This window comes from Suncus etruscus, chromosome 10 (genome assembly GCF_024139225.1).
Source record: "Suncus etruscus isolate mSunEtr1 chromosome 10, mSunEtr1.pri.cur, whole genome shotgun sequence".
NCBI lineage: Eukaryota > Metazoa > Chordata > Mammalia > Eulipotyphla > Soricidae > Suncus > Suncus etruscus.
The window spans coordinates 1,425,772-1,569,950 of NC_064857.1; the positions used below are offsets into that span (position 1 = coordinate 1,425,772).

At 41.6% G+C, this 144,179-nt stretch overlaps 2 protein-coding genes, 1 non-coding gene and 1 pseudogene across 4 annotated transcripts in view; 2 read left to right on the forward strand and 2 right to left on the reverse strand.

Annotated features, from left to right (window-relative positions):
- Positions 1-331: 331 nt before the first annotated feature.
- Positions 332-90,045, reverse strand: ATP6V1H (ATPase H+ transporting V1 subunit H). Of its 2 annotated transcripts, XM_049781917.1 has the most exons (14): positions 89,924-90,045; positions 87,898-88,045; positions 80,047-80,149; positions 78,151-78,240; positions 68,323-68,436; positions 65,612-65,716; positions 61,290-61,343; positions 55,690-55,787; positions 46,649-46,841; positions 30,150-30,328; positions 27,896-28,021; positions 16,776-16,877; positions 13,848-13,961; positions 332-684 (listed from the first exon to the last, which is right to left on the reverse strand). In XM_049781917.1, exons 2-14 carry the CDS (start codon positions 88,008-88,010, stop codon positions 624-626), a joined length of 1,452 nt encoding a protein of 483 aa, XP_049637874.1. In that variant the 5' UTR covers positions 88,011-88,045; positions 89,924-90,045; the 3' UTR covers positions 332-623. The 2 variants fall into 2 exon arrangements, with proteins under 2 accessions (XP_049637874.1, XP_049637875.1); XM_049781918.1 differs by lacking the exon at positions 61,290-61,343.
- LOC126021716 (U6 spliceosomal RNA) lies at positions 50,389-50,490 on the reverse strand. Its single transcript, XR_007500203.1, has one exon. It is a non-coding gene; the product is annotated as a U6 spliceosomal RNA (small nuclear RNA).
- A 9,017-nt stretch (positions 90,046-99,062) lies between the features above and the next one.
- On the forward strand, positions 99,063-99,181 carry LOC126021301 (uncharacterized; annotated as a pseudogene).
- A 35,074-nt stretch (positions 99,182-134,255) lies between these two features.
- RGS20 (regulator of G protein signaling 20) overlaps positions 134,256-144,179 on the forward strand; it is a 60,510-nt gene continuing 50,586 nt past the window's right edge. The window contains exon 1 of the mRNA XM_049782406.1: positions 134,256-134,699. Within this exon, the coding sequence (XP_049638363.1) occupies positions 134,256-134,699 (444 nt within the window). The remainder of the gene's footprint in view (positions 134,700-144,179) is intronic.

Sequence of the window (144,179 nt, forward strand, 5' to 3'; positions counted from 1 at the left end):
CAAAACAAACAAAAATTGATAGCTCTCCAAATATTTATAGAGGGTTTCTACATGTATGAATGGAATGATGGACATATATATCATTATAAAAATTTTTTCCTTCACTATTGGTCATCAACAAGTACAGATCCTACAACAAAACTTGGTCAGTGGCCTATAAAAAGTCCTTATAAAAAGATCAAGAGAAAATGTTGGAGATTTGGGACATTGGTAGTGGGAATGTTGCACTGGTGAAGGGGGTATTCTTTACAAGACTGAAACCCAACTACAATCCTATTTGTAATCAAGGTATTTAAATAAAGATATGAAAAAAAAGAAAAAGAAAAATGTGTGGAGTGAGAGTTTTTTAATAACACTATTCATTTCCATAGAACAATAAATACAGAAATTACAAGCAGTACCTGTCACAGTAACGTTTTCCTTAGGTAGAGAAAGCGCTTACTTTTTCATATAACTTAATGCGCAAACACTGGAAATCAGCATTTGGAGAAGCTACACAACATAAGCGAATGAGAAGGAAAAAGAGAAACTATTTGCTCGTGACCCCAACCCTTGAGAATCACACTCAAGGGCTCATCACAGGGAAAGCGGGAAAGCTGGCGATGCTGAAGTCGGGGACCAGTTCAGCTTCGGGCGGCTGCAGTCTGGGGCTGCTCCGACTGGAGCTGCTTCCCAAGATACTCCCTACAAGGAAAGAAGAGAGGCCCCAGTTAGTAGTGCAACACAGACTTTACTCTGTAAATTCAGAAAATAAACTCGGGAAATGGAGTGAGTTGGTTTTCCAAACTATCCAGAGCCGATGAGTCTCGGTGTGTTTGGCAAATGCGAGCAAGTCACACGGCACACAGAGAAGCAATTCTGCACCAAGTGTGTTGCTCTTGGGAAGTGGTTTAGATGGGAACTGGTTAGTGCTACTGCTACTTGGAGCTCAACATCTGACTGAAGTATGGTTCTCAGTGAGGGAGCTGGAGACAGACAAATGACTGGATGGGAAATTTCAGCGTCCAGACGCAGAGAGGGAGGACGGGGAGAACAGCTGACATCACTGGACACGATTTCTAGAACAACCAGAGGTGCTGGATGGTATCTGACTAATGCTTCTGATCAAGAGGTTTCCTGCTGCCACAGAGCAGTCAGTCTGTGTAGTTGACAACAGTGGTGCTCGAACTCGTTAGAGAACAATAATGGTCAGCAACTGAAAAGAAACTGAATGTGGGGGCCGGAGAGATAGCACAGCAGTAGGGTTTGTCTTGTATGTAGCTGATCCCGGATGGACCTGAGTTTGATCCCCAGCATTCCATATGGTCCCCTGAGCCTGCCAGGAGTGAGTTCTGAGTGTAGAGCCATAAGTAACCCCTGAGTGCCGCTGGGTGTGGCCCAAAAACCAAAAATTAAGAAGAAAAAAAGAAAAGAAAAAAGAAATGAATGAGCACTTCAAAAGAGCAAGCCTGTACTTGACTCTAATCACATACACCAGGGAATCCCTTTAAAGCAGCATAGAAAACTCCTTTTCCTCTTTTGTAAGGAAGGGTTTATTCAAATGATGTCCTAAAGAGGACGAGGGAAAGAAGTTTCAAACCCTCTTTAACAGGCCTGTAAGGAGAAAGCAGGCTTTTGGAGGCGAGGGCTGTACCCTGAGCGCTGTTCAAAGTGGGGATGCCAGAAGGAATGGGGCCTCGGAGCAAAGGTGTCCAACCAGGACAAGCAGCACCCATGCAGGACTGTCATTTCCTCCCACAGCCACAGCCACCAGCTGTGTCTGGGCACCTCCAAGATGAAACTCAGGTGTCACCAGCACGTGCTCTGCCCTTCTCCACAAAGGCACAGAATACGGAATGGGAAAAGGGGTCTTCCGATGCTTGCTCACCCCCTTCTATCACAGGCCGCTCTAGGGCTCTCCAAGTCATAGAGCCGAACTAAGAAGCTACGGCAGCAGGGAGACTAGTATGTGTGAGGAAGCAGTAATGCTCTCAGAGGCTTTTGGTTAACCAAGAGTTACACACATCAAGAATTCCTAGAAAATGGACAGTTTAGGGTATTCCTCGATGATCCACATACAAAGGTTTTAATCCCTGACTTGGTAGTTTGTGGTGCCATATCGATACATGAAGGCTGCAGATATGCGGCAGGGGTAGAACCGAAAGACTGCGTCAAACCTATCACACTTCTTGGTACTTGTGAAAGAAGAATAGGAGGAAGGAAGGAAGGAAGGAAGGAAGGAAGGAAGGAAGGAAGGAAGGAAGGAAGGAAGGAAGGAAGGAAGGAAGGAAGGAAGGAAGGAAGGAAGGAAGGAAGGAAGGAAGGAAGGAAGGAAGGAAGGAAGGAAGGAAGGAAGGAAGGAAGGGAGGGAGGGAGGAGGATAGGAGGGAGAGACAGAGGGAGGAAGAAAGAAAGGAAGGACAGAGAGAAGAAAGGAAGGAGGGAAGGAAAAAGGAAGGAAGGGAGGGAGGAAAGGAGGAAGGGAAGGAGGGAGGGAGGAAGGAAGAAAGGAAGGACAGAGAGAAGAAAGGAAGGAGGGAGGGAAAAAAGGAAGGGAGGGAGGGAGGAAAAGAGGAAGGGAAGGAGGGAGGGAGGAAGGAAGAAAGGAAGGACAGAGAGAAGAAAGGAAGGAGGGAGGGAAAAAAGGAAGGGAGGGAGGGAGGAAAGGAGGAAGGGAAGGAGGGAGGGAGGGATGGACCCTGAATTAAAAACTAATCTATTGTCATTTAAACAATTGGGAAAACTTATTTTTAGTCACAGTAAATTCATGGTGCCACATAATCTATACAAAGGTTGAAAGGAAAGCCATCCTATTCATTTTGGGCAGTGGAGCGCATGCATACCTGGCAGTGCTCAGGGCCTACTCCTGGCTCTGCATTCAGAAATTACTCCTGCAAGGCTCATAGAATCCTATGTGGTGCTGAGAATCAAACAGTGCTCTACCTGCTGTACTAACACTCCACCCCCTACTATCACTTTTAGACAATAAAATTCAAGAGTTCAGTTAAAGAATATGTGACTGTACAAGTCTACTGTATTTAGGGCAGGGTTGGAGTAGAATATTGAGTTTTATTTTGAGATTTTTATGCATTTTTCCTGCAAATAACAAGGAGTTCAACCTGAAATTATATATGCTCTTCAAAGTGACTTAAATTTTTTCATTTCTGAATCCTAAATTAGTTTGGAGGGAGACATAACGTGCCACTTTAAAATGGAGACACTTGAAAACCATAAGTTCAGGGCAACCTTTCACTCCACTCCCCATATCTACCCAAAAATAGTTGTCTGAAAATGACTCATTTGCTATCAACAACCTTCTTGGGAATTTGGTCAGCTCAGGAGGATTATGGCAAGTGACTGTTAGTTTTTCTAAAAATCATTCAGTCTTCTCAAAGGTTCTGCTATCCCCACTTTCCCTCTTATGTGAAATTGGAGTTTAAACTGCAAAGTTACTTCTTGGTCTCATCTTTCCCAGGATCTCTGACACACAACTTAAATTTGCTTGTTTTTCTCTTGTTGATCTTTATTATTAGAGAAATCTCAACTAAGCACTCAGAAGGAAAGGGAGAGCTGATTTTTTCCCCACACGGGATTTTGTGGAAACATTTTAAACATGGAACAAAGGCAGCGTACTTCCCTTCAGTGATAATAAGCTGCAGTGCTCAGAACCAGAAATAAGTTCTAAGGCCACTGGAGAAACTATGTGAAGCCATGTAGAGTTTTGCTCATCACAAAACCACCAGCACCAGCCTTCAAGCTTCAGAGACTTCAGGTGAAGTTCGCTTCCCCTGTGTGTTGGCAGAAGGCTGACTGATCCTAGGGGAAGTAGGAAACGTGACTGATCTCGTCACAATAGTAGATTTCCTTGCTGTCAATTTGTCTGTCCAGGTTTAAAACTATCTCACAATTCAGTTCTGGGAGGTGGTTGGGTTCGAAAACTCTGCTCATTCCTTCCAGGTCCTCCAACTCAGCAACAGGAAGCTGTGCATTATAAGCCCCTATGACCTTATGTCAGTGATGTACACAGTGATTTCTCCCCTCTTATTTCTAACCTGATTTATTGGAACTTCCTTTATGACACAAGCTAACAGAGTGCTGATCTTGGATATTCTTTGAAAAACAAACAAAACAGGAGCCAGAGCGAGAACACAGCAGTAGATTTGCGTGGTACGCAGTTGACCCAGGATTGAACAGATCTCCGTTCAATCCCCAGCATTCCATAAGGTCCCCCAAACCAGGAACGATTTCTGAGCACAGAGCCAGGAGTAACCCCTGGGCATCACTGGATGTGGCCCAAAAACAAAAAGAAAAATTTTTTAAATGAAAGAACAACACTGACCCCAAAGTAAAAAGCTCAGCAAATACCCAAAGGCAATGGAAGCTGCAAGCAGGACTTCAATAGGAAGCTTCCCAAGGCAAGAGGGTGCAAAAAAAGGGTGCTGGGACAAGGGCAGAGATGCGGGTAATATGTTGGGGGTACAGTACTGGAATATTTTATATATGAAACCCTACCATTAACAATATTAAAATTCACAGTGTCTAAAATTAAATGCACAAAAAAATAAAATAATATGGGGCCAGAGAGATAGCACAGCAGTAAGGCATTTGCTTTGCATGCAGCTGACCCGGGACAGACCCAGGTTCAATCCCCAGCATCCCATATGGTCCCCTGAGCCTGCCAGGAGCTATTTCTGAGCACAGAGTCAGGTGTAAACCCTGAGTGCCGCTGGTTGTGACCCCAAAGCCAAAAATAAATAAATAATGTGAGAAAAAAATGTTTTGTTTTAGAGACTAGGAATATAGACGAATGGGTGGAGCTCAGATCTGGCATGCACAAGGCCCAGAGGTCAGTCTGTAACTGCATTCCCCCAGTCCTGGTGGCTATAGTGGGCCCAGCACCAGCAGACCACATAACAGAATGCAGCCATGAGAGGCCCTGCGCATCAACTATGGCTAGTGAAACTTCCCCAAAAAATTGACTTTAAGAGACTGTTTTGTCATTACTTGTCAAAATATGTGATATCTGTTGTTTGTTTGGGAGTCACACATAAAAAAACAACAACAACAAAGAAACACTGGGAGGGACACTAAGAAGCACCCCATGCCACCCCAAAGCCAGGGAACAAAACTGGGGAGTAAATAGTGTTAACTTTACCTCCCATATTTGAAGCTTATGATGAAACGTTTTATTGACTTTATTGAAATAATAACAATTCACATTCTGAATCTTTTAGGAAGATATTTAACTTGGGGCTCAGGACTCAGAAGGACAATTTTTCTTTAGGAAAAAAAAGTCACTATTATTTTTACAACCCGAAGGTTAACTAAGTCACTTTCCCTTCAGCAGGGAACAGAATCATCAGCCTAGACCTTAAGTCAAGGTAGAAAATCACTCTTGCCATAAACAAAGAGCAGAAGCAGCAGTCTTGATTAAACGAAGTGGAAAAAAGGAAAGGTCGCGCAATCAGCCCACTGGGGCTGCTGTTTGTTCCCGTGTGCAGGAGAGAGTGATGGCCAGCCCAGCCGATAGATTGACCTTGCTCAAAAATGACAGGATGCCAAAGAGACAGGCGGGAGAGCTGTGCTGTTTGGGGGTGCTTCTCTCATTAACTAAGACATTCAGCAAGCTGCAGGTGTAGCAGCTGCGGGAGAGAATGAAAGATGGGAGCCAACAACTGTCCTGACTAGGAGATGAGAGATAGAGCAGAAGCTGCTCAAACTCAATTCTAACAAATAGGTTGCTAACAAAGACACGCCGTTATGTCCTGAAACAGCTGTGTGAGGCCAACATCTGGCCACGTCTGTCTCAGAGAACAGCAAGGGAGGGTGACACCAGATCTGGATTTGGGAAGAATGGAACCCCCACTCAAACCTCCCAGAAAAAGAGCTTGGGTGGTTATTTAGAAGTGGTGGACTCTGTCCTTCAAGTCTACAGAAATGAAGAGGTCACCTTCTCCCACATCTATCCCATGTGGATGTCTGAAGACTGAAGTAAAACGTGCCTAGTAAGAGCCTCAATCAAGTTCATTCTCTCTTCACTCACCGTGCCCTGTCTCTGGAATGGGATTTTATCACTACAATTCCCTCTGCTACCTTTGCAATACATTCAATAATGGAGGAAGAGAACATGCAGGACATTTCTTTGTATTGCTTTGCTGTACCCCAATACTCAAATGCAAAGTCTGGAACATAAAATGGAAATCAAGGAGGAAAAATACTTACTGGTTACAGTCCAGAAGGAAAAAATAATACGAATTGGACATACAGTAATCAACTTCTCCCCAACTCACCAACTCATTTCAATGAATATTTGGTTAAATCTGTCAAGCTGCGAGTTTTCAAAACAATGCAAGAGATATTTAGTAAGAAAATTTGTCTACAGAGCAAGTAGCAGATAATACCTATTTATCTTTTCCTAGGAAACGATTCTCAGAGCTGGGAACAATGTACGAGGTTGAGCTGTTTCAAGTTTTGCTTGCAAAAGATAATTCCAGGTGGATCGGGGTGCTTGGTCCCCTGAGCCCAGTCAGTCAGCAGTGATTCCAGAGTCAGAGCCAGAGAGAGATTCTGCTGGGCATGACCGCCAAATGGGGAAAAATAGAGGAACTCCCACTCTGACCATTAGTCTTTCCTCCTTCCATTGGTTCCTTGGCCCTTTTCCTATCTTCGGCGAGGCTATTTTAGGCCAGCAGGAACTGAGGTACAGAAAGGCCCCCTAGGGTCAGTGTGCAAAGCAGTGCATTCTCCCCGACAAAGCCTCTCCAGCCTCAGTTTCTCATGCTTGATCTGAACTTTCTCCCAAGGGAATTTATTAACCTCCTTCCTGACAAAATGCAAACATCTTCTTTTGTTTAAAAAAAATCATTTTAATATAGTCACTGAGAAATGACAAAGCTATTCATGACTGGGTTTCAGGCATGCAATGTTTCAACACAGATTCGTTGACCAGTATCCACTTCCTGCCAATAATGTCCCTCCTTTACAAGAGGCATATATATATATATATATATATATATATATATATATATATATATATATATATATGTATGTATATATATATATATGTATGTATGTATGTATGTATACAGAAATGCTTTTGCACTGTGGTTTACAGTGCTGTTGCTGATAGGCTTTCATATGAAACACTGTCACCTTTCAGCAACCTCATCATGAACACTTATCTCCATCATAAACATCATCCCTTCTCTGTCCTATTCCCCTAGGCCCCTCAATGGGCATGTTTCCTACTGAATACCAGCTCTCATTTTTTTTTTATTTCTGTCAGTCTTTTTGATTGTCTTTTCTCTGATAGACTTGATTGGCTCACAGACTACTTTAAGATAAGGACATAGATCTATCTTACAAACAACATGAATACATGCAATATCTTTGGCCTAAAATTTTAGGGAGTTAATCCAAAACTTTCTAGCTGCAGTGACCCTATTCTTGTGCTCTGGTCAGAGTAATCTCATACACCTCCATAAATTCAACCTCTGCCACTTACTTTGTTTCTTTCCTTATTTTGGCTTGGAGTTGTGCTTGAAACTTACTCTTAATACTGAGCTCAGGGATTATTTCTACAGGGGAGTGGGGAAACCATATGGGGTACCAGTGATCAAAACCTGTCTTACCCTCTACTATCTGGTCAGCCTCTCTATCATCTGCTTTAGCTATATAACCATAGCTTACGTCTTGCTGCTGAATAACAAAACTATCTTTCTGATTATCTTTAGGACCTTTCCTGGAAACAAAGGTATCAAATTTAATGTGTTCGAAGAATCAACTCACTGCTTTTTCAATCTGATTCCTAGGAGAGAAATGTTCAAGTAACTGGGGGGTGGGGTGCAGGAAGCAAGAAAATTTCCCAAGACCAGACATTCTTATCTTTTTAATGTGAAGCTTTTGATTATTGTTACAATCCTAGCTTAGGGGAAAAAGAGTCAAGCACTGTTAATGTTAATGGTGTTAATGACATAGTTACTACATCGTCAGCAGAAAGTACCCAAGACTTTTGCCCCTCCCTGCTTTTCTGCCTCACTTCTTTGTTCCCCCCCTCTGCTGGCCTGGTCATCTGAGTGCTGCAATCCAACGCCCAAGGTTTGTCTTAACCTAATAAAAATCTAATTCCCTGTTTGGTCTGTCCATGTACCATAGATGCATGAGACATTGGTTACTTGTCCCCCTTACCTATCTTGCTGAAGCACAAGCACTTTAAAGAACATACCTCAAGCCAAGCCAGGTAAGAGCAGAAAGCTCTACTGGGCAACCCAAGGCACTGAGGTTTGGGGCACAGTCAGGTTTGAGCAGAAGCACGTGGCAGGAAAGAACTACAGACTCATGAGATGAGAAGAAAGGATGTTAAAAGAAAACATGGCTGCCAGGGATTCAGTCCACTTTCTGGCTTCCAAATGTCCAGTTCTCTGAGCTGCCCTGACATGCTCGTAACAGAAATTAAAGTGTAGGTAGCTCGAGCAGGCCTCCATTCCTGCAGGTGATGAAGAACAAGAAATGAACATCTGATCGCTTCTCTGCCTTTTGGCTAAGATCAAGTGAAGAAATGACATCTGGACTTTCATGTGCCAATGGGTTCTTTCACTAGAAATGATTAAATTCAATTTTATTAAGTGAGAACATCTAGTCTCTAGTAGTTAACTTATTTCTATAATTGACTTATGTTATTTCATTTACATTACTACTTTACCATTTCTATTTAAATGTGTTACTTCTAGTGATCTATAAAAATGTCACAAGATAGCAAATAATTAACTATATAACTATTATCATTAAGGGTAGATTCCCTTCAATTTCACCAAAAGTATAGTGTAACAAAACATATATATTTACCTAAATAACTTAAACTATTCTTAGAAATAGTAAGCTATCAAAATAGAATAGGCAACATTGTATTTTAAACCTGCAGACTATGCCAAAAATCTTAGAAAATTTACTGTTGGCATCTACAAATACTACATAGCTATCCACACACAATTTTCTCATGTATGAAATTAAGACAAATATAACTCCATACGGGGGTAAGTAGCTTACTAATATTCACTAACCACAATACAAAATTACCTTATCAAATAAAGCATTGTACTCATTTATATCAGGGCATGATAAACTTTTTCCAGTTGCAAAAGGGGTTGCCTTTTTTTTGCCTGAAATGTTTTTTGAGAGGCAAAGAAGTTGGATTCACACTGTGATGCTCAGAGATCACTCAGCAGGGCTTGGGGAGCCATAGGAAGAGTTAGAAAGCAAAGTTAGGATAGGCTGCTTGAAAGATAAGTGCCTAAACTCCTGTACTACGTCTCTGATCCTAACAGACAATTTTGTGCAACATTAGTTACAGAGGTATGTAAAAAAATAAAGGAATAATAAAGAATCTAATTTTTTAAATACCCCACATATTTAAGAAGCAAGCATGCATACGATTATTGACAAATGTCTGCAGAAATCAAAACATTTTAGGTAAACTTTCTGCAAAAGATCTTTTAATGTTGGAGAACACTCGCTTTTCATGTGAAAGTCATATGAATATCAGCACCAACTTCTGCTAAAGTCGTAGGTATATTGCTTCACATAGCTTTATCATGTTTACATCTAGTATAACCCAAAAAGACTTTCAAAGAGATTTAACAGATATAATGTAACTTTCAGAAGTTATGATATTAAATCTATATTCCATTCTTCTCAAATTCTCTACCTGAGGTGAAAGTTGTGTAGTGCTTAAGAGTCAGAGGAAAAAAAGAAATGAAAATAAAATAGAATTCCTACCTTACTTCAAAAGAACTGAGCTCTGGAATCAAAATAGTCTGATTTTTTAATGCCCCCTCCTCAAGCCCCCCAAGACAACTCATATAAAATTCTGTTTGTTATATTATCTCATAAGATTTTATTTCCTGTGCACTGATACTGACTCAAAGGTATCATATATTAAAAAAATTTTTTTCAAAAAGGAATTTTTGCTATCTTCATAGTTAAAATTAGCTCAGTCAAGAAACAGAGTACCAAAAGCTAAGTTTTTTCAGTGATATTGTTGGGAAATACGAATATTTGCAGTGTTAAGGGATTTCTCTAGAGACTATTTACACGCTATGAAGAGAAAAGAATTTCTCTTCCATTAAAAGACAATCACATTAAGCATAAAATCACTGCTATATCATCAAAATAAGGCAAACGGGGGCTGGAGATAGCACAGCGGTAAAGCATTTGCCTTTCACGCTACCAATTCTGGACGAACCCGTGTTCAATCTCCAGCTTCCCAAATGGTCCCCTGTGTCTGCCAGGAGTGATTTCTGAGCACAGAGCCAGGAGCAACTCCAGCACAGCCAGGTGTGACCCCCCCAAAATAACAAAATAAATAAGCAAACAATTTCATCATAGAAAACACTGCTAAATACACAGTGCCCCTTATCTGGCTTTCTTGCCAAAAGAGCAGGGCCTGCCTCCCAGCATGATGCCACAGTGCCAGGTAGAGATTCCGGCATAGCAGACTAGGTGCAACCACCAGCACTGCATGTGTGGGATGTGCCTGGGGTGTGGGATGTGCACCCCACTCTCTGACTTCCCTTCTTCTATGACTCTCGACTCCTCTCAGTCTCAGGCAGGGGTCCTCAAACTGTGACCTGGGGACTACTATTATTCATCGGTGTGTTTTTTTTTTCAACTAGAGTCCGGCCCTCCAACAGTCTGAGAGAACTGGCCCCCTGTTTAAAAAGTATGAAGATGCCCTGGCTGAGATCATCCTTGACCCCAGGAAAAGAAGGACATGAAATCAAGGCAGGAAGGAAGTCGGTGCAGAAGGGAACTAATGAGGGGGATACTGGTCAGAGGTTGGCCATACTGGTTCTGTGGAAGAGCGGCATAGCTATAAACCCAAAGCAGGCTTGATAACACTGAAAACATGAAATCTTAGCTGCTTCCACTTGAATTCTGTAATATGGCTGTCGGGGTGGCAGGGGTGGGGGGAGGTAGAGGGACGCTGACACTGGTGGTGGAATTGGTGATAAAATATTAGATGCCTAAGATCCATTTATCAATGACTTTTAAAATCGCAGCTCTTTAATTCAATTTACATTTTTAATTTCCTGCTGCAAATTCAATTGATAAGTAACTTATCATTGCCCTTATGCCTATGTCCTTATAGAATGATTAAAATACCTTAATATAAATATCAGTAACAAAGCAGTTTTATCCATACCCTGGAGTTACTTTACATATAATATATATAAAATGAGTTATTATACTAGTTACCTACAGACAGAAGATCTAGAAAGAATAACTATCACTTATTATTCTGCTTGGAACAGAAAACTTAAAAAAGAATCTAGATGCAAATAGCAAATTCTCCTTGAGCTCCTCTACCTACAACCTTCAGTGTTTCTCCCTGGAGTCCTTTAGCTGTCCATACGCACAAGCGCTGCTGCTGAATTAGAGGCTGATTACACTTAAACTCATTCTGTGGGGAAAAACAATGACATTTTATGTTGTTAAGTGAAAAATCACAAATTGAGACTATATATTCAAGTTCTTTTGAGCAAGTTGTTTGCATATTTTCCAGTTTGCGTCTCCAAGTCCCTGGGGCCTCAAGGATCTTACAGAGGGTAGGGCATGTATGCGTCTTGTACACAGCCAATCTGGGTTCCAACAGCCAACCTGGGTTCCATGTATGCGTCTTGTACACAGCCAACCTGGGTTCCAATTCTCGGCACCACAGGCGTCTCCCCAAGTACTACCGGGAGTAATTCCAGAGTGCAGGGTCAGAAAGAAGCCTTGAGCACCGCTAGGTGTGGCCCCTCTAAAATCAGATGAAATCTCCAAGCCCAGCATTGTCGCACGCAATAGGGCGCCCTTGGAAGTCACCAGGGTGACAGGGAGGGGATGGAAGTGTAACAGTCAAGTTCAGGACAGTCTGAACAGAGCCAGTCAGTCAAGGTTCCTGCACTGATGGAATCCCAGCCCCTGAAAACTGCCGCCCATCCCCAAATGATCCAAATGCCATCTCTTCAGACATTAGGATTTGGACATGAATCATCTATATAGAAACCAACATCAAGTGGCAGGGGAGAAAGTAACACACCAATCCCTGGGAGACACTTTTGGACTCAATCCTCAACTTAAAGAGAAAAATCAGGCATTTTCACAGGGCTGGTAATGCTTCATTACAAGAGCAATAAACCCAAATTCATCTTCAAGCGATCCAGAAACAATGCTGAACTGCTTCAAATACAGGTTGGTTCTACACTTCCATATTTCAACAACTTTCATTTAGAATGTAACTTAAACTTAGCTTCGAGGAGAAAAAAAAATCCCTAAACATGTTACTTTTACTGTATCCAAACTTGGAATTGGGGGCAAAATGTGGCTCAGTAGTACAACACACACCTCCCAGGCATGAGGCTCTAGCAGGAAATTTAAAAAGAAAAACCAGGGGCCAGAGCGATAGCACAGTGGTAGGGCATTTACCTTGCACACAGCTGACCCAGGACGGACCTGAGTTCAATCCCCAGAATCCCATATGGTCCTCAGCCTGTCAAGAGCAATTTCTGAGCACAGAGCCAGGAGTAACCCCTGTGCATTGGCAGGTATGAACCAAAAATAAAAACCAAAATTATGACCAGTCTAGTAAACAGAAATGTTAGAAATAATGTACCCTCAAAAATCAGAAATTCGTTCCTTAAACTGAAGAGACAGTTCCATGAGCTAAGCTCAGTTTTTCTAAATTGAAGCTAATCACAGACATCTAAAACTATGCCATATCAATAAACCAAGTTCCTAAATTCAAGAAAAATGGTCAAAGTTAAATATTCATTCTTTTATACCTGATAATTAGAGCACAAATCCTAAAATGTTCCTCCACTAAGCAAAGGGGAAAGATTAGTATCCTATTTCACACCATCTCCTCTTTTCCATCGTAAACAAACCTTTTGTAAAAAGCCAACAGTACTGAATGTGCTAAAACAAAATCATAACTAAAAATATGTAAACAATTGCTTTCTTGCATCAAACAAGAATTAAACTTCAGCAAAACTGATTGAGAGTAAGAAAGAGAAAAATTGTATTTCCAAAAACTGCAAAAAAATCCCAAATCAAAATTCACTAGTTCCAATAACCTCAGACTCTAAAAAAAATTCTTTCTATTACAATGCATTAAAAAGACATAACACAAATCAAGAAAGAGTCATTCATTTGTGTTCACAATGCCTGTGTGTAGAGTGGCACAAAGTGAGCAATGCCAGCGATGGTCTCTACTTCTGTTGCAGACCACTCATGCAATATTGATACAAACTATTTCTGAACGGCCCTTTCTCCTGCACAGACGTGATGGAATAAAAGCCCGGTAGCTACCCTGAACTCTATCCCAAATCCCTCTCGACCTCATTACACTGTTCCTGCCCGGGCCCCAGAGACAATCACCAGTCCCCGCTTCACCCACACAACCCCTTGAGCATGCAGCAGCTATGTTAGTCAGGAGAAAGGGAGGGTCAGGAAGAACCAGGGACTCGGGGAGAACAAATCCTGCCCTACACTCCAGGGGCCCCATGTTGGGCTCCACAGGATGTATCGCCACAGGTGAGTGACCTTTTTCCACGCCCCTCTTAGGTCTAGGCCGCACCCCAACCTCTACCTGCTACAAGGCTCCCCAAACTGTCCGAGCTGAATCTGTCTCCTTCACTGGTCAAGAAAGCACCATCCTCCTTCACCTCCCTTCTGCGCCAACTCCCTCCACTTGGATTGTCCACACCCACCCACAATGCCTGAATTTTCTCATTGAAAGTACAAAAGGAAATAAAACCGAAAGCCCTCCCTCCACCACTGGTTGGCACTGATGGCAACAGTGTGCATTCAGGAGCGAGAAGGGCACATACCAGTTATGCACCATCAGCTTCTGCACCGCCAAGAGAGCGTTGTAGCGCACTTGCTGGTCCTCGTGGTGCATGTGGTTCATCACCAGCTGCTTCCCGCCAAGCTGCTCGATGACCCTGTGGGGAAGCCGCTCTGTCAAGGCCTGCGAGTGCCCACAGACAGTCACACGCTGTTTACCAGCCTGACCAGCATTTTGTAAAGGACAGTCACATCGCTAAATACCTGTGAAGCCTGCCAGTCACAGTCCTCAGCATCATCTGACAAGCACACATTGGGAGAATCGGGATATCTGTTGTATCATTCAAATCCCCCCACCCCAAAGTGTGATGGCTAGTCTCACTCATTTCTTTCTTTAACCTTTCTTTTAATTTTTTTTGGGGGGGCCACATCTGGTGACGCTCAGGGGTTACTCCTAGCTATGCACTCAGAAATCGCTGCTGGTTTGGGGATTGAACCATGGTTCGTCCTAGGCTAGCACAGGCAAGGCATATGCCCTACCAACTGCACCACCACTCCGGCCCTCTTTAATTTCTTTATTATTTTTTCTGTCTTTTTTTTTTGTTTGTTTGTTTACAAAACAGATAACAGTTTCTCAAGGATGTAATTCCAATACCACACACATCACCAATGTACCCATATTTCCCCCAAGAACCTCAACCTCCCCTTCTTCTCGCCAGGCCCTGAAATGAATTGTGGGGGAGTCAGTTTTCCTATTATGATACTTCTGGCCTTTGTTGCTACCTTGCTGTGCATTTCTAAGTCTCAAATAAGAAAAAGACCATACTGTATCCCTCTCTTTCATTCTGACTTCACTCAGTATGATCTCCTCTGCATACTGTTCCCTGAGCAACTCCAGGTATAGCCCCAAAATAAAACAAGACAAATAAAACAAAACAAACAAAAAAATAACCTCCTACAAGTGGTTAGACTTTGATCCATTTAATTCATACAAGTGAGAGACTTTGATCCATATAATTCTCTAAGATTTGATTTTTTATACATCTTTTTAAAAAAGTATTGAGGGGCCAGAGTGATAGCACAGGTATAAGGCATTTGCCTTGCATGTGGCCAACACAGGATGGACTCTGGTTCAAATCCCCGACATCCCATATAAAAAATAAACTAAAAATAAAAATAATTAAAAAAATTAAAAAGTATTGAGAAAAAGTAGAGTATAATAAAACCAACATCAGTCACTTAATGTGTGCCAGAAATTGTGCTTTAAAAAGCTTCCTTAGGGCTGGAGAGATAGTACAATGGGTAGGGTACTTGTCTTGTATAGACCATACCTAGGTTTGAAACCTGGCCCCCTATATGGTCCCCTGCCAGGAGTGATCCCAGAACCAGAGCCGGGTATAAGCCCTGAGTACCACCAGGTATGCCTCTCCCAAAAATAAACAAAAACACTCTGTCCTCAAAGCCTCTCTCTCCTTCCTTTAAAAAGCAATCTTTTAAAAGAAGGAATAACTGGGTAAGGAAATGTAGTTAAAAGCGGGATTTCTAGGGGCCGAAGCAGTGGCGCAAGCAGTAGGGCATTTGCCTTGCACGTGCTAACCTAGAACGGACTGCAGTTTAATCCTCCAGAGTCCTATATGGTCCCCCCAGCTAGGAGCAATTTCTGAGTGCATAGCCAGGAGTAACCCCTGAAAACCACCAGGTGTGGCACAAAAAGCAAACAAACAAAAAAAGTGAATTATCAACAATTCAAACTAAAGCACCCTTCATTCCTGTTTTTGCAATCAACATGAAACAGGACATTGTTCCATTTTTTTTGGGGGGGGGGGGCCATACCCAGAGACACTCAAGGATTACTCCTGGCTATGTGCTCAAAAATTGCTTCTGGCTTGGGGGACCATATACGACCCCAGGGATCCAACCGAGGTCTTCCTGGCTAAGCAGCATGAAAGGCAAAAGCTCTACTATTGAGCTATTACTCCAGCCCCCCAATGTTCTCTCCTTCAACAAAAATGCTGGCATCTTGATTTCTTATCTGCTCTCCCCATCAAAACAGGCAACTATCGCCAAAGAGTTTTTAAACAATTTTTTGTTTTGTTTTGTTTTTGGGCCACACCCAGCGGTGCTCAGGGGTTACTCCTGGCTGTCTGCTCAGAAATAGCTCCTGGCAGGCACGGGGGACCATATGGGACACTGGGATTAGAACCAACCACCTTAGGTCCTGGATCGGCTGCTTGCAAGGCAAACGCTGCTGTGCTATCTCTCCGGGCCCATTTTAAACAATTTTTTAAATTCTGAGAACAGTACCACTTTCTCTAAAAGCCTTCCTGACTCCTCCCACAGAAAAGGTCTCTTCCAGATTATGTTTCATCTTATTGGTCCCTGCCCCACCCTGGGTAATACCCAGAGGTGCTCAGGTCTTACTCCTGGCTCTGTGCTCATGAATCACTCCTGGCAGTGCTTGGGGGAGCCTCTGCAGTGCCTGGGCTTGAATCAGGGTTGCCACATGTAAGGGCCAGTGCCTTACCCTCTGTACTATCTCTTCGATCTTCTTTCCAAGAAATAATATAGAGAATTCACATTACTGTCCATCACTGTAACTTCTTAACTGGTATTAAATTTCCTTTTCTACTTTGAGCCTACTATGTTCAAATAAAAATGTCTAAATTCTGTAACCTCAGATATGAATCATTCGATAAACAATGGTCACAAAATGACTACTGAATTAAATCATATAAGCAAACAAAAATCCAGATGTGGAATTCCTAACGTGATCTTTATTAGCAAGTATTTAGTAAGCTGACATTTTTGTACCCATTTAAATGACATTTGACAGAATTCCAAGTATTATGGTGATATTAATTCATTCCACATGGTTCTCTGCTAAACTAGTCTACTTTGGGAACATATCTAAGTTCAGACTCTATCTCAACTGCTCTAAAAAGCCCAAACAGGCTCAACAGCTACGCTCTTACCGTTTGCCTCGTGGGTAATGACGCACATATTCGCCAACATCATGAGCAGCAACAGCCAAGACTTGGGGATCATCTGACAACTCCAAGATTTTTGTCAAAATTCTGAAATTAATCCAAAGAGATTCATTTATCATTCTTCCATATAGCACAACAATGTGCAGATACAATTCAAATATCTTCTGTTATATGAAGTATATATAAATAAAAGTCTCCATTTATGCAAATAGAACATTACTTTCAGATCCACATATTTGCCATTCACAAATCCCAATTAGAGGCTTTCCCCCCTGCTTGCTCAAGAAAGACAAGTAAGAAATAGATGCTGGCCTGATATCAACCAGGACCCACCCAGCTGCTGGTGTCACCTCCAATCTCTTCCCACAAGCTCAGTCCAACATCCATCCTGACACCCACCTGGCTGTTGTCCCATCTCAGGTCACTTTCTTAAGGAATGGGGAACCTGAAATTCCATCACTCCAACCCATTACATGCAAAGAACAATGGGTAACTATGGAGGAAAATAACATTGGGATACAGAGAGAAACCTAGATAAAATTTCAAGTCCGCCCAAATGCTTGAGTCTTGTAGATGAGGACCTAAAATAAACACTTAATGCTTTAGCAACAGTAATCAAGAAGGTGCTACCTTGTGAAATTAAACAATCTATACATGAACAATGCAACCAATTTAAAGAAAAACACATTCAGAAGATGAGAGAATCCATACAAATGGAAGTAAAAAATCTAAAGAGCAGGTTAACAAGCCATAGTAGCAGAATTACACAACTGGAGACCTTATAGATGAACTTGAAGACAAATTACAAGCCAGCATTGATAAAGAACTCAAAAGAGAAAGCAGAAACAAAATGATGAAAGAAAATGTAAGGTACTTAATGAATAAAGACAAGATAAATAATCTCTGAATTAGAGGAATACCAGAAGGGGAGGAAAAAGGGAAAGGGGAAGAACAACTAATGAGACATAATAGCAAAGAACTTCCACATTCTCTGAAAAGAGGCTGCTGTACAAATCCAGGAGGCTAAAAGAGTGCCAAACAAAACAGACCCTAACAGAACACCAAGACATATAGTAATCTAAATGGCAGAGAGAGTGAGAGAGAGAGAGAGAGAGAGAGAGAGAGAGAGAGAGAGAGAGAGAGAGAGAGAGAGAGAGAGAGAGAGAAAGACTATTTAAAGTAATAGGGAGAAGAAAACCCTTAGGTATAAAGAAAAGAACATAAGAATCAAAACAGGGGCCAGAGTGATAACACAGCAGTAGGACATTTGCCTTGAATGCAGCCAACCCAGGATAGACTCAGGTTCAATCCCCAGCATCCAATATGGTCTTGGGAAAAAATTATTTAAAATCTCAGATAAGGGGCTGGAGTGGTGGCACAAGCAGTACGGTGTCTGTCTTGCCCAAGCTAGCCTAGGACGGACTGTAGTTCAATCCCCTGGCATCCCAAATGGTCCCCCGAGCCAGGAGCTATTTCTGAGCGCATAGCCAGGAGTAAACCCTGAAAGTCACCAGTGTGGTCAAAAAAAAAAAACAAAAAACAAAAAAAACACCTCAACATAGACACAGGATCAGAGTAAAAGTGTAGAAAACAATTATACAAGCTACTGGGGGGGAGGTCTGGGAGAGCCATACTTATATCAAACTCAATTGCATTCAACTAAAAAAAAAAAATTGAGACAAGATTAACACTACTTATTGATCAGGGGAACAATAGACCAAGAAGTACTAACTCTGATCAACATATATGTATCAAATGTAGAGTCAGCAAAGTACGTAAGGCTTTTGCTCACAAACCTCGAGAAACATGGATGGTAACATGATAACAGTGAGAGATTTTGACATGCCACTCTTGCCACTGGATAGATCCACTATACAGAATATTAGCAAGAACATAAGAACCCTAAATGAGAAACTAAAAGAGCTGAGACTAATATATCTGTACAGGACCTTTCATTCTCAAAAAGCTTAATATATATTCTTCTCAAGTACACATGGAGCATTCTCTTAAGAAAGAGCACATTTTAGGGCACAAAAATTCACAAACATAAGAATTATATAAAGCATCATACCAAATCACAATGCCACAGAGATCAAGATTGATTGAAAAAAATATGGAGACATCTAACACCTGGAGACTAAACAACATTCTTCTCAACAATAGCTGAATCAAAGAGAAAATCAAGGAAAAAATAAGAAATAAAGAGATCCCTTAAGACCAATGATAATGAAGAAACAGATTACCAAATCTATGGGACACAACAAAAGCAATAATTAGGGGGAAACTGATAGCAATACAGACATAAATAAGGAAATAAGAAAAAGAACAAAATCAACAACCTAAAGACACAACTTAAATGTCTGAGAAACCAATAACAAAGGAACCCAAACAAATACAATCAGAAGAAAAAAAAAAAAAAAACAGAGCAAGAAACCAACAATATAGAAACAAGAATAACAATACAAAGAATTGATGAAATCAGGAGTTGTTTATTTCTTTTGAAAGAATAAATAAGAGACTATTGGCAAGACTCACAAGGATAAAGGGGGTGAATGCTTAAATAAATAAGATTAGAAAGAAAAGGGGAGAAATTATAACAATTCCCCCAGAAATCCAAGACATCATACGATCTAATTATGAACAACTTACTCTGTTACGCTATAGAATCTAGTAGAAAAGAAAATATTTCTGAAAACATATGATCTCTGAAAATTGAATAATGAGAAAGTAGAAAGCCTAACCTGGCCAATAAAAAGTGAGGAAATTAAAAAAATAATTAAGACTCTCCAAGAATAAACATCCAAGACAAGACGGGTTTGCAGGTGAGTTTTATCAAACATTCAGAGAAGAGCTACTACCATTGATCCTTAGACTCTTCAAAATATCAGAGACTGAAAACTCCCTCTACTACTTTAAATGAAACTAACATTATGTTCAAGCCCATCCCATACACAAAAGTCAATTCAAAGTGGTTTAAAAAAACTTGAGATTAGACTCAAATCCAAAAAGTTCATTGAGAAAAACATAGGCAGAAGACTCCAAGGCTTAGACCTCAAAAAAGCCTTTGATGATAGGATTCCAGTGGTAAGGGGGCTACGGTATCAAATGTGAATAAATGGGATTACATCATACTAAAAGTTTCTGCATGACAAAAGAAACATGGGCTAAAATTAGAAGAAAGCTAACTGAATGGGAGAAAATTTTGCATTTAACACAAAAATAAAAGTTTGACATCTAGGATATTCAAAGTGCTAACAAAGAATAATAACAAAAATAAATGTTACTTAATATAAAACTCCATAGTTGCTAATTATAATTTGAAAATATGTATTGACAATTCTTTTTTAGGAGAATATTAATTTAGCTTTTAATTAAGCTGAAATCAAGATGGAACTGTACAGGGACAGAGCACATCCATCTCTTCCTCCTCTTCTTCCAGCTCATACAAAGGACCTGAACATATACTTTACAAATAGTGAAACCACTAGAAGAATACTGGTCAGACCACACTCAATAAGTACTTGTTGAAAGAAATAAAACTAATCAATGTTTTAGCATAAACTGGTGAATCCAGCAAGCACAAAAATTTTGTTTGGGGAAGCCACAGCAACAGTACAGTGGCTAGGGTGTTTGCCTTTCACATAGCCAAACTAGGTTTGATTTCTGAATACAGTGCCAGGAATAATGCCTGAGTACCATCAGGTGAGGCCCCCAAAGCAAAAGCAAAACAAAATAAAAATCTGCCATTCTAGACAGCTGCTTACAATTAATTCCTAGAAAGCACTTGACTGGGCAATGGTCCCTCAGTCTGACTAACAAGGTCTCCTTGCCTTGCATCATCTCAGCCTGTCATGACTAAACTCTATAAACACCAGGCAACATCGATAAAATGTCTTGTCAATCTATGGATCATTCCATTATGGAGTACTAACACAATTATCTTCTAGACTAACTGGAAATAGATACTTCCAATGAACCAAGAAAAAAATGAGCATTCATGATACACAAACAGACCTCAAACTAAGTATGTTCCTAGTACACTTTAATAGGAAATGAAATTGGGGCCCATGGGGTAGCGCAGTGGTACGGCTTTGCTTGCATGTGGCTGGCCCAGGATGGACATGGATTCGATCCCCAACAATCCATATGGTCCCCCGAGTCTGTCAGGAGTGATTTCTGAGCACAGAGCCAGCAGTAACACCAGATTACCAATGGGTGTGGCCCCCAAAACAAAACAAACAATAAAAAAAAAGGAAATGAAATTAAAAGAAGCTACACAGTTCACCTCAGGACACAACTGGCACCAACACCAACATTAATATGGGTACCTGCTGACCAGAGCCCTCCTGCTGACCACAGCCCACACACTGTCCACAGCCTATACAAAGCACAGTAGCACCAGAAGGCATTTCACACACTCAGTCAGGTAACGGCCTACTCAGCTTGGCACTTCATCTCCCGAACATTCGTTCTTCTAAATTTCAAACTACATTCTTCTTACAAGGTAAACTTGAACCTTATTATCAAATCAAGTTCAATTCAACTTAAATATTTAATAATTTTGAGTACAAATTCTGTCCCTTTACCATTTTGAAACTTTATCAAAGTAGTATTGCATGAAATTTCAAAATAGGATGAATGGAAGATTCCATCCACGCATGAGAGAATATCTATTCTTAACAACTGAAGCTCTCCTGAGTTCCCTCTTTGTAATTCAAGCCTGGAAAGAATAAGTAGGTGTTCTTTTTATGACTGAAACCCAATGACAATCATGCATGTAATCATGGTGATTAAATAAAGACAAAAAATAGAAAAAAAGAAGATAGGGTCAGGGCACTCACCTACAATGGCCCTTGAGGAGGCATTGGAGATGTAAATCATTGTCCTTTTTCCAAGAGCCAGGGGTCTGAACAGGAGGGGCAGAAATGCTGTCCCCAGACTAGCTGAGCATACATAAGGCCATCTTTGCTTCTCTGCTCTGAAAAAAGCACAAGGGCCTCCTGCTTCCTCTCCGTGGAGAGCTGCATGGGAATCAGCTCTGAGCCGCTTCGCAGGTCATTCCAAATTTAACAAGTTTGCAATGCTTCTTCGTTTTTTTTTTTTCCTTTTTGTTTTTTGGGCCACACCCGGTGACACTTCAGGGGTTACTCCTGGCTATGTGCTCAAAACTCGCTCCTGGCTTGGGGGACCATATGGGACACCGGGGATCGAACCACGGTCTGTCCTGGGTTAGTGCATGCAAGGCAAACGCCCTACTGCTTGCACCACCACTCCGGTCCCTTGTAATACTTCTTTCCTCACCGACTTTTGAAAGTTAGAGTTTTCAGAAAATAACCTTCTAGGTCTTTGAGTTCCCTAGGATTTGTCCCTGAGTGCAAAGCTAGGAGAAAGCCCTGAACACTATTGGGTATGGCCCAAAAATCAGTTTTAAAAAAGGAAAAAAATAAAGAGACCGTTGTAATGTTGAATTTTCTGGAAAAAGGTAGTGTTTTTTTTTTAATAATATCTTTATTTACGCACCATGATTACAAACATGTTCAAGTTGGGTTTCACTCATAAAAAAGACACACCTTTCACCAGTGTTTTGAAATATAAGAAGAGATACAGATTAATAATTAAGAGAAAAACAAAAACTCAAGGAACAAACAAAAGTTCCCCCATGATCTATCTCACATGATTTTACTGCTTTTAAATGTTAAATTTTTTGTTTGTTTTTGTGTCTGGCAACACACAGTGAGGCTGAGGGCTGATTCCCGGCACTGTACTTCAGAGTCACTCCTGGTGTGCATGGGGGACCCTACAGAGTTCCAGGAATGAAACCAGGGTCAGATGTTTGAAAGGCAAACTCCTTACCTGCTAGCCGCAGGCCCCTTTACTATTATATTTTATTATCATGTAATTACTGTTTTAGCCCCAAGTGCTCTAATCTTTATTTCCACACGAACCTATTTTTTCAAAGTTCTAACAGTATTTTATTTGTTCTAACAAGTCATCACAATGATTATTACTGGTAAATTATGTACAAAACTTTAAACTGAAACTGTGAATAAGAACAAATATAATGCATCATTTACTAGAATACTAATGTAACTCCATTTTGAATTTGAGTAGGTACCACCATTTCTTTTCTAGCCAACCTCAGAGACAGCATGCACATGCAGACTAACTCTGAGGCTATTATTTATTGTTCTCTTGGTCCCACTCAAGTATCTGACAGAATCTCAGCTTGTGGTCAATGTGCTAATAGAGATCCGTGAATTGTGATTGACAGACTTCACTGCAGAGTTAACAACCGTTTTCAGAGATGACTTGGAAAGAGCTCCGCACAGCTATTCTTCCTTTGATCTGATTCTTTGGAACATTTTTATTGATGATTGGGACAGACATACAAAGTGCATAACACAAAGATACTTTATTGTTGCTAAAGACAGGTCAGTGGGCTAAGTAGCTCTGAAGGAGAACTAGTAAGATCATTTGTCCACTAAATATACAGTTCCTGTGATTCCATCTAATTTTCACATACTCTGAGCCAAAGCTTTTCACTGTGAATGGAAAGCTTATTACATAATATAAAATTCAAGGACTGGAGCAATAGTACAGCAAGTATGGGGTTTGTTTTCCACATGACTAACCTAGGTTTGATCCCCAACACCCCATATTGTTGCCCAAGCACTACCTGAGAGCAAGCCAGGAGTAACATTTGAGCAAAGAACAAAATAAATAAAATTAATAAATAAATAAAAAATAAAATAAAATTCAAATGCTATAATGCCTTTGTTTCTGATCTTTAAAAAAAAATCAAGAACCACATAAAGGTCTGAAATAAAACCACTGGAAAAAAATCCTAAAGCTTAAAACCTAAGGTCAGAAACTAGAACATGCTTTTAAGCATGTGATAATAAAAATATATATGATCCCTTACTAAGAGGCCAAATTTATAAAAAGTTCCCATTAGGTGTTAGCAAGGTAGTAGAGCAGGTAAGGCATTTGCCTTGCACCAACCAATCTAGATCTGAACTTTAGCATCCCATATGGTCCCCTGTGAACCATATTGGAGTGTTTCCTGAGTGAGTGCCAGGAATAATTCCTAAGCAGTGCCAGGCATGACCCAACAAAGAAAAAAAGAAGAAAAGTTCCCCTCCATTCTAGTTGACTCCCTTAAACTAGGTTTAAAGAATATCGCAGAGGTTGGAGAGGAAGTATGGGCTAAGGCACTCGCCCATTATTTGGAGTATTCTTTTCAGTAACTCACACCACATACATCTCTCCTGCAGCACCACAGAGATCAACCAACAAAGTAGTCCCTAAAAAATACCACAAGTGGCTCAAAAACACCCTCAAAATATGTATATAATACAATGCATGTATTGTATATTCATAATTTAAGTTCCTTTGGCTACTGCTGTTAAAATTTTCAAGTAGTAAAAATGTTAACATCACAAAAAATGCTTAAAATTTCATCTAATTTTCCCCCCACTACCTACTCTCTATGATCCTGCCAAGATTCACCAGACACTGCCTCTGACTTGCCTGATTTTATTCAAAGAAGAAGCCTGCAACTAGGTTTGAAGCCCACCTGCCGTGATTCTGCTTCCCATCACAACAGCAGCAGCAAAGGGGAGACAGGGGGAGGAATATGAACTTCTTTATAGCAGCACATGGGAAAAAACCCTAAACAACAGAGATAGACTGCAAACACCACTCCCCAGTACAATGTATATAAATATATAAATAAAACCTATATATCTTCTCTGCTCTTCCCAGACATCTCACTAACATGACTAGTGTAAAGAGAATTCTTTTTTCTTTTTAAAGCATAAACCCACGAGGGAAGAAGAGATGGGAAATCGAGCAGCACTGGCCAATCTGAAGTGAGAAATCAGAGAACAGATGCTCAATTATTTTGAGAAACCAAAGGCAAGGCTGATGGTGAGGGAGACTGAATGGCAACTATTTCTATCACTGTTTCTATACTCAAACTACAGCAGCTCAGTAAGACAACAGTGGTAAGATGGCCAGAAACAAGGCACTGATAGAACATGCTTTACTTTACAGGCCTTGTCTGGATCAGACCATGTAGCCCCATTTCCAAGTGACTAGGCCCTCCAAGACCTAAGAACAGTTTCTCTACACATCCCACAGCTGTGCCAAATGAGTCTCCTAAAACTATCAAAAAGATAAAGTCAGAGTGATTGAAGTCAACTAAGTTAAAAATTTGGTCCCTTAGCCACTCCAACATTTTAAGTGCTCTGTAGCTATTGATTACTATTGTAGTGAAAAGAACACATATACTTCTACTATCACACACAAAAAAAGACTTTCTGAGACAGACAGCAACTAAAGGCACAACCAACAGTAATGCCAAAAAGGTCAAGTGGAATAATTCTAACTAAAGATATAAAGTCCTGGACTGGAGATACCATTTAGCAGGTAAGGCACTCGCCCAGGTTCAATGCCCTGTATGGATTAAGGTTCTCTGAACACCTCCATGAATAATCCCTTAGCAAAAACCCCATGTAAGCTCTAACCACAGCCAAATGTAGCCCATAAACCAAACATTAATAAATAAAAATTAATATCTTAATAATATTTTATTCAAAGAAGAACCCTGCAACTAGGTGTGCAGCCCACCTGCCGTGATTCTGCTCCATTAAATTCTCTAAAGAAAAGGATATACCACATTTATGGGTTGAAGAGCTCCCAAACTACTGTGCCTTAGATCAAGCTATAGCGTCAAACCTTAACTAAAATCTGTCTATAACTATTTAGCTAGCTAACAAGAATATATTAATTCAAATTATAGACATTTTTCTCACCTCGGAGGGAAAAATATTTGAAATGATCACTCTATTAACTAATAAGATATAAAAAGTACAACTACAAATACAGTTTAATATTGGAGCAAAATAAGCAAATAAATGATAGAACAGAATAAAGAGTTCAGAAAGATGCCTGCATAATAGAGATTCTCAGCAGGATAATTAGGGAGAAAGGTATGAGAGATCAGGGAAGAAAAAAGGAGAGAAAATAAAAAGCAAAGGCATTCAGATTGTGAGGAGTAAAATCATATTCACAGATGACAACAATTTTATATACAAAATTGTAAAGAATCTATACAAAAGATATTAAAATTAAAATAATTTTTTTGGTTTTGGGGCCACATATGATGATGCTTTGGAGTTACTTCTGGATATGCGCTAAGAAATCACTCCTGGCTTTGGGGGACTCTATGGAATGCCAGGGATCGATCCAGGTTCATCCTGGATCGGCCGCATGCAAGGTTTTGCACTACTGCTATTGCTCCGGCCCCAATATAAAAATTAATTTTACAAACAACTTGAAAGAATGCATATTACAAGAACAGCACACAAAATTAGCTGTATTTTTATAATATGCATTCAAAATTAAAGAAAACAGTATATAACTGATAAAGTGTTTCTATGTAACACAAAAAAATTCTTAAAACTCAAGTCATTTAATAAGCTAAAACAACACCGCACCAAAGACCAAAAGCAAATAACATGAAAAGATGAGATCAGCCTTTCATTGTGAGGAAATTACAAACTGAAACAAAATGATTTCACTATCAACACATCAGAACGGCCAAAAATCTGGACACTGGGAGCACCAAGAGTTGTTCAGGATGTAAAGTCACTAAACTCTCACAAAACAGCATATGCACTAAGATGAAGGTTTTGGCAGTTTCTCCGAAAATGAAATGTAGACCGCAAAACTCAGAAACCAGACTTCCTTGGTGTTTACCTAAACAAAGTGAAAGTATCTCCACAAACAGTCTTGCACAAGGATGTTTACAGCCACGTATTCATAACTGGCCAGAGAATATACTTCGCTACGTGTTTCAAGGAATAAACAAATGACGAAAAAGCTCTCCAGTGGAATGTCAGTAAGAAGAAATGTGCCATCAAGCCACAAAAACACACAGAGGTCACTAAGGAAAAGGAGACCGTCTGGAAATGTCCTATCTGATAGGATTCAAGGTAGGCGATTCTGGAACAAAACAACCACCATCTACTTGCAGAAAAGGTTGAAAGGTATTGATCTGAAAAGGAATGACGTCTAAAGATGGTCAACAAAGCAATAGTTTCTCGGAGATAGAAGGATGATGGTGGAACATAGGGCACTTTTAGGGCAATGAAACTATTATCAGAGCACTGTATAGGATTCCTATGAAGACCTGCAGACTGTGAACTTCAGTTAAAAATAATCTAGGGGGCCGAAGTGGTGGTGCAGCGGTATGGCATTTGCCTTGCACGCGGTTGACCTAGGGCAGACCTGAGTTCAATCCCCGGCATCCCATATGGTCCCCCCAGCCAGGAGCGATTTCTGAGTGCAGAGCCAGGAGTAACCCGAGCGTCACCAGGTATGGCCCAAAAACCAAAATAAATAAATAAATTAGAATAAAAATAAATCTACAAGTATTTTAATTGACTGTAATATATGTATCACACTAACACAAATTGTTTTAAAAAAATGCTAGAGGGAAGAGTAGGTATATGAGACCCCTAAACACACAGATACACACACACACACACACACACACACACACACAGTAAACCTATAATTATTCTATGAGAAAAGGGCAGACATGTAAGGAATAGCCTTACATGCAGCCAAATCATTCAATCTCTTACACCACCCAAAAGTGATCCCTGAGAATAAAATGAGTGGTACCTAAGCACTGCAAGATCTGGCCCAAATAGCACTCCCCCCCAAAGAAGCACCTTCTGAAAAATTTTATTTTTATATGTATTGTGAATTTATGGTATTTATTATCTTAAACAGCAAAATCTGTTCATTAGTATAACAACAATACAAAATATGGTCCCCCGTGCCTGCAGGAGCGATTCTGAGCACAGAGCCAGGACTAACCCCTGGGTGTGAGTAGCTGCTGGGTGTGACCTCAAAAACCAAAACCAAAAAAAAAAAAACAAAAACACGGAAAGAAAAAGGTATTCAACCACAGCAGTGAGTAACAAAATACAAACTAAATCATAGATTATCTAAAAAAAATTTAAACAGTACAAGAACATGTTGATAATGATGTACAGAACAAGAGAATGAAAACTGGGATTTTTAACACTTACTTTAAAAGCTCATAATTCTTCTCATTTAGCCTTACAGCATTTTCTCTCCAAAACTTCTCAGATTTGTGCACAGGGCTCCATTCTAGTCTTCCAGATTTAAGTTCTGAACTGTATTCATCAAAGGAGCTACAAAAATGTTTACAGAATTCTAAGTTTATAAGAATCTCGTCTTTAAGTTAGGCAAAATAAATAAAGCATCTTTGCAATGATAAAAAAACTACAACGATGATCTGCTTTTGTACGTTATCGAACTCCTAAGCAAAACCTAAATTGCCTACAAATCTTTAGTCGATTACATGAAATTCATGCAGAGTTTTAAACATTCCTGTCCATTTGAGTGACTGTCATGAGATGATGAAGAATGCTTCTTTCAAATTTGTTACCTAGTACATACAGCAATGCTTATCAGCAAGGTATCAAACAGATTATATACCAAGACACTTAAAATACTGCATGTTATATGACTAGATATGATTGGTGTAAATTTATATAGAAGTACACTAAACTTACATAAATAGCATATACTAATACTCTATAAAATGTTATAAACTCTGGTATGTTATAAGAACAAAACTACAAGAAGCAGTACAGTTATTTTACAATGTTCATGATTACCAACAGTATAGAAGTAATCCCTTAATCTAACCCATGACAGATCAATTAAAAATGAAAACATACATAACCAAATTTTTTTTTTTTTTTTGGTTTTTGGGCCACACCCGGCGGTGCTCAGGGGTTACTCCTGGCTGTCTGCTCAGAAATGGCTCCTGGCAGGCACGGGGGACCATATGAGACACCGGGATTCGAACCAACCACCTTTGGTCCTGGATCGGCTGCTTGCAAGGCAAACGCCGCTGTGCTAACTCTCCGGGCCCTACATAACCAATTTTTAATTGAAAATTATTCACTACAGACTGAGTAACCTACTTGAAGCCCTGTAATATATAAAAAAAAAATGCTAATGTAACTACCAGAGTAGAAACAGCAAGACAAGCCTTGACTTACTCAAGTAAAATGATCTAGCACTTTAATTTAATTTTGGAGTTTGGGGCCACATCCAGCAGTGCTCGGGCGCTCCTCCCAACTCTGTGCTGAAGGTTTAACCCCTGCAAGTCTCCAAGATTCAGTGGCTACCACATCAAGCCCCATAGGCAAACCTGCACTCAGCTCATTGAACTACATTTATATCTATATAGCAATATTATAAAGATTAAAAAAATTCAATATTTAAATAAATCACAGGGCTGGAGAGAACATATGGTAGGCTAGTGCTAGCCTTGCATGAAATAGACTCAGGTTTGAGCCATGTCATCACATATGATTCTTCCTCAGCCCACCAGGAATTGTCAGTCCCTGAGCACAGAACCAGGAGGAAGCCCTGAGCACGGCCCAAGGTGGCCCAAAACAAACAAAACAATAAATGTAAGTAAAAATGGATTAACAGTTCAAACACAAAGAAACACACACAGGTTAATGGAAACCACCAACATGTCATTAGGGAGGAAAGAACCAGGTCCCTAGGAGCAAGTCCAACTCCATCTGGGTCCAAGAGACAGTAAAAGGACAAGGTGGGGACAATGGCCCTGATATGGGGGACCCTCAGCACTGTGCAGGGCTTTGGCTTTTTTTTTTTAACATGAACATTATTGCATTATTTTGAGTATAGAGAGCAAACCAAAAACTTCAAAAGACTTCCAAAGAAGCCAGAAAAAAACGGCATTCTTTCCATATTTGACCAACCCAACCATATCCACCACCTGATGCTCAAAGACCCTTAACCAGGGGCAATTCTCAGCCTGTTCTGGGCAGTCCAGTCCAGGTGGGAGCACCCAGCCCAGGAGCTTTGAGAAAAGAGTGGGAGCAGTAACACATTCTGAGGCCAAATGCTGCTATGGTAAGGAGTCAGCTTCCCTGCCTTCTCTGACCGAAACAGAAAACTTTAGTTTTCAGGGGCCAGAGAGATAGCACAGTGGTAAGGCATTTTCCGACCCAGGGCGGACCAGTTTGATTCCTGGCATCCCATATGGTCCCCCAAGCTTGCCAGGAGCAATTTCTGAGAACAGAACCAGGAGTAACCCCTGAGCATAGCCACTTGTGGCCCCCAAACCAATCAATCAATCAATCAACTTTAAAAAAGAAAAGAAAACTTAGTTTTCATGAAGCGCCTCAATCTTTTGCTACTAACATATTCCTTGCTAGACAATCAAACACAGCCCAAGATATCCAGCCTCTGCAGTATGAAGGAGTGGCATACCTAAGATCCTGAACACTCTCACCGAGCTTTTCCAAGAGGAATTTGATGTCCTCGCTGATATCTTCATCATCATACTTTTGTTGCTCCAAATTCTCCAGCTGCTTCAGAACTTTGCACTGAATCATAGCCAGGGCGTATTCTTGGCGACTTTCTCTCTCCGTTGATTTTTCTAAAAGGTTCTGAGGCAGACAGAGGCAATGAGAAGTGGCTTTTTGCAGTCTGAGTTTTGTCCTGACTCACTCTCTCTCAGAGATCCTCTCTTTTAAGTACATGATTGTTGTTTCTGAGGGTCTACTCCAAAGCAGAATCTTTCTAATACCTTGTTGTCTGCCTATTCCTGAGAAACCTTTCAACTTCTGGCCCACACACGCCTTCAACACTGAACACGCTTTCAGTTAGACACAACACGAGCATCTCCAGAGGACACTGCTGGCTAGACACCTAGAACACTTCGACTGCAAAAAAAGAAATCTCTCTTTAGTTCCTTGAATTGCCTGTCTAGTTTCTAGTGTGTCACTTTGGCAGCACTCCTCTCTCCCCCAATCAACCAACCGGTACATACACAAAGACAGAAATTTTTTTGTTTAGTTTTGGTTTGGGGGCCACACAGGCCCTGCCACTCAGGGGTTACACCTGGCTCTGTGCTGACAAATCATTACTGGCAGGCTCAGGGGACCATCTGGGATACCAAGGATCAAACCCAAGTCAGTGCGTGCAATACAAACATCCTCCTCACTTGCTATTGCTCCAGCCCCTAAGACAGCAATGTTTTTTAAAGAAAAGTGTTAAATCATTTTGTTCTGCCTCATAGTTCTATGTCTTCCTACAAATTGAGAGGGAAAAAAAAAGTGGATGGGACCCAGGGGTCAAGTGGTCTCAAGAGCATGAGTGGGAAAAAAAATGGTCAGATCTAAATACCCACGCCAAAGTCAATGACAACAGAATCAGGAGACCTCAACTATAACAAGCTAAGCACAAAATGGATCTGTCACACGAGCAGTCTAGAGGGCTAAAGGTGGAGCTAGGGGATGCATGCTGGAAACGATGGTGAAGGGAGGTCAGCATTGGTAGTGGGGATGGCCTGATTCACTATCACTGTATGCCTGAAATACAATTGTGAAAGACTTGTAAGTTCCCAATGGTCTCAATAAAACATTTAAAAAATTAAAAATATGGGGCCGGAGAGATAGCATGGAGGTAAGGCGTTTGCCTTTCATGCAGGAGGTCATCGGTTCGAATCCCGGCACCCCATATGGTCCCCTGTGCCTGCCAGGAGCAATTTCTGAGCCTGGAGCCAGGAATAACCCCTGAGCACTGCCAGGTGTGACCCAAAAACCAAAAAAAAAAAAAAAAAAAAAAATTAAAAATATAAATTAAAATAAAAATATCCACAACATAAAAATAAAAGGTGTTTTTATAATAATTTTTATTGAGACCCCTGTGAATGACAAGTCTTTCACAGTTCTATTTAAGGTACAAAGTGACAGTAATTTAGGGTCATTCCCACCACCAGTGTTGACCTCCCTCCATCAAAGTTCCCAGCATGCCTTAGCCCCCTGGACTGCTGGTGTGACAAGTCCCTTAGAGGTTCTTGTGATTTGGGTCACTTCATTCTATTGTCATGCGTGGACTTTGGGTTGGGTATTTAGGGCTGATCTTTCTTTTTTCTTTTCTTTCTTTCTTTTTTTTTTCCACTCAATGTTCATGCAACTGCTTTTCAAAGCACCAGAAAAGCTTCCTGAGATTCAGGCAGATTCCTTATTCTGCTGTGACTTTTCATAGCAAGGTATTTATAGACAACCTCTAATGGATCAACCAACAGAGCAAGGACAGGGTACAGACTCAGGGATGAGAGCATTTGTAAGCAGAAATGCACCCAAGAAACTGCCAAAAAGCAGTAAAAGTGCCGAATTACACCCCTGCAAAAAAACAAAAACAAAAACAAAACCACTAATTCCAAAGCAACATAAAAATTTGAAATCCTTATTCAATTGTGAAAACAAGTCACAGCCCTAATATTTATAAGGCTAGATACACAAAATAATTTTGTTTGCATGAGAAAAATCTGAGCCTTCACAGTGGCCATCGTTCTGGCCTTGATGGTCCTTTGCTTTCTGTTTAAAGGAACCAGGACTCTTACTGCACCCTCATCTCCTCAGCACCTTCAGAAGAGAAAGTCTTCTTTTTGCTTATGTGCCCAATGCTTGACTTTTCATATTCCAGGGCCAAGGAGCAATCACAAAAGACTGGCAGACATGCCTGGCACACGCAAGACTCTATGTTAGGTTCTTGGCACCACCTGGTCCCAGAAACACTATCAGGTGTGGCTCTGTTGGTCTCTAAACTCAGGCTCGATAGAAGCATCTCCAGGCATAGCACCTTTGAGCTAAGATGGGAGACTGCTGCTAACTCCTTCAGGCACAGTACAGCTGGGGAAGGTCCTCCTGAATACAATGGGGAGACCTCCCAGCAAAGAAAATATTTCTGACCCTATTATTCCTCCTTAGCACCCTTCTAAATAACTCTCCTCAGCAACTATCATAGGTCACTTATTACAGATGTTGAGCAGCAACTGCATGCCACTATTTACTAACTTTTCATGAGTCAAAACTAAAACATGAGGGGCCGAAGTGACAACATAGTGGTATGGTGTTTGCCTTGCACGCAGATCATCTGGGATGGACCCGGGTTCAATCCCGGCATCCCATAAGGTCCTCTGAGCCTGCCAGGAGCAATTTCTGAACACAGAGCCAGGAGTAACCCCTGTGTGCTGCCAGGTGTGACCCAAAACAAAACAAACAAACAAAACTAAACCATGAACTTCCATTTAGGTATGAAAGACTGAGAATTGAAACAGGCTATACAGTCTAAACAGATCTTTTCAAAGTGCAGCTGACCAAAAGTGTGGTTGTTGGGAACCATCTAAGTAAGCTCTAATCATGGCAGCTTCTAGCCTGGAGTTTAGAACAGCATAGACATCAGGCAAGGGTGAAAACCAGAACAACGAACTCAAGAGGAAAAGAAAAATAGTTTTGTTGAAGAGAACAGCAAATAAAAACTGGAAACTCAAGAACAGCCAAGAGTGAAGGCTAGAAGCCAGATGGAAATTCTGCTTAACCATATCACAGTCTAGCTCATAAAAACACATGACCAGGGAACAAGATGCCAATAACCAATGAACTGAACAAAAACTAAAGTCTCCGCTTCTGGCAGAAGTCAGGCTAACCCAGGAAAAACAAAGGAAGCAAGTCAGACTGAACCCAGAATTTCTACAGCTCAGCACCCACAATGTCTAGAATACAATCTAGAATGGACAAGTCAACACATGAAGAAAAAGAAACTGAATACAGACTCAGAAGAAAAAAAAAAAATCAGTTAAGTCCTATTCTAACATAAGCCAGCAGAGAGAACTAATACAAGGATTTCAAAAGAACTATTAAAATCATCCTCGATTAAGCAAAACATGTTTTTAATTAATAAAAATCTTAGCCAAGAAAGTGGTAGTACAAAGAATCTAAATGAACTTCTAAAAGTGAAAAACACAGTACCTGAAATACAGAAACAAAAATAAATGCCAAATAGAGGCAATGGAAAAGAAAAAAATGCTTTTAAATAGATGATCAAAATGTGTTAAGGAGAATTTTTTTATTTTTTTAAATTTTGTTCCAAAAGATGTATAGAACTATCATATGATTCAGTGAGCCCACTACTTCTTGGTACCAACTCCCAAAGCACAAAAACATCAATTCAAAAAATGTACATATACTTTTTTCATTGCAGCACTTAAGACAAGAGACAGACTATGGAAACTCCAAATGGCCAATGACAAATGAAGGGTAAAGAAGTGATCTACAGGGGCCGGAGCGATGGAGCAGGGGTACGGTGTTTGCCTTGCACGTGGCTGACCTAGGATGGACCATGGTTCGATCCCCCAGCGTCCCATATGGTCCCCCAAGCCAGGAGCAATTTCTGAGCGCTTAGCCAGGAGTAACTCCTAAGGGTCACTGGGTGTGGCCCAAAAAAACAACCAAAAAAAAAAAGAAGTGACCCACAAAAAATAATTTACAAGACAGTCGTGATATCAACATAAGGGCCTATTTTCCCTGTGACAAACCCAAATTTAGCTTTTATGAATGCAGAGAACTCCAGGCCAAGAACACTTGGAGAAATGATATTTAATCTCCCAAAAGCAATTCTCTGCTTATTTTCCCCTCAAAATAATCCCATGATCTCTCTTGAACATGTATTCTCTTTCTCTCTCCTGTTTCTTAATTTCTTTCAAAAATAAAAAAAAAAAGCTTTGCTTCTCTCCCCCTCTCCCCTATAAGGAAATAGAGACTCTTATGGACCTTGGTGATCTTTAAGTGGGTTTCTATCCCTTTACGGATGAAAATGGCAGTTACCAGAGCCTGGCCCTGGTAACTGCTGTAGGATGGCACTTTGGGGGTATATAAAGCCCAGGGCTGAAGAGCTAAGGGGGTTGGGAGACTGGTGCTGCTGGTGCTGCCACTGCCACTGCCCCTGCCAGGTTGGATTACTCCTGCTAAATAGTCACTGCTGAATTGCTGGAGTAACTGTTGACAGGACTCTGGGCTCCTGCTATCTTTTGCTGCTCTCCTACTGGTCTGAGCTTAATAGTAAGTTTCCCCACTTCTCATACACAATACACACACATGTGCACAAGAGGTTGAAGATGCAATATAGTGGGCAGGGGCATCTGCCTTGCATGCATCCAACCCAAATTCAATACCCAGCATCCTAGATGGTGCCCGCCCCCACCCAGGACCACCAGGAGGAATATGAGTCCAGAGCAAGGAGTAAGCTTTGTTGGGCAAACACAGTTGGGTGTGGCCCAAAACTCAAAAATTAAGTCAAATAAAATTTTAAAACAGAAGTTGTGGTATAAATACAGAATGGAATACTATGAAGCTTTAATAAAAGTTTGAATGCTAAGGTTTGCTCTAATCTAAATACAGCCAGAGTACATGACAAAAAAAAAAATAAAATAAAATAAAACTAGCTTAGGAAACTGACAGGTATAGCCTGGCAGACACAGACACCCATCAGCAGAACACAGAGGCAAAGCAAGGTAATAGATATTATTAGTGACAGACTCCTGGTCTTGAATTATAAAACTGATGAACAGAGAAAGGGAGGAGAGGTGACTTAGGGACAATGGTAGAGAGTGGCAAGTAGCAGGCACTTTGGTGTTGGGGGAATTTTGTACATCAATAATACTGGTGTAAACATGTTTCCTAAACTAGACAAGATAATATTTTAAAGGAAAGAAAAAGATAATGAATAGAGGACCAGGAACCAGTTGAAATTATATCAAGCAACCATTATGCGTAACTGAACACCAAACAAGAGTTGAGATGAAAAATGTAGCTACGATTTTATTTGACAAAAATAATAATGATGACTGCAAATTTCCCAAATTCAATATCTGAAATTACAAGACATTCAATGAGCATCCAGCCAAGTCCATGCAGAAAGCACATTACCGTCGAACAAAAGCCCTGCTTGAATATAGAAAGTCTTACAGGTGAAGGGACATGTACGTTTTATGACTGAAACCCAACTACAAACATGATCGTAACCATGGTGCCTAAATAAATTTTAAAAAATAATAAAAGTCTTACTGTGATAGAATGACATCTCTCATATGTGAGACTTAAAGATAAACAGAAAACAGCACAAAGATTCAAAGGCAACATACAAGGAAAACTGACCATACAACTTAGTTGAGGAAAGGGGTGAAAAGAGAGGACGGGTGGGACTTGAGGGGAACACCACTCCCTGTTATGGGTATGGTATTGGAATGATGTCCATGAGAAACTATCTTTAATAGTGCTGTACACCAAAACTAAATACATAGAATAAAACCCTTTGAAATAGACATATTGTGATAAAAACTCACAGGTAAAAACCCATGTTTTTGTTTTAGTTTTTTATTGAGCCTGCACTGACTGCATACAAGTGTGTGGGAATGAATTAAACATCATGATTAATGTATCTAATGAAAATTCAATTTAGTGATTTCTTCCCCGAGCCTTTCTGCTGTAACCATACAGCAAAAAAATAGAGCTTATCTAATTTTCTGACTCATTAGGTAGGCTATTGACCAAGCAGGTCTGAAAGAAAACTTATAGCAGATGTAAACGTCAAGACAATAAATATAACCACTGCCATCTTTCTTAGCTATGACCTCAAAAACACTCACATCTATTTTAGAAACAAAAGATTGAGCGTCAGTTTAACCAACAGAGTAACCTTAACAGAGATCTGGATATTCAGGATCTGCTAGAGAAATGAGACTGACACGTTCAAGAATAAGAGTCATCCAATCAGGGGACGGAGAGATAGCATGGAGCTAAGGCGTTTGCCTTGCCTGCAGAAGGTCGGTGTTTGAATCTCCCATCCCATATGGTCCCCTGAGCCTGCCAGGAGCGATTTCTGAGCATAGAGCCAAGAGGAACCCCTGAGCGCTGCCAGGTGTGATCCATAAACAATCAAACAAACAAACAAAGACTATCTGAAGATGTTCTTCTGTTTCATCCTCAGCATCTTCACATAGTACATTCTTTCTTCCAGACTTATAATAGGGGCATCAAAAACTACTCTCCCTATTGGTGTATTAGATTTCTTTTAAATATCTGAAGTCTAATTTTGAAGACAGACGACCAACATTAGGTAATAAATTCCTCTCATTACGGGCGAAACTAAACTTTAAGACTTGGGATTTTTCTTTTTATTGGAGGGGTTGATGATTGAGTCACATCTGGCTGTATACCAAGCGGCAGCAATTGAACTCAGGTTGACTGCATGCAAGGCAGGTTCCTTCCCCACTGTGCTGGCTCTCCAACCCCAAAATAAGATATTTAAATCTTGCGAAGATTGTTTAAATTTAAAAGATACTTAAGTCATGATACCTCCTCTAAATCAACCAAGCACCTCTGGATCTCTGCTAACTTCAACAAGAGTTTATCAAACATGCGACTTAGAAAGGTCTAACTTGAAGAGGCAATCTGCATTACTCTACTTTTCTGCTGAGAAGAAACAAAAGATGTCCTTGTTTCTTATTCCTTTGAATAAGACTGTATGTTTACTACTGGTCATTTCTTTGGATATCTAACTAAATCCTCACCCTGTCTTAAGATGAGTTGAGATTACTGATTTTTCTCCTATAGAGAGAAAATTAGCTTTGGAGAGTTAAAGCCACTCTCCCAACAGTTAATAGCTAATGTCCACTCCAGAGTCTGTGTTCATTCTAACACACCAGGCTAAAAGAAAAATGAGAAAAGAGCTATATATATATATATCATTAACTCCCAAATTTTCATAGGAACTAACTGAACTATATAGATATTAATTTATTTTAATTCCATGATCCATTGTAGTTTACAAATACTGCTGAAAAGCACTCAAGATGTTCACAGTATATTATGGTATGCTTATATAAAAACATCATCTCAGATCCCTACCTCACACCTTACAAAGAAGTCAATTCATAATGTATTAAAGGCCTCATATCAGAACCCCACTCACAAACTATATAAGAAAAATATGGGCAGAATCCCTTGTGACATTAATCTAATGCATTTTCAAGGACACAATACCATTGACCTAGCATACAGAAGCTATATCTGCAAAAGTAGAAGCATGGGACTACATCAAATTAAGAAGCCTCTGCAACACAAAAAAAATGATGAGTAGAATAAAAAGACATCCCACAGGCTGAGAGAAAATATCTATTATTCATTTGACAGAGCTAATATCCAAGATGTAGAAAGCAATTATAAAACTTGAAAAACAATCCCATCAAAAACTGGAAACATGGAGGAACAGATGCCCCTCAAAGAAGCCATACGGGTCAAGAGATATATGGAAGGGAAAAGTGTTCTACATCACTGATCATCTAAGAAAATGAAAATCAAGAACTCACATAAGTCAGACAGGCACCATCACAAAGAACAAAACAATCATTTTTGGCAGGGATATGAGGAAAAGGAGTCCTTGTGTTGGGAACGTCAAATGGTTCAACCTCTTTGGAAAATCATATGGACACTTCACACACACACACACACACACACACACACACACACACACACACTCTAAAAATTGAACTTCCTTTATATCCCAGCAATCCTTGGAAAATCATATGGACACTTCACACACACACACACACACACACACACACACACACACACACACACACACACACTCTAAAAATTGAACTTCCTTTATATCCCAGCAATCCTTGGCATCTATCCCAAGACCCAAAAGCACTATTTCAAGAAAATATGTTTCCATATTTCATGACAGTACTGCTCACAGTAACGAAAATCTGGAAATCATTCAAGTATCCAAGAACAGAATACTGGATAAACTAACTATGGTACATATACAAAATGGAATAGTACTCAACTGTAAGAAAAGACAAACTTATGCATTTCGCTGCTGCATGGAAGGAACAAAGAATGTCATTCTGAGTGAAATAAATACAGAATGATCTCTCTTATGTGGGATATAAAGATATAATAAGGAAATAACAAATGGCCAAGTACAACAGAACCTGAGAACTGATCAACATAACTGTGTTTACCAAGAATAGAGGGAGCTCTGAGGGAACCCTGAAACAATGAGAGTGCAGTGTGAGAATGTTGTATTCTAACATCTTTTGTGAACACAAAACCCCTTCAGGAACAGTTTTGTAAAGCATGTTAGTGTTAGGTGTTAGTGTTAGTAATAGAATTAGGGTTAGGGATTAGGGGTTAGGGTTAGGGATAGAAATAGGGGTAGGGGTAATGTCTCAAATTTAAAAATTAAATTAAAAAACATATTTTCTATTACCCTGATATTTAACTTCTGGGCATCATCTTGAAAAATACACACATAAGAAAAGGCCATATGTATACCTATGTTCCTAATAACATTATTAATAATAGGGAGAATCTGGAAACAACCCAAAAGCTTAACAACAGCTGAGTGGTTAAAGAGATGATGGGATATATATACACAATAAATTACTACTCAGCAACCTGGATGACATTAGAGGGTGTTAGGCTAAGTGAAGTGAGTCAGAAAGAAAAAGACAAAATCAGGATGGTTTTGCTCGTATGTGGAGTTGAAAGAAATAAAGAAAGGGATCAAACAATCCCCACTGCAATGAGACACCACCAATGGAACTGTGATCTGAAAATGGGGTCGGGGACAAGAGAAAGGGCCTCAGGAGAAAGGTGGAGTGATCCTGGCACTCCAATGGTAAGGAAGGGGAGGACATCACTGCAAGTATAAAATCCTAATATTGGTGCTACTGTAAAAATAAACAAAAATGAAACCTATTTCACTGTATAATTTCATGACATATTCATCAATATTATACAAAATCCTTTGGCAAAAAGTGGCCAATGACCATGATGATGTGCTATATACTGCTATTATCATTTAAAAATCATTTATTACTAAACTATTATTACAAGAAGTGGTCATAAACCAGCTGTCCTCTCATTCTCTAGGCTCTGCAGTTCTATTCTGAGAGCAGACGGCAGACTAAGAAATAAAAGCAAAACAAAACAAAACAAAAAACAATTGTTAAAGCAGAAAATAAGCATGGCTTCAAGGCAAAGCCAAGATAGAATTTCTCCCTAGCCGGGGGTCAGCCTGGCCTCTGAAATAAAGTTGGTGAAGTCCTGGATGCCTTCTTCTTCCAAGAGAAGGCTCTCTCATCTCCAGGAAAATCTACTTTGGGCAAGAAAACGTCAGACAAACCTAAACTGAGAAAAAGAATAAAAATGAATGACCCGAACTCTCTCAACATCAGAACAATAGAAACAAGTAACAGTCCCAGATTGAGGAGGGCTGAGAGGAATGCAATATAAACTGGGATGCTGAATTAAATCCTGGAACAAAGAAAGGACATTAATAGAAAAGACTGTAATTTGGCTAATAGAATTAATCTAATGTAATTTCTTACAGACTATGATTGTGTATGATGATAATAGAAAAGCTGCATGAATAAATCTGTACTACTTTGGTAATTTACTGCAAATAAAATGCTTTGTAAGACTCCCCCTCCAAAAATCATTTGCTGTTCAGGGGCCGGAGCAATAGCACAGTGGTAAGGCATTTGCTTTGCATGCAGCTGACCCAGGACAGACCTCGGTTCAATCCCTGGCATCCCAAATGGTCCCCCAAGCCAGGAGCGATTTCTGAGCACATGTCCAGGAGTAATCCCTGAGCATCAGCGGGTGTGGCCCCCCCAAAAAAAACAAACTAACTAAAAATAATAATAATTTGCTGTTCAGTACTGTCAACTATGCTTATCATAGATGATAAATGATAGATGATAGATAGATAGACAGACAGATAGATAGATAGATAGATAGATAGATAGATAGATAGATAGATAGATAGATAGATAGATAGATAGATAGATAGGTAGGTAGGTAGGTAGGTAGGTAGGTAGGTAGGTAGGTAGGTAGGTAGGTAGGTAGGTAGGTAGATAAGTAGATAATGAAAGATCTTCCTGGTACCTTACAGAGATCTTAGATCTTCCTGAAAACTTGCAGTAACTTCGATCTCATCTTATATTTTTATGTGATTGAGATGGTTCCTTTGCTTAAACTTCTGAACCAAGTTCTGCTTACACCAAACTTCATTGTTGCTGCTTGCTAGGTCTTTGTAAAACTAAAGAGACTTAGAGCTGTTCTTTAGATAGAGTTTTGGAAATTTTATAGCTCATTTTATCTTCCATATCCAGATCCCTAAAGTTTTCTTCATATCTATATCATTCATATGGTCATTAGGGTAATACTTTTAATTACAAGAATTTGAAATTCATTATTTGACTAAATTTGGATGTGAGAGGTCTAGCCTTTGGCCTTGTCAACTTTCTTTTTTTTTTTTTTTTTTTTTTTTTTTGGTTTTTGGGCCACACCCGGTAACGCGCAGGGGTTACTCCTGGCTATGCGCTCAGAAGTCGCTCCTGGCTTGGGGGACCATATGGGACGCCGGGGGATCGAACCGCGGTCCGTCTCCTAGGCTAGCGCAGGTAAGGCAGACGCCTTACCTCCAGCGCCACCGCCCGGCCCCGGCCTTGTCAACTTTCTACGTGCCTTTCCAACCAAAACTTCAGATTGAAATGAGAGAGAATATAACTCTTCTTGTTTTTCTAAATTTGAAGGGTTGCTACTGGCCAAAGTTCAATACTATGCATCTGAAGGAATAGAGAGAGACAAGGAGCTAGAAAGATTCAGGGGAAAAAAAAAAACAGCACCCCAAGACTATCACAATTATGAGAGTAATACCAAAAACTGGCCATCACAATTCACCAACATGCATGGAATAATGTTTGCAATATTCTAAGAATTACCACTGTGGCACAGAGACACAGTGAGCTCGCTATGGAAAAAATGGCAGAAACAGACAAGTCTGGCACAGGGTTGTCACAGACCTTTCATTTGTAAACAACGCAATTACTGCAAAACATAATAAAGCAAAATGCAATAAGAGAGCATCTGCCTATACACACAAAAGGCAGCATAAACAGAACTGACAGTGACTCATTCAAAGGCACAGGGCTTCACTGAGCGATGTCCCTGGGTATGAAACAACGTTGTATGAATGCATAGCTCGAGGACAGAAGTATTGTATTAGCATTGACTCTGTAGCTGGAATGCCCAGGATGGCAACACGCAGGAGTGCAGCCAAAGGAGCTCAATCTCATAGAGCAATTTTCATGCTTCAGAAAGCAGAAGTCATAATCTCAGAACTGTATCTTGAGGTCCCTGCTTCTCTGCTCTGTGTATCCCCTTAATATGCTCTTTTGGGTGGAGATAAAGGCAAGAGAGACAATAACCTCGATCCGTTTACAAAACCTAATGGCTGACCATTGCAGGAGGGTCTTTCGTAACCTTTCAGCATTTATCTGCCTCTCTCCACCTTTGTACATCTAAAAATTTCCTATGTATCTTTCAAAACCCTTCTCAAAGGCCAGAGAGATTATACAGGGATTTAAGTACCTGCTTTATATTTTCCAACTCTAGTTCCATCCCCAGCACTGCATATGGTCTCCCAACACCCCCAGAAGTGATCCTGAAGCACAAAACTAGGAATAGTCCTAAGCATCAACTATAGCCCAAAAGCTCACACACACACACACACACACACACACACACACACACACACACACACACACACACACACACACACAAACCCTCACCTCTTCTTCTAAAGCTGTCCCTAAAAAAAAAACCTGTTCTAAATTTCTTTGCATTACTTGTACTCACTCATATAAGTTACCTGTCATTACTTTAAACTGGCATTAATTTACATATTCTACCTTCACAATCCACAAACCCTTGGCAAGCAATTGCATTCCCTAATGATGAGCATAATGTCTGGTGTAAGAAAAAAAAAAACAAAACTTGTTTGTGAATTTTTAACTTGAACCTTAGCAATGAAAGGCATCAGGGAGAGGATTCTATTTGTACAACTTTTCTTCTTTACTAAGTAAACAAGTATATGGATAATAAAAACACTCAAGTCAAAATATTAATTTTTTTTAATTTTTCCAGGAATGGCCCTAGAGACCCCCAAATACTTCCAGGGTGATCCTTGAGGCCCCCCAAGCACCACAGAGATGGCCCTGAGCAGCAGCACCTCCTCGGGCTCTCCCAATGAACCATCTAGACAACTGTCACAGTGCCCCCCGCAGAGGCCCACTTGAGAGGCTGTCCCCACCCCATAAATGGGAGAAAACACATTCATTTTTAGTGATTAAACTAAAATGCAGTTTTTGAATATAGTCTTATATATTCTTTGAAATTCACTTGATAACTCTCTTATGCTATTTGCCAAAAATAAACTCCTATGGAACAGCCATATGTGGGAAGCAAGAGTAAAGGTCTTGAGAATGGATTTCCAGGTTCTGGCTTTTGGGGAGGTTTCTTTGTGGTGGTGCCATAAGTGTTCTACGTCTGATCTTTGGGGCCAGAGGAGGAATACAACAAAGAAGGTACTAGCCTGGCACATGGCTGACCCAGGTTCTAGCCCCAGCATCCTTTATGGTCCCCCAAGCACTGCCAAGAGTGATGACTGAATGCAGAGACAGGAACAAGCTCTGAACCTTATTGAGTGTGGCTCAAAAATAAAAACAAAAAAATATCTGAGTTTCATCCCTAAACCCTTAAAAGTGAATTTCTTAAAGAATGTGTTGCTTTTCATAGATATAGTGGCAAACAAGGAACTGAACAAAAATCCAGCAGGTAGGGCGATTCCAGGCACATGGCCAGCCTGGGTTTGATCTTCAGCACCCCATATGGTTCTCTGAGCATCCCCATATGGTTCTCTGAGCATCATGAGAACTGAGGCTACAGTGCTGAGCAGGAGTAAGTCCCGAGCATCACTAGATGTGATCAAAGAAAACAAAATCTGGTTCCAGAGAGATAGTACAGCAGGTAGGACAGTTGCTGTGGACACAGCCAACCCAGGTTCAAACCCTGGCACTGCATATGGTCCCCAAAACAACACTAGAAATGATTCCTGAGCACAGAACCAGTAGTACACCTCAGTACCAAGAATGTGCCCCATCACCCCAGATTCTTGCCCAAAAAAGAAAAGGACACAGGAGAGGGATTCAAGAGGATGATTTCGGAGCCAAAGAAATCTTCCTCATTAAGATTCAAACCTATCACTACTCATTGATCTCCAACTCTTGCTTTCTTCACCTATAAAATAGAAACACCTACTGTATAATCATGAAGATAAAATAAGGCAATGAAGGGCTAGACAACATAAAAGGCCAGAGCACATATGGGCCTTGCATACCGAAGATTTGGGTTCAGTCCCCAGCACAAGGATCGCCTCCCCCAGCTGGGAGCAAGCCCCAGAACCAGCTGAAAGTAGTTCCTGAGCACTGCCAGATGGTGCTGGAAAGTAAACAAAAGGAATAAGATCATGCATGAAAATCACCTAGAAAATTGTAGTATTATTCTTAGCCAAGCCAGGTTTGCTTGACGAGTAAGGCTTCAAAACACAATCTGAATCCCTGTTCTACCGCTTCCTGGCTGTTTAGCTGGCACATCACTCCTGGCCAAAAAGGCAACACAAGACACCTGGGAAATCATATACACAGCAGTGGCAAGCACAGAATGGTCCCTCAATAAACAGTAGTTAGATCACTAAATATAAACATTTCCCCTACTTAGTCTACTGACTTCATCTCTCCAGTCCTTAACCACAAACACTTGTAAGAGTTTCCTACACATTTTCCTACTTATATTTCAAAAGTGACTCGGATGAAGAATAGGAGATTTATGAGGGGAATAAAATCAGACAAAATATTTTAAAGATGATCCTTACTGGAGGTTGCAGGTTGCTAACCTAAGTTTGATCCCCAGAAAACCACTTGGTGCCCTGAATACAACCAAAAGTAATTCTGAGTGCAGACAGAGCCAGGAGTAACCCCTGAGTTTTTATCAAAACTGTAAAAATAAGTCCTATTTTTTTCTGTAATTCCATCTCTACAGCTGCATTGAACAAAAATATTCATCATAATATATGATGGGAAATATACACAAAAGAAACTAGAAATAACTCCTCATATCAAACCACAGTAGTTATTAAAAAGAATTCCAAAGACCTACACATATAAAAATAAGATACATATTCTTTGATTACTATTTAGAAAAAAATTATAGAATAGTAATTAAAATATATTCCATTTTTATCTCTAGATACAAAACAGAATTACAAGCCTTTTTACATATTCATCTGCGTCCTTTAAAAAATCCAAAGTATGTGAACTGAGTGCATTTGGCAAACGCGATACCTAAACTACTCGTTTCGCAGGAGCTTTGGACTACTTTAAACTGGTGAATGCTGATTATTTCAACAATGATTCAAAGCACACACTGTGAAGTAAAAATTTTATAAATGTGTTCTTCCCACACCAGCAGTGTGTCCTCACTGCCTCGGTAGCCCCACTTGCAGGAAAAGCAGGGGCAGCATTTATACCAATGATATAATAGACCAACAACTAGTATGTTTTAGGGTTGGGGAGTATAGATTTGTTAACAAAGGCAAAGCCTAGGCCGGCTGCCTGGCGCACACCAAGCACATGAGAAATCCTCCCAGCTCTACTGCTCTTGGGCAGCCAATGTCTCTCAGAAATCCAGTGATGTTGGGAGCAATAGAACTTATCCCCTCATCACAGTTATCAAGTAAATACAATGGGGCCCTGGGTAGCCAGATAGTAATGCCCCCTCTGTGAGAACTCTGTGGCAGTCAGAAGACCTGGGATTAAACATTTAGTGTCCTCAATTTCCCCATCTGTTCAAAGTAGGAGATTGACTTAGGTAACCATTAAAATTCTAGGATCCTAAAATAAGTATTTTACTCCTCAAAAGAATTACAGATCTAAACTGTCACTATATGCATTAAATATACTGGTGAAAGACTTAAAATTCACATTGGTCTCAATAAAAATTAAAAGGAAAAAAGAATTACAGATATGTATAGCTGCCTCAGAAATGTAATGTTCATTAGTAGATCCAGAATCTGAAATTACGATTTCTTTTGTTTTGGTATGGTTTTGGGCCACACCCAGTGACACTCAGAGGTTATACCTGGCTATGCACTCAGATATCACTCCTGGCTTGGAGGATGCTGGGGGATCGAGCCGCATGCAAGGCAAATGCCTTACCACTGTGCCATCGCTCTAGCCCCTGAAATTACGATTTTATACTAAACTAAGAACTTCAGAAGAGAGACAGTAAGAGTCCCTTGGCATACATTACACCAAAAAAGTAACTTCCACTCTCCTAACATCATGCAACTTTATTTCCTTCCAAGCACTCCATAACTCATAACTTACATTATTTCATTCATTGAATTGCTTTTCTCCCACCCACCCTCCACCTCCATTCTAGAATTAGTCTTGTTTTCCTCTAAGTTCACCAAGAAGCTACAATTTCACAGCTCTGTGGAATACATGCAATTCTTTTTTTTGTTTTGTTTTTGTTTTTTGGGCCACACCCATTTGATGCTCAGGGGTTACTCCTGGCTACGCACTCAGAAATCACCCCTGGTTTGGGGGGACCATATGGGACGCCGGGGGATCGAACCACGGTCCGTCCTATGCTGGCGCTTGCAAGGCAGATACCTTACCTCTAGCGCCACCTTCCCAGCCTCAGCAATTCTTTATCTCACCTGATGGTTATCTATGACATTCCACAATGAAAATATCTCACAGAACACACCCTACCCCAAACACACACCCAAGTACACCATCAATAAGCCCAAGAAGAAGCCAGAGAAATAACATGGCAGGTATGGCACTTGCTTTGTATGCAGCTGACCAACGTTTGACCCTCAGAATTCATATGGTCCCCCAACCCCAATAGGAATAATTCCTGAGCACAAAAGCAGGAGTAACCCATGAGCACTGCAAGATGTGACCCAAAAATGAAATGCAAACAATCCCACAAAACACTTACACGAAATGCTGCGAGAATGATTCTTGTTACTTTCTCCTTGACAGATTCTTGAAGGATATCAGACAGGACAGGAATGATATTATAATGTCGCAAGTATTCACACATTTGAGGGCTGAATGCCAGGAGCCATATTGAAAAAATCATCTGGTATTGGAGCTGAAAGCCGCACTTATTACTCAAAACGCCCATTATGCTGAAAAGGAATAAATACATTGAGAAGTCATTTAATAAAGTAGTAAGAAAAGAAAAAACTCTTTTTGCTTCGTGTCCTCAATTTATCTCCTCCCAGCAATAACAAGTAAACTAGATCCTTAGCATAGAAGGCCAAGTTCCAAGAAATAACAAGTAAACTAGATCCCTAGCATAGAAGGCCAGTTTCAAGGCAGCTTCACTAAATGGTGTCTCTGGGTCACAAGACTTCATCAAAAGGGATACTCGCTGCAGGGAAATAAGAAAACAAACACAGACATATCATAGAGCAAAAGGCAGAAGAAGAAAAAGAATCTGAGGAACATCAAAGCAGTGAAAACCAGTCAAACACAGGGATGCATTAGAGACGGATCTGACAAAGTAAATAGTACCACAATTTTGAGTCTGGCTGTCCAAGAAAGCAATCAATAATTTATAGCATTAAATATATCTAGGAGACTTTTGGAGGAGACCAGTGGGTGAGGCTGAAGAAAAAAAATACTTTGATACTGAATATAAAAGATCGAATTACTGAGGATCAGGCCCAAGAAGCTTCTAGTTCAATCTCCTGTCATAAAATGGAAACTGGAGTCACTAAGTAGACATCAAAGAGGCTGGACAAGGAGAAGCGATGCAAAAATTACTCTGGGAATGTTCACATCAAAAAAATAAATAAAATAATGGGTCAGAAAGATAGCACAGCGGTAGGGTGTTTGCCTTCCACACAGTCAGATGGTGGTTCAATTCCCGGCATTCCATATGGTCCTCCAGACTGCCAGAAGCGATTTCTGAGTGCAGAGCCAGGAGGAACCCCTGAGCACCATGGGTGTGACCCAAAACCCCCAATCCCCCACAAAAGGACAGGAGGTTAGGGCACTTACCTTGCACAAACTGACCTGGGTTCAACCCCAGGATTCCATATGGTCCCTGAGCCTATCAGGAGTGATTCCTGGAACCAGGAGTAAGCCCTGAGCATCTTAAAATATGCACCATGCCACCCCCTTCCCCACTCAAAAAAGGCAGACGTGGCCCATCAGAACACTAAAAAAATGACCAGAAGGATTCTAGGAAACTCAAATTCTATAAGACATAAAACTCAAAAAGTGAGCTCTAATGTAAACTTTTTTTTTTTTTTTTTTGATTTTGGGTAACACCCGGCGGCACTTGGGGGTTACTCCTGGCTCTGTGATCAGAAGTTGCTCCTGGAAGACTCAGGGTATCATACGGAATGCAGGATTTGAACCACCATCTGTCCTGTGTTGGCCGCATGCAAGGCAAACACCTTACCACTGAGCTATCACTCAGGCCCCTAATGTAAACTATTGATTTTAGTTAATAAATGTATCAACATTGGCTATCACTTGGAATCTACCACACTAAGGTAAGATTTAGTAACAAACTATGATACTCAGAGTAGGTAAATATGTAGATATGATATGTCTGCACTTCAAAGAAGGGATCACTATGACAATAATATTTGGGAATAATCATTCTGGACAAGAACTGAGTGCTGATATACATGATACCCCTTCAGTAACCATATTGTAAACCAATGTTTAAAAGAAAAAATATGGGAAGAAGAAATAGCACTGGTGAAAGATGTTGGACATGGTAAGACTGAAATTCAATCATGAACAATTTTGTAACTGGCCAGGAAGCAAAATAGGGACATTGGTAGGGGGAAATGTAGATGGGTGTGTTGGACACTGTGACTGAAATTCAATCATGAATAATTTTTGCATCTCAGAGTGATTCAAAATTAAAAATAAAAGTGATATGATTGATACCGCTTCACAAACAATATTGTAAGCTACAGTGCCTAAAGGTAAAGAAGAGAAAAAGAGAGAGGGAGGGAGAGCGAGGGAGAAAGAGAATTGGGTAGACACCAAGACTGACCTTCTGCCCCAACACCACCATTCAGCTCCTCATTGAAAGACACCCTCTCGGTCCCCAGCTCATGCCTATACAAACAACTACAATCAACAAGCCTGTTGATCCATGCTTGGTGGCCCCTCATGCCCCCATCAAACTATGGACTGTTGCATGATACCGGAATCAGCTTCAGCATAACCCCTAGTTCAAGGACAATATAGGTTTCCATAATGCCACAAAACATGTCTCAAACTCAACTACCACCTGTTGTCTTCAAATACCCTTGTTTTCTTTCTTTTTTTCTTTTTAAACCATAAAAGGGTCACATGTATCTCTTTTGTATATTTCAGATGTATTCCCTTAACATCTATAACTCTTTTCGAATATCCTCATATAGTGACAATTTTACCCACTAGATTAGTTATTTGATTGTTTGATTTTCCCCATGTGAGATCTGTTTTATAAGCAATACTGGTAGAAGAGTAACTCTGTATAGATTTCACGTTTATACTAAGTTATGGGAAATGTTGGACTTTATTCGTTGGCCCCCAGATGCACCAACAATATCTTGTGGCATTGCTTCTCTTTTGCATAGGCACATTAGAATGGGAAAATAATACATATGCAAATAAGTTCTTATCTAATAGAGATGGGAACACAAATTTGGTAATGTAATTAGGCCTTTTACCCTGAACATTGGCATAATGATTTGGCTCAGGCCTCAGAAAAATGGGCATCGCCCACACACACCTGAACAATGGATACCATCTATGGAAACAACCATAATTGTCTTTAACATTACCAGGATCCAAGCCTCTACCAGAGAAGACTTACCACTGTTATGGCATTGACTTCCTCCAAAGAGTACTCCCAACACCCAGGCGACTCAGCAACAGTCTGCATGCAGGGCAGATCGCTCCACATTTAATGATATGCTGAACTAGAGGATGCTCCAAATCAGCTTGACATCGATGAAAGAAATGCACAGAATCCAGAGTCTTTAAATATAAGAGTCTAATACCAACTATAGCTAAAGTGTGAAAAAGTTTCACCGGGACCTTGAGAATGACTGGAGTTGGATAGACTGGTATGCCTGGAAAGCAGAGTCTGTCTTATGCCAATAAACTCCTGGGGTGAGGCCTTTTTGTAATCAGGTCAAGGATTTTTTTTCCCATTTTCTCCATTTTTCTGGACCTATGCAAACATTGGCGATTGCCACTATCACACCTTTACTATATTTTTTTACTCTTATCCTTTAAGGAAAAAAATACAACTTACTGAACTTAAAAACAAATTACTGTAGTAGAATGCCTGTCTCGAATACAGGCAGGGGATGGGAAGGGGGGGAGGGGGTAATGTTGCACTGGTGAAGGGGGGTGTTCTGGTTATGACTGTAACCCAAATATGATCATGTTACTTAAATAAAAATATATTTAATAAATAAAAGAAAAGAAGAGAGGGGAAGAGAGAAGGAGAGAGAGTGAAAGAGAGAGAGAGAAGCTGTCTGTCAGAGGTAGACAGGGGAGAAAGCAGAAATGAGTGGAAAAAACTGGAGGTAGAGATCATGGGAAATGTGCACTAATAAAGGGTATTATACTTTATATGATTGAAACTCAATCATGAACAACGTTGTAACTGTGTGACTCAATTAAAGAATTTATACATTTTTTTCTCTATTTTAAAATATGGAACACTACGAATTTCTGTGTCATCCTTGTGCAAGGGCCATGCTGATCTCTGTATTGTTCTAATTTTAGTATATGTGCTGCCGAAGCGAGCACAAAAATTTACATTTTTTTAAAAAAAAGAATACATCTTGTGATTTTTTTTTAACGAAAACCTAAAATTGCTCGAGGAGACAGAGTGGTAGTGATAGCACAGTGGATGAGTATCTAGTCAATCCCCGGCATCCCATATGGTTCTCTGATCCTACCAACGGTAACTTCTAAATGTAGAACCAGGAGTAAGTCCTGAAAACCATCAGGTATGGCCCAAAACACACACACACACACACACACACACACACACAGCTCTAAAAAAATAAAAGATAGTACATAAAAAAGCGAACTTAAAAAAGATTGTTTTGTAGTGCTAAGGATCAAGCCCAGGGCCTCAACATAAGCAACCTACAACCCAGCTCTAAATAAAATTTGCCACTTGTTTCTATGATTTAGAACTACCATATTCTTGCTTGCTTCCACTTTCATGATTTATACAGTTGGATTTGTGCTGTGGTCCTTGGTTTTCTCAGGCTTGATTTCTCCCTTCAGTCCTTTGACTCTAGCTGTTTAAAATGGGCTTTCAACTCACTATAAAACTGTGGCATCTGATGAGACCCAATCCTGCTGCCTGTTCCCGTGGCTTTCTGCTTATTCTGGTTCGTAAGGAAGCTGGGACACTGGAAGGAACAGGGCTGAGGGGTCCAGTCATCATTTCTGCCCCACCATGAGGACATGCTGAGGACTGATTCCAAGAAGGAAGGACGGAGATTCTTCGAATGGCCCCTCTTTGTTTCCCTGGCAGTCTCCCCCACCCACAGCATCTTCTCTTTCCCAGATGTGAAAATTCCAAAGAGGTCGGATTCACTTTGTAACAGCTGGAGCCAAGCAAGGGCCACCTCACACCCACAAAGACACAAACGCCAGACAGACAACTGTTCTATCTATGAGGCTCTCCTGCTAAATCCCAGAGACCCAAGTGCTGTCTGAGTAGCAGACACACTCAGGCCTAAATTTCATCTGCCCAGCACACTCCTCTTGAAGAAAATCCATATCAGTGAATCTAAATTTTGCTCTCCTAAGTCAGGGACAATAGCTGCATTTCTTAGCCTTTGCACAGTGGGAGAGATGTTTTTAGAAAGCCAGCCTATTAAATTTATGACTAGTCAACAGCTCTTCACATATTTTCTCAGTGAAAATTAAAATGTTTGAATGAACAGAGGGTTGAGGAATGCTCACTGCTAAGAGTTGCTGAAGACCAGAATCAAAGGTCCCAGAGGAGGGCACCTCAATGATAAACAGCAATGCAGCAAGATTTTTGCACTCAGATTTTTGCTCAGCTAAAGCTTACAGGGAAACTTGGTTGGTGCTTTTTGCAAGAAGGCTTCGAAGTACAAAGGATTAAAAGTCAAAATATGCCTATAAAAATGTATCTATAATAACTGAAAAAAATTAAGCTCTCACTATCCAAATAGTAATTCCATGAAATAAGGCAAGGAAGCAAAACGAAGCTCCTGTGTATTAAAATAAAGAGGTCCCTGAGGGACAAAAACACTAACTTGGAAAACAGAAGCACAATAAGAGGAGGTTTCCTAGAATACAGTGACACTTACTTTACAATCCCCATATAGCTCTATTTACCCCTTTGTGAATCTAAGGTAACTGGAATTTGGGTGATTTTATACCCTATAATTTAAAGTAGTAATTATTTCATCATTATTTCTCACTCCCAACTATGCTATAAAAAAATAAAGACTATGGGCCCAGAGAGATAGCACAGCGGTGTTTGCCTTGCAAGCATCCGATCCAGGACCAAAGGTGGTTGGTTCGAATCCCGGTGTCCCATATGGTCCCCCGTGCCTGCCAGGAGCTATTTCTGAGCAGACAGCCAGGAGTAACCCCTGAGCAACTCCAGGTGTGACCCAAAAACAACAACAACAACAACAACAAAATAAAATAAAGACTATGTTTTTAATTTTTTAAAATGGAGGCTAGAATCACCTAGGATAATGCAGGAGTAAATGGCAGGGTCAGAATGACAGTGCAGGGATTCAGGTGCTTGCAGTGCCATCCCTGACAGAACAGGGACCCCAGCCAGCTTCAAAGGGTGCAGCCCTGGGGACTCCCAGCACTGCAGAGGTGTCTCAAGCAGCACTGCACTGACCTGCCAGCCCAACTGGCCAAGAATTAGAGGAGTCCTGTGTCTCCTAAGCACTACAACAAAACAGGGGGGTGGGGAGATAAGTGGAGGGTCATTGAGTCGGGTCTGGGCTTGGTAAGCACAAGCCTTGTGAACCCAGTCCTGTAGGTCTGTCCCCAGTATAAAGAAAAAATAAGCATATATTAGGAGTGCATGACCGAAGCATCCTCTTTATTCCTCCATCCGAAAGAATCATCCTTTCAGAAGGCAGGAAAACTAGAAACGCATCTCTGTGGGTCACTTTTGGACCAGAACCAGAAGCTCTCCTGGGAAATTTGCTTCGAGGGTGGCACCAGCCCTAGGAGCATCACCCTAAGCTGACAGCAGCCTTGTCCTGAATCCGCAGGTGCCTCGCTGGCCTGAGTGTCTACAAGTCTGTGTGATGACACTCAAACGAACACCCCTTTCCTTCAAAATTCCCTGGATCTCTGCTGCCGGACTTGCTGAGGGTCCCCAGCTGACAATCTCCCATATAAACCAGGGGTATTAGTTAGCTAAAGGAGCCACTCGGCTGAGAAGCTGGCACTGTGGGGCTGGAGAGACAGCACAGTGCAAAGGCTTTTGCCTTGCACGCAGCAGACCCAGGATGGATAGTGGTTTGATTCCTGGCATCCCATATGGTCCCCTGAGCCTGCGAGGAGCAATTTCTGAGAACAGGGCCAGGCCAGGAGTAACCCCTGAGCACCACCGGTGTAACCCAAAAACAAAAACATTTTAAAAGTTAAAAAAATAAGAAAAAAGGAAGCTGGCACTGTACTGCAGGGGGACGCCTGACTGTCCAAGGCCTGAGAGAAGAAAGCAGACACATGGCACCTGGACACCCTGTGCCATCTTCCCCAGCCCTGCCCAGTCTGTGACCACCAGGAATCACAATCATGAGGGTAACAGCACACGGAGACTTGCAGCCTAAACCTCCCATTATTCCCATCCTATGACAATAAACTGAGCTTGCTGGTGTTTGAATCACGGCATAAATCAAAATGGCAGACATCTGACCCTCTCACAGTAACGGGCAACCGGTCACATAAGTAAAGCTAAAATGTCTCCAGATACCACCATCATAAAGGCATTTTCTCAAACTCAAGAACTGGCCAGTGAGAAATCTATTTCTAAAGACAAGGAGGTTTGCTATTTTCACAATGTCAGCCATTTAGCACAGGACTTGAATATAATGCTCAATATTAAAAACAAAGACCACACCAATTGCTAAAAAGATACATAATTCTTTGCTTTTACTGTATGATGTCTACAGAATAAATGTCATTACTATAAGGTTTGCTATGATAGGTACCATTAAATTTCAAGAGTTATTTGTCACTATCTTTTTATCCTTGTTTTTGTTTTTGTTTTGTTTGTTTGTTTTGGGGCCACATCTGGCAGTGCTCAGGGGATTACTCTTGGCTCTTCACTCAGAAACTGCTCCTGGCAGGCTCGGGGGAACATATGGGATGCTGGGAATCCACGTACCAGGCAGATGCCCTACCTCTGTGCTATTGTTTTGGCCCCTATTTTTTTACTCTTAATGCTCTTATTCTTAAAATTAGTAAACTGTGAATTATGGTAACTTCTTCCTGACCAAAGTAAGAGTTAAATAAATATAAATAAACTGAAAGTTGCATATTAATGAATTACTGTTTTATTAATAAGTCAATGGATACTGAAGTTCATTACAATTTAAAGTATCCCTTCATTGCAGAAATGATACTTAAAAATTATCTAGGATAATCAGAGGGATAATGCAGCTGCATTAACCTAGCTGGATAAGCAAAGGTGCTTTCTTTGCACAGTCAAGCTGGGCTCGATCCCCAGTGTCAGGTCTGGTCCTTTAAGCACTATGAGAGTGACTCCTGAGTATAAATCTAGGAGTGTCACCTAAGCCTCAACAAGTGTGGCCCCCCCCATAATGTATCTAAAATGCTGACCAAAAAGACTTAAACTAGTTGACCCACTTTAGGGCTGAAAAGTTAGTACAGGGATTAGGTATGTATCATCCAAGCAGTCAACTCAAATTCAATCCCTAGAGCCACATATGGTCAAACGAGCCTTGCCAGAAGTGATCTCTGAACAATAAACCAAGAGTAAGCCCTGGGCACAATTGGGTATGGCCCAAAAAAGTTTTAAATAAAATTTCATAGTGAATTAAGTCTCTTAACAGGAATACAATGATGCACCTACCAACTTAAACCTTTATCACAACATCAAGGTAATTGAATAAATTCAGGTTACTCAATCACCAATCGTCTGTTCATAAAATAGCAGCCTGTATGGACTGTTTTTAGTAGAGAAATAGTATCTTCAGTAACTATAGAAATAACTGACATAATAGAAATTAGTATGAAGAAATAAATTGTCTCTTCGCAGTAAAATAGGATTATGTGTTTATGGGGGGGCCAAGGGTGATTAAGTAGTCTATTGGTATGATTTTATTCAATGTTATACTTTCTGGGCCTGCAAACTACAATTCGAAAAAGCAGAGTCTAATTATAGGCCAGAGAGATTGCACAGGGGTGAAGGAGCTGGTCTTGAACCAGCAGACTCTAGTTTAATCCCTGCTCAGCATTGCAAAAAGTCCCCAAGCTGTGCAGAGAGTAATCACTGAGCACCAAGCCAGGAACAAGCCCTTAGGAAAGCACTACTAGGTGTGGCACCAAACCCCCTAATCCTCCAAAAAAAAAAAGAAAAAATAGTTTAACTGTATAGCATGACACAGAATAGTTTATATTCATTATTGTTTTGGTTTGTATTTACCACCAGACACGAGTTTATATTCACTGTTGATTTTTGTTTGTATTTACCACCAGACATTTTTTCCCCCAAGTATCCAGAATTAGTTCTATTCTGCATTTGTTTTTTAGGAGATCTTGACCTTTTAAATAGCACTGCCCAAGCAGAAATATGAAGTCTGGTAGTACTGGGTTTCTAGGAAGGCTCGTAAGAGCCCAGGATCAACAGACATCTTCGAAGGAGCAAAGGTTCCCTTTGGGTTATGAGCTGCATTAATTTCTCGGTAAATGTCAGGGAGAGAAGCCCTCCCGTCACGACTCTAAGCAAAGGGCACTCACCAGTTCACCCCGTCTGCTTCCACCCAGGCAAAGCGGTACTCGTTGACCCGGAGCATCAGCTGCAGGCACCCGGCCACGCACTGAACATACTGGGAACTCTAGGCAAGGACAAGGGTCGAGAGAAGAGGCATTTAGAAGTCTCACAATGGCGCATCCCCAGTCTGCTTTGGGTTTCGCTTCTGAGAGCTTTCCCTCCCCAGAACAGAGGGGCTACCCTCGCCTGGTGCAAAACGGGGCCTCCTGCAGGCTCTCCTCTTTGCTTCTCATGAGGGAAGCTCTTTTTCTCATCCAATTGAAACTGCACAGTTAGTATCATGCCAGTTGCCACATACATGGTGATGGGGAACAAGGGAATTATTTCTCTGGTACAGATCGATAAACATCCTATTGCCTTTCCATGTTTCTTCACAACTGGATATGGGTTTTACTGTGATTACAGGTTTTCATAATTAAAAATATCCATGAAAAACAAAATAAGAGAGGTGTGGGTGTTAGAAAAAGCTTAGAAACAAATCAGACTGGGCAAGTTCTGAACCCCAGTTTCTCCCTTCTTCCGATGGATGACTCTCCAAACCCTCTTGCTTTGCACTGTTTGGATAAGTAAAGGAATTCAGCCAGCACCAAATGGAGAGCAAGAGAAATTTAATAAACAAAACTTTAATCAGCTACATTGATAGATTGTAAGCTACAGAATCTCAAGCAACAAAAAAATTTTTTTTAATTTAAATAGTCTAGCATTTCTTAAATTTAAGTCAGCTCAATTTTGGAACTCATATAAAGTGCTAAGCAATCTTGGAGCTGCCCTTACCTTTCTTAACTAGAAAATAACATATCGAGATAAAAGAGCTCTTAGAGAAAATCTAATTTTTCACTTAAATTGCTGAAGTGATTTGCTTAGTAAAAAATACTACTTGAATCTGAAATGACTTAACAAAAAATTTTCAGATATTCATTTGACTCTTTCCTGGATAGGATTAGTTTAAATGGCGTAGAACCACAATTATTTGACATTGATTTTGAATATGGATAGTGGGGAAAGCTTTGCACAGAGCTAAATGGATTCCATCTCGGCACCCCAGCTGGTGCCCTGAGCTCTGCAAGGAGTGATCCCTGAGCATAGAGACAAGAGTAAGCCCTGAATACCACTGGGTGTGGCCCAAAAATAAACAAGCAAAACCTGTTAAAGAAAATATATTTAAATTGATTAACATACATATTTCTCAAAGTATTTTCAAACAGAAATAAAAATGTTTAATGATACCAGAACTTTCGTTTTATTCTACCCATTTATGCTATCCATGGGTATCATAGTATCTAATATCTAAAAGACATAACTTTGAAAGGTGGTATGATTTGTTGGAATTTAACAAGTTAGTCCACCCTCGTTAGATTTGGGGCAGATTTCTTTTCCTGCTGCAAGGGACAGCCTAAGTCTAACCAAAGGGTGTCCTCACTACAGAAAACCTGGTTTTAAAAGACGGTTACTCTTCTCAACATATTTAAAAGAATGTTATCAAGACCTAAGTTCACATATGATCTACTACGGAGTTCGTTCTCGAATGAAATACTCCAGATATAAGTGACTGTATCTACCTAACAGCATGGGCAAAATGTTCACAGCAAGATTATCCCTAATAAATAGCAACAGTATTATGAACTTGATTCTAAATGTTTTATATACCTTGATTTTAAAAATTAATTTTGAAAGATTACTCGCAATAACGTTTTTTGTGATTAGATCTGTACAAGAATCAATCCAAAGATCCAACAGAAAGAATATTCATTTGATAGATCACTATATAGCAATAAGAGAAGGAACTGCTGCTAATTAAAGCAAGAATACATATCAGTGTGAAAAGTGCACAAGAACATTCAGACACATTAAGAGGCCATGTGGTGGGGCAAAAGTGATAGTACCACCAGTAAGGCACCTGCCTGCATGCAGCCACTGTAGGAATTATGTTTGAGCATAGAGCCAGGAGTAACATCAGAGGATATAGGCCAGATAATCTCTTTTTCTAAAAAATCGAGTGCACATGGGTGCTGGAGAGATGGTACAGCACCTAGGGCACTTGGGGTTTGAGCCCCAGCATCCTACATGTTCCCTAAGCACTTCCAGGAGTGATTCCTGAGTACCACCAGGAGTAATCCCTGAGCACCAAGAGTTGTGTCTCCCCACCCCCGCAAAAAAATAAATAACCATAAAGAGCACATATGATATGGTTTCACTTATATGGAATTCAACATCAGGCAAACAAATCCATGGTAACGGTGGTCATAATAACAACCTTCTCAGGAGCTGAGGTGAAGGAGAGTACTGGGGACAGGACACGTGACATACAATCTCACTCTAGATGTCAAGCAAATCGGGACATTATAAAATAATGAGCAAAGAAAAGAAGAGAGTGAAGGAAGGAACTATTTTACTAGCCAAAAGTTTTGCCAAATTATCTGTGAAACTTACTAAAAGTTTTCAAAACTTTTCTCATCAAAAAGAAATATGCTGTTTAAATGATTTATATAAAAAAGGAAATAATAACAAGTTCTACACTAAATTTATATATACACATATATGTGTAAATATACTAAAATACATAAAATGTATGTAAACTAAATACATGTGCTAAAATACTTGTACCCACAGTCCTTTGAGTAAACAAGACACTCTAGACTAGCATTTCTCAGCAGGGCATCATATGGACCCTGTGCACTCCCAGCTACGACATTCTAAGGGGGACACAAATGCAAAATCTCATAAAAATGGGGTTCAGGACATGTGACTAGGGGCCAACTGACAGACAGGGCCCACAGGAAACAAGTAGAAAAGGGGCCACTGTGAGAAAAGGTCGAGAAACTTTACTGCTCTTCACAAGACTTCTTCATAAAAGACCTAGGGTAAATAGCTACATGAACACGGCACAATCTAACAGAACAACAACAACAACAACAAAAAAAACCACTATTAATTTATAAATGTCCTAATCTCTGCTGTTTTCAATTTCTCATCATGGTTTGCTTAGATAAATATGAAGACTCTATTAAAAGCTAAAATGATGAAAAACATAATATAACTCTTTTCTACATGACTGCTCTGCATACAGCTTCCAAGAACATAGATAGTATTTAGCTGGTTTGAGAAGGAGGGGTTTGATGGGAAAAAATGGGTAATGTTTTCAGTGCTGTACTTTGAAAATGGCAGGTAGAAGAAATATGATAAAACACCTCACCAGTATGCTTTTTCTATTTTTTTACACAAACACTGTGTGGTTTTTGAAAATTTCATTTAGAAAATATAATTCATATGAAAATGTCGGCAGACCCACCCAGGATTCAGAAGACGCTTCCTTCCATGACCCTGTTAAACAATTCAGCTCCCTTACTCAGGCTTGGTGCTCATTAAATAGTGGGAGACTCTTAGACTGACATCAAGTGGCAAAACCACACACTGCAGTTTGCAAAATAGCTGCCAGGCGCTCTGAAAGTGACAGACAGGGATTCCAGACACAGTCCCCACATACAAAATGCAACTTGGAGGAGAGGAATGGGGCCTCAGAAGACTAGGCCATTCCCAGAGCTACATGGCCAGCCGGCCAGTGTTTGGGCACAGGGCCTGAGGACGCAGTGCTATCTGGACACTGCCCCTCATATTCCCCCTCAGTAGAAACAGGGGATTCAGGCTGTTCCTGAGGATGCTTGGGAGGTCCTAGAGGGCCAGGATGAAACCAAGACCAGGCGCACATGCCACAAGGGATTATTTCTTTTTAAGGGGAAGGGCTTTAGGGTCACACTCGGGGCTCACTCCTGACTCTGTACTCGGGTATCACTCCTCACTGTGCTCAAGGAACCATATATGGGATGCCACGGATGAAACCAGGGTCCACTGCATGTCAGGCAAGTGCCCACATGCTGTGCTATCTCTCCAGCCCAAGACATTCTGACTGAACATCTGAACAGGCTACATGTCATGGGGATCACTTCAAGATTCCCATCACAGTTCAACGGCCTGTCAGCAAGGAAGTGTTCTCACCACTATATTCGCCCTGACCCAGAAAAAGCGGGCATTGCTTTCCTGCCCAGCTCAGCCACAAAATGTCACTGATGGTAAGACCCACGTTAGGAATGAGTGCAGATATTCAAGGAGACAAAAGGGTAAAGTGGATGAAATGCTGTCCCGCACATAGAACAGGCTAAGTAAATAGCAGCGACCAATTCAAATTCCATGATTAAAATAGAAGTCTACGCTACTCTGAACATACTGAAGAATTCTGAGTTCCAAGTCACAGCCATCTGACAAAGAAAGAACCTTTGGAAAGATATATTCGGGACTTAAGAACACTGTGCAAAGAAGGTGGGGAAACAAAGGCCGTCTTCTTTTTATAATTACCCCGGATATTAATTCCAGTGGGATGAATGCATATGGCGAATCAGATGAACCACTCTGACTAGGATATGGCCAATTCCATATATGGGTTTTGTGATTCCGTTACTCTGAACAGAAAGTGAATCAGAACACTACGTCACCAGTACTTGGACTTACCTCTTGATGTAAACTTTTCTGAGACAAATGGTTCAAATGCATTTGAAAAACCCACCAGGAGATTTGTCTGAAAGATGAACTAAGCCATTTTGCAAAATGCCAGTTTAGACACTCCCAATTTAAACACTTACCCGGGACCGAAAGTCGAACCCACACCACTCTTTCCTCACCATAGCAGTTTGCTCAAGTTCTACCGTCACCTCTATGAAATGGTCCACAGATCCTGCAAGTGCCAGCTATGGATACAAACTTCCTGGCGTCACAGGACTTCATGCAGGTCCTACTAAGTAGGCTGAAGACATGCTAGCCTCCAAAGATATTTTCCCAAATGATTTCCAATGTTCTGGAGACATTACAATAAAACTAAAAGCACGTCACCTTTTGTTTCCTCCTAACTCCCATTTCTTCCATTCAACTAATTCAAATGCTGATCTACCTCAACTGGCCCAAACATAATGAGTTCTTGAGTTCTTCATGTGTTTTGAGGATAGCAAAAGCCAAAGCATATTCCCAAATGGGGAAAACAGCTCTAACCAAGAAAGGAACCAGAGGAGCTGTGATTAATGCTGATGACCTTTGGGCTCTATGCAACCTGCCCAAAAGACAAAAAGGATGGGAGATACCCAAACACTCAAGAGTGTCACATGAGACCTGGAGTAGGATAGTGCAAGTAACAAGTCTTTGTGGCATGGGGCACTTGAAATGCTCAGCTTAATATTCGTGTTTATCATTGTACGGTTTATCAGCCAGCTGAAGATGAAGAACATGTTTAAGATTATATGCTCCAATTGCATATCCAGACTCAGACTCATGCTTTGATTCTAAAGTAGCCTATAAAAGGGGCAACAGGAAAGAGCGAGTTTCCGGTTTACTAAGAGAGAGAGCAATCGCTATAGATCATCATTTAATTTTTACATTGTCATTAACCTAATGGAAGTGACATGAAACCCAGATATTTATATTTACAGAACTATTAAGCGTCTTCAAAATTTTAGATGTCTGCAACTCAAAAAACAACATATTCGGGGTATTGGGAAAGCAAATTAAGAAGGAATGTACTTACATCACTTGAAGAGACTGTTCCTGTTTCAACAGCAACACCGCTACCACGCAGTTTCTATTATGAAATAAATAACTCATTACTTAGTTTTGTTTTTAATTTATCCTAATTTACCAGCTTACCCAAAGGAGCTGGGGGAATTCTACAATTTTTTTCCCTAATCCTACTTAGTAGAGCATCTTTCGCTAATAAAAAGCATCAAGAAGGTACAAGCATATCATTATGCTCGTCCAGATAATATCCTTAAGTCACTAAATAAAAAACTAAAACAAACTGAATGCTAAGCTCCAGCTAAATTTCATAAGTAAAGCTGTTACAAGGCCAAGTCTCAGTATTTAATTACTGAAATCTCTTCCCAACAAAACAAAATGTCTTAAGCTGAGCATTCTACATTACTCTCTTGTACAAGGCTTTCTAAATAAGTGTCCGCTGATGGGAAAATAGCACATATAATTAGGTTATGCACAGCCACTCAAACAAGCTATAATGGGGATGGAATCTAACAGTCTATAGAGAGAAGATGAAAGAAGATTTAAGGTAGAAAGTATAGAGGAAAAGGGATAGTGCATCTCTAAAAGGAAGCCTTCATTTTATTCAACAACCACTAAAGCCAAACAAGAGGTCCTGTAACCAGAATAATGCTGCAAAAAAAAAAAAAAAAAAAAAACAGAGGCCAGATGGTCCCACCGAGCATGAATGGGAGAGAGGATTCTAGCATAAGTTGCAGGAGCCAAATGGTACAGGAGGGCCCAGAAAAGAAAACAAACTCAGCAGAGCCAGAGGTGGAAAAACACTGAAAAGCACTGCTCTAAACTCAAACAAGAAATTGCTAATTTTCTTTAAAGTCAAAGAACATAAGAGCCAGGTTTGCTACTGTTTGAATGATTCAAAGGTGATTTCTATTAAAACTGGAGCTTATGGTCCTTTTGATAAGGGAGAAAACACTCATGAGAGAAAAGAGATTTCAGACAGACCGTTAGCCACAGGACAGTCACAGAAGGAGTAAACTGGGTGTCAAACAGTCCTGCTCCACTCTCCAGTCAAGAAATCTAAAACCTTGATTCCTGATCAAAGCATAGAAGAGAAGGACCTGCCCGTTGCATGACAAACACAGTGATCTGTAGTCCTAATTGCAAAGGCCAGACCCAGAGGGTGCGACGCCAGATAGAGTCAGATCAGAAGGCCCCAAAAAGCAGAAATAGCAGCTACAGTGACAGAAGAGAAAGACCGTGGAGATGAGGATGCTGGGGTGACATGGGAAAGATCTGGAGAGTTTGTGTGTCCTAAGAGATGAGAGTGCAAGGGAAACGGCTCCACACATGGCAAGAAGTGCTTCCATCAGTGATGACAGAAATATTTCCTTCTCAACTACTAGACATTCGTGATCACTGTTACTCATTTTAAGAGTGGCAATCCTTGCAAAAGCACAGCACCAATGTTGTTTGCGTGCCACTGAAAAAGATGGAGATGAAAATAAAACATCACTGAAGATAAAGCAGTCTTAATTTTCAGCATAAATGAATGAGTCGACTTGGCCATCGATTTTTGTTTTATAAATCTGGCAAAATTGGGACATTACTACCAAATCGTAAAGCAAACATTAAAAAAGTATAAGGTTTCTACCCCAAAAGAAGTCATCCCAGAACATAGAGGCCTATTTAAGCTAAATGTAATCTGATCCCAAATGACATTCTTCAAAAATTATAAGTCTCATCTTCAGTCATCTAGTTTTCATTCAGTAAAGATCTTGCTTTTGAAAGTCTTATAAACTCAACAAAATCTGCATTATATGTGGTTCTTGTAAAAACACTCTTAAAATTTGAGCTAAATTTTATTCAATTAGCTTTAAAAATACTTAATTTTGATCAAACAGTTCAAAATATCCCTAACTAAACAGAAAGCTCAATGAGGCTTGTCCATACAAGCTGCATCAACAGTACACCCAGTTTCAATCCCCAGCACCCCATATAGCCCCATATAGTCCCCCAAGTCCTTCCTGCAGGAGTGATTCCTTACTGAAGAGTCAAAACTAAGCCCTGGTATGGCCCAACCTTCCCCCAAAGAGTAATAACAAAAGAAAAATCAAACTAAACAAAATGCTAAAGTGTCTCTTTTGCCTCAATTTAAAATCTATGCATTTCAAACAGTATACGTAGTACAAGAAGCCTAAACGTAAGAAGCACTAGCATGAGCCACCTTGTTTTTGGTTTAGGTTTTGGGTTGGTTTTATTTAGCGGGGAGCTGGCCACATCTGATGATGCTCAGGGGCTGTTCCTAGTCTGTGCTCAGGAGTGACCCCGATGACACAGGGGGATGATCTGTGATGTCGGGATTATACCAGGATTTGAATTAGATTCATGGCTGTCACCGTCGCATGCAAGAACAGTGCATGGCCTCCCGTATTATACTTCTGCCCCCCCCCAGAGCCACTTTAAGTGTCCTGTCGTTTGTCCTTCACTATGTTTCTGGGGAACAATGAAGTAAAAACAGGAAATAGCCATGTACTGGCCATTAAACCAACCAACCACTTCCCTCCAGGGAAAAGAAGAGCTTGAAAGCAGCGGAAGCAGTGAACAAGCTGGCTTGCTTCACAGTTGATTTGAGGCCTAAATATATGTTTAATCCCACAAAGAAACAAAACAAGGGCTTTAGGGGCCAGAGAGATAACACAGTGGTAGGACATTGCCTTGCATGTGGCTGATTCAGGAAGGATAGTGGTTCGAATCCCAGCATCCCATATGGTCTCTTGAGCCTACCAGGAGTGATTTCTGAGTGCAGAGCCAGGAGTAACCCCTGAGTGTGGTCCAAAAATTCAAAGCAAACAAGCAAACAAAAAACAGGGCTTCCATGAGTTTCTGCAGGCCTGGGAAGGACTGTGAGCTACAAACAAAAGAAGTAGATCAGCTCACGATCTATGTGGTGCCGTCTACACTCAGGAACCTTCCTGGAAGTACCACACTCAGTCTGTCTATCAGGCTACTTTGTTAAAAAAAAAAAAAAAAAAAAAAAACTCAACCTGGGGGTGGAGCTATAGGGCATTTGCCTTTCACAGGACTGATCCGGGATGGACCTTGTTCGATACTCAGCATCCCATAAGGTCCCACAAGCCAGGAGCGATTTCTAACCACATAGCCAGTAGTAACCCCTGAACGTCACGGGGTGTGGCCCAAAAACAAACAAACAAAAAAACTCCACCTGGCTATGTGACCAAAATATAAAAATATATCATTAAGAAGTTCCAAGACCAAGTTCCCAAACAACTCTGAGCAGTTCAGTGCCTCACAGATGGGGCAGCTGCTTGTGAAGCCACTCAGTCATGGAGCTACCAACTCTCTCCCTCGTTTCACAGTTTCTCCTCCTTCCTTACAAACTAGGCCAAGGGACAGTTGTGCGCACTAAGTCCTTTCCATTTTCAAGCTGTGTGTGATCATGGCTGTCACCTGGAAAGCAGGAATAAAAAATCAGAAAGGGAAATAACTATATTGACAACTATCATGACAATGGTAGTGAGTGAGAAGTAGAATGCTATCTCAAATACTGGTGGGGGTGTGGGGGGCGGAGAGATAGCATGGAGGTAAGGTGTTTGCCTTTCATGCACAAGGATGGTGCTTCGAATCCCTGCATCCCATATGGTCCCCTGTGCCTGCCAGGGGTGATTTCTGAGCATAGAGCCAGGAGTAACCCCTGAGCGCTGCTCGGTGTGACCCCAAAACAAACAAACAAACAAAATACAGGCAGGGGTTTGGGGATAAAGGGGATGGGGGCATTGGTGGTGGGAAGGTTGCATTGGTGATGGAGCGTGTCCTTTTATATAACTGAAACCCAACTACAAACATGTTTGTCATCATGGTGCTTAAAGAAAGATACTAATAAAAAAAAGAGAAAAAAAATCACAAGGGGTACAAAAATAAACAGAATAGCTTTGAGTTGAAGCCAGTCAGAGAAAGGAAGGAAGGAAGGAAGGAAGGAAGGAAGGAAGGAAGGAAGGAAGGAAGGAAGGAAGGAAGGAAGGAAGGAAGGAAGGAAGGAAGGAAGGAAGGAAGGAAGGAAGGAAGGAAGGAAGGAAGGAAGGAAGGAAGGAAGGAAGGAAGGAAGGAAGGAAGGAAGAAAGAAAGAAAGAAAGAAAGAAAGAAAGAAAGAAAGAAAGAAAGAAAGAAAGAAAGAAAGAAAGAAAGAAAGAAAGAAAGAAAGAAAGAAAGAAAGAAAGAAAGAAAGAGGTAAATAAAATATGATTCTGCCTGCGATTTGGCTTTCTTTCTCATCCAGCCCAAAGGGCATTACTGTTACATCAATACAATGATAGTCCTGAAAGAACTATCTTTTACCTGTGAACTCAGCTGAGTTTTTATCCAGTTGAAGTAGTAATTCAAGTCACTGCCTTCCATCAATTCTTTTCCCCAAGCTGCTAATTTGGCAATGATCCTTGCTGCCTGAAAAATGAAAACAATAAATAAAAATCCTAAGTTAATTTTAAAAATCACATTGTATAACTTAGAAAACAAAAGTTATGATCATTTTACCACTTCAGTTTTTTAACACTCAACTTCTCCCCCCAAAAGGAGTCACTACTTAGTTTTGAAACCTATTTTGAAACATAATTGACCCTTTGTTTTATTTCAATAATTTGAGTCATACCTGGCAGTGCTCAGAACTCTTACTCCTGGCTCTGTGCTCAGGTGTCTTTCTAGATAGTACTCAGTGGACTATCTGTGGTGCTGGGGATTGAACCTATTTCGCTGCATGCAAGGCAAGTACCTTAACCTCTGTTTCTCTCTCTGGCCCTCGTGTAATATTTTTAAAATACACAGTACAAATATTCATGTATCAATCCACTACACTTCATATTTTAAATGTCATATATATATGAAAATTGACACAAGTCCAGAGACAAATCAGAGCTGAGCTGGGGCAGAATACAAGGTCTCCAGTCTGTCTGTCAGCGACTTGCATATGACAGTCCATCTGAATGCCACACACATGAAGGACTGACAGGATGCCTCAACTCATTCACTCAATGTCCATCAATATCCAGACAGGCCTAGGTCAGGAAACTAAAAGCTGTCATTCTTCATTGAAACAGATCTGATTTTCTGAAATAAGGGACTAACTTATTTAGACGGGATAGCTATAAGAAAACCAGAGACTGGAAATATCTACAACGTATGCACAAGTCAAACAAGAAGAAAAAAAACTAACAAGACCAAATTACTTTACATTTTGAATCCTGGCATATGGCAAACCAACGACAATTTACTCACAAAATCGAAACAAGGGGGCAGGAGAGATAGCACAGCAGTAGAGGATTTGCCTTACACGTGGCCAACCCAAGATGGACGTTGGTTTGATTCCCAGTATCCCAGGGACAATTTCTTTTTTTTTTTTTTTTTTTTTTTTTTTTTTGTGGTTTTGGGGTCACACCCAGCAGTGCTCAGGGGTTATTCCTGGCTCCATGCTCAGAAATTGCTCCTGGCAGGCACGGGGGACCATATGGGACGCCGGGATTCGAACCGATGACCTTCTGCATGAAAGGCAAACGCCTTACCTCCATGCTATCTCTCCGCCCCCCCCCTTTTTTTTTTTTTTTGCCAGGGACAATTTCTAAGCACAGAGCCAGGAGTGATCCCTGAGTGCTTCCAGGTATGGAACCATAAAGCAAAACATGGATTTGACTACAAAGTAGTAATACTGCCCATTACCCTGAGTGTAAATTCATTGATCCATCATAGAGCTATCAAACTGAGGATGATATTTAAGTCAAGTCAAAAACAAACCTCTGTAATTTGAAAGAAAAAATGTTTTGTGGATTTTTTTTATTTTTTTACCATAAAACTTATGTCATGAATGTTCCTTTAATTCCTTGTTTTGTAATATCAACTATAATATACAAACATAATAAATAATACAGACACATGTGGAGAGTACACTCAAAACATGCAAGCCCAAACAGAGCTCTTTGGCAGTAGATCTTGATGTGAAAAATTTAAAGTCATCTTCTGAGGGGCCAGAGTGGTAGTATAGCAGGTAAGGTACTGACTACTTTACATGCAGCCCCGGCCCAGGTTCAATCCCCAGCACCCAATATGTCCCCAAGCGCCCCCAGGAATGATCTCTGAACATTGCCAAGTGTGGCCCCAAACCAAAACTAAAGAAAGAAAACCACCCGCTGAAATGGATCGCCTTGGAAGATTCCCCACTTACACAGCCGCCAGAAAAGGCTGGGCAAGGATCTAGTCTCTCAATCTGCCTCCCAGACCTTCCCCACTCTGGAGCACAATGATCAGTGATACCAGAGAGAAAAGGAGGTAGGGGACAGGAAGAGTAGTCAACTGATGGGTGTTTAGTGAAGTGACAAATGAGGCAGTCATTTGCCTGTGCATGTCACGTGGTATATGCAACTTGTAGGTGTGAAAGTATATTCCTCAAACACACAGTGACATTAAACAAAACAAAACAAAAAAGATCGTTGTATTAAAGATTTCGGAGACTAACTTTCAGACTAAATTTAAAAACAGATACTTAGGATATTAAAAAACAAAAACTAAAGAGTAGTTGCTTCCAAAAAATGTTCTCTAATAAAATTGTGTTAAATTATGTCACAGACCATTAAGAATTTCTTATATGGGGTCGGAGTGATAAAACATGGGTAGGGCATTTTCCTTGCACATGGTGGATCCAGGATGGACCTGGGTTTAATCCCCAGTGTCCCATATGGTCCCCCCAGCTAGGACCGATTTCTGACTACAGAGCCAGGAGTAACCTCTAAGCATCACCAGGTGTGGCCCAAAAAGCAAAAGTAAAGTTGCTCCTACGTGGAGAGCCACCAAAGACTAATGACTGGCCTCATCATTACACCTTGGAGTCCAAAGGTGGCCGGCAGCCCTCGTTCCTTGACTCGTCACATTCCAAAATACCAAGAAGAAAAGACCACTTGAAGAAACAGTGTCGCAGCAGCAGGAACTCGGGACAAGAGGAAGTGTCGGGCAAGGAAAGCCTGGGCCCACTCCTCCCTGTATACAACAAGGTCGATAAGATTTACCATGTGCACAGTGAAGAGGTCCTGGCGATTCAACATTGGCAGAAAGTAGGACCAGGCCGTGTTCTTGCTGCGCTTGGCATAGTCAAAGAAAATGCCAACTCGCTGGTGCTTTTCCTGAACAAGAAGAGAAGACATGCTTAGTGGAGAATCCAATGGTTGTGCAATGCTTCCCAACCTTCCATCTTAAATCCACCCATTTGTATGGATGATACTTGTTTCCTGCTTATTGCGGGGCACTGGGTGGCTACAGTAAGGTGGTGACATAAGTCGCCTTCAGAACCCCTGCCCACACCCACCTTGCCAGCACTCAAACAGCCCACTCCACAGTTAATTTCCAAAAAATATGATGCAGCTGAACCTTCACAGGTAGACTGGTCAGGGCAGGAAGGAAGGAAGGAAGGAAGGAAGGAAGGAAGGAAGGAAGGAAGGAAGGAAGGAAGGAAGGAAGGAAGGAAGGAAGGAAGGAAGGAAGGGAGGGAGGGAGGGAGGGAGGGAGGGAGGGAGGGAGGGAGGGAGGGAGGGAGGGTGGGGGGGTGGGTGGTCGGGTGGGAGGGGGGGGGGGGGGGAGGGAGGGTGGGCGGGAGGGAGGGAGGGAGGGAGGGAGGGAGGAAGGAAGGAAGGAAGGAAGGAAGGAAGGAAGGAAGGAAGGAAGGAAGGAAGGAAGGAAGGAAGGAAGGAAGGAAGGAAGGAAGGAAGGAAGGAAGGAAGGAAGGAAGGAAGGAAGGAAGGAAGAACAAGATGCCTCTCAAATTCAGACACTTGCACTCTGCATTGACGACACACCTTCAGCAAGGCTGAAAGCCTGGTTTCCACAGCTCTGAGGGCTGGTGACTCTGAAATCACTTTCTCTGTATTACAGGATAGAAAACACAAGCAAATGTAGGGTGGAGCACACCGGTCACAAAAGAGAGTCATAAACAGAAAGTGTGCAGAAGGTGACCCAGATACACTCTAGCTACTGAACTGAAATGACATTAGAGAAGACGGCGGCCAGCAAGAGCACAATATGCAAGTTCTGAGTGTCCTGAGCACAGCAGAGCATGCCACAAAAAAATACAACAAAAACAAAAAAATTAGAGAATGTGAACTCAAGTCTTACTTTGGAGATATATATAGATATCTATATATCTACATATAGATAGATATACATATATGTAATGGGTAATATACAAATGTCTGGAAAGATAGAGCAGCACTAAGGTACTTGCTTTGCATGTAGCTAATGTCTGTTCTATCCTGGCACCACATGAAGGTGTCCTGAGCTTCAGCCGGAGAACCCTTGAACACAAAGCCAAGAGTAAGCTGAGTGCTCCAGATGAAAGGCCCTGACCTGCCCCCAAATAAAAACAAAGAGCCAAGTTTCTAAAGGCACACATGTGTATGTGTAAGTAAAACTAAGAACAGATGCCAATACACAGTCTGCTCTTTTCATTCCCAGTGCACGTGTGTCTAGACACAAACATGTATGTGTGTATGACAACAAGGATAACCACAGTAGACTGTTGAAACAACATTCCACATTTTTCTTAACCTGACTTTTTTTAAATGAAAAAGACGCTAAGAGAGATTCAGGCCATTCGTTGACAGACCAAGATGGGGGTTGCATTTGCTTTTATTTCCTTGGGGAGCCACACCTAGCTGTGTTCATCCGGTTTTGTGTTCAGGGGTTCCTCTCAGAAATGCCCCAGGAACCATGAAATGCAAAGAATGTAACCAGGAGCCTGCGGGCTAAGCAGGTGCTTCATTATCTTCGGCACTGTCCCCACCCCAGGATGGATAGAGATCTTTATTGAAACTGTAAAATCCTTACACGCCTGTGAGTAACAGAACAGGCCGCAGCTTCACAGCACCATCCTTTCTGCCCAACAAAACGCCCTGACAGACCCAAACGGCAGTAAGTGTCTCTCCCTGAAACTGAAAGAACATCACCCCAAAGTTGCCCGTCTTATACATGGGGCCACATCCAAAGAGGCAAATGGACTGGACTCCAGTCAGATGACCTATCTTCAAAAGAACTGATTTCTAATGTAACTGTATTTCCAATATTTCTAGTATAACTGTAGCTCAATCACAAACAACTTTATCTGTGGAGAAAGTAAAAAAAAAAAAAACAACTGTATCATGAACAACCATGGTGTTTAAGTGAAAAAAATAAAATAAAAACTGCTTTATATACTGACCATCTAAAACCAGAATTGTGCTTGATAAGCAGGTTACCCGTCAGTCAGGGAGAGAGAAGCAGCACATACAAGGAGCAGGAAATGTCTCGGACACTAAGAACATGCTCGAGAGATACAAGACATCTGCAGACAAGCACCTCGCCCAGATTCAATCCTGAACCTCCAGTTCCCAGCACAGACCTAGAATTTAGGATGCTGATGTTTATTGAGTGACTGAAAGAGGACAAGTGTAGATCATCTGGAAGTCCACAGCACCCAAAAAGCCCCAAGTGATTCACCAAATAGTTAATCACTTAACAGAGAACTCTGAAACTATGGAAAAAAATGAAATACCTATTGATGTCTTCACGACCTGAGGATTCCACTCTGCAAAACAATGACCAGACTAAGAGAGAATATTTGTCCACCACTCATCTGACAAAGAGTTAATATCCAAGATGCATAAAGCATTTGAAAAATACAACAAAAACAAACCACCCCATTGAATAATGCTGAAAAGGTGGATACTTCCTAAAGAAAGAAGACGTTGCACTGGCCAAAGGAAATAGGAGGAAATGCTCTAAATTCCTTATCATCAAGAAAATGTGGGGCCGGGAAGGTGGTGCTAGAGGTCAGGTGTCTGCCTTGCAAGCGCTAGTGTAAGACATACTGCAGTTCAATCCCCCGAAGCCAGGAGCGATTTCTGAGCACATAGCCAGGAGTAACCCCTGAGCATCAAATGGATGTGGCCCAAAAACCAAAAACCAAAAAAAAAAAAAAAAAAAAAGAAGAAAGAAAATGTAAATCAGGGTCAAAGAGATAGCACAGCTGTAGGGCATTTACCTTTCATTGGCTGACCCACGATGAACCTGGGTTTGATTCCAGGCATCCCATATAGTCCTCTAAGTCTGTCAGCTGCAATTTCAGAGCACAGAGCCAGGAGTAACCCCAGTACCACCAGGTGTGGCCCAAAACCAAAAAAAAATTGTAAAATTAGACATCTCACACCAGTGAGCTGGCACACATCACAAAGAACAAAAGCAGCCAGAGTTGGCGTGGATAAAGGGAGGAGAGGACCCGCATTCACTGCAAATAGGATGTCAACTGGATAAAGCTTTAAGGAAATTGTATGGACACCTCTGAAAAAACTGAATATGAGCCAACATATGACAAAGCAATTCTACTTCTAGAGCACGCCCCCATGGACACAAATTCCTACTCAGAAAACCCATTTGTGCTGCTATTCATGGTGGCACTCATTCACAATAACCAAACTCTGGAAATAACAGTGTCCCAGAACAGGTGACTAGATAAAGAAATTGTGACAACAAACTCAACTGACAAAAGGCTAATGTCCAAGATATATAAAACACTTGTGAAATGGAAAAAATAAAAATATGGACAGGCCCGTGCCACACCTTCCAGGTAAGTCTGAATGGGAAGCTGCTCGCTTCCTGGCTGAGGTCCCACTAGTCCCATCCCACAGAAACCTGCCAATTGAAGCCCATCAGCTCCTGCCCCTTTCCTGCTCTACCCTACAGGTGCCTTAAAGGGCTCTCGTCCACCCTACGTGGAGGGCCCTCACTCTCTAGACCTGGTTTTAGGGAGAGTAGCAGGTGGGGGCCAGGAGTTGGGAGGGTCTCACTGAGATTAGAGTTTTAGTTCTGACAAAGAAAACACACATAGACACACACACACACACACACACACACACACACACACACAATCCCAGTGTTGCATACACACTACATAATGGTTCAGCTGCTCAGTCACATTTGCTGACATTGGGAGAAGATGAGCAGGGAAGGAAAAGAGCAAGTCCCAGCCTAATCCTTCAAAGAACAATGAGCCTAACAACAAAAGTTTGCCCTAAGCACAGCAGAGACACTAGAAAACCAATAAGATGACTAATACAGTGGTAGAAGCCCACCAAGTTCAACGAGCAATAAGTCAATGATAAGGAAGGCACAGCCAACACCAACCAGTTCTGCTAAAACAAAAATTAATTTATCCCAAAATAGGGGCAAGGAGGGACTCTAGAGAGATATCACAATGGGTAGGACACTTGCCTTGCACATGGCTAAGCCAGGTTTGAGCCCTGACATTCCAATAGTCCCCAAACCTGCCAGGAGTGATCCTTGAGTGCAGAACCAGAAATAAGACCAGGACACTGGGCCCAGAGAGATAGCACAGCGGCGTTTGCTTCGCAAGCAGCCGATCCAGGACCAAAGGTGGTTGGTTCGAATCCCGGTGTCCCATAGGGTCCCCCGTGCCTGCCAGGAGCTATTTCTGAGCAGACAGCCAGGAGTAACCCGCTGCATGTGGCCCAAAAACAAACAAACAAACAAAAAGACCAGGACACCACTGGATTTTCCTCAAATACCAAAAGGGAAAAAAGAAAAAAAGAAAAAAGAAAAGGTGCAGCAATAAAAGAAGAGATAAGTATTTCCTCAAAGACATGCTCTCAAAATCTGAATTCCTAAATTTCAATTCCTTGGCTCCCATGAAGGCCACTGTTCTTCAGCCACCTTCTCCACCAAGCCTGAATCCCTCACAGCACTGGAGGGCCAGAGTCTTAGCACGAGGCCCATGTTAATAACCAGTGGGCTGGGACCGGAGAGTTAGCACAGGGCATTTGCCTTGCATGCAGCTGACCCCAGACGGATGGTGGTTCGAATCCTGGCATCCCATAGGGTCCCCCGAGCCTGCTGGGAGCGCAGGGCAGGAGTAACCCCTGAGCACCACTGGGTGTGACCCAAAAACCAAAAAAATAAATATAGAACCACTGAGCTGTTGCCTGCACTGGTCACAAGCTCATGAAAATGGGATGGGCCACAAGTCCAGGGACTTCTGGACTGTGCTGGGATGTCCTCCTGGAGAGACTCCCCTCCAAAAAAAAACTGCCATCCAGACTGGCTGGATGTGTTACTGGTGAAGAGGTCATCTTTCATACCTGGCTCGGTGGCACACAAAACATGGAACTTTCAGGTGGTCAATCTGTCCACTGACAAATTTCAAATCTGCACTTAAAACAAAGGGCCCAGGAATACTGCATAGCTGTAAGGAATGAAGCCAACATGCAATTTGCAGCAACATGAATGGAACTAGAAGACACTATGTTAAATGAAGTAAGTCAGGAAAAGGATAAATACAGAATGATATCACTTATATGTGGTATTTAGAATAGCTGCAGGAAGCAACACAATGGTCTAATTGCTAGTTGTCCTGTGTCACCTCCCCCCACCTTCCTGTATAATCTTACCTGATAAGACCAGCCCATTTCTGGGAGGGGTCTCTGGAAGGTAACAAAAAGATTGCCTGAGGGGTGTAAGGAGGATTGAGAAGATCGGGAGATTTAGGGAGAAGCAGCAGAAGACATGGCAGAAACAAATTGAGATGTCAGGACAGCTGATGAGAGCCTGCTTAAAAAGTTAGCCTAGGATGGCTAGGGTGTATTGCCAATAAAGCCTCCTGTCCCCTGAAAGCTGACTGCCTGTGAGTCTTTTCCTGAACCCTCAAACCCTCCAACTGGAGGGGATGTAGGCGTGTAGTCCGGGCCGGCAGAGAATGGCCTCACCCTCCCTCCATCTCACCATCATCCAGTCCCATCCAGAGGCTGGGTACATAATTAATATGTATTTCAACAGTCCTGGATATCATTAACCACAGAATATAGCGAGGAAAAGAAAACAACCGAGTGGAAGAAGAGAAACACAAACACTCGTACTCTCTTCTATACTTCAGGAACATTCAGCAATGGATACAGCTGTTTAGATTGAGCAGGTGTCCAATCAACTGCTCTGTATAGGTCTCTATAATGATGTTCTAATGATTTTATCCACAGAAACAAGTGCAGAATGCATGGGAAGCCATGGACTCCCACTACGGTGCTCACTATTAGAAGTTTGAATGTCTTAATTTTCCTATAACAACTCCTTGATCTTTCTGTACACAGTGGTACTTGGAGGTATAGATTGGTCCCCACGGTTCACATTGCAATGATATATTATCTTAGACTCAGAAGACAGTGCTCATTAATTCTAATCTATTCATTTCCTACTTGATTATGCCTGCTAATATAATGTTGAATGTCCACGATAGCAATAGAATATGCGACTGAGTGCCATGAACTCCTGCTACAGAGCTCATATGTTATTGTAATCTACTTTCAATTTTAGGTAGTTTACCATTATACCATAATGCTCGTGATTTTAGACTGCTTTTAAGAAAAGAACCTAGATGCTCAAGACCCTCTCAATGATTGTTCGTGGTGTAGACTCCTCTTACAGTGCTCTTTTCCTTATCACTTAAACTTTACCTCACCTATGATTGGCCTAGGAAATGGAAAACCTTTCCATTTGACTTGTCCGCTTTACACACTTTTAGCATTCTGACCCATTCTACCTGGGTAAGCTTTTCAACTGTAGCCCATGGATCAACCCTCAGTATCTATCTTTGTGTGCACATGCGTGTACGTGTTGGCCACCTCGACATCTAATGTCCATATGTAATATACTAATGTCTGTCTATGTTGTTTATTGTCCTTCCTCCTGTTATATATAACCCCTCCAAACCCCCTCCACTTACCACTTCACAAATCCTTTTTTTTGTTTGTTTTTTGGGGGTGTACCCAGCGGTACTCAGGGGTTAATCCTGGCTCTGTGCTCAGAAATCCACTCCTGGCAGGCTTGGGGGACCATATGGGATGCTGAGATTCGAACCACTGTTCCACTGCATGCATTCTACCGCTGTGCTCTCTCTCTGACCCCTACTAATCTTCTTCTAGCCCTTCACTCTTTCACCCCAGATCTGTTATTTTCCCCTATTTAACATTTTCTTAACCCTCAGTTCTTAACTCCTAAGGAGCCAGAACATTCTCCCCACCCCAGCCAGCTGCCAAACTGAAAAGACAGATTTGAGCCTGCCTTGCCCCAGCCCGAGAAGAAGCTGCCACAGTCGCTGCTGCTGCTGCTGCTGATTTGCTCTCAGAGACCTATTTTCCCCCATCTTCCTTTGCTGTTGACTGTTGCTCGCTATTGGACTCAGTTTTTGAGAGACCCCCAGCTTGAGGACATTTTCCGGATCCATGACTGCTGGGAGCCATTTTTCAGACTCCAGAAGACCACGTTGCAGGCTGAAACTGTGCTTCAAATTTTTATCCCCCCTCACCCCAGACCATTTTAAAAGACTTAAAGGGACAAGTATATCTCCTTTGAATATTTCTTTAGATGTATTTCCTTAATAGGTATAATTCTTACTGTATATCTTCTTATGTATCGGCAGTTTCCCACTCCTTTTTTTGGATCTATTTAATAGAAAATTCTAGTAGATAAATCCCTCTTTTGCTCTGAGCTCATGTTAGAACCAGGATATTAGAATTGTTTGATTTATTATTTTTTATCCCCATAGGCACCAGTAGTATCAACATGGAATTTGTTCCTTTTTGGGGAAATTTTACGTATGGAAACAAGTTCTTATATAAAAGAGATATGACCACATAAATATTATATTGCAGTGGGGCCTTAAATCCTGAACATTTGTCATAGGCTTAGGCTGTAGGAAGATTAGACATTGGCCATTCACCCCTGAACCTTAGATAACTTCTGTGGAAACAGCATGGTTTTCTCCACCAGAACCAGGAATTGGTCTTCTACCAGAGATGGTCCTAATGCTGCTCTGGCATCAATTTGCTCCAGAATGGGTTCATATGCCATCCTAATGACTTGGTAACAGCAACAGCTTCCTTTCAGGGCAAGATTCCCTGCAAGGCCTCCTAACGGTGAGATGAAACTAGACAAGACTCCGTGTCATCCTAACCTTAACATAGGAGCTATACAAACACCAGATCTCTAACTACAAAAACCTGTCCGTGACAATCGTGACTGTGAAGAACTTTTTTTTTTTTTTGTGGTTTTTGGGTCACACCCGGCAGTGCTCAGGGGTTATTCCTGGCTCCAGGTTCAGAAATTGCTCCTGGCAGGCACGGGGGACTATATGGGGCGCCGGGATTCGAACAGATGACCTCCTGCATGAAGGGCAAACGCCTTACCTCCATGCTATCTCTCCGGCCCCTGTGACTGTGAAGAACTTTTACTGGGACCACAGAGAAAGACTTTGGGGTTGGATAACTTCGTATGCCTGGAGCCTGGAGTTGGCTTTATGCCAGGATGCTTCAGGGTAAGGTCTACCTGATTTTAGGTCAAAGGTTTTTCCTTTCTATTTCCCCCATATTTTGTTGTGCCTGTGCAAACAAACAAACAAAATAAACAACCTGCCATACACACACCTTTTTTTTAATTGGATTTTCTTTTATCTCTTAATTTTAAATTGGGTCTCCTACCTTTTTCATAAAACCCTGGAACACAGATTACTTTATTTTCCCACTTATTTCAACATTAAATTAAGAAAAAAGGACCAAAGAAAGTGATCTCAGATGCACTGATAGGAAAATAAATATCCAAGCCAAAGTCAATGATAATAGAATCAAGTGACTTAAACGTTAACAATCTACACTTAAAGGGACCTGTTATACTGGCAGGCCAGGGACAAAGGGTGGTAGTATAGGATGTACTCTGGGACCATTGGTGGAGGGAGGGTGACACTGGTGGTGGGAAGGGCCCTGACTCATTGTGTAACTCAAATCAACTCTGAAGGATTCAGTTGATTACAATTGTTTCAATAAAAAAAAAAAAAAAAAAAAAAAAAGACAAGGGCCCAAAAACTCTATTCCAAAAAGGCATTAGCATCCCTATGTTCACTGCAGCACTATTTACAATAGCCACGAGTTATTTAGAATAGATGAGAGGTTGATGAAAGGATGGTACATACAAACAAGGAAATACTACTCAGCTGAAAGAAAAGATTAAATCACACAATTCACTAAGTAAGTAGATCTGGATAGTATCAAGCTGAGTGAAGTTAGCCAGAAAGAGGACAGGAGGCGTACTAACAGTACAGCAGGTAGGGGATTTACCTTGAACAAGTCCAAGCAAGATCCCCATATGACTCCTTAATCTCTGCCAGGAGTAACCTCAGAGCATGGCCTCAAAGGGGGGAGGGGGAGGCAATAATAAGCTACAGAATAAGCTTTCTCAAATGTGGGCTATAAAGAAACAACAAGGGAATAACAAACGGTCAAGGACAACAGAACCTAAAGGCTGGTCTACAGAACAGAACTCGCCATGGATGGGGATGGCAGTAGTTGGAAGGGAAGCTCAAGATACTGTTGAAAGGAAGCAGAACTCTTAGCAGATGTTGTGGAATGTTGCATACATGAAACCCTATCGTGAACAGTATTCTAAATCACAGGACCTCAAATAAATGTGATTATTTATAAAAGTACTTTTAAATATTGATAAAATTAAAATAGCAAAACAAAAATAGCCTGGGTGTCAGCATTCTGATCTCCATCTATGTGAGTAACTACATTTCATTTAATAGAGAAAATTTTGGGCCAGAGCGGTGGCGCAAGCAGTAGGGTGTTTGCCTTGCATGCCCTAATGGAGGACAGACGGCGTTTCGATCCCCCGGCGTCCCATTTGGTCCCCCAAGCCAGGAGCTCTACTATATCCCAGGGGGAAAAATGCGGTAAGTGAAAGCTCATTAGCGTGCTACTGTGTGGCACACAAAAGGACAATCATCAACTGAATTAAATGAAGATGATACCTACCTGCAACATATCGTCCACCATCGTCAGTATGTACTGAACCGTCTGTTCTTTGGAAATATGAGTCATCAGATTTATAAATGTTTTAGCACACTAAAAAAAATGAAATGTGTGTTAACCATTGTTTCCATTGCAGATATAACACTGAGTGGAATTTCAGTACAAAAGAGGAAAACCTCTTAGAATTCAGTTACAAAAAATATTGCTTCTGGGGCCGGGCGGTGGCGCTCGAGGTAAGGTGCCTGCCTTGCCAGTGCTAGCCTAGGACGGACCACGGTTCGATCCCCGGCGTCCCATATGGTCCCCCAAGCCAGGAGCGACTTCTGAGCGCATAGCCAGGAGTAACCCCTGAGCGTCACCGGGTGTGGCCCAAAAACCAAAAAAAAAAAAAAAAAAAATATTGCTTCTACAAAACCTGCGATAAAAGAGGGGAGGACAATGACATATGTGACATCTTAAATGTTGCTATGACAAAATTCAGAAAGTCTACTATTTTTAAATGAATAGCCACTATCATCTAGCCATGATCAACTCTTGACCATAAAGTCTGTTATGCAACTTATACAACTTTTTTTTTTTTTTGCATTTACTGCAAACTAGAGCAGTAACTAGAGTCAAAAGGCTTTTTATTCTGTGTCTGTTCTACAATTTATCAACTAGACAACAACCATTCTGGAATTCAACAAAAATCAGAGCCAAAAATGTTCCCTCTGAAAAAAAAAAAAAAGAAAGAAAGAAAAGAATCAGGGACAAAGATATAGTACAACAGGTTAGGTGCTTGCCATGTACTCAGCCAATGCAAATATAATACCCAGCAACACAGATGGTTCCCAGAGCACAACCAGGGGTAATCCCTGAGCACAAAACCAGGAGTAAGCACTGAATATTGCTGGGTGTGTGTGTGGGAAAATCAGACTAGTCATAGATGAGTTTCTTTAGTAAGTCAGGGCTCAATTCAGAGAATCTTGTTTATACTTATAAGAACACAAAGCGGTGAAGGGACTTCTAAGGGAAAGATATTTAAGCAGCTTTAGAAACATCATATACTCTGAAGCAATCACTTTCCTTCTAGGAATCTATTCTAAAATATCAGAAATGCAAAAAAAAGATACAGAAGAATAACATTTTCTCGAGAATTAACAAAGAAAACAAAACACCCAACTGTCTGTCAATGAAAAAGATTCTAGTTAAGTGATGATTCCTATTGCACTTGCAGGCCAGAGAGCTAGCACAGCAGCGGGGTGTTTGCCTGGCATGCGGCTGACTCAGGAGGGACCCGGTTCGATTCCCCACATCCCATATCGTCCCCCATCTGCCAAGGGTGATTTCTGAGTGCAGAGCCAGGAGTGAATGCTGAGTACTGCTGGGTGTGGCCCATAAACAAATAACTACACTGACAACTAAGATAACAATGTGAATGAGTGAAGGATGCAAAAAGCCTGTGTCAAATACAGGCGGGGCAGTGGGGAGGGAGGTGAGAGGTTTGGGGAATTGGTGATGGGAATGTCGCACTGGTGAAGGGGGGAGGTGTTCTTTACATATGACTGAAACCCAACTACAATCATGTTTGTAATCAAATTGTATAAATAAAGATGCATGGAGGTAGGGCTTTTGCCTTGCATGCAGAAGGAGGATGGTTCGAATTCCGGCATCCCCTATGGTCCCCTGAGCCCACCAGGAGCGATTTCTGAGCATAGAGCCAGAAGCAATGCCTGAGTGCTACTGCGTGTGACCCAAAAAGCAAAATAAATAAATAATAATAATAATAATAATAATAATAATAACAAAGATATTAAAAACCAATAAATAAGTAAAGTCTTAAAAAATAGTTCCCTCACATTTTAAATGCTTAATATTAAAGTACCAATGCGACTGTATTTATAGGTATAGGCTGCTCACCTGGGTGCCTTCAGCCTGGAGTATCTCTTCCTTCTCCTCAGCAGTTCTTTTCATTTCAAACCTTTGAATGAATTCACAGTCTTCACCAGAAATCATCTGGCCCCTGGGATGAAGAGTAAACTGTTTTTGTTCTCGGTACAGAATCAGTGCTGTGTGCAGACCACAGGGCAACCCACCCCTAGCCCCAGCCTGCCTCCCGGAGGCAAACATGGAGAGGTGGCCTCAGACACGCAGAGCTCACGGCTCATCTCTACTGTTAACTGATCATTCCATCCCTCTGCCTCTCAGACAACTTCTCTGCAAAATGGGCATAAAAGTCACCTTGCCTTTGAGGTACTCAATGGAGTGTGGAATTAAGTAACTATCCCCCCTTTAGTGAAAATGCCTGTGATGAGCATTCAGTCAAATATGGACACTTAGCATTCTCCAGAATCTCATCCTTCCTCATCCCATCCCAGGAGCTAAACAACATAGATGTTCCTTCAGTTTCACAAAGCCAAAGGGAGTTCATATCCTCCAGCAGACACACCCCAGCCAGACAGAAAAAAGCATGCTTCTTCTCCAGCCTGAAAGACACCTCACAACAACCCCTCATTTTGCTTCCTCCTTCCTCACCCTCACTGCTTCACTCTCTATGGCCTCTTCCCTGTCTCAAACCTCAGATTCTTGCTTTTGGGATCCAAGTTATTCCCGCTGGTGAAATGCGAGTCAGCAGAACCCTGGCTTTCTTCCATGCCATCCCAGCTGTTTCCATTTCTCTCAGTTGCCACAGTCTTGGCACCATCATAACACCTGTCACCTTCCCAACCAGCCTGGCTCACTGGTCCCACTACTCAGGGCCTCGAGCACACCAGGACAAGCCCATCTTTCAGGGAGGACATGGACACACGACAGCCTCGCTGATCTGAGCCCACTTCTTTCAGATCATCATCTGAATCCTTAGGAGGAAACGTCCAACCCTGGAGGACACACCTTAGCAAATCCTCACCCCGATAGTTTTAATGCTGGGTAAATGCCCTTACAAATAATGGCATTATGCAATACAAAAATCCATTCCTCACACCTATATTCATTGCAGCGTTATTTACAATAGCCAGACTCTGGAAACAACCGAGATGCCCTTCAACAGATGAATGGCTAAAGAAACCGTGGTACATATACACAATGGAATACGATACAGCCATCAGACAGATGAGTCATGAAATTTTCCTATACATGGATGGACTTGAAAACTATTATGCTGAGTGAAATAAGTCAGAGGGAGAGACACAGAATAGTCTCACTTATCTATGGGTTTTAAGAAAAATAAAAAACATTATTGTAATAATGTCCAGAGATGAGGACCAGAAGGACTGGCTCACGATATAAAGCTCTCCTCAAAGAGGGGTGAGTGCAATTAAAGAAATAATACACCAACAATTACCATGACAATGTTAATGAGTAGGAGAAACAGAATTCCTGTCTTAAATACAGGCAGGAGGTGGGGGAGGAAAGAGATCAGGGGCATTGGCAGTGGGAATGTTGCACTGGTGAAGGGAGGAGTTGTTCTTTTTGTGACTGAAACCCAACTACAGTCATGAATATTAATCATGTGTAATCATGGTGTTTAAATAAAGATATAATAATAAAAAATAATAATAAGTGGCTGCAATCAAAGGTAAGAAAAGGGCTTGATGTATATAAAGGAGCATATGCTTTCTTAACATTCTAAACTTAGGGAGTTGGGAGCTGGAACAATAGTACAGTAGACAGGGCATGTGCCTTGCATATAGTAATTCAGTGATTGCTCCTTGATGTCACATCTGGTCCCTGGAAACTGCCAGAGCAGGGCCAGGAGTAACCCCTGAGCACTACCAGGAGTCACTCCAACCTCCATCCCTCCCTCCCTCCCCCCCTTTCCCCTTCCAAACATTGCCATTCATTCAAAGGGTGCATCAGTGTCTTTCCTCATGAAGCTGTTTTAAAGGTTCCCTTTCCACTGCGCAGCCCCCATACTTGCAAGGAAGACCATTCATAAGGCCTGTCCCTGGCAAAAGTGGACTGTAGGAAGTTCCCAGCATGCTGAACCAAAGGAGCATGCTCATGTCCTGGAAGCATGTGGGGTCAAGCTGCCAGTAGCAGGCCTTCAGATAAGGACCCATGAGCATATGACGGATGTGTCTCCAGAAAGAAGAGTGAAGGACAGGGGACACAGACGCAAAGTCAAAGCTCAGCCAAGATTTGGAGCAGACCCAGCATGACAGGAAGAGGAGTCACCCAGGCCCTCTGCACTGTAAGACAAGGACGCTACCCAGCATTGCCTGACCCTCGTGTAAAGAACCTCCATGTCTCTGATTTGGATGGAGCCAAACCCTCCTGCTCAGCTTCATCCCTTCTGGGTTTGGGATCCACTGTCACTGACACTCAGTGACTCCATGGACTTTCCATTTGTCTTGATGTGTGTTGCCTGGGACCAAACCCAGAGGCTCACATAGGATGCCTGTGTTGCTGGTTTCCAACCTTTGTAACCCACCGCGCTTTCTTCTATCTGAGTAACAACTTTTAACACTGCCAGTATGCTTTCACATGTGCTTTTTATCGCTTGTTTCAGTTCTGTAATTTACTGTAAATCTGCATTCACATGTTCATATTGTTTGGGGGCAGCAAGGGACTTTGACCCAGTGGTGTTCAGGGTTTATTCTGGCTCTGTGCTTAGGGATCATTCCTGATGGGCAAAGGCAATGTGCAGAGGCCAGCTCCTGTCCTGTGTCCCCAGACTCTTTAGCACAGTCTTCAAGAACCATTTTCATGTATTTTTTCCCCAATAATCTTTTCCTGACCCAAATAATAAATCTCAGGCACTCTTTCTAGCTCCCTCTGAGGCAGGCAACATGACAGGCAATACGGCAGCTGTGAGTTTCAGAGTCTTCTTATTCCTCTCCCTCATCTTTGCCATCCTGATCTCTGACCTTGGGCTTCAGATCTGTGCACCCTTCCGTCCGCACACCACAGGCTCCAACTCGGTGCCAACAGTGCCAATCACTTCAATCTATCCCAGGCCAGTTCCATTGAAACTGGGTACTGCCTCTCCTCCTGTATAAGAGGTTGCCGATAAACACACACACATACACATACATACATACATACACACACACACACACACACACACACACACACACACACACACACACACACACACACACACACACGGCTGATTCCATTCATCCTGCTTCCATCCAAACTGTCATGCTGACCTGTCTGGGTCAGGCTCAGTTTATACAGACCCTTTATTCCTAAACCTCAACTCATCAGTTGAGACAAATTTACCTACCAATTTTACTAAGCTTCTGTATGTTAAAAAAAAAAAAAAGAAAAAGCACAGACAGAACCTTGGTAAATAATACAATGGGACAGGAGCAGTAGCACAGTGGGTAGGAGGCTTATCTTTCATGCAACCAATCTAGGTTTGGTTTCTAGCATCCCATATAGTCCCCAGAGCACAAGTGATTCCTGAGTGCTGAGGCAGAAGTAACTCCTTAACACCATGAGATGTGGCCCAGAAACAAACGCAAAAAGGCAATGCTGTAGGGACCGGAGCGGTGGCAAATGCGGTAGGGAGTTTGCCTTGCACATGCTGACCTAGGACGGACTGCAGTTCGATCCCCTGAGGTTCCATATGGTTGCCCAAGCCAGGAGCGATTTCTGAGCACATAGCCAGGAGTAATCCTTGAACGTCACTGAGTGTGGCCCAAAAACAAAAAACAAACAAAAAAAAAAACAGACAATGTAAAATATTTCTCATTACTTCCAGCATCAGAATATATATAAGGGCCTGATTAATAGCTCAGGGTTATGGCACTTGACATGCAGACAGCCAACCAGGTTTGATTCCCAGAACAGCAGAGTCCCAAGTCCTGCTGGGAGTGACCGACACAATGAAGAGCCTGAAACCCAAACACCTAGTGTGGGCCAAAGCCCCAAAGAGACCAAAGACCATCTCCATGAAAGTTGAACTTTCTGTCTTGCCGTTTTGCAGTTCATTTCCATTCACGAAGAGCAAAGAGATCAGGGCCAGACCTGGCAGAGCAGAGATGCTCTCGCCTGGCAATACAGGGTGAAAGGCGTCATTAGAAGGAGGTCAAATTTATGAGGCATGTGGTCCAGGATGCCAAGAGGTCACCCCACCTCCTACCTGTGCTGGCATGTAGCAATCTGGCTGAAATCTGCCTCCCCTACACTGTCAAGAGTAAACTTGCCTCCCCTCTGAATTCTAATTGCTGACTGTTATGCAAGTAGTCCCTAATCTACCAAGAAGGACTCTGGTCTCTTCCCCAACAAAGCACACTGAACACAGCACCGGGCCTAAGAATTCCTCCTTCCAAACCACCCTCTAATCTCAGAGATGGCCTTCTCCACTCTCTTGGCCCTGTTCTAAGAGTCTACACGACTATCTCCTGCTCACATCAAAGTCTCCACCTCGATCTTCCCCATAAGAAAAGAGAAAAAGATGGGGCCAGAGCAGTGGCACAAGCGGTAAGGCGCTCGTCTTGCACGTGCTAACCTAGAATGGACCACCGTTCGATTCCCCGGCGTCCCAAATGGTCCCCAAAGCCAGGAGCAACTTCTGAGCGCATAGCCAGGAGTAACCCCTGAGCGTCACTGGGTATGCCCCCCCCCCAAAAAAAAAAAAAACAACAGAGAGAGAGAGACAGGGAGGGAGGGAAGCCAGGGAGCAGGGAGAGGGGCCAACGGAAGGAAGGAGAGACAAGGACGAGAGGGAAAAGATGACTGAGAGGGAGAAGAGAGAGAAAAGAGACAGAGGAGAAGGAGAGGAAAGAGGAAGAGGGAGGAGGGGCGAAGAGGGCAGAGGAGGAAGATGGACAATGCTGCTCCCTAAAGAAAGTACTAACAATCATACTTGGACCCCAGAGAACTGATCAGAAGGTCAAAAGGGAAGAAGCTTGATCAGATTCTGGCACTTTCACTGCTACCTTCAAAGAATAACAAGATGAACTTGTGGGATAGGGGGAGTGGATTAAGCATAATCCACAAATTTCACTTTAAAACGGAAAATCTGTGGGTCGTCTTCAGCCTCCAACGATCTGCAAGTTTTTTTCCTGGGAGGCTCACGCCCTACCCACCAATGTTCTGACAGCAGGAACATTTGGTAAAAGTTCATACACAGAAACCTAGATAAGGGGATCATTTCTTAAAGAAAAGAAACATATGACATGGACAAGAGAACTGAGGAAAGGAGGAGAGTGACTACTTCTGTGGTCTGTGGTGTGAGGAGGAGAAAAGAGAAAGCCATCAAAAACTTCCACCTAACAAATATCAAAGTATTACTGCCAGAGCATGCCCAGAGACCCAGTTTCATGGGAACAATTACAGTATTTTGGTTAAAAACAAGGCACTCCCTGGCCTTGTTCTAAACATACCCATGACTAAAAACAAAAAAGCAGAGCTTGAAATCCTGTCTGCCAGGGAACTGATGCCACAACACAAATATAAGCAAATACAGAAAACATCAGAAAGTTCCTCTCATGGGCTCAAGTCCGTGGGTCCACCTTAGCCCAAAAGCTAATTCGAAATGGCTGAAAGAATGAAAGCAAGGCCTCAAACCATGAAACTCCTAGAAAATACTTAGAACTGACCTTGCCAATCACTTCTTAGATGACCCCGTAAGAACAGTCAACAGAGCAAAAACACAAGATTACATCAAACTGTAAAGCTCCTGCAGAGGATAAACAATCCATAAAGTGAGCAGACTGGGAACACTACCCAGAAACCAGAGTGGGTTCACATCTAGTAAGGAACTCAGATGACCCAAGACTCAAAAACAACCTTATTAGTTTTTATCTTTAATTGTTTTATTTAAGCCCCATGGTTACAAAATTGTTCATTCTTGGGTTTCAATCATACAATGTACACCATCCTTCACCAGTGCACCCCTCCTGCCACCGATGTCTCCCATTTCCCCCCATCCCCCATCCCCATTTCCATTCCCCGCTGTCTCTAGGGCTCTCTCTCTCTTTTTCTTTCTCTCTCTTTCTTTCTCTCTCTGTCTCTGTCTCTCTCTCTCTCTCTCTCTCTCTCTCTCTCTCTCTCTCACACACACACACACACCTTCCTTTCTGACACTGTGGTTTGCACTATTGTTAATGGAGGGGTACCATGCATGTCACTTTCTCCCCTTTCAGCACCCAGTTCCAAGCACCGTTGTCTTAGTAGACCCTTCTCTATTCAACTGCACTCAATGCTCTTGGTGTGGATCTTCCTAACCTGGGCTGGACCTCATGACCCTTATCTCTATTGTCTCTGGGTATTATTACCATACTATCTTGTGGTGCTTATATCCCACAAATGAGTGAGAATATTCTATATCTGTCCCTTTCTCTCTGGCACAAGAATCTCCATATCCATCCATGTCTAAGCAGATTTCATGACTTCAATTTTCCTGACAGATTCATACTATTCCATTGTGTAGACACCCCACAGTTTCTTTAGACACTCATCTGTTGTCAGGCACCCGGGTTGTTCCCAGATTCTGGCAGCACAGAGGGCATTTTAGTATTGCGGAAAACAGCCTACTTACAGTGGGGATGGGAGTCACACAGATACTTCTCCAAAGACAAGAGAATAACTGAAAGGCATTTAAAGAGTTGCTCAGTATCACTTTCACCAGAAAAATGAAAATCAGAACCATGATGACCATCACTCACACCTGTTAAGGTGGCTATTACCAAAAAAAAAAAAAAAAAAAAAAAAAAAACCCAAGACTTGGTGGTAAAGCCACATAGAAAACAATTATGATTAAAACCGGGTGAGAGGGAGCGATATACTACAAGTGTGATTGCCTCACAGGCAACCAACTGGGACTGGGGTTTGGTGATGGTTGTTTTGGTGGGAAAGCCCCCCACCCAGCAATGCTCAGGGGTTACCCCTCAGTTTCACTCAGCAATCTGGTAGGTGAGTGGGACAAATAAGGGATGCCATGGATTGAATCTGGGTCAGATGTTTTGCAACCTAAGTATCCTACCCACTATATGACCATTCTGGCCCCAACCAACAAAGATTTCAGCCTCAGCAACATATGTGGTCCCCCTATCAGTAGTGATCCCTGAGAACAGAACCAGAAGCACTGAGAACAGGTACATGTGGCCCAAAAACAAATACACACACACACACACACACACACACACACGCACACACACACACACACACACACAGAGCAAATGCACACTTAGCTTTACAGGTATACAGGGCACTGATAGATAAAAATCTTAACACACACCAGAACAGAAAAGAACTAAAATTCACTAGTAATACTATCATCACGCTGATGCTCACCCTGCACTATACTTAGACCTTAAATGCACTCACTCTTTTAGTAACGACTAACTAAACTAACAACTAAAGTAACAACTAACACACAACTGTGTGGAATACATCTCCCATCTGGCATTTTTTTCCTGAGATTCAGCAATGTTAAGTGATGGGCCTAAACCTACCAAAGGAGCCAGAATTTAAACCAGGTTTGGACACTCAAACACTAAGATTTCCTATCATTATCTGGGCCATGATACATAATATGCATCCACTCCCTTCCTCCTCACTCTAAGGTCCCTGCACACTCTCCATGCTGACCACTCATTCAAGAGATGCAACTCTACAGAGAGAGTACGCCCCATTTTCTGCCCCCCCCCCCAAAATTCCACTGTGTGCACTGGCTCCCTCTGACAGAGCATTAGTCTAAAGGGAAGTAGTGTCTTGCCTACACATCTCAGTGTTTCCCAGCGTTTCACTCATGGAGGCATGACCGCAGATGCAAAAGCACATGCTTCACCCTGACTCACGCGGCGGGCTACTCACTGCAGATAGGATTGCCAGTTCACTTTGTTGGCACGAACTTCCGCAGCCTTAGCAGCAATAATATTCGTTGGAACAGCTGCATCCACAGCACCCCGGATATCCATTTTGGTCATTTAAATTTGATGGTGTGTAATCTTCCTTAACAGATCTATTGAGATGCAAGATATTTTTAAAGTGTTGTCATTTTTTTTTGCTTTGGGTCACACAGCAATGCTAGTAATGCTTCCTGAGGAATTTGCAGGGGAGCTCCAGGTTCTGGTGGGAGGGGGCATGCAGTGCTGGGGACAGAACCCAGGGCTGCTGCATGCACAACTCTACCCTTTTTGAGATCTCTCCACTGAAGTGTTAACAATGCTTAAGAACTAGTATTGCTAGTATCACCACCATTATTACCACCACTATACTCTACCGGGAGTTCAGTGCTAACGCAAAATATAAAGTGGAAAAAAAGCTCAACAGGCTCAGCAGATGCTTCCCCCGCAGATTGCCCAGATGAATGATCACATGGTTCAGCAACACAACTGAGAAAGATCACGCTGAACACTGAACAGGAAGAAACAAATAAAAATACTAAGTATCCTAAATACTAAACATTGTTATTGATATATTTCAAATATTGCCTATTATGCTTGGCTCCATAAATGTGTTCTCTGTACATTTTCACAAAGTTAACAAGAGCTCCCAGCATACAATGTTCTAACAAATCCTCCACAGTGAGATCTCCACCCATGCCCTCCCACATCCCATCCTGTCTCCCTAAGAGGGAGATTCTGGGAGAGCTTTTTGGCCTCAGAAATCGCTCCTGCAGGCTTGGGGACCATATGGGATGCCAGGATTCGAACCACCATCCTTCTGCTTGCAAGGTAAATGCCCTACCTCCAAGCTATCTCTCCGGCCCTTGGGGGAGCCTTTTAATCAGAAACCATGCTTAAATACAATAAGCACACATAACCGGAAATTGCATACAGCTGGGCCCAACCACTCCTCTTTTGCCAGAGGGGAAAAAGACAAAACCTATGCAAGACAAAGAATGCCAACTATTTCAGTGTTCCTTTCCTGGAACCAAATTTCTAAATTTGAAAAAAAAAAAAAAAAAAAAAAAAGCAGCCAATACTTTCTAAATCTCTCCCAGTGGAAACACTCAGTTCCTCAGCAGCAGATAGAGCTTTCTTTCTTTGCTCCGTCAATCAACACGGTCCTTTTTTTTCCATCAGCCTGGGGGAGAAAATCTGGGAAGAACCACTGCAATCTGGTGCAGCTAAAGGAGTGGAAAAACTTACCCTCCCATCTAGGTGAAATCCGGCAGCACCTCACTGCCAGCCTGCCAGCAGTGAGTTAACCAAATCCTTCTCTTTCTCTCCTCAGCTGGGTTAGTTATCAAGGCCACTCAAGCCAGCTTGGTCACACACCCAACAGCAAAAGGTTGGGCCCAGCAGTCCCAGAAAAGCTGAGGCTGGGGCCTAGCGACCTAGTGACCTTGGCCTCTCTGTTGGTAAAATGCACACACACACAGGCGATTTGTGCTGTGTATAAACAGGCGAAGGAGTGGCTCGGTGGCTTTCCAGTACCAACAGGCTCAGCCCTGCTGGGATCTGGGGGTGGGGGCAGGCAGGTCTGCAGGGAGGTCAGGATATCCCTGCAAGCCAACTTTATTATTTTGCATTGGGATGAACTCCTGGGGAGAGTATAATGGTGGTAATAATCGCGATGATACTAGTAATTCTAGCTCTTAAGCATTGTTAACACTTCAGTGGAGAGATCTCAAAAAAAGTAGAGCTTTGCATGCAGAGGCCCTGGGTTCTATCCTCAACCTAGTAGTTGAAGCTGCTGGGGAAGATATAAAAATAATAAAAATATTAAAAATAAACACCACCCTGGATGCCCAGAGCCTCTGCGGCCTACCCAGGGCAACCCCAGGCCTGCCTGCACCAGGGAGGCCTGGAGATGATCACAACCCCCGAATGGCCGCCCAGAGAGCTGCAAGGGGTCGGAGATGAGCCTGAGGACGGAGAGCAGCGGATCCTACCTGGTCCCAAAGTCCTGAGCGGCTGTGGGAGACTCGAACCCACCAGGACGAGCAGATTCCGCAGCCCGGAGACGTTGAGAGCCACCCAGAGAGAAGTCAAAAAAATGACAGGCGGGCCTGGTCACGTGACGCTGGGGCACGTGACTCGAAAGGGCGGAAGTTGGGCGTGAAGCCGGCCACCGGAAGGGCGGAAGTTGGGCGTGAAGCCGGCCGCCGGAAGCGTGGAGAGGTGCCCAGGGAAGGAAAGAAAAAAAAAAGGCAAGTGGATCTGGTCACGTGATACGGAAGGGCGGAAGTTGGGTGTGAAGCCGACTGCTGGAAGCGCACGAGGGTCTAAAAGCATCGGAGGAGCTTCGCGTTTCCCAGGAAGTATCTTTGGGGTCTCTTGAACACCAGCCCTTCAAGGTCTCTCTTTTTTTTTTTTAAATAATTTTTTTATTAGTACCTTTATTTATGACGTTTGATTACAAACATGATTGTAATTGGGTTTCAGTCATAAAAAGAACATCCCACCTTCACCAGTGCAACAGTCCCATCACCAATGCCCCAAATCTCCCACCTCCCTCCCCTGCCCTACCCCACCTGTATTTGAGACAGGCTTTCTACTTCCACCTTCAAGGTCTCTTAGGTCACAGTGTTTTTCAACCTTTTTTGTGCAAAGACACACTTTTTCTTTTCTTTTTTTAGATTTAAATTATTTATCTAAAGAAAATGTATCACATTGTTGTCATAACTGATCACAATACATTTGTTTGGAGATGACAGAAAGCAAAGTTATTAAAAAATAGAAAGAGAATAGAGAATTTAAAAAATGGAAGAAGGAGAGAGAATTCATTAGCAGTTATATCTGTGAAACTTCTTTTATCATCTATAAAGTCATTAAGGCAATAGCCGAAGATTTAATATGCTCCCATTTTTTTCTCCAGAGATGGGAAATACATTTTAAACAGTGTGTGTGTGTGTGTGTGTGTGTGTGTGTGTGTGTGTGTGTGTGTGTGTGGCAATTGTCATTTGAGTAGACACAGCAAAATATGGAAGAAATTGGAAAAACACCTTTGGCCTAAAAAACAGGGAGATCTTACCCCCGAAGCACCTTGGCATAAGACCAACTCCAGGCTCCAGGCAGACTCGGTTGTCCAACCCCTCGGTGGTCAGCTCTTCAGTCTCATGGTTGTTGCTGTCAGGTTTCTGTAGTTATAGATCCTGCTTTCTGTCCAGTTCCTGTGTCGAAGACTGGGTGGTATGTTGTGTCTTCTGGTTCTGTCTCTCAGAACCAGTTAATATTAATATTAATCAGTTAATATTGCAGAGAATCCTGCCCTAAAAGCATACTATTGCTGTTTCCTGGTTGTCAGGGAGATGTAAGAACTGTTTTTGGAGTAAGTCAGGGAAAGGCACACTTTTTCATGAAAAAAATCACGAGGCTACACCATCATTCAAAATGTTAAAAAAAAAAAAATTACACTCTGTGCCTATTCTTGACTATAGTTAAAGTAATTCTCTTAAAGAGGAACCAAAAAAAAAAAACAAAAAAATATTTTATGATGACTTTATTATGAAATGACCTAATGATTGATCTATTTGTGAACCAAAGCCGTATTGTTACGGATGAAATTGGAATTTTTTCCCACGGTACACCAGACAATATCTCAAGGCACAGTGGTTGAAAACTCTGTCTTAGGAGACTTAAGCCAGAGGTGGCTGGCACAGAGGAGAGCCCACAGGTGGCACCCGGAGTCTTGCACTGGAAAGGACCCTGCAGCGCCGAAACCCAGTGCTTCACCTTGTCATGGCTGCAGTCTATGGGCCAAGCACAAGGTCCTCTAAACAGGCCATAGTTGCTGCCCAATCCCAATCCGGGCGAGCTCCGGGCTGCCTGCTGACCATTTGCCACACACAAAGGTAAGTCTGCAACCCAAGTGTTGAAGAGCAGGTTGAGCCTTCCACAATCCCCAGGGAGTCAGAGTGAATCCCATGCCCGCCAAGTCATGGTAGGACAAGAGACATGCTGGTCCTGTAGCAATTCCCCAGCAATAGATGATCCACACAGATAGGAAGGTTTTAGCAGGCAAGAAACTCACACCGCAAGCTGTTCACCCACAAGCCAGTCACTCCACCAGGTGGAATCATGAGCCTACGTGGCAGCCCTCAGCTAAGGCCTACTGAGTCGCATTTATTGAGATCGAAAACAAGGCCCCACCACCCAGGGGAGGGGGAAAAGTCAATTAAGGCAATGGGGAAACAAGAACAATGGAAACCAATTAAGAATCATATAGGTTCTATGAGTTTTAAGAAAAATAAAAGACATTGTAATAATGCCCAGAGACTATAGAGATGAGGGCTGGAAGGACCAGCTCATGATATAAAGCTCTCCACAGAGTGGTGAGTGCAGTTAGGGAAATAATTCCACTTGCAACTATCACAACAATGTCAATGAGTGAGAGAAGTAGAATGCCTGTCCCTAATACAGAAGGTGGGGGAGGAGAGAGTTAGGGCATTGGTGATGGGAATGTTGCACTGGTGAAGGGGGGGGGGGTGTTCTTTTTATGACTGAAACCCAACTACAATCATGCCTGTAATCAAGGTGCTTAAATAAAAATATAAAAAAATAAGATACATATGAAGACTAATTCAAAGGAAACCAATTGAGATACATATGAGGATTAATTCAAAGGTCTCTCTTTACACCAAGTTTACCATTACACCTCAATTTTGATATTCTCTTTTTCCTTGTCTTTAGAATACAAAGTCAATTTGTATATTGTTTGGTAGCAAAATCAGTTTTGTTCTTTTCTTTAAAAATAAGTTTTGAACTCGATTATTTTCTTGATTGATTTTATTCCCAATAGACCTCTTCTTCTAGTAAGGTTTAAACATCACTTTCCAATTGGATTCTCCTAAAATATAAAATTCTTATCCTTGTTTTCATGTACATCCTTGAAAAATCTTAGGATGATCACTTTAAATTTAAATTAATCAAACTGAGTGCATTAGCCCTTTCAAACTAGTTCTGAGTTTTGATATTCTGGTTTGTATTCATAACATTATCTTGATTTCTGTCACCCAGATTTGAAAACTTAGTTGTGATAAACGTCTACTTCCCATCAATTATCACAAAGAAACAAATGCATACACTGCCTTTTTAATGGCACTTGCAACAATAAGATACATCCCTTGATTTTGTCTGTTTCCATAATTCTAGAACATACCTTCAGTGCATTATTCCAATTTATAACAAAATTCTCCCAACTATTTTTATCTTGTCTGAAGATTGTCAAGAATATTTTTATGAGTAGTTTGTTTTGTTTTGTTTTGTTTTGACCACAGCCAGTTGTGCTCAGGTCTTACTTTCTGGCTTTGCATTCGGATCATTATTGGCAGGGTTAAAGGGGACAAACAGTCAGAATATTTACATGACTTAAACATTAAAAAAAGCATCATGCATATATGTTTCACACTCTAAAAAATATATAGGGTTAGTTTGGGTAATATTAAGCAGTTTCTAGTAGAGAAGTTTATATACGTACAACAGTATTAAGTGCTGATAGGTGTAGTGAAGTTAAATAAAACTCTTACAAAATCTTATATTAATTTAGCAATATCAGTGAACGTAATCCCCTATGTTCCTTAAACATTCCTTGAAATGTTTAGTATCTACAGAAATGTTTTAGATGTTTAGAAAATCTGGTCTGTGTTTTAGAAAACAAAGAAAAATACTGCAATTGTTTTAGAATTCTTAAATGTACATTTCTTTTAAAGGTATATCATACATTAAAATATTCTGCTCTCAGATTTTATTTGAAAGTATTTAAATGGAATGTCATAAAGTTTAAGTTTCTCTTAATTGTCATCATGCTCTAGACATAGACACATACATATTTTCTCCATACATTACATATATACACATATTTACCATATATGTGCAGATAATTAATAATAGAAGGAGTTTATCTAGTCCCATATCTTTGTTTTGCTTTTGGATTCTTGCTTTGTGTCTGATACATTTATATAACATACAATTTGTATTCTATCTTGAAAAACCTTTTTCTTTTTCTTTTTTTGTTTTTGGTTTATGGGCTACACCCAGTGACGCTCAGGGGTTACTGGTGGCTCTGCACTCAGAAATTGCTCCTGGCTTGGGGGACCATCTTGGATGCTGGGGAATCAAACCACTGTCCGTCCTAGGTCAGCACGTACAAGGCAAATGCCCTACTGCTTGCGCCACTGCTCAGGACCCTATCTTGAAAACCCTTCTAAGCTAAAATAGAAACTTCTGAGAAAAATTTCAACTCCGGGTTCTTAAATAGACAATTCATCTTCTGTGATTAATGCTCTTCTTTGTTTTTGTTTTCATTTTTCAGAAAATAGAAACTCATGCATCATAGATTAATATTCTTCCATGTACTCCCCGTGCATTATGCAAAGCATATTAATTTGTTCCTGTGGTTTTGCAGTCAGGGGAAGTCTGGTGCTGGTGCCTCCTGTTTGAAAATCAAAAGGTTTATGGTGTTCTTTGACTTTCTCTTCCTTTGCAAAAGCCAGCATTCAGGGGGATGAATTGCTTTGTTGTGGGAGTTTTTATTATTATTAATTATTATTATCATCAGCAGCTGGGTGAACCAATAATTCAAAAAGGGGGAAAACAAGTCAAAAAACTTTAAGTCATGCTAATAGCATGTCTTCACCAAGATCAACTTCTTAAGCAACCCTTGGATTAAGATGAGATGCACTTTGTAGGCAAATGGTAGTTGATGATAGATGGAAAATATCAGGAATTTTTATATAATTGCTGGTTTGGTTCATTTCCCAGTATATTAAATGGATGGCACCTATTTTCACAAGTCACTTTGGGGTAACAGAACGAAAGATATAGAAACACAAAACGTGTGCACAAAATAGATCACATGGGCATGTTTTGTTGTGATTCCTTTCACCACCCCCATCATACTCACATACATGCATGCAAGTCTGCACACTCGTGTCTGCACACTTGCAATGTATACCATTGAATGGTATATAAAGTCATCCATCTATACTTTAAATTCTAAATTAAATTTGTTTTTTAAAGTGTCATTGTACTCAAGAATCACAAGACTAAACTGATTCTTGTTCCCAGACTTAGAAAGTGATGTCAAGTACAAAAAGCTAGTATACCAGCATGAGAGTTTCAAACAGAGCAAGTTAGAAAGTGTTAAATCTCCTCCTGAAAGTTTTTTTTAACCAAATACAAGCATTGATCAAGACTCAGGAGTAAGCCTTGAGCACTGTTGGGTGCCAGCCAAAAGCAAAACAAAACAATGAAAAATATTATAGCAAAATTGTTATCCCAAAGAGTGTTCTTCATGTTAAGCGCCATGTTCATATTTAAACCTATATAGTCTATCACAATTTTATGAAGTAGATGAACTAAGTTTAGTTTCTAGAAGTTAGCAGGCTTTTCAACAACATGAAATGTTCTGCAAGAGAGTATCAAAGGCCTTTTTTTTTTCAGTATTAGAGAGAAAAGCAAAAACAATAAGAACAGATCCACTAGAAAGCCAGATACTTTGATCAATATTTCTCCTCCTTCCATCACATTAAAGAGAAATGGCAGGTGAACTTTATTTTAATAAAGAAAAGTTACCCTAACATCTAAGATATATTTGTTCAAGTATATCTGAAGTGTGAAAAGGAAGCTTTGACAAAATATGGTTTGATTGTGATTGCAGAAAAATCAAATCAAATCAAATCAAATCATTGAACATATTTAAATAACATATACTAAAATAAAACTGCTTTCTGGGGGGAAAAATACAAATTCTATACTTGATACTACTAACTAGTACTTTAGAAAATTTTGAGTCCTATTTTCCATGTCATTATTATGTCATCAGTGGTGTCTTGGACCCTAAAATTTTTTCAGTTTGTACTATATGCCCTGTTTTTTGTTAATATTTAGAAACAAAACATGATTTACTTTTCAATGTTATCTTTATTATCATTTTTTCTTAAAATTTTTGTGTAGGGTTATTACTGATGGAAAACAGACTCTATTTTTATAACTCTATTTTTTATTTTTATTTTTTATAACTCAATTTCCAACGCACATTTACCTTTTATCTAAAATCTGTGATTATTAAAAAATGTTAATCAACTTCCACAAATATTTTACATAATATTAATTCTAGCTTGTCATATAGGTCCCAGCAATAAATAATATTTAATCTACAAAACATGTCAAAGAATGTTTCCCAGATAATAAAGTTACTTTACAAAGATTTTTATCAGATGAACTCTGTCTTAATAAAATAAAATACAAAAAAAATAGATTTCAATTCCCTTTTCCCCTCTATACACTAAATGTTTAGCTTTATTGATTCATAACACAGAAAAAAACTAGGGGTATTTTTTTTTTATCTCTCAAGTGGGAGAAATTGTGATCTAACCAAACATACCTTCACTGTGATATCTTCAAATTTCATATTTTCCCTAGGGAGAGTCAACATATTCAGGATGTTCTCAATTCACATTCTTTACTCCAAAACAGTCTACTTGAATATAATTATCGATGCAACTAGATCATACAATACATAACTGGATTATATTACTCTATATACATGTGTATTTTAAAAAAGCAGACCTCATCAGTTTACAGTTATAATATATACAGGTCTGTAGATAATGCCTCATGCCCAATCCCAAGAGAAACAGGGAAGTGCTTCTGGAACAGGGTCACTGCAGGAAATAAACTACACCAAGCTGGAAGATGAAGGGGATCTGGGGATTTTTCCACCCCGTGCAAAGAAAGAGAGGTCCACTGGAGGCGAAGCCTCGGTCTTTGCTGGGAAGAATAAGACAACCCCCATGGGTGGAGAACAGATTGGGATAGAAACTCGATCCAGAGGCTCTTCCCACACAGGTGGGATTTATATATGTAAAGAAGAAGCCATCTTCGATTGTGGTGAAGACTGGTTCATCCAACACAAGTCTTCTTTGACACTGTTTCATTTAGTTTTGCTTCATTATACATTTAGTGTGGAAAAAAAAAGAAATTCAAGTTGATTTTGACCAAGGGAATGACCTTTATAAGATAAAACCAAGTTTCCTTTCTACACATAGTTGCAGTTTTCAAGAACCTGTGGAAACTGTGAAGTCAAGTCTTCCTGGTATGTGGGTTGACAGGGTTTGGAAGCTGGGTGGGCCTAAAACATACACATTACATTTTGTTTTCTGAAACAGGCTTTGAGGATTCCAGTTTGGTTTTGATTCCAGACTCTAGGAGTTTTCCAAGGCCAATAACCCTGCTGCATTTTGGCCATTTAACAAGCTGACACTCGAAATGTTTCAGTCTTAGCGATTTTCATTTTTCTCTGTCAGCGATTTCCTTGTGTCCTAGTTCTTCTTCGGAGACTTCAACTTCTTTTCTCTTCTGCACTCTGATCTTGCTTGGATGGATGTTTTTCTAGTCTTTTGTTTTTGTAGTCTTTTGTTCTTCTAGTCTTTTGTTCACTTGGCTCATTCTTGCTTTGGATGCAGGATCTTCTTGGTTACTGAACTGAATGCTCATGGTTTTCTTTATCTTAGCTGAAATGACCTTGATTTGAACTATAGTTTGTTTTTTGGCTTTTGGGGGATTTTGTGTGTGTGTGTGTGTGTGTGTGTGTGTGTGTGTGTGTGTTCTTTTTGGACCACAACTTCTATCCTTGAAAAGGAAGCCGTGATTTAAGGATTCTGGTTAATCAAAATGTTAACTGTAGGAGCCAGAGAGATAGCACAGCGGTAGGGTGTTTGCCTTGCATGCGGCCGACCCAGGAGAGACCTGGTTTGATTCCAGGCATCCCATATGATCCCCCAGCCTGCCAGGGGTGATTTCTGAGTGCAGGCCAGGAGGAAATCCCTAAGCGCCGCTGGATATGGTCAAAAAAAAAAAAATCAACCAGTCAATAAATAAATAAGGTTTAAAAAAATGTTATTTGGGGAAAAAATGACCTAACAATGAAATCTGACCAAGGAGAAACAATTAAACCTTAAAGTCAACTTTTGTAGAATTAAAATAATAAATAAAAGTTACAGCAGCATTTTATTATTTTAAATCCAAGCTGTCTTCTTTTCCCTTTTTATAAGAAAAGACTTGAGCTCAATAATATGCACGTGCTCCTTTGCCAAACAATTCTGTTTTTCTTTTTTTTTTTTTAATTTTTAAGCCCAGGGGTATTTTGAGGGAAATTCAATCCACATGTTCCTCATTCATTTACTTTTAATTCATTAGAATATTTTGTTAGAGCTATTTGATGTCCAGAGGCCTTATGAGTCTCTTTATATGACTTTTTATGCCATTTTTCTCAATAACAGTAAGTGGTATTTTACTAAGAGCTCAAAAATATTGAGTTTCATATAAATCACATAAAGCACACCAAAATTATTAGGCCTCTCCTGGGTCCCCTTTACTATTGAGAATACTTAAACCAGCTCTCTGGATACATAGTACATTGTTAATGAAATTCCAATACTCTTCACATAATGCCAAAGTTTTCCAAGAGAGAAAGACTCACAACATCAAGCTTGGGAAGGACACACAAAATGAATCCATTTAATTTACTATTCAAGTGAATGTGATATTATTAATTAGACAAAGTGTTATAATAGACTTGCAAGTTGTAGCAGCCTCGGGACACCCCTGTATCTATTTATTTAAATTCAAGCTTTCACTCTTTTCCTCATTTCCTCAGGAAAATGGCTTTGTAAAACAAAAAGATAGCGGTAGCAGGGAAGGAGGTAGGGAGAGAGAAAGGGAGAGATGGAAACACTAAATTCCTGGAAAGCTCACTCATTCTAACCAGAGTTTTACCTAACCCTAGGTTATACATATGAGATATTTAAAGGCATACAATGTAGACATGATTTAATAAGACATTTTCTAGATAGTTCTTTTGGCTTTAATTATGAATAACCCAGTTATTAGATAATAAGCAATTAACCATGATACCTTTGTGATTATAAAGCATTGTACACATAACCTTGGAAAACAAAAAGACCCTCAGCTTTGACCTTTATTTAGAGAAAATACTTAAAAGACTGATTATAATATACAAATTAAAAGTACTAAAGTCATATTTGGCTTATGCATTGAAAGAAACACTCACATTAAGAAAGAAATCTAGTCTATGGCCAGACCACCCTGAACTCACCCGATCTCGTCTGATCTCAGAAGCTAAGCAGGGTCGGGCCTGGTTAGTACTTGGATGAGAGACTGCCTGAAAATACTGGGTGCTGTAGGCTTAAAAAAGAAAAAATAAAAAAGAAAGAAAGAAATCTAAAATAATTCCTAATATAATTAATTCATTATACAACACTGACCTCTAAAAGGGAGACTTCAAGAGGTAATGGCAGCTTAGTCAAAGACTATTCAAGGTCTATTCTATTCAAGGTCTGGTTCACTGTAAATGTGATTTATGGGGCCAGAGAGATAGCTTGGAGGTAGAGTGTTTGCCTTGCATGCAGAAGGAAGGTGATTCGAATCCCAACATCCCATATGGTCCCCCAAGCCTGCCAGGAATGATTTCTGAGGAGTAACCTCTGAGCACTGCTGGGTGTGACAAAGAAAGAAAGAAAAAAAGAAAGAAAGAAAGAAAGAAAGAAAGAAAGAAAGAAAGAAAGAAAGAAAGAAAGAAAGAAAGAAAGAAAGAAAGAAAGAAAGAAAGAAAGAAAGAAAGAAAGAAAGAAAGGGAAAGGAAAGGAAAGAAAGAAAGAAAGAAAGAAAGAAAGAAAGAAAGAAAGAAAGAAAGAAAGAAAGAAAGAAAGAGAAAGGAAAGAAAGAAAGAAAGAAAGAAAGAGAAAAAGAGAGAAAGAAAGAAAGAAAGAAAGAGAAAGAAAAGAAAGAAAGAAAGAAATAAAGAAAGAAAGAAAGAAAGAAAGAAAGAAAGAAAGAAAGAAAGAGAAAGAAAGAAAGAAAGAAAGAATGAAAGAGAGAAAGAGAGAAAGAAAGAGAGAAAGAGAAAGAAAAAGAGAGAGAGAAAGAAAGAAAGAAAGAGAGAAAGAGAAAGAAAAAGAGAGAGAGAAAGAAAGAAAGAAAGAAAGAAAGAAAGAAAGAAAGAAAGAAAGAAAGAAAGAAAAGAAAGAAAGAAAGAAAAAGAGAGAAAGAGAAAGAAAGAAAGAAAGAAAGAAAGAAAGAAAGAAAGAAAGAAAGAGAGAGAGAGAGAGAAAGAAAGAAAGAAAGAAAGAAAGAAAGAAAGAAAGAAAGAAAGAAAGAAAGAAAGAAAGAAAGAAAGAAAGAAAGAAAGAAAGAAAGAAAGAAAGAAAGAAAGAAAGAAAAATGTTGATTTATATTTGACATAGACTTGGCTATATTTTTCAATATTACTAAGTCTTATTTAAGAACAGGGACAATGGAAGGAAGTCATCGGGAAATTAGAGGACTCTTTTCTTCCTGGCAGGTTCCTACAGCCACTATAGGCTGGAATTGTGGGAGGCAAAAAATATTAAAGAGTTATTTTGATCTTGGATTTCTATACTGGACTGAGATATAACTTTTAGGTGGGTCCTACTTTATGTCAAATTATAAGTGTTAATATTGACCATATCAATATTAGCTATTAAATATGCTGCTGAAGATTTTAATCATGAAAGAAAAGATAGTGTTCTTTCAACATATAATTTAATCTGGAATATTTTTATGCTTTATTAGAAACAATATTTTTACTTACAGGATTCAGGAAAATTCACAGAACTTTCTTGCAGTATAACAAATACCTGTGTATTAATAATCTTTGTTATGTTTTTATCATTGGCCCTATACATCTATCCCAAATCAATTTACCTACTCCAAACATACCAATTCTGATACTATTTCCAACTGGATGGACTGTAATTTGGTGATTTCACAAATCAAATATGATTAGATATCTGATTTGTAAAAACTGGAACCAGCCATGATATAATACTGTGGGATGTCAAAAACATAAGTTAGTAAAATGGTAAGAATTTAATTTTGTTATGCACATATAAATTTGAATTATAAATTGAATAAAGAAGAATTCATTATACATATAATAAAGAAAGACAAAGTTGTCAATAAAATACATTTTATAAATATTTATAAATATCAAGTTCTAAGCACATTTAGAATATTTAATATTCCTATTGCATTCCTTACTTTAAAAGAATCAACATGCTAAAAATTGCTTACCATGTCACCAGCGGGTGTCAGGTCTTGGAAATTCATCAAAGTGCTTTTAGTTGTTGAAGGAAAAAAAAATGACAGTAGCAGAAATTAGCCTGAAAGTTAGTTGCAAAGCAGCCATGCACATTTTATATTTATTTCTGCTTGATTATTCAGTTCTGACAAACTTATATCATGCATTTCTTTGAAGTCTGTTAGTCCCCTAAATGCAAACATAACCCTCTTTTAAGATGATCAATCCAAGGATTTGTTGAGAAGTTCTTCTAAGCCAGACGCCCTCTTCAGACTACATTTTTTCACTATTCGAAATAAGGTTTAACCAGAAAGCTAAATACCAAATATTTAAAATGACTCAAATTGAATATGCTTTGCTTAGCTCAAATCAGTTAAATGTCAAAGATATCAAAGATGGAGGTCAGCATTTAAATCAGTCAGCTATCTCATATAGATAAATAACCCAGAGGCAAAGAGGACATTTGGAAGGTTTATCTGGAATAACACACACACACACACACACACACACACCTTCTAAAGTCAAACTTAATGCAACCTTCATATGTACATATAAAGGGAAAGAGGTGAGGGACAATTTTAGTGGCAGCCAACTTACAAAGTGTCCCCAAAATAGTTACCTAGCTAAGATGCAGAGTTGGAGTCGGTTCCTGACATCACATGTTGGTCCTCGAGTATCGCAGGAGGCTGCCCTGGAGGTGCCAGCACCTATGGGCGGTAGTTCCGCAAGCTCCACCTGAGCAGCACCACAGCCTCACACCCTTGCATTGCGTCACCTGACAACTTGGCCAAGAATTACCTTCGGAGGCTCTGCCTTAACTCTGGGAGACCCCGTTCCCCCAATTAGCCATACTGCTTGGCTCTGTTCATAGAAGCATACATGGGTGAGTAACGAAGCCGGAACTAGAAAACTGGAGTTTAATGACCATCAATGTCCTGAACGCTAGGCCCAGAGCTACCACTGTGGAATTCATTCGCTATCTTTCAGCAGCTCTCTGACTCCACTCGTTGCTGCATTGAAACAGCCTAGTCCTTTCCCACCTCTAGGACTGCAGGAAAACCCACCTCTTCAACTAAAGTCTCTTTGGAGCCTTTGGGCTGGTAGGGATATTTTTTTTCTAAAAAAAGATTTTTTTACTCTATTTTAGAGATTCTCTGATAGAAGGATATTGAACAGAAGACTCCACACACACACACTTATTGTCTGGTTCCTTATTTACTCCATTTGATTCAAACCGTGACTAAAAGACTCCCCTAGTAATAGAAAATAAACAGTTGTAAATATGAGTGTTTATTTGCTGAATATCAAGAATTACTGATTCCCCCTGCATGGCATAAGATGCAAGATAGTATACCTAAAATATAAGTAGATATTTTACAGATGCAAGATATATACCTAAAATAGTCTATGGTGTGCATTTAAAAAAAGATGGACATAAAATGTTGATATGTTTCTAATTATGTGTGTACATCCTGGGTATTATCTTGTCAGTAATATAATATGAAGTGTCAGAGAGAGAGTACAGTAGATAGCGTGCTTGACTGTATGCTGCAGACCCAGGTTTGACCCCTAGGATCCCATCTACATGTGTGTGGCACATCTGCCACGAGTGTTCTCTGAACACTGCTGGGCAAAGCTCCCAAACAGAAAGTAGTTATTATTATTTTCTTTGTTTTGCTTTGCATATGCATGGAAACAAAATTAGACTAGAACACTTACTGACATTTCTATAGTATTAATTATGGCTGATGTTTTACAGCAGGTGCATGCATTGTCATGCTCTTCACCACACAGTAGAGTTGCTCAGTATTGTTCTTTTTTTTTTTTTTTCTTTTTTTTTTTTTTTTTTTTTTATTTTTTATTTTTTATCTTTATTTAAACACCGTGATTACAAACATGATTATAGTTGTATGATTACAGTCATGTAAAGAGCACCCCCCCTTCACCGGTGTAACATTCCCACCACCAATTTCCCAGATCTCCCTCCTCCCCACCCCCCTACACCTGTACTCGAGACAGGCTTTCTACTTCCCTCATTCATTCACATTTTATGATAGTTTTCAGTGTAGTCATCTCTGCAACTGCACTCATCACTCTATGTGATGAGCTGCATGTCCTGAGCTGCACCTACCAGCCCTCATCTCTCTTGTCTCTGAGATATTGTTAAAAATGTCCTTCATTTTTCTTAAAGCCCATAGATGAGTGAAACCATTCTGCGTCTTTCTCTCTCCCTCTGACTTACTTCACTCAGCATAATAGATTCCATGTACATCCATGTATTGGAAAATTTCATGACTTCATCTCTCCTGATGGCTGCATAGTATTCCATTGTGTATATGTACCACAGTTTCTTCAGCCACTCATCTGTTGAAGGGCATCTTGGTTGTTTCCAGAGTCTGGCTATTGTAAATAGCGCTGCAATGAATATAGGAGTAAGGAAGGGTTTTTTGTATTGTATTTTTGTGTTTCTTGGGTATATTCCTAGGAGTGGTATAGCTGGATCGTATGGAAGCTCAATTTCCAGTTTGTGAAGGAATCTCCATATCGCTTTCCATAAAGGTTGTACTAGACGGCATTCCCACCAGCAGTGAAAAAGAGTTCCTTTCTCTCCACATCCCCGCCAGCACTGCTTGTTTTCCTTTCTTGTGATGTGTGCCAATCTCAGTGGCGTGAGGTGGTACCTCATAGTAGTTTTGATTTGCATCTCCCTGACGATTAGTGATGTTGAACATCTTTTCATGTGCCTTTTGGCCATTTGCCTTTCTTCTTTTTCAAAGTGTCTGTTCATTTCTTCTCCCCATTTTTTGATGGGGTTAGTTGTTTTTTTCTTGTATAGTTCTGTCAGTACCTTGTAAATTTTGGATATTAGCCCTTTATCTGATGTGTATTGGGTGAATAATTTCTCCCACTCAGTGGGTGGCCTTTGTATTCTGGGCGCTATTTCCTTTGAGATGCAGAAGCTTTTCAGCTTAATATAGTCCCATCTGTTTATCTCTGCTTCCACTTGCTTGGAAAGTGCTGTCTCCTCCTTAAAGATGCCTTTAGTCTCAATGTCCTGGAGTGTTTCACCTACATGTTGTTCTATATACCTTATAGTTTCAGTTCTGATATCAAGGTCTTTAATCCATTTGGATTTTACCTTTGTATATGGTGTTAGCTGGGGGTCTGAGTTCGCTTTTTTGCAAGTGGTTAACCAGTTGTGCCAACACCACTTGTTGAATAGGCTTTCCCTGCTCCATTTAGGATTTTTTGCTCCTTTATCAAAAACAAGGTGGTTATATGTCTGAGGAACCTTCTCTGAGTACTCAAGCCTATTCCACTGATCTGAGGGTCTGTTTTTATTCCAATACCATGCTGTTTTTATAACTGTTGCTTTGTAATACAACTTAAAATTGGGGAAAGTAATGCCTCCCATATTCCTTTTCCCAAGGAGTGCTTTAGCTATTCGAGGTTGTTTGTTGTTCCAGATGAATTTCAGAAGTATTTGATCCACTTCTTTGAAAAATGTCATGGGTATCTTTAGAGGAATCGCGTTAAATCTGTACAATGCTTTTGGAAGTATTGCCATTTTAATGATGTTGATCCTGCCAATCCATGAGCATGGTATGTGTTTCCATTTCCGCGTGTCCTCTCTTATTTCTTGGAGCAGTGTTTTGTAGTTTTCTTTGTATAGATCCTTCACATCTTTAGTCAGGTTGACTCCAAGATATTTGAGTTTGTGTGGAACTAATGTGAATGGGATTGTTCTCTTAATGTCCATTTCTTCCCTATCATTATTCGTGTATAAAAAGGCCATTGATTTTTGTGTGTTAATTTTGTATCCTGCCACTTTGCTATACAAATCTATTATTTCTAGAAGCTTTTTGGTAGAGTCTTTAGGGTTTTCTAAGTAGAGTATCATGTCATCTGCAAACAGTGAGAGCTTGACTTCTTCCTTTCCTATCTGAATTCCCTTGATATCTTTTTCTTGCCTAATCGCTATAGCAAGTACTTCCAGTGCTATGTTGAATAGGAGTGGTGAGAGAGGACAGCCTTGTCTTGTACCAGAATTTAGAGGAAAGGATTTTAGTTTTTCTCCATTGAGGATAATATTTGCCACTGGCTTCTGGTAGATGGCTTTGACTATATTGAGAAAGGTTCCTTTTATTCCTATCTTGCTGAGAGTTTTAATCAAGAATGGGTGTTGAACCTTATCAAATGCTTTTTCTGCATCTATTGATATGACCATGTGATTTTTATTTTTGTTGTTGTTTATGTTGTGTATTATATTAATAGATTTACGGATGTTAAACCATCCTTGCATTCCTGGGATGAAACCTACTTGATCAAAGTGAATGATCTTCTTGATGAGGCACTGGATCCTGTTCGCCAGGATTTTGTTGAGGATCTTTGCATCTGTGTTCATCAGGGATATTGGTCTGTAATTTTCTTTTTTGGCAGCATCTCTATCAGGTTTTGGTATTAAGGTGATGTTGGCTTCATAAAAGCTATTTGGAAGTATTCCTGTTTTTTCGATTTCATAAAAGAGCCTGGCCAGAATTGGTAGTAGTTCCTCTTGAAAGGTTTGAAAGAATTCATTCGTGAATCCATCAGGGCCTGGGCTTTTGTTTTTGGGTAAATTTTTGATTACAGTTTTAATTTCCTCAATAGTGATGGGGGTGTTTAGATATGCTACCTCTTCTTTATTCAACCGTGGAAGGTTATATGAGTTCAGAAATTTATCCATTTCTTCCAGGTTCTCATATTTAGTGGCATAGAGTTTCTCAAAGTATTCTCTGAATACCCTTTGAATCTCTGCAGTATCTGTAGTGATCTCCCCCTTCTCATTTCTAATACGCGTTATCAAGTTTCTCTCTTTCTTTTGCTTTGTGAGTTTTGCCAATGGTCTATCAATCTTGTTTATTTTTTCAAAGAACCAACTTCTGCTTTCGTTGATCTTTCGGATTGTTTTTTGGGTTTCCACTTCGTTGATTTCTGCTCTCAGCTTTGTTATTTCCTTCTGTCTCCCTATTTTTGGGTCCTTTTGTTGAGCACTTTCTAGTTCTATTAGCTGTGTCATTAAGCTACTCAGGTAAGCTCCTTCTTCCTTCCTGATGTGTGCTTGCAAAGCTATAAATTTTCCTCTCAGTACTGCTTTTGCTGTGTCCCATAAGTTCTGATAGTTTGTGTCTTTATTGTCATTTGTTTCCAGGAACCTTTTGATTTCCTCCTTGATTTCATCTCGGACCCACTGGTTATTGAGTATGAGGCTGTTTAACTTCCAGGTGTTAAATTTTTTCTTCTGTGTCCCTTTGCAGTTCACATCTAACTTCAGAGCCTTGTGGTCAGCAAAGGCAGCCTGCAAAATGTCTATCTTTTTTATTTTATGGAGGTATGTTTTATGTGCCAGCACATGATCTATCCTGGAGAATGATCCATGTACATTGGAAAAGAATGTGTATCCAGGTTTCTGAGGATAGAGTGCCCTATATATATCTACTAGGCCTCTTTCATCCATTTCTTTTTGCAGGTCTAGTATATTTTTGTTGGGTTTCCATTTGGTTGACCTATCAAGTGTTGACAAGCCTGTGTTGAGGTCTCCCACAATTATTGTGTTATTATTGATATCCTTCTTCAGATTTGTCAACAATTGTATTAAATACTTTGCTGGACCCTCATTCGGTGCGTATATGTTTAGGAGAGTGATTTCTTCTTGCTGTACAAATCCCTTGATTAGTACATAATATCCATCTTTGTCCCTTACAATTTTTCTGAGTATAAAGTTTGTGTCATCTGATATTAGTATGGCCACCCCCGCTTTTTTAAGGGTGTTGTTTGCTTGAATGATTTTCCTCCAGCCTTTGATTTTGAGTCTATGTTTATTCTGACTATTCAGGTGTGTTTCTTGTAGACAGCAGAAGGTTGGCTTCAGTTTTTTGATCCATTTCGCCACTCTGTGCCTCTTAACTGGTGCATTTAGTCCATTGACATTGAGAGAAATAATTGTCATGGGATTTATTGCCATCTTTGTGTAGAAGTTTGGTGTGTTTTTTGTTCTGTCTTGTTTTTAGAGTAGATCTTTCAGTTTTTCTTTTAAGGCTGGTTTTGAGTCTGCAAAGATTTTGAGCTGTTGTTTATCTGTGAAGCCGTGTATACATCCGTCAAACCTGAAACTTAGTTTTGCTGGGTGCAATATTCTTGGCGAAGCATTTATTTCATTGAGTTTTGCCACTACGTCCCACCACTGCCTTCTGGCCTTGAGTGTTTCTGGTGACAGGTCTGCTGTAAATTTCAAGGATGCTCCGTGGAATGTAATTTCCCTTTTCGATCTTGCTGCTTGCAGTATTCTATCTCTATCGGTGGGTTTCATCATGGTGACTAGGATGTGTCTTGGGGTGTTTCTACTGGGGTCTTTTTTAGCTGGTACTCTTCGGGCATGCAGGATTTGGTCACATGTTTTCTTTAGCTCTGGTAGTTTCTCAGTGATGATGTTCTTAACCATTGATTCTTCCTGAAGATTTTCTTCTTGGGTCTCTGGAACTCCAATGATTCTGAAGTTGTTTCTGTTGAGCTTATCAAAGACTTCTATTTTCATCTTCTCATATTCTTTGAGTAAATTTTCCATTGTCTGATCATTTGATTTGAGGTTTTTTTCTAATCTCTTCTGCTGTGTAAAGTTGTTATGCATCTCATCTTCTAAAGCACTAATTCTATCCTCAGCTGCTGTTAACCTGTTGGAAAACTCATCCATTATGTTCTTCAATTCGTCTATTGAGTTTTTCAGACCTGTTATCTGATCTGATATTTCAGTTTGGAGTTTTCTGATTTCTGTCTTCATATTCTCTTGATTTTTATTAGTGCTCTGATTTATACTTTCTTTGATATCTGATAGCAACCTCCATATTTCGTCTCTAAACTCCATTTCTGAAAGACTGCTTAGGTAGTTGGTCGTTGTTGGGTCATCAGAGTTTCCATCTTCATTCTCTATGGTTGAAGTTGGTCTGCGTAGTCTCCCCATTGTCTCGCTTACGCTGTGGGTTTTTCTACGTGTTGTGGTGGTACTCATTGGCGAGGTGGAGTGCGCGGCCGCGAAGCGCAGCGGAGCGGCCGCGCTCCGGCCCCCAAACACTCACCTCAGCCGAGGCAAGCCGTCAGGGGATGCCTGGGGAGGCCCCCAAGTGTCTGCCAAGCAAAGAAACCAGCACAATCCACAACTCCAACAGAAAACTCACAGCCCCAGCGAGACACGCCTTGAAGAGATTAATGCTGAATCAGGTCAAAGTTCCCAGGTTGATGCAGGCTGGGGGAGGTCCCAAAATGTCTGCCGGGCCTAGGGGTCCAGCAGTCAGCCTGATCTGCAACTCCGGCCCCCAAACACTCACCTCAGCCGAGGCAAGCCGTCAGGGGATGCCTGGGGAGGCCCCCAAGTGTCTGCCAAGCAAAGAAACCAGCACAATCCACAACTCCAACAGAAAACTCACAGCCCCAGCGAGACACGCCTTGAAGAGATTAATGCTGAATCAGGTCAAAGTTCCCAGGTTGATGCAGGCTGGGGGAGGTCCCAAAATGTCTGCCGGGCCTAGGGGTCCAGCAGTCAGCCTGATCTGCAACTCCGGCCCCCAAACACTCACCTCAGCCGAGGCAAGCCGTCAGGGGATGCCTGGGGAGGCCCCCAAGTGTCTGCCAAGCAAAGAAACCAGCCCAATCCACAACTCCAACAGAAAACTCACAGCCCCAGCGAGACACGCCTTGAAGAGATTAATGCTGAATCAGGTCAAAGTTCCCAGGTTGATGCAGGCTGGGGGAGGTCCCAAAATGTCTGCCGGGCCTAGGGGTCCAGCAGTCAGCCTGATCTGCAACTCCGGCCCCCAAACACTCACCTCAGCCGAGGCAAGCCGTCAGGGGGTGCCTGGGGAGGCCCCCAAGTGTCTGCCAAGCAAAGAAACCAGCACAATCCACAACTCCAACAGAAAACTCACAGCCCCAGCGAGACACGCCTTGAAGAGATTAATGCTGAATCAGGTCAAAGTTCCCAGGTTGATGCAGGCTGGGGGAGGTCCCAAAATGTCTGCCGGGCCTAGGGGTCCAGCAGTCAGCCTGATCTGCAACTCCGGCCCCCAAACACTCACCTCAGCCGAGGCAAGCCGTCAGGGGATGCCTGGGGAGGCCCCCAAGTGTCTGCCAAGCAAAGAAACCAGCCCAATCCACAACTCCAACAGAAAACTCACAGCCCCAGCGAGACACGCCTTGAAGAGATTAATGCTGAATCAGGTCAAAGTTCCCAGGTTGATGCAGGCTGGGGGAGGTCCCAAAATGTCTGCCGGGCCTAGGGGTCCAGCAGTCAGCCTGATCTGCAACTCCGGCCCCCAAACACTCACCTCAGCCGAGGCAAGCCGTCAGGGGATGCCTGGGGAGGCCCCCAAGTGTCTGCCAAGCAAAGAAACCAGCCCAATCCACAACTCCAACAGAAAACTCACAGCCCCAGCGAGACACGCCTCAGCCGAGGCAAGCCGTCAGGGGATGCCTGGGGAGGCCCCCAAGTGTCTGCCAAGCAAAGAAACCAGCACAATCCACAACTCCAACAGAAAACTCACAGCCCCAGCGAGACACGCCTCAGCCGAGGCAAGCCGTCAGGGGATGCCTGGGGAGGCCCCCAAGTGTCTGCCAAGCAAAGAAACCAGCACAATCCACAACTCCAACAGAAAACTCACAGCCCCAGCGAGACACGCCTCAGCCGAGGCAAGCCGTCAGGGGATGCCTGGGGAGGCCCCCAAGTGTCTGCCAAGCAAAGAAACCAGCACAATCCACAACTCCAACAGAAAACTCACAGCCCCAGCGAGACACGCCTCAGCCGAGGCAAGCCGTCAGGGGATGCCTGGGGAGGCCCCCAAGTGTCTGCCAAGCAAAGAAACCAGCCCAATCCACAACTCCAACAGAAAACTCACAGCCCCAGCGAGACACGCCTCAGCCGAGGCAAGCCGTCAGGGGATGCCTGGGGAGGCCCCCAAGTGTCTGCCAAGCAAAGAAACCAGCACAATCCACAACTCCAACAGAAAACTCACAGCCCCAGCGAGACACGCCTCAGCCGAGGCAAGCCGTCAGGGGATGCCTGGGGAGGCCCCCAAGTGTCTGCCAAGCAAAGAAACCAGCACAATCCACAACTCCAACAGAAAACTCACAGCCCCAGCGAGACACGCCTCAGCCGAGGCAAGCCGTCAGGGGATGCCTGGGGAGGCCCCCAAGTGTCTGCCAAGCAAAGAAACCAGCCCAATCCACAACTCCAACAGAAAACTCACAGCCCCAGCGAGACACGCCTCAGCCGAGGCAAGCCGTCAGGGGATGCCTGGGGAGGCCCCCAAGTGTCTGCCAAGCAAAGAAACCAGCACAATCCACAACTCCAACAGAAAACTCACAGCCCCAGCGAGACACGCCTCAGCCGAGGCAAGCCGTCAGGGGATGCCTGGGGAGGCCCCCAAGTGTCTGCCAAGCAAAGAAACCAGCACAATCCACAACTCCAACAGAAAACTCACAGCCCCAGCGAGACACGCCTCAGCCGAGGCAAGCCGTCAGGGGATGCCTGGGGAGGCCCCCAAGTGTCTGCCAAGCAAAGAAACCAGCACAATCCACAACTCCAACAGAAAACTCACAGCCCCAGCGAGACACGCCTCAGCCGAGGCAAGCCGTCAGGGGATGCCTGGGGAGGCCCCCAAGTGTCTGCCAAGCAAAGAAACCAGCACAATCCACAACTCCAACAGAAAACTCACAGCCCCAGCGAGACACGCCTCAGCCGAGGCAAGCCGTCAGGGGATGCCTGGGGAGGCCCCCAAGTGTCTGCCAAGCAAAGAAACCAGCCCAATCCACAACTCCAACAGAAAACTCACAGCCCCAGCGAGACACGCCTTGAAGAGATTAATGCTGAATCAGGTCAAAGTTCCCAGGTTGATGCAGGCTGGGGGAGGTCCCAAAATGTCTGCCGGGCCTAGGGGTCCAGCAGTCAGCCTGATCTGCAACTCCGGCCCCCAAACACTCACCTCAGCCGAGGCAAGCCGTCAGGGGATGCCTGGGGAGGCCCCCAAGTGTCTGCCAAGCCAAGAAACCAGCCCAATCCACAACTCCAACAGAAAACTCACAGCCCCAGCGAGACACGCCTCAGCCGAGGCAAGCCGTCAGGGGATGCCTGGGGAGGCCCCCAAGTGTCTGCCAAGCAAAGACAGTATTGTTCTTTTGAACAGAGGAGGGAAGTGGTAATACGGAACCAAGACAGGAAACTTTTCTGCTTGCCCTCTCACTAGTACCTTCCAGTTTCATATCTGACGAGAGGGTCATTCTCCTCCGCAGTGGACTTCTCTGACCTCCTTACATCTGAAATCATTAATTTTTATTTTGACCAGTTTTAGAAACATATCATGGATTGTTTCCCACTATGAATTAGTCAAGTTAAAAACAAAGGCATTAATGGGGTTGGTGAGGTGGCGCTAGAGGTAAGGTGCCTACCTTGCAAGCGCAAGCCAAGGAAGGACCGCGGTTCGATCTCCCAGCATCCCATATGGTCCCCCCAAGTCAGGGACGATTTCTGAGCGCTTAGCCAGGAGTAACCCCTAAGCATCTAATGGGTGTGGCCCCATAAAGCAAAAAAACAAAAACAAAAAACAAAACACAAAAAAACAAGAGCATTAGGAGACAAATCCCAAATATTGTATCACCTGAAACCTAATGTCATGATAATGACTCAAAACTTAATCATTGCTTTGTGCTCTGGTCTTTTGAAAGGGTCAAAGGTGGCACATAGAAAAGTTTAAAAATAGACATAGTTTAAATATATATGATTTTAAAATTATACTTAATAAGTAATTTAATAAATTATATTTAATAAATGATATTCTAAAGTTTAAAATATAAGTAATGTATATGTAATTTTCAATAACAGTCAAGGTTTAATATAATTTAATGTAATCTATATAATTTATATAACAATATGGTTTAGAATAAATAATATAATTTAGTACTTGTTTTTATTCTGTTCAAGAATAAAAGACACGTTATAATAATATATAATTATATATACGTTATAATAAAATAAATAATATACATGTTATTTATAAATAATGTAGTAATTAATATAAATAATATAAATAATTGTATAATATATTTATATATAAATATATATATTATAATAATATAAAGAACACATTCAGTGTTACAGAAAACAATAAGAAAAATATTTGAAGTAGCTTATTCACTTTGACATCTGATAATGACTACCTGAGCCATGTCTCTCAAAATGTTTCCTAAGTCCTGGTCTACAAGGATTGCAGAATATGGGCAGATTCTTTTATATATATAAAATATCTTTATTTAGGGGCCAGGAGTAATCCCTGAGCATCATCGGGTGTGGCCCAAAAACCAAAAAGAAGGGGGGTTTGCCTAGATCACTTATTTCACTCAGCATATAGTTCCCATGTTCTGATATTTTTTCCCTTGATTTGTTGAGTAACAAACAGAAATATCTTTATTTGACTTTTAAAAGTGAACAATCTTTGTACTGCTTCCTCTGATGTTAGGAATAAGATTTCAGACCTAGAGACCTGCTTAGTTTTGTTTCGTTTCTCTCAGAATTTCCAGTTCCAACCACTAGATGTCACATGGAGACCACAAAGTAGATTATCTTGCAGGTTGCTCCATCAATCATTACCAGCTTAGTAAGCAGGGATGTTTAAAGTAGTCTGGGAAAATGTTACACATCCGTTATTAAACATGTAGATTGTAAAATAATGAATAAATAAATACAGAAACATAAAGATTGGGGCTTTTTTGCAAGATCTGTGTATATTTTTGTTTCAACACATGAATTAAAAGTGTTCCATTATTTACTACACAGTTTTATTCCAAGACCCTGAGCAACTCTTCAGTGAGTTTAAGGAAAAAAATTCTACAAACTCCCTTCCTCAAGTAGAAATCATGTGCTTTTCTCCAGCAGAGGAAATCTCTGATACAAGAATAGCAAAGGCAAACATCAAAAGAAATAATTTAAGGAGTTGGGTTGGAAAGTTTTTGTATTAAATAGTAACTCTGGGGCCCAGAGAGATAGCACAGCGGTGCTTGCCTTGCAAGCAGCCGATCCAGAACCTAAAGTGGTTGGTTCGAATCCCGGTGTCCCATATGGTCCCCCGTGCCTGCCAGGAGCTATTTCCTAGCAGACAGCCAGGAGTAACCCCTGAGCAATGCCGAGTGTGGCACAAAAAAAAAAAAAATACTAACTCTGATGTGTATCTGTTTTCTGGTTAGTGCAGCAAAGTAATACCTGATACATATGTTGTGGATTTTAATAAAACATTATATTCTATCATTTGCATATTGTTTGTGCCCAATACCTGTAAGCAGTGATTTTCTTTGTGTCCATTAGAAATTAAAATTAAAATACTATGTGAAAATATTAGAATATAAGTGGGCTGTAGGAAGTTATAATTCAGAAGAAAAGCAAGTGTGTAGTCTTGAAAGTTGGATAAAGTTTCCATAAATGAAGATTCCAGAATATTCCAGAAGAAGATTCCACTCATGTGTGAGAAGCAGAAATAAATGTGACAAATAGTTTACCATGTATACTTACAGTGGGAAATGATGCTGGGTGGGGAACTGATGTGAATATGAAAATAGGATTAATTATTATTAGATGAGGACTTTATTAAGCACATATAAGCACATTTGAGGAACTTGAAATATTCAATGAATATACAATTGTGTGCCTTGAAGAATTTAAAATTAGATGTAGGATTACTTAGGGGACTATACTCTTTATTTTAGGGGAATTTAAGGCAAATTGGCTGCAGTTGGTTAGCATCTAACACAGATATTATGACTGTAATAATGGAATAGATTAAAAAATCAAGAGCTACATAGAAAAAAGGAGAGTAAATACAGAATTTAATATTTCTACTTGGGAAATAAGTCATAATAGAAACTAAGAAAGGAAAGGAACCTCTATTTATATATATTTATTTATATTATTTATTATTATTTATATTATTTATATTTATATATATTTTTTGGTTTTTGGCTCACACCCAGCAGCATTCACAGGTTACTCCTGGCTCCACACTCAGAAATCGCTCCTGGCAGGCTCAAGGGACCACATGGGATGCCGGGATTCGAACCACTGACCTTCTGCATGAAAGGCAAATGCCTTACCTCCATGCTATCTCTCCGGCCCCATAGAACCTCTATTAATGTTAAATGGGATTGAATGTGTCAACTGATCAGATAATTGTTAATATATGTCTAAATTTCAAGAGAATTATAGATTTGGGGATTAGCAGTCTATGAAACTAGAGTCGCTGAAACATTACATTGCTCAAAAAAAGGCATTAGAAATCAAGTAAAATCTGTCTTTCTGCACAGGAACATTTCATGAATGATAAGTGAAAATGTAGAGTCTGTAAAAACAAACAAATAAAAAATTGGGTCTATGAGGAAAAAAATTGGATTTCAAAATTACTTATTGTGTTTTTTTTTAACTGGAAAAGTATGATTTAATGGAAACGAGAGCAAGGAATAGGAAAAGGGGAGAATTAACACATAAAGGTTCTTAAGGAAATACAGGAAAATGGACTGAAAAATCAGACTGAGATGGCTGAAGATCCCTCCCAACCCAAGAATAAATATTAAAGGCAATAAATAGTCCACAGTAAGTATAAGAACAACCTGCAGAGTTTACAGCAGAAAAACCCTCACAGACCCCACAACCCAGGCAAAAATTAATAAAAAATAAATCATAGGGCCCAGAGCGGTGGCACAGCGGTAGGACATTTGCCTTGGATGCAACTGACCTAGGAGGATGGATTGCAGTTCAATCCCCCGGCATCCCATATGGTCCCCCAAGCCAGGAGGGATTTCTGAGTGCATAGCCAGGAGTAACTACCCCTGAGTGTCATCAGATGTGGTACAAAAATTCTAAAAAATCATAGTTCTTAGTATTAAGATATATAGTAGGCAAAGAATGGTAATACATGATATACATGTGTCTGTATCTTCATAAATATAATGTTATAAGCATCATATTTCATTATGATGTCATGTATGTGAATACCACATATGCTATTTAAATTCTGAATGGCATACATATGGTATTTTGGGAAAAAAAGTGATTTCTCCTCTTCCTTCTTTACATGCATAAAGAAATGCTGTGATTAAATTACAAGGAAAGTTTTTCCTTTCTTTCTTTTTGTTTTGGAAAGTTTTTCTTAAAACATCTACATATTTTGTCTATGTAATTTATTTGAATACATGACTTGGCCTTTCTTAAAGTAATTTTCCCCATTTTTGAGGTGCCATGATTCACATTACTGTTAATGATAGTTTTATATATACATGATTCAGACCAACACCACACCCACCACCAGATATAATACATCTATTTTTTTTTTTTTTTTTTTTTGTGGTTTTTGGGTCACACCCGGCAGTGCTCAGGGGTTATTCCTGGCTCCAGGCTCAGAAATTGCTCCTGGCAGGCACGGGAGGACCATATATGGGACGCCGGGATTCGAACCGATGACCTCCTGCATGAGAGGCAAACGCCTTACCTCCATGCTATCTCTCCGGCCCCGATACATCTATTTTTTTAATTTTTTTAGTGCTTAAGAACTAACCTAGAGGCTCACAAATGCTAAGTGCTCTACCATTGGGCCACACCTTCAGCCCTTGTTTTAACTTTATGCAGAAAAGTTTTTTTTTTGGTTTTTTTGTTTTGTTTTATTTATTTATTTATTTTTTTGCTGCTGGATGCTTTTTTATTTTTTTTTTTTTTTTTTGGTAGTTGCTATCTTTTTTTTTTTTTTTTTTTTGTAAAAACTGTTGGGTTTTCTTCTTTTTTTTTTCTTTTTTTTTTTTCTTTTTTTTTTTCTTTGTCTTCTTCCAGCAGAATCACACAATTTGAATCATCGTGTTCTGCCCCATGAATTGAGGGAGAAAATAAAAATGAACAATACCAGGACCAAACAGCTGTATGAACATTGAGTGGAATTAAAAAATAACCCGACTTAAACATCAAACCTAAAGTCAACAACAGAATTGATACCCTATCTACAACAAGCTATACACAGAGGGGAACAGTTTCACTAGCACTCTGGGGGACACAGGGGAGAAATGGGACACATGCTGGGAAAGGGGTGGAGGGAGGACAACCCTGGTGGTGGGAATGGCCCTCATTCAGTGTCACTATGTACCTTAAATACTACTGTGAACCATTTGTTATTCACTCTTTGGTCACAGTAAAAATTATTATTATGAAAATAAAAATAAATTAAAAAAGAGTTTTGTCTCAGGGCCAGAGTGGTAGCATAGTGGTGGGGTGTTTGCTTTGCCTTGCACATGGTTGACCCAGGATGAACTACAAGTTCAATACCCGGTATCTAATATGGTCCTCTGAGCCAGGAGCGATTTCTGAGTGCTTCTTTTTCTGTGTTTATTTTTTTGTTTAAAGAAAATGCATCACATAGCTGACATAATTGATCAAAATACAATTTTTAAGATAAGGGAAAGCAAAGTTATTGAAAAAATAGAAAGAAAATAGAAGAAACTAAGAAATAAAATGGAAGAGAAGAAAAAAGAAAGCTCAGTAGCAAGTATATTTGTGGAAATGATTGTATCTCCAATAAAGTCATTAATACAATAATGGAAGGTTTAGTAAGCTCTCTTTTTTAAAGAGACAATAAATATTAAAAAATACAATAAAAAGGTGTATGTATGGCAGTTGTTGTTTGCATAGGCACAGCACAGTAAAATTTGGGGATAAGACCAACTCCAGCATCCCATATCACTCATATGGATATATATCACCCCACTCAGCTCAAGGATCACTCCTGGAGGGATTAGGAACTAGATAGACTGGGGTGGGGAGGAGACTAAACCTGGATAAACCACTTACATGGCAAGCACAGTAAGACCCCTGATGTTGGATTTTTAGTTGTTGAGTTTTGTAAGTGCGCTACTGATCTTTGTTATCAGCCCTTTGTCTGATGCATTATGTACAAATACTTTCTCATTTCTTTGAGTAACTTTTTAATACAGTTTCAGTTTCTTTTGCAGAAGCTTTTTAATTTCATGTAGCCTTGTTTGCTTATTTTTGTTTTTGAAGAGGTCAATTTCCTAGAACTTTCCACAATAAATTATTTTCTTATATAAGTAACATGGATCTAAAACTTGATATTATTGTCAAGGGCCTCTGAGGTCAATTTTCTGGAAAAGTTTTGCTAATGTTTACTTTAATGCATTTTATGGTTTCTTTTTTTTTTTTTTTTTTTTTTTGAAAAAAGAAAAATATAAAACTGGCTTTATTTTTTTTTTAATTTTTTTTTTATTTAAACACCTTGATTACATACATGATTGTGTTTGGGTTTCAGTCATAAAAGGAACACCACCCATCACCAGTGCAACATTCCCATCACCCAAGTCCCAAATCTCCCTCCTCCCCCCCCAACCCCCGCCTGTACCCTAAACAGGCTCTACATTTCCCTCATACATTCTCAATATTAGGACAGTTCAAAATGTAGTTATTTCTCTAACTAAACTCATCACTCTTTGTGGTGAGCTTCCTGAGGTGAGCTGGAACTTCCAGCTCTTTTCTCTTTTGTGTCTGAAAATTATTATTACAAGGGTGTCTTTCATTTTTCTTAAAACCCATAGATGAGTGAGACCATTCTGCGTTTTTCTCTCTCTCTCTGACTTATTTCACTCAGCATAATAGATTCCATGTACATCCATGTATAGGAAAATTTCATGACTTCATCTCTCCTGACAGCTGCATAATATTCCATTGTGTATATGTACCACAGTTTCTTTAGCCATTCGTCTGTTGAAGGGCATCTTGGTTGTTTCCAGAGTCTTGCTATGGTAAATAGAGCTGCAATGAATATAGGTGTAAGGAAGGGGTTTTTGTATTGTATTTTTGTGTTCCTAGGGTATATTCCTAGGAGTGGTATAGCTGGATCGTATGGGAGCTCGATTTCCAGTTTTTGGAGGAATCTCCATATCGCTTTCCATAAAGGTTGAACTAGACAGCATTCCCACCAGCAGTGGATAAGAGTTCCTTTCTCTCCACATCCCCGCCAACACTGTTTATTCTCATTCTTTGTGATGTGTGCCATTCTCTGGGGTGTGAGGTGGTATCTCATCATTGTTTTGATTTGCATCTCCCTGATGATTAGTGATGTGGAACATTTTTTCATGTGTCTTTTGGCCATGCGTATTTCTTCTTTGTCAAAGTGTCTGTTCATTTCTTCTCCCCATTTTTTGATGGGGTTAGATGTTTTTTTCTTGTAAAGTTCTGTCAGTGCCTTGTATATTTTGGAGATTAGCCCCTTATCTGATGGGTATTGGGTGAATAGTTTCTCCCACTCAGTGGGTGGCTCTTGTATCCTGGGCACTATTTCCTTTGAGGTGCAGAAGCTTCTCAGCTTAATATATTCCCATCTGTTAATCTCTGCTTTCACTTGCTTGGAGAGTGCAGTTTCCTCCTTGAAGATGCCTGTAATGTCCTGGAGTGTTTTGCCTATGTGCTGTTCTATATATCTTATGGTTTTGGGGCTGATATCGAGGTCTTTAATCCATTTGGATTTTACCTTTGTACATGATGTTAGCTGGGGGTCTAAGTTTAATTTTTTGCAAGTGGCTATCCAATTGTGCCAACACCACTTGTTGAAGAGGCTTTCCCTGCTCCATTTAGGATTTCCTGCTCCTTTATCAAAAATTAGATGGTTGTATCTCTGGGGAACATTTTCTGAGTATTCAAGCCTATTCCACTGATCTGAGGACCTATCCTTATTCCAATACCATGCTGTTTTGATAACTGTTGCTTTGTAGTACAGTTTAAAGTTGGGAAAAGTAATTCCTCCCATATTCTTTTTCCCAATGATTGCTTTAGCTATTCGAGGGTGTTTATTGTTCCAAATGAATTTCAAAAGTGTCTGATCCACTTCTTTGAAGAATGTCATGGGTATCTTTAGAGGGATGGCATTAAATCTGTATAATGCCTTGGGGAGTATTGACATTTTGATGATGTTAATCCTGCCAATCCATGAGCAGGGTATGCGTTTCCATTTCCGTGTGTCCTCTCTTATTTCTTGGAGCAGAGTTTTATAGTTTTCTTTGTATAGGTCCTTCACATATTTAGTCAAGTTGATTCCAAGATACTTGAGTTTGTGTGGCACTATTGTGAATGGGGTTGTTTTCTTAATGTCCATTTCATCCTTATTACTATTGGTATATAGAAAGGCCATTGATTTTTGTGTGTTAATTTTGTAGCCTGCCACCTTGCTATATGAGTCTATTGTTTCTAGAAGCTTTTTGATAGAGTCTTTAGGGTTTTCTAAGTAGAGTATCATGTCATCTGCAAACAGTGAGAGCTTGACTTCTTCCTTTCCTATCTGGATTCCCTTGATATCCTTTTCTTGCCTAATCGCTATAGCAAGTACTTCCAGTGCTATGTTGAATAGGAGTGGTGAGAGAGGACAGCCTTGTCTTGTGCCAGAATTTAGAGGGAAGGCTTTCAGTTTTTCTCCATTGAGGATAATATTTGCCACTGGCTTGTGGTAGATGGCCTTCACTATATTGAGAAAGGTTCCCTCCATTCCCATCTTGCTGAGAGTTTTGATCAAGAATGGGTGTTGGACCTTATCAAATGCTTTCTCTGCATCTATTGATATGATCATGTGGTTTTTATTTTTCTTGTTATTGATGTTGTGTATTATGTTGATAGATTTACGGATGTTAAACCAGCCTTGCATTCCTGGGATGAAACCTACTTGATCGTAGTGGATGATCTTCTTAACGAGGCATTGAATCCTATTTGCCAGGATTTTGTTGAGGATCTTTGCATCTGCATTCATCAGTGATATTGGTCTGTAATTTTCTTTTTTGGTAGCGTCTCTGTCTGGTTTAGGTATCAAGGTGATGTTGGCTTCATAAAAGCTATTTGGAAGTGTTTCTGTTTGTTCAATTTCATGAAAGAGTCTTGCCAAGATTGGCAGTAGTTCCTCTTGGAAAGTTTGATAGAATTCATTAGTGAATCCATCTGGACCTGGGCTTTTGTTTTTCGGCAGACATTTGATTACTGTTTTAATTTCATCAATGGTGATGGGGGTGTTTAGATATGCTACATCCTCTTCCTTCAATCGTGGAAGATTATAAGAGTCCAAGAATTTATCCATTTCTTCCAGGTTCTCATTTTTAGTGGCGTAGAGTTTTTCAAAGTAGTTTCTGATTACCCTTTGAATCTCTGTCATATCAGTAGTGATCTCTCCTTTTTCATTCCTGATACGAGTTATCAAGTTTCTCTCTCTCTCTTTCTTTGTTAGGTTTGCCAGTGGTCTATCAATCTTGTTTATTTTTTCAAAGAACCAACTTCTGCTTTCGTTGATCTTTCGGATTGTTTTTTGAGTTTCCACTTTGTTAATTTCTGCTCTCAGCTTTGTTATTTCCTTCTGTCTTCCTATTCTTGGGTCCTTTTGTTGAGCATTTTCTAGTTCTATTAGCTGTGTCATTAAGCTACTCAGGTAAGTTCCTTCTTCCTTCCTGATGTGTGCTTGCAAAGCTATAAATTTTCCTCTCAGTACTGCTTTTGCTGTGTCCCATAAGTTCTGAGAGTTTGTGTCTTTATTGTCATTTGTTTCCAGGAACCTTTTTATTTCCTCCTTGATTTCATCTCGGACCCACTGGTTATTGAGCATGAGGCTGTTTAACTTCCAGGTGTTAAAGTGTTTCTTCTGAGTCCCTTTGGAGTTCACAAATAATTTCAGAGCCTTGTGGTCAGCGAAGGTAGTCTGCAAAATTTCTATCCTCTTGATCTTATGGAGGTATGTTTTATGTGCCAGCATGTAGTCTATCCTGGAGAATGTCCCATGTACATTGGAGAAGAATGTGTATCCAGGTTTCTGGGGATGGAGTGTCCTATATATATATCCACTAGGCCTCTTTCTTCCATTTCTCTCCTCAGGTCTAGTATATTCTTGTTGGGTTTCAGTCTGGTTGACCTGTCCAGTGTTGACAAAGCCGTGTTAAGGTCCCCCACAATTATTGTGTTGTTGTTGATATTATTTTTCAGATTTGTCAACAGTTGTATTAAATATTTTGCTGGCCCCTCATTCGGTGCATATATGTTTAGGAGAGTGAATTCTTCCTGCTCTACGTACCCCTTGATTAATATAAAATGTCCGTCTTTGTCCCTTACAACCTTCCTGAGTATAAAGTTTGCATTATCTGATATTAGTATGGCCACTCCAGCTTTTTTATGGGTGTTGTTTGCTTGGATAACTTTTCTCCAGCCTTTTATTTTGAGTCTATGTTTGTTCTGACTATTCAGGTGCGTTTCTTGTAGGCAGCAGAAGGTTGGATTGAGTTTTTTGATCCATTTAGCCACTCTGTGTCTCTTAACTGGTGCATTTAGTCCATTGACGTTGAGAGAAAGAATTGTCCTGGGATTTAACGCCATCTTTATTTCAAAATTTGCTGTGTCTTTTGGGTAGTCTTGTCTTAGATTAGGTCTTTCAGTTTTTCTCTTAAGACTGGTTTTGTGTCTGTGAAGTTTCTGAGCTGTTTTTTGTCTGTGAAACCATGTATTCTTCCATCAAACCGGAAAGTGAGTTTTGCTGGGTATAGTATTCTGGGTGAAGCATTCATTTCATTCAGTCTTGTCACAATATCCCACCACTGCTTTCTGGCATTGAGCGTTTCTGGTGACAGGTCTGCTGTAAATCTCAGGGAAGCTTGCTTGAACATGATTTCCCCTTTTGATCTTGCTGTTTTCAGAATTCTGTCTCTATCTGTGGGATTTGTCATTGTGACTAGGATGTGTCTTGGGGTGGTTTTTCTGGGGTCTCTTTTGGTTGGTACTCTTCGGGCATGCAGGATTTGATCACATATATTCTTTAGCTCTGGAAGTTTCTCTTTAATGATGTTCTTGACCATTGATTCTTCCTGGAAATTTTCTTCCTGGGTCTCTGGGACTCCAATGATTCTTAAGTTGTTTCTGTTGATCTTATCATAGACTTCTATTTTCGTCTGTTCCCATTCTTTGACTAATTTTTCCATTGTCTGCTCATTTGCTTTAAGTTTTTTGTCCAATCTCTCCTGCTGTATGGAATTGTTATGTATCTCATCTTCCACAGCACCAAGTCTATTCTCAGCTTCTGATACCCTGTCCCAGAGCTTATCCATTTTGTCATTCACTTCGTTTACTGAGTTTTTCAGGCCTGTTAGTTGACATGTTATTTCAGTTTGGAGTTTTGTCATTTCTGCCTTCATATTTTCTTGGTTCTTATTAGTGTTCTGTTCAACTCGATCCATGGTTTCTTGGAGTCTGTTGAGCACCTTCCATATTGCTAGTCTAAAGTCCTTATCTGAGAGGTTGATTAGTTGTTCAGTCATTATCTGGTCCTCAGAATTGTCATCTTCATTCTCTATGTCTGATGCTGGCCTGCGCTGTTTCCCCATTGTCACATTTGTATTGTGGGTTTTTCTACGTGTTGTAGTGGTATTCATTGTCTATATGATGTAGGCAGCACACTCCTCTGGCTCCTCCCTTTCTGGATGGGCTGACTTGCCTCTAAGGGAGGGGAGTCCTCCGTGGATGAAGCCTCACACTGGGTCAAATCTTAGGCCCGAGCATGTAACAGAGAAGACAGTCCAGAGAGAAATGTTTGCTTCTGTGATATAGCGCCGTTCTTAGTGTGATTTTTCCTTCTTGTTGCAATGGAGTTCTTTCCTTAGAAAGAGTGCACGGCCGCGTAGCGAAGCGGAGCGGCCGTGCTCCTCTGAGCCTCTTTTTGCCCCACTCGCAAGAGTTTCACGCAAGAGGACAGTAGACAGACATAGACAGGTCACACTCACAGTCTTTCACAGCTGAGCCCCACTGGGCCGGTGTACTTTTGCGGATTTTCCCCGCCTGGTGTCACACACAGGGAGCCAGCTTTTGCAAAGGTTAGCCGGTTTTTATGCTCTGAAGTCCCTCCCTGAAAATGGCGTCTGGGCGATTTTATGGTTTCTGAACTAATTTCAGGGTCTTTAATCCACTTTGAATTTACTTTCATGAATGTTATGAGGTATGACTTTAATTTTTTTTTGTGGCTATCCCATTTTTGCAGCACCATTTGTTACAGATGTTTTTGTACTTAATATTTTTATTGTTGTAAAAAACATAGCATGAACCGACCATTTTAACTGTATGGTAGCATAAAGTTTATTTACATTTTTGTGCAAAGATCTCAACTTTTTCATTTAGTAAAACTAAAAACCACTAAACATTAATTTGCCTTCTTATTCCTTCTCTACCTGGTAACTATATTTATACCTTCTGTTTTTTTTTTTTTTAATTTTGACTGTTTTAGGTTGTTCACATGAGTGAAATGACATAGTGTTTTTCATTTTGGGACTAGGTTGTTTCACTATCATGTATTTAAGGTCCACTCAGATTATAACATGTGACATATTTTATTTCTTTTTTAGGCTCAAAAATATTCATTGTATATACAGAACAATTTTTTCATTTATTTATCTGCCAATGGCTTCCAACTCTTGGCTAGTTTCAATAATTATCTTATAACAAGGAAGTGTAATCATTTCTGTGAGTTCCTCTTTCTATATCCCATAAGTGGATCATATAACAACTCCCCATTTTTAGTTTTTTTAAGAAGTGACCTTCAGCTTTCCATAACAGTGAAATATATATTATATATATAAATATATATAATATATAATAAATATATATAAATAAATATTAAATCATTTATATATTTTTATATTTTATATTCCTACCAACAACACAAATGCTTCCACTTTTTCTTTTTTTTTGGTTTTTGGGCCACACCCGGTGACGCTCAGGGGTTACTCCTGGCTATGCGCTCAGAAGTCGCTCCTGGCTTGGGGGACCATATGGGACACCGGGGGATCGAACCGCCGTCCGTCCTAGGCTAGTGCAGGCAATGCAGGCACCTTACCTCTAGCGCCACTGCCCGGCCCCTGCTTCCACTTTTTCAACCTCTTGTCAATACCTGTTTTATTTCTTATTCTCAATCATCCTAATCAATGTGAGATGAAAGCTCATTGTGGTTTTGATTTGCAGCTTTTCAAAAATTTGATGATATGGATCAACTTTTCATATGCTTATTTGCTACTGGCATCTGTATATATATTTTCTTTGGAGGATTATCTTTTCAAATCCTTTGCCCACTTTTAAATTAGATTATTTGATGCTTTAGTTGTTATAGATATTTTTTGCCTCACATCATATTCATTTCTCATTTGTCACAGATTATTTGCCCATAAATATGGGGATTTTTTTGTTTTTGTTTTTTGAGCCACACCCGTTTGATGCTCAGGGGTTACTCCTGGCTAAGCGCTCAGAAATCACCCCTGGCTTGGGGGGACCATATGGGATGCCAGGGGATCGAACTGTGGTCCTTCCTTGGCTAGCGCTTGCAAGGCAAGCACCTTACTCTAGTGCCACCTCGCCGGCGCTAATATGGGGATTTAACTCAAAACTCTTAGTTTCATTTCATTGGAATACAGCTCTATCATTTTTCCAGTACCATGCAGGCTTTTGTAGTTTTCATGCTTACCTAGGGCTTGCTGTGTGCCATGAAAGATTTTTGACAAGAACCTTGGATTTTTGCTCTGAGCATCATCCATTTGTAAAATATCAGGATTTGTCTAAAATACTTTAAACATAATCCTTAAAATTAGGGGCCTGGAAGGTGGCACTAGAGGTAAGGTGTCTGCCTTGCACGCGCTAGCGTAAGACAGACCGCGGTTCAATCCCCCAGTGTCCCATATAATCCCCCCAAGCCAGGGGCAATTTCTGAGCACATAGCCAGGAGTAATCCCTGAGTGTCAAACGGGTGTGGCCCAAAAACCAAAAAAAAAAATACAAGAATAATACATATATTGCTATATTTTAAGTACTTAGACAATGCCACATAATTCCTTCATTCTTATTAAACAATTCATTACATTGCCCAGAAGAATAAACTTTCTATAAATTAAATTATAAATAGATATTTATAGGGCCGGAGAGATGGCATGGAGGTAAGGCGTTTGCCTTGCAAGCAGAAAGTCGGAGGTTCGAATCCTGGCATCCCATATGGTCCCCTGAGCCTGCCAGGAGCAATTTCTGAGTGTAGAGCTAGGAGTAAGCCCTGAATGCTTCCGGGTGTGACCCAAAAACCAAAAAAAAAAGGTATTTATAAATAAATAATTTAATGTAACTAATTATATATTATATACATTATTATAGCATATGAAAAAGTTTCCATAAAATGATTCTTGGAATTGTTGTATATAAAAGTGTTTCCTTAGGATTGTTCTGTGACTATTGCCCCACCTAGCCCTTCCAGGTGGGGCGCTGTGGAGTTGGGAATAAATAGCTTGAGGGACAGGGGAGAGGGGTCCTTCTGTGAAAGCTGCTGGCTGCAGGAGGATTCTCTGGCTCTCCTTGCCCAATCTTTTAAACCCTATCCTTCTTGTCTGTGTGGATCATTATTTGCTGCGAATAAATATTACCAAGGTCTTCCCCCGAAAGGGGACAAGGGGATGGGAAGTAATTTCTCATTCTGGGGACTGTTCTTGGATTCACAAATACCCAGCAAAGTTAACAGCGAAGATACATTGCACATTATAAATAAGTTTAGGCAAGGTTGATTCAGGGACATAACTTTGGTCAAGAAGTTGAAAGAGGGGGCCAGTGAAGTGGCGCTAGAGGCAAGGTGTCTGCCTTGCAAGCGCTAGCCAAGGAAGGACCACGTTTCGATCCCTGGCATCCCATAGGGTCCCCCCAAGCCAGGGGCAATTTCTGAGCACTTAGCCAGGAGTAACCCCTGAGCATCAAACGGGTGTGGCCCAAAAAAACAAAAAAAATAAAAAAGAAGAAGTTAAAAGAGAGGTTGGAGTGAGCTTCCATGTTTGGTTTTGCCATGGGCTTTTATATTTTCCTTTTATTTTTTATTTTATTTTATTACAGCATTGTGATTTCTAAAGTCCTGTGTTCTTTGTGGGGCATATGAAGGCAGAGAACAGCAATGTAAGTGTAATCTTGGTTTTCACATCACTGAGAAGGTTCTGCTGCTTATATTACTTGAGTTAAGCAGAGCTGGACCATTTGAGTTTTTAATCTTGTTCATTCCAGCCCCATATATAGCCTCAGTTCTGGGCACTATCCTTGGCAGTGATGAAACCATTTTGATTCATTGGTAGCAAGCTAGAGATGCATTAATTTGTGTCCTCCTTCCTACAGCACAGAATAAAATCTTCATCACAGATAATGAATTTGTTCTGGATGATTTTAAACTGCGGTCATCGTTAAAATTCTGTTTTGGCCCAAAGTCCCATGTGCTCTGAAAAGAAATCAGTGCTTCTTATAAATCCTGAATGGCCCCAAAATGTGTCATTTTGAGGCCGTGCCAACTCCAGCTTCCTCGGGAAAGCACTTCTTTTCAAATGCCAAGTAAAACAGTCTCATTCAGTGGCATCCAACTCAAAAAAATTCATCACTGCTAACAAGTTCTCTCAGTGGTCTGGCCAGAGAGGGAGAAGCCTTAGAATGAGTGGACCCACGTGGTCTAGGGAAGGTTGAACAAAGTCGGGTTTATTAAAAACCTCTGGAAAAGCTATGAAGCCCATGTGGCCATCCTGAGTCCCACTGCAATTATCTACTTTGGAAGCAACAGTGTTTTTCCTTGTTCTTACCATCTGTTCTGTTGATTTTTGTGGTCCACAGGGGTGAAAATAGTGGATGCAATCTTCGATGGTGAGACAAGTAGAAGAGTCTTCTCAAAAACCTCTTTCACTTGGGGCTTCTCTAAGCACACATTTTAATATGTCCCACAACTGGAGATTTGTATGTGGAGTTATGTCCACTTCTTGTAGAAGAGTTGCAGTTCAAGGAGAGAGAAAACACCTTATTTAAATATTAAATCTGGGACCCGGAGAGATAGCATAGCGGTGTTTGCCTTGCAAGCAACCGATCCAGGACCAAAGGTGGTTGGTTCGAATCCCGGTGTCCCATAGGGTCCCCAGTGCCTGCCAAGAGCTATTTCTGAGCAGATAGCCAGGAGTAAACCCTGAGCGCCGCTGAGTGTGGCCCAAAAACAACAACAACAACAAAAATTAAATCTGGTCTTATATTTAAAAGTTCATTGGGAGAAGGGAAAAAATAGTTTAGCAGGAAAGGTATTGGTCTTCTATATGGCCAACTGGGTTCTATCCCCAGCATTCCATATATTCCCAAGGTCTGACTATTCAAATGTGTTTCTTGAAAGTAGCAAAATGTTTAATTCAAGTTTCTGATCTATTTTTTTACTCTGTGTCTCTTAACTTATACGTTTCATCCATTGCCATTGAGATGACTGTCATGAGATTTTGTGCCATCTTTTTGTAGAAGTTTATGTGATTATGGGACCTTCAAATAGACCCTTCAGTTCTTCTTTTTTGTTTGTTTGTTTGTTTGGTTTTGGGTCACACATGGCAGTGCTCAGGGATTACTCCTGGCTCTATGCTCAGACCACTCCTGGCAGGCTCAGGGGGCCATATGGGATGCTGAGATTTGAACCACCGTCTTCTGCATGCATGGCAAATGCCCTATCTTCATGCTATCTTTCCGGCCACATCAGTTCTTCTCTTAAGGATGGTTTTGAATCTGTAAAGTTCCTGAGATGTTGTTTATTCACGAAACTATGTGTGTCCTTCCTTCAAATCTGAATGAAAGTCTCTCTGGGTAAAGTATTTCTTGGGGAAGCATTCATTTCATTGAGGTTTTTCTCTATATTCCACCACTGTCTTTGGGTCTGGAAGGTTGTTTGTGATAAATCTGGTGTAAATCTTAGGGCCTGAGAGACAGCATAGCGATAGAGCATTTGCTTTGCATGCAGCTGATTCAAACAGACAGGTGTGACCCAAAAACAAAAACAAAAGAATCTGCTTTATATCTGTAGTCCACTACTTGGTATGTAATTTCCCTTTTTGATCTGGCTGCCTTCAATATTCTGTCTATCTGTGGCTTTCATCACTGTGACTAGGATGTGCTTTGAGGTGCTTTTCTTTGGGTCTCTTTTACCTGGTATTCTTCAGGCTTCCAGGATGTGGGTGCATGCACTCTTCAACTCTGTTAACTTCTTGTTAATAGCTGTTACTTTACTGCTGAGGCCTTCCAGTGAGAGGCCTTCCATCCAGGCCTTTCACTTTAGCATACTAAGTATTTTCATTTCTGTGTTTGAAATGTTCTCATTTCTACTCTCGTATCCTCTTGAATCTTTTTTAATTTATTTATTTATTGCTTTGTGGTTCACACCTGGCAGTGCTCAGGGGTTCCTCCTGACTCTTCACTCAGAAGTCATTCCTGGAAGGCATGGGGACCATATGAGATGCCGGGATTCGAACCACCGTTCATCCTGGATCAGCTGCGTGCAAGGCAAGTGCCCTTCCACTGTGCTATCTCTCCGGCTCTTCCTCTTGAGTCTTTTTGCTGTCCATTCCATGGTTCCTTTGAGCTCTTTGAACATCCTCAACATTTCCTCTCTAATGTCCTTATTAGAAAGGTAATATAGGTGGCTGATATTAGTTCTTTTTTTTTTTTTTTTTTTTTTTTTTTTTTGGTTTTTGGGCCACACCCGGTAACGCTCAGGGGTTACTCCTGGCTATGCGCTCAGAAGTCGCTCCTGGCTTGGGGGACCATATGGGACGCCGGGGGATCGAACCGCGGTCCGTCTCCTAGGCTAGCGCAGGTAAGGCAGGCACCTTACCTCCAGCGCCACCGCCCGGCCCCTGGCTGATATTAGTTCTGATGTTCAGAAATAACATCATTAACTAAGCATGATGATTTTCTGTATTCCTTTCCCATTGTGACCTTTGGAGCATAGTAGGGTTTTATTGTTTGTTTTTTGTTTTCTGGGTATTTTTGTTTGTTTTTTGGTTTTTTGTTTTTGGATCCCAACACCAGCTGGTTTTCATTGCAAGGTCTTACCACTACCAACCAGTTTTTCCTCCTTTAAGAATTTTATTTTGAATTTTTTCCTTGTTTTTTGGTCCACACCCGTGACGCTCAGGGGTTCCTCCTGGCAATGCACTCAAAAATTGTTCCTTGCTTGAGGGACCATATGGGATGCTGGGGGATTGAACTGCGGTCCGTCCTAGGTCAGTGCGTGTAAGGCAAGCGCCCTACAGTTTGCACCACCGCTCTGGTCCCTCCTTTAAGAATTTTAATACATCCTTATAGACTGTTGGCTCCCCTCACTCCTGTCAGTTTTCCATATGATTAGCAAATGCCTCTTAATCATTTGTTTCAAGCACTCCTGAGAAGTGCTCAGGGGTCTTGGAGTTACTCTCAGCAACACTTGAACCAGTTTAAGAGGCTCAACTGTTAATGCTCTGGGCTGGTTATATAGCACTACGATGCTCCAGTGGTGCAAAGGCTACCTCTGACAGTTTTGAAGAGCACACACAGACCTGAGCATTGAGCTCAGGGTCTCTGTGCTCCAGCCATGGACTCCAGTCCCATAAACTATGTATATGTATACACACACACACACACACACACACACACACACACACACACACACACCCCTTGTTATAGAGTGGAAAATAGTTTGTAGTGGCTTTCCTGGGGGCTTGGGACACCTTGGTCTTAGGCCCAGGGTTCTTTGGTTCTCACAATCCTCCTATTTCAGACCCTAACAAGGTAACTTTTCCCAGATCAAATTTTGTGGCTTCATTGGTATTCCCCCACAGCCTGCCCTTGCTAGTAAGAAGGTGACGGGTCTCAATAAATACACCTTTCACACTCCATCACCTCCTGCTGTTTAGAAATGAACCCAAGCGTTCCCCTCCCTCCACTTCCGTGAGGGACCCAGTGGCCAGATTTCGTCAAAAAGGAGTAGGCTGCTGGCAGGAGGGTCAAATATCCAAAATGGAGACCGACAAGAATGGTCAGAGAATATAAATGTAAAGGATATGTCTTGCACCTAACGATCCAGCTTCGATCCCCAGCAGGCACCACCCAAGGTCCCTCTAGCACCACCAGGAGTGATCCCTGAGCACTCAGCCAGGAGTCCGTCCTGCGCCTTTCTAGGAATGAACCCCAAACACAAAGCCTTAGGCCAGGGCAAACCTTGGAAGTAATCCCTGAGCACAGTAAGCCCTGAGCCCCTCTGGTTGTGGCCCAACCCCCAGTGCCATTCCCTAAAAAAAAAAAAAAAGAGTGAAATTCCTGAGAGGGGTGAAGAAAGGGGGCTTTGTGTTGCCGGAACTAACTGTTTATTCTGGGATGTTTATTCTGCCTGAACGTTTCCACTGTTCCCTCACAAGCGCCTCTGTTTTGGGGAACTGCACCGAAGCAAAATGCCTAATGAGGCGTACTGGAGCAGGGGCGTGGAGAGAAGGGTGCAGGGGAGCAAGGAGAGGGAAGGGTCGGGTTACTGGCTGGGGGTGAAGTCTCAGCCGGGGAGCCTCCTGCCAGCCCTGGGGGTTGGAGTCTGCACAAAAGCAGGTTGTCAGCGACTTCCAATTCGCTCCTTTTCCTCTGCAGTGAGCTGTTGGCTCTAGTCCCAAGATCTGGGTGAGGGAAAGGGGTTCCTGTTCCAAACACGGGTACCCACTCAGCGTGCCAGAAAACTGAGGGGTGGGCGCGCATCCCCAAGAACACAGAGAATGGCCCCATTCTGCAGGAGAAAGGAGTGAGGGGAAAGAAGATAACCCTGGACGGGACACATAGTTGAGGAGACCCCGGGGCTGCTCACGAGTCAGGACCCTGGAGAGAGCTCATGGTGGTTGGTGCCCTGCACCCCACTTCCAACTAAAGGCTTTTCCTTTGGCTTAGGGGGGCTTTATAGGAATGGGCAAAACTGCCTAGATTGTAAAAAAAACAAACAAACAAACAAACAACAACAAAAAAAACTGCCTAGATTGTAGTGTGGAGTCGCCTCCAATACCAGTGAGGCCCAACCCATGAGAGATCCTCAAAAATGAGAATGGAGGGGCCGGGCGGTGGCGCTGGAGGCAAGGTGCCTGCCTTGCCTGCGCTAGCCTAGGACGGACCGCGGTTCGATCCCCCGGCGCCCCATATGGTCCCCCAAGAAGCCAGGAGCAACTTCTGAGCGCATAGCCAGGAGTAACCCCTGAGCGTCACAGGGTGTGGCCCAAAAAAACCAAAAAAAAAAAAAAATGAGAATGGAGCTCGTTAAGGGAGGAAACCTTTAAAGGCCAGAATTCAATTGCTTCACTGAAAATTAAGCTGATAGGGGCCAAGGAAGTGACAGAAAGAAAGCACCCTTGCTGCTCTTTGCTGGCCCAATACTGATAGATAAATAAATGCGACCTGTTTCAATTTGTAGTTGTTATTTTGTTTTTGGTTTGGGAGCTACACCTGGGTCTGCTTTCAGAGATCGCTTCGGGCAGGCTGTGGGACCATAAGGGATGGCAGGGATGGAACCCAAATGGGCTCCACGCAAGGCAAGCTTTCTGCTGTTTTATCACGACAGCCCGAGCTCCAACTTTTTCAAAGATAAACTCAAAAAGGCCAGAAAGGGGGTTCAGTGGGGTAGGCATATGCTTTGCATGCAGGATCCATCTCAGTGCCACAAGATACCCTGAGCACCTGAGATTGTAACCTTAAAAAAAAAAAAACGTGAATAACATCTGGCTCAATCGCAATGGAAAGCAACATAGAATGGGGCCGGAGAGAGAGCGCAGCGGCAGGGCGTTTGCCTTGCACGTGGCTGACCCAGGATGGACGTGGGTTCCATTCCCGGCATCCCATATGCTCCCCCGTGCCTTCCAGGAGCTCTTTCTGAGTGCAGAACCAGGAGTAACCCCTGAGCACAGCTGGGTGTGGGCCAAAAATATAAATAAATAAATACACAAATATATAAATAAATAAATATCAATAGAGAGATTTCTCCAAAAAGAATAGACCTCCCACAGGTACTCAGCAACACTTCTTGGAATCTGACTCCCAAAACAAACACAGGCACTCCATAATCCAAGTAACTGGCTTACTTGCTTGCCCTCTCCTCATTTCATCAAAATTATCGTTTATTTCAATTTGGTATCTAACCTGAAAACAAACGCAGTCATTCAAAGGGATAGATGCACACCGAGTCCAATCGCCAACATATGGAAACCACCCAGATACTTAATGCCAGGTAAATGGCCAAGACGTTGTGATCTATATACACAATGGATAAAAGGTTGAAACCATGCAGCTTGCTGTGGCATGGATAGAACCGGAATTGCATCATGGTAAATGATGTGACTCAACCACCGAACGATCTCTCTCTCATATGTGGGATTCAAAGAAATATAGTGAGTGCCAACTGGACAAAGACAGCACAACTATATTCTGTTGGTCTACAGAACTGAGCTAACCTGAAAGGGGGCTGGCGAGGCTAATTTGACATTGATAGGGGAACTGGCACTCAGGTAGTGGACGAATTGTTGCCACGATGCATCATGAAACCAGCATTAACAGTATTATACATCACAATTCCTTCATAAAAGTGGAGAAAGCACATAGAGCACAGTGTTCAAGGTTCATGCTCAATAATAATTATCATTGCTACTAATATTATTTTACTTTCAACTTTGGCATCGAAATGTCCTCTAACAGCAAGGGAGAGGTAGACAGACCTGTGTCCCTGGGAATAATATGGAATAAAGAAAGCCTAAGTACTACAGGGCCTCCTCCCAGATCTCCCATCTGGCCCCAGCAAGGACAGCCAGTGTATTTGGCCAGGTCCTTCCTCAGCTTCCATACTCTGAAGTAGGATGAGTTGGACTTCTGCCTCTCTTCAACAAGGGCCTAGACTTCTAATTCCAGGGGAATCTAGGACCCATGGACAATTTCTATGCCTCTGCATCTGGGAGGGTGGGAACAAACAAGAGGGAAAGAAGGGGAGTGAGAGGAAGGAGAGAAACAAAAGTTACAAGAGTGAAGTAGGAAATCTTCACCCGAATTCTGAAGAACATGGAGATGGGAACTCAGACACTGCTTTCCCTTCTGAAGCACAAGCATCCTAGGAAAGTGAGCTTGGTGTCAACTCAATGTGCAGGTGTTGGTAGAGGCCTCATATTACCTTCTAATTAGATGTCTCTCAGTTTGTTCCTTTGGTTTTCCTGTTAAAAAAGATGTTTCTTCATTGCCTCCGCATCTGGCTCTTTCCTTCCTCTTGGGGGTGGGCTTGGTTTTTCCCAATAAAGGCTGCTTTGGAGGCCTGGAGGAGAGATGTGAGACACCTGTGTAAGGGATGGACACGGAATGAAAATAAAAATTGAACCAATCATGTATGCTGTGGAACTTAAACTGTTTGCACTGACCAATGAGATACTTGGCCTGCTGAAGCCTGTCGCCCCTATATAAACTGGCTGTTAGTTTCGAACAGGGCCTTTTGTCTTTTATGAGACTGGCCCCCCCTTTTGCATTTTACATTATCAGAGGTAGTCTTTTTTGTTTGTTTTTGTTTTGGTTTGGTTTTTGGTTTGGGGGCCACACCCAGCAGAATTCAGAGGTTCCTCCTGGCTTTGCGCTCAGAAATTGCTCCTGGCAGCCTCGGGGGACCATATGGGGTGCCGGGGATCCAACCAGGGTCTGTTCAGGGTTGTCTGCATGCAAGGCAAATGTCCTACCACCATGCTAGCTCTCTGGCCCCAGAGGTGGTCTTATCTGCTGGAACCCTAACAAAGTGAATGGCATCCGCCCTGGGGGACCCTCCAAACTGCTCGCCCCAACTCCACAAGTCCTCTGCTGGGTGCTGAGTCAAGGGGATGGGTCTGGGGGCACCCTTGCCAGCTGCCAGTGCCTCCCACAGTCTGTCCAGGAGCGCCCACTCTCCCTCACTGGCTCCCACACCCACGCCTTTCCACCACCGTGAAAGAAATGATGCGACAGGGCTCTGTGGGTCGGAGAGACGCTCTGGGGGCCCTTGTCCTGCAGCTGGAGACCCAGGCAGCACTGCGGGAGGGTCTCGAGGTCTCCGGAGTGGACCCAGCAAGCTGCACCACCACTTTGGGAGCCCCCAAGCCTGATGCCCTCCAGCTCCAGAGGGGCATCTCCTTCTAGACTGGGGGGGGGGTCACCTACCGCAGATCCTGCCCAGCTGGGGCCTCGGAGAGCCATCGGAGCAGCCCCCCGGGATGCAAAAAGAACCCCCTTGTGTATGTGTGTGGTGGAAAGGGGAACAGCAAGGCGCATCCCGCACCCCAAGCCTAAGCCTGCGCGCACACCCTCCTGGCACGTCCGCCCGCCCTCTCCATTCAGCAAACCCCAGCGCGCAGCCCCGCACCCGGCTGCTGGCTCTGCCCAGCCCCTTGCAGCTGGCGTGGGGGGTCCCCCCAATCCGGGCGCACGGACCCGGCCAGGGCGCGTCCCCCCAACCCCCCGCAGCCAAGAAGCGTGCCCCGCGCTGGCTTTGGTCCCGGGGGGCTCGGGGTGGGATGAGGAGCGGGAGGAGACGGAGGTGGAGCGAGGAATAGAGAAGGAGGAGACAGTGGGGGACCCAGCCAGGCCGAGTGGGGCTCACCGTGGGAGACTGGAAGCTGGAAGAACCAGCTGCGCCCTGGACACGCGCGCTGGAGCTGCGACCCCCGCATCGCGGGCCATCGTGAGTACCCCAATGCCTAGAGGCCCCCCAAATCCGCAGTGGGTCTGGTTCCCCCCCAAGGACGCCAGAGAGAACCTGGGAGGGGAGCCCCCCACCGAAATCTGTGAGTGCGGGGGACGAGCGCGCGAGCGTTTGGGCACCACAGTGGCACAGGGTGGCAGCGCGGGCCTTGCACCCTCCGACCTAGGGGGAGGCCAATGGACAGCCCGAGTGGGCCTTGAACTGGTGGGTCCCTCGGGGGGTTGCCTGGGGGGTTCAGCGGATGGAGGAGCTGGGGTGAAGCCACCTCCCCAGGAGGGTGAGATCAGAGCTTGGTGGGAGGAAGCCAAGACCAGCTAGAGCTGGATGCCCAGGGGTGTGGTCCTCTAAGGTGGACTCCGCGGGCACGGGGATACACAGTCTGCACCCCTGTTTTGCCAGCGTCCTGGAGGTTAAGGTGCAGGGGTGCCCAGACTTGCCAGCCTGCCGCAGCTGGGTGGGTGCAGCGTCTGGCTTCTCTCCTAGTGGACTGCGGTGCAGGGGAGGATTGGGGGTGCCATGGCCCCAGCTTTCCTCCTGGTTGGAAATTGAGGAGCACGCTGGTGGTCCAGACTGCCAGGCCTCCTCCGACCCCTGAAGAGCTAGCTAGCACTGGTGCAGGCAGGGAGGAGGAGGGAGAGGGGGAAGGAGGAGAAGGAGGCCTCTGAGAGCCTGTAGAGTTCTTGGCACTCGGCCGGCAGCTCTTCGCCCACTGTCCACCTTCCTCCCTCAAATAGCCTGGGGGAGCTGGGCTGAGCTGTGCCCCGACCCCCCACAGTACCCTTCTAGGCAGGATGCAGGATGTGTGACTCCTGTTTTAACCACACACTCTGGTCCAGGGTCCCAGTGGGACTGATTTCTGTTTGCCTTGGGTGCTTCCAGAGTGCAGGAATGAATGAAGAATGAATGAATGAACGAGTGAGTGAATGAATGAGTGAGTGAATGAATGAGTGAGTGAATGAATGAGTGGGTTACTACTATGACACTCTAGCTTCCTCCCCACTGGCAAGGACTCATTTAGTGGACTGGAATTGGAGGAATTGGCTCCCCTTCATTATTCGAGCTAGGGCCCGGAGAGATAGCACAGCGGCGGCGTTTGCCTTGCAAGCAGCCGATCCAGGACCAAAGGTGGTTGGTTGGAATCCCGGTGTCCCATAGGGTCCCTCGTGCCTGCCGGGAGCTATTTCTGAGCAGACAGCCAGGAGTAACCCCTGAGCACCACCAGGTGTGGCCAAAAAAAAAAAAAAAAAAGAAAAGAAAAGAAAAGAAAAGAAAAGAAAGAAAGAAATCACACCTCGCAGAGTTCTGGGGACCAAATGGGATGCTGGGGATTGCTTGAGTCAGCCACAAGCCTTCTATCCACTGTATTATCCATCCAACCCTATGTATCATTTTATAATAATTAAAAATCTTTTTAGTTTGCTTATAACCTAATTTATTCCTGGACTTCAAAATATTTATCTAAACTATTTATCTTCACTTCATATCACTTTTGTCTCGCCAGTAGCACAGTAAAAAAAAAAAAAAACAAAAAAAAACAAAAAAATGTAAGAGGCCTGACACTCTGGATTCAAATCACACACTAGCTGGGAGACCTTAGGAAAATGGCTTTAACCTCTCTGTGCCATAATTTTCTCATTTGCAAGGTGGGCCTAATTCAGAGCTTCCAACATTGACTAAAGTAACACTGGATGAACCAAGTAACAGCTATTCTTATTTTTATATTAATGCATAGTTGATTAAGTAGCCTAAATTTTCACATCAACTGGTAATGCTCTTCCAAAGAAGCATAGTATGACCTCATGATATGAGATCCTGGGCTCTGGTACCTGTTTTTCCCACCCTGGGACGCACTAAGTATGGTCCTAGAACCCCCATACTTGCAACTAGCATATGACCCTTCCAGGTCTGTTCCATACTTAACAGCAGAGATTTCGAAATAGATGCGTATTGTTTTGGCTTTTTGTTTCTATTGGGGGTTCCACACCCTGCAGTGCTCAGAGAATTTTGCCAACTGGATGCTGGGGGGGATCATGATGAGGTTCTAGGGATCCAACTGGTACCCTGAATTCACCCCAGCCAGCCCTTTGAAGTTTCCTTGAGTACCACTGGGTATGTTCCCCAAACAAATAATAAAATATAGGGCCCAGACCAATAGTATAGCAGGTTTGATTTCTGGGAACTCATATGGCCCCCTGAATACTGCCAAGAGTGACCCCTGAGTTCAGAGCTAGGAGTGACCCCTGAGTACTGCTGGGTATGGTCTCAAAACCAAAACCAAACAAACAAAAAAAAAAAACTAATAATAAGAATAAATAGGGCCGGAGCAATTGTACAGCGGTAGGGCATTTGCCTTGCATACAGCTGATCTAGGACAGACCTTGGTTCAAGCTCCAGCATTCCATATGGTTCCCTGAGCCAGGGGCAATTTCTGAGCACAGAGCCAGGCGTAACCTCTGAGCATCACTGGGTGTGACCCAAAAAATTCAAACAAACAAACAAAAAAAAGAATAAATACACTGCTTTTCTTTCATACCATCTGAATTCTACATTTAATAAACCTCAAGTGTCACTTTAAGAAAGTTTTCTCGGGCCCGGAGAGATAGCACAGCGGCGTTTGCCTTGCAAACGGCTGATCCAGGACCAAAGGTGGTTGGTTCGAATCCCGGTGTCCCATATGGTCCCCCGTGCCTGCCAGGAGCTATTTCTGAGCAGACAGCCAGGAGTAACCCCTGAGCAATGCCGGGTGTGACCCAAAAACCAAAAAAAAAAAAAAAGTTTTCTCTAACCTTCAAATATTTTGTAAAATAGATATGCCTAAAATCAATCTTTATAGAGAGGAATTTCTTTGTCCACATGAAAATAATTCAAAGTCCATTTCATTTAAGAGAATCATACATTGTTATGATGCTTCCCACAAATAATGGGACAGTATAGAGTGAAAGTGAGTGAGTGAGCAAGAAAGAGAGAATGAGAGAGCGAGAGAGTGAGAGCGAGAGCGAGAGAGAGAGAGAGAGAGAGAGAGAGAGAGAGAGAGAGAGAGAGAGAGAGAGAGAGAGAGAGAGAGACTGTCTGCCCCATGAGTAGGCAGGAGGGAGCAAGGAAACTGGGAACATTGCTGGTGGGAAACGTGCACTGGTGAAGGATGTTGTACGTCAACTGACTGAAACTCCATTATGAATAATCTTGTCTCTGTGGGGGAAAATGATATTATGAACAATCTTGCATCCGTGGTGTTTAAATAAAAAAAAAAAAAGAATCATGCCTTGTAAAAATAGAAATGCTTACTTTTCTAAGATGATAGTAAACATTTCAGCAAAATATCCTACTACCAAAGGTAAAGAGGGCCCAAAGTCAGATTATTTTCATCTCCCAGCCCCTGCTGAGGGTCAAGATAGAAATGAACTTGATGGGAATTGAAGCTGGGTTAGGAAGAGCTATTTTGATCCAGCCTCCCACACACCATGCTGATTCTGTTCACCCAGATTTCTGACTGTTTGATAGGAGAGCAGAAGGTATTCTGTCTGGGAAAAGACACGTGTTACCTGCAACAGAAGTAGTCATGTGATTGCCAGTGTACTGTAGCTTCATCGTGTCTACCCATGAGCTAGGACTTGTCTAAGGTCAGGAAAGGTTGACACCAACTTAGCAGGACAAACCACACTCAAAATTAGGGTCCCTTTTTGTTCCCCAAAAGTAGAGTACACATTCTTCTTGATTGCCCAGGAGACACTCTCCAAAACACCCAGGCCAGGTCCCAAGACATATCTCCATAAAATCCAGGAGACAGAAATCGAATCACATGGTCTCTCAGGTTCATGATACTTTGGAAATGAAAATTAATGAGAAACAGAAATGAGGGGAAACTAAAAGCACTTGGAAATTTCAAAAGAAGTGCAAAGCTATTTTCAGAGTCAAATATTATGGTGAGAGAGAGAGGGAGAAGAGAGGAAGGGAGAGGGGAGAAGGAATTGGGGTGAGAGAGAGAGAGGGAGCAACAAGTGACCAAAGGCCACAGAACTGGAGAGTTGCTCTACAGACCTGGTTATACCTGGGCAGAGTGGTGGAGGTGGGGTGGGGGTAAGAGTCCCTGAGACACTGGTGGAGGAAAGTGGGTGCTGTGGTGCTGTGTGTGGTATTGTATCCATACACGCATGAACGTACCAGTAATAGTATTGTGAATCATAGTTCCTCAGTATAAACCAAGGGGGAAATTGGGATCCCATTGGAGTATGCAATTGATTATGTACGGTTGGTTATCTAGTCTACTAATCTCTTCTAGCAGTTTTACATTAGAAATCATTTCTGGGGACCTGAGAGATAGTACAGCGGCCTAGGTAGGGTGCTTGCCTTGCGCACCATTGATGCAGGTCCAATCCCAGCACCCCAGAAGCTGCCAGGAGTGATCATTCTTCAAGCCCCACCAGGAATGATCATTAAATGCAGAGCCAGGAAATGTCTAATCTGAGGGTTGCTCTAAATGTACATCTGGGGGTGGCTCTAAAACGAAATTAATGAAGTATTTCTGAACCTTTCTAAATTTATTCAAATTCCCTCCCTGCCAGTTGTTTGTTTTATTTTGGTTTAGGGGCCATACCAGACTATTCAGGGCTTACTCCTGGCTCTGTGCTCAGGGATAACTCTTGGGGAGACTTGGGGGACTTATGTGGTGCTGTGGATCAGAGGCTTGCAGGGTAAGTGCCCCAAACCACAACCCACTTTGCTATCTATCCAACCTTTCCTACAAACTTTAAAGGTCTTTTCATGTTAGAGAGCAAACAAAGCTCTCAAAGCCCTCTAAAGCCCTCAAAGATAACACGAAAGGGGGTAGAGGAATAGAAGGGGTGGAGGGATAGTGGAGTGGATATGGTGCCTGCCTTGCATAGATTAGCCAAAATTCTATCTCCTGCACCCCAAGAAATAAGATATTGCAATAGTTATACTTTCAACAGTACATAAAGCTTCTAAGAGAGCCTTTGTAGAAGCAGTAATTAATAATTTGGTTGGCCTCAGGTTAATACAACTCTTAATTCTAAATTTATTACCTGTTTGGGTTATTTATTGTTGGTTTCCCATTGGCATGGTTTATAGACAGCACAAGAAAATATTTGTCTTTGCAATTGTTAATCATGCTTGATCATATTCTTATAGACAGTAGAAATAATAGGAAGAATTTATAACTTAGAACTGGAGGGCAAATGCAAGGAGCATAGTGGTCAGGGCACATAGATGACCTAAGTTCGATCTCTGACATCTCATTTGGTTCTCCTGAGCAGTGCCAGAAGTCATCTTTGAGTGACTTTAAGCTCAAAGATTAAGCACTGAGAACCAGAGGGTGTGGGCCCCCAAATGTGGGGTGTGTGTATATACACACATATATATCTGAGAGATAGTACAGAGTTTGTCTTGCACACAGTTGACCCCTATAAAAGATTTTCTTATTTTAGCATTTCTAGATAAGAAAAAGAGACAAAAGCTTGTTATTTAGTGTCACGGTATTCTGGCTACTTGTTTTATCCCAGGCAGTTGAATATCATTTCCTAAACACTGCTAGTCTTCTGTTTCTGCATGTGGAGGTCTAATGACCTTCCTCAGAAAAGTACAGTCCTCACATGAGCTCCTGGGCCTCTCAGAGGAGATAATTCTAGAAACTATGCCTGCAGCCTCCAAGCGAGAAAAAAAAACAAAACAGTTCTCTTCAGTGTGTGAGCTGGTTTTTTTGCCGGAACTTTGTATCTCTGAAAAGTGTTTTCTTAAACAGAAAAGCAGGACATTCTCCAAGCCAGGCCAGCAGACCTGCTGCAAATCCCAGGAGCAAAATTGGGTTCCCAGAGGATTCTTCCTGACTCACTGGCCTGACAGGAACTTTCTGACAGGTTTTCGGAGCACTGTGACTCATGCTGGGAGTCTCTATTCAAAAACATCCAGTGTCACTCAGGGCTCATGGGCTGGCCCTGATTCAGAACTAAACCCTTAGTACAAGGAACTTGAGTCACCACTCCCAACGACAGGCACATAGGAGCAGGTCCCTGGCTGTCTCCAGAAACGGCCCAAGTATAGGTAGTGACTCAGTTCCTAGTAGAGTTGAATGGGCTTTGAGTGCAGCCATTCATTCACAAGGAAGTTTAATATGAGTTGAGTGCTCAAAGTCCTGCAAGATTATGAATTCGTGGAAAAAATTGCCTTGAGTCTAATCTAGCGAGATGAATGAGGACTCTTGGAAACTATGAGTAATGATGGAGGTTTTTACCAATGAGGAAGCTGGAGCAATAGTACAACAGGTCAGGCTCTTACCTTGCAAGTGGTCAACCCGAGTTCAAGTTCTATCCCTGGCATTCCTTGGGGTCCCCCCTGCAAGCCCACCAGGAGTGACCTCTGGGTACAGAGCCTGGAGTAAACCCAAAACACAGCCTGGTGTGTCTCCCCGATCCTAATTTTTTCCCAGTAGTTAATCAAGGTGTAAGATCTTTCTGTAGTAGAAAAACTCACTTTCCTGTGAAGCATCCTTTGGACTCCACACTGTAAAATCTCTGAAAGCATGTATGGGTGTTTTGATTTGAAATAAATCTCCCCCATGAGGTCTGCGCTTTGTATCTTGTGCTCCTTGGCCAGACACTTAGGTCACAAACAATTCTCATTGTCCCCATTTTCCTCCACCATTCTTTTACTGCTAAAGTGAACTGAGAAGTATTTGCTCAAAAGGCACCAGCCAAGTTTGGAAGACTGTTCTGAAGCCTGAAGCAGCCTTCTCGCCCTTTTCAGAATTTTTGGCAATGTCAGCACAAGAATATGCAGTGGAAAGAATTGTGCAACCCTCGTTTTCACCGTAGACAACTTTCTTGTCTCAGGGTGGGGTGATAATGAAATTTGAGGGAATGTTTGTTTTCACAATCTGTACAAACAAATCTTGTAGACAATGGCACAAAGTTTTGCATCTTTGGAACCCAGATGAGACTATAGTTAACTAATTTTCTCTCATGACTCAAGAAACTAAATGTATGGATTTTACTATACACTTTTATGTTATATCTATGAATACTTATTTCTAGGTATAACCTGGGTAAAATGTATAGTGAATGCATGAAAGTGTATAGTGAATGTCTAGCACGGTTATAAGTGAAATGTTTATTTCTAGGTATAATCCATACAATAATGTGAGTATCTCCTGGTCTTTAAGAGATAGTTACTCTTTCTTTAATAGGGAGTATATATTATATATTAACCATATAATAAGAATTAAGGTCTTCAGTGGGGGGCCATATTAGGTGCTGGGGATCAAATGTGGGTTGCTGAGTGCAAGGCAGGTACTCTATTCACTCTATTACCATTCCTGCCCCAATGTTAGACTATTTTAAAAACAAATTCGGGACCCAGACTGATAGTAGAATGAAAAGGGTGCTTTCCTTGCATACAGCCAACCTGCATTTGGTTTGACCGCTGGCGCATCCCATATAATCCCCCAAGCCCAACAGATGTGAACTCTGAGCACAGACAGAGCTAGGAGACTTCCTAAGCACTACTGGGTGTGCCCCAACCCCCCCCCCCCTCCACACACACACACACAAACACCTGAAAGTTTCCTTATAAGTTTGCTGAATTCCAGTGAGAACCTATGGTTATTTTTGTGAATTTGATGGCAGTTGGACTTTTTTTTGGAGTGGCTTTGATTTTGAGTCATTCCTGAGGCTCCTTCAGGCTTGGTGCTTGTTGGTGGCCATACTCAGGACCTGTTGATGCTTTGCTCAAACCAGACAGAGCAATTGCTCCACCCTGTGAACTCTTCTTCAGCCTAGGATGGCTCTGAACTTTGTGTTCAAACTTGACTTGTGCCCACTGTTCAGTTTATGCTTCCGTCAGCTGTCAGCTGCATTAACCTCGCTTTTCAAGCTGTTCGCTGCAGGCCAAGCCCCTCCCAGGGAGCCTATGCATGTCGTGGCATGTTTAGCAGCACCCACTGCCTCCACCTACGAGACACAGCTGAGCCCTCCCTGGATTTGACAGCCAGAACAACCTCCAGAAGTTCCCAGGTGGTTCCTGTGTGAATGGTAACAACCCTGCTTCTACTAAGAGAGATATGGTTAGAACGTCCCCTAAAGTCCAGGTGCTTCCTCCCCATCCTCCCATCCTCATAATTAGCCACTCTGGGCTCTCTTACTATAGTTGAACTTGGTGTTTCCACCTAGCCTCGTGTTTTTGGCATTTACTCATGGCTTGTGTGTTTTGTTTTGCAGTAGTTCAGTGTTTATTCCTGTGACTGCACCACAGTCCATTACTGACATACAGTTCACTGTTCACATACATTGAAATAGTTTCCAGTATAGATTTAATATGTTTAATGCAATGAGTGCATTCTTATCTACCGTATTTGCGGGCATATAAGAAGACCCTTAAGTTTGCAGTTAAAACCTAGGTTTAGGCCTCTATTCGCTGTATCAGACAGAACGTTCCTGTGCTGCAACTAGTTGTCTGTCCCACAGTGAGCCAATCCCAACAAGCACAGGTGCCGAGGTTCTACTGGAATCGACTTCCTCTCTGGCTCTGGCCTATCTGAGCAGCTTTTGACAGTGTAGATTTGGGTGCAGAACATCGTCTAATTTGCATGCATCAAAAGCCTGCTGGGATTGGCTGAGTCAGAGAGGCGGTCCGAGCAGCCTGGCAGTGATTGGTGCAGGATCGAGTTGGAAAATTCCTTTTGTGGCAATATTCAGACAATTTTCCTTTAGCGGCATATTGAAACATTTTTCGGGATATACTCAGCGTATAAGACGACCCCCGATTTTCAAGACGGTATCTCTTTTGATGACATCTGCTCTTCTTCAGTGGATATCTAGGAATGAGTGGCTGGCTAATAGATCCAGCACATGTTTAGCTTTATGACATATTGGCAGTTTTTCTTTTGTTTTGTTTTGTTTTTCTTGGGGGGCCACACCCAGTGATGCTCAGGGGTAACTCCTGGCTATGCACTTAGAAATCACTCCTGACTTGGGGGACCATATGGGATGCTCGGGATTAAACCGAGGTCCGTGCTAGGCTAGCCACGTACAAGGCAAACGCCCTACTACTGTGCCACCGCTCCGATTCCATATTGTCAGCTTTTCAAACTGCTTTTATACTCCAAACAATTCACACTCCTCCTGACATATATCACTGGATGTGTGTGTGTGTTCATATAAAGGCATTTATAGAAGCCGGAGAGATAGCACAGCAGTAGGGCATTAGACTTGCATGTGGTTGACCCAGGAGGGACTCAGTCAGATTCCCAGCATCCCGCATGATCTCCCAGTCTGCCAGGTGCAATTTCTGAGTGCAGAGCCTTGAGTAATCCCTGAGCACTGCAGGGTATATCTATCAATCAATCAATCAATCAATTGATAAAGTTTAAATAAATAAAAATAAAATAAAGACATTTATATACACACATATTTGTTACTTTACATTCTCATTAGCATTTAAACTTATCCT

Excerpts from the sequence above, each read along its gene's own strand:
- ATP6V1H (XM_049781917.1), bottom strand. The coding sequence starts at position 88,010 with ATGACCAAAATGGATATCCGGGGTGCTGTGGATGCAGCTGTTCCAACG. Across the intron at positions 46,842-55,689 it reads GAAGCAGACGGGGTGAACTG|CATAATGGGCGTTTTGAGTA; the intron begins GTGAGTGCCCTT and ends ATTCCTTTTCAG. Across the intron at positions 685-13,847 it reads AAGCTGATGGTGCATAACTG|GGAGTATCTTGGGAAGCAGC; the intron begins GTATGTGCCCTT and ends CTTTCCTTGTAG.